Here is a 119582-nt window from a genome sequence, read left to right as displayed (position 1 = left end):
GAGCTCCCGGCTCTGCCCTGGGTGCTGGAGACACGAGAGCAAAGAGGACACAGGCTGGAGGCAGGGGCACGCGGACAAGGCGCAGCACCCGCAGGCGGGCAGCAGGGCCGGGCTCCTCAGGCACCCCCCCCCCCCCACTGTCCATGTGCCCAGGGATCAGAGGCCATGGCACCATCTGGAATGGGTTAGAAACGAGTAAACCAACGCTGGCTTCTAAAAATGAGCACACTCTCATTGCTCCTCCATCGATTTCCTTCACACCGGTTCAACTTACTTCATCTTAATGTTTCAGCTCATATTCCTGCAACTCATAATTTACGTCCATGATCCATAATCACCCTTCATATGTCTCCCCCTCTGTGCCAAGGGTTCTGGTCAAACTGTTGGGCTCTTAAAGCCTGTATTTATAGGAACTTTTCACTCAGGCACCCCTTCGGGAAAGCTTTGTAAGTATCACATCTTGGCTGCATGGTTTCTAAAATGGGGACATAATCACCAATGCACACTTTTAGAATTACAGTCAGAACTTAGCCTTCCCAGATAGCCATGCCCCTCCCGACCTCTCAGACAGTGAGGTAACACGTGACAACGAAGATGAGCCCAACATAAAAATCCAATGAAACCAATAAGTTTCGATTAGTTATATTTTGGTCATAAATGATCTTTATTAAGAATGCATAGTCTCATGATTCAAAACCAAATACTTTAAAGGAATGGTATTCCTAATAAAAATTGACATGAAAGTGTCTTAAAATTGTAATAAAAAGCAAACAGACATGTAAAAGACCTTTGTCTCTAGAAAACACAGACTTTACGTATTAAAAGTAACTTTCCAAACTGTCAGAATTAAAAGCTCACATCACAGAAACGTTTAATAAGTACTGACCAACAGATTACAACAAAAAGTTGTTCAATAAATAAAAAAGCCTCCTTAATTTTTTCCTTACCAAAAAACACACAATGAGATGGAGTAACAACATGATGCTAACGGTAATTTCAGGAGAAAAGGCACATCCAGGCATAACCGCCGAGACAGCGTTACACAGATGCGGCCTCCTCAGGCTCTCCAGCGCGGGCACAGCAGGTCCAGGAGCGGTGACAGCTCCGCCGGTCGCCTGGCCTTGGTCCTCAGAGGCTGGACCGCCTCTCTGGCCGGGGCGTGCACCGGACGACGGCAGCGCGCCAGAGCAGTGGGGCGAGCAGGAGGCTGAGCGTGGTCACGCTCAGGATTAGCAGGTACACCTGCGGGGGCGGGGCATTAGCGGGGTGGGCGGGGCTTCCTGTGGTGGGGCGGGGCATCAGCAGGGCGGGGCTTCCTGCGGTCGGGCAGGGCTTCCCGCAGCAGGGGCGGGGCCATGGAGGGCGGGCTCCCCTCCCCTGAGCCCTGGGGACCTCGATCTGCACCCCTGCCCCCGGGCCCCCAGCCCAGGCAGCGGGGCAGACTCACCTCTCGGGAGATGACTCGGGCTCTGCGTGCCCGGCTTCCCAGGACCAGCGCGAACTCACTGACCTGGGCCAGCCCAGCAGCCACGATCCACTTGACGTGCTGGCTTGTCTTGGGCAGAAGCAGGGACAGGACCAGGGCTGCCAGGACGAACTGCGGGGGAGGCGGGTCATGCCCAGAGCGGCCTGCCCAGCCCCCACCGCAGGGCCACGCGAGAGGACACTGAGGCACCCCCACCCCGGGGAGACCAGGCCTGCTGCCCAGGAGTATGGAGCAGCCGTCAGGATGGAACTGTCCTCTTAACACCCTGTGTGTGAGGCCTGAGCAAAGCAGCCTGGGGGGGGGGGGGGGGGTGTGGCTCCTTCGCTGCAAACCCCTCCTCCGCCCTCCGCTCCTGGGTCGCATGTTAACACAGGCACTTCAACAGTCTGGAGCCACAAAGGACACAAGTGGGAAGTGGCAAGACAGTTCTCCAGGGCCATTAAAATGCACGTTTGGTACAAGAGTGGGGTTTGTGGTTTAGACTCAGGACAAGGCAAAGTACAGAGCGAGGCTCCTCTGGAGGGTCCAGAGTTTCTCACTCCCAGCTTCTAAGACCCCATTTTCAACAGAGTCTGAGACGGAGGCTCGCCCTGACCCAAGATGCCCGAGCTGTCCCAGCTGGGGTGAGGGAGGGGAGGCAGGGGTCACCCAGGCAGGAAGCGGCAGGCAGGGTGTCGGGCAAACCAAAGACAGAGTGGCCCTCACAAGCGCGACCATACCTTCATGACCACCACTGAGAGCGTGAGGACCAGCAGGACAGTGAGCTCGTAGAGCACGAAGGTGGGGAACACGTGAAGGCCTGCAGGGACAGGGCAAGTGACCCTCCGAGGCCAGGCGGTCAGCCTCCCTGCAGCCCCGCATCCAAGACAGGAAGGGACGGGGATCTCCCCGCCCATCCCACCCAGAGCCCCGCGCGGCACGCCTGGCCTTCAGGAACCAGGACCAAACCAGGAGCCCATTTACAGAGCCACGCACTCGACGTCTCTGGGGCCGATCCGGCCCACCAAGCAGTGCCGGGCGTGAGCGAGGGCCCAGGATGATTCCCCCACCCTACGGGGACGTTCCCAGGGCAGCACCCTAAACATGCCAGTTTGGGTGTTTTGTATTGAAATCAGAACTTCCCTCCACACTTGGTGTGGACACGCTGACAAGGACCTGCCACCCTGCTGAGCAGGGGCCATGCAGGACCACCTGTTTAGAGCCCGCATCCCTCAGCTCAGACCTTCCCTCCTCAGTGAGAGTCCCTCAGTCCCTAGCCTCCACGGGAACGTTTTTGCTGCACAAATTGTTAGTAGAAACACGTGTGAGCAGATAAGACCCAGCGGGGGCATCAGCCCTGGAGGAAAGTCACCTATGGACGCAAAGAACACGATGGCCAGGAAGTCGCGGACGGGCTCCACGCAGGACACAACCTCCTCGGCGGCCGCGTGGCCCTGGGAGGACACCAGGGCTCCAGCCAGGAAGCAGCCCAGCTCCATGGACACACCCAGCAGCTCGGTGACCTGGGGAGGGGGGACACAGGCCATGCCGGGCACACGCAGCAGCGTCTCTGCCAGGAGGCTCACGCTGGATGGGTCCCCGCAGAACCCTGCAAGCCGGCTCCTTGGCCCCTGCCCAGCGTCCTGGGACGACCCCGGGGAGGACACAGTGGCAAGCACCAGGTCACTGCCCAGAGGCGAGAGGGAACGGCCGTGAACCAGGAGAAACCACCATTCGTGGGGACCGCTGTGGGGCTGCCGCGTGAGCACAAGCATTTGCGCTACGCTTTCTCTATCCTGAGTCAATAAACTGCCCGACTCCTGAGCATCATAAACGTGGCACAGGAACCTGTGCCCGCCCCCGGCGCCTGCAGGAGGGGAGCGATGTGCGTCTAACTCGGGTTAGACCGAGACAAGAGCAGCGCAGGCCCTGCCGACGACGGTGCTGGAGCCCAGCACACGCCAGGGAGGGAGCGGACAGAGTGCTCGCAGCCGCCACAGCGCACAGCCAACACGCGCCGCACAGCGCCGACAGACGGCCGGGACCAACAGCGCCCTCGGGACTGGGGTCACAGGACAGTCCCGGCACCAACTCCCTGCACGTGAACCCTGACTGGCTGAACACAAGGGGGGGTCGGCCCACGTCGAGGGCTGCAGCTGCTGCCCTGCAGGTGATGTCACCACAACTCTATTTATGGGTCTCCCGGAACACCGCCCTCCTTTACAAGAAGCCTGACCCTCAGCTGGGACGTGCACGTGTAAGTCGGTCAGTCACGTCTGACTCTTTGTGACCCCATGGACTGTACAGCCCATGGAAGTCTCCAGGCCAGAATACTCGAGTGGGTAGCCGTTCCCGTCTCCAGGTGATCTTCCCAACCCAGGGATCAAACCCAGCTCTCTCACATTGCAGGCGGATTCTTTACCAGCTGGAAAGGTTGCATCGAAAACCAGCCTCCATGTGAGCCTCTCACATCACAGCAGCAGAAGTAATGCTGCAAACTAGGTCGTTCTCATCGAACACAATGAGAACGGTTTCACACCGACTCTCGCCTTAGGTGTGAGGCGTGCAGGACAGACACTCGAGCACACCCCAGCCGGGGACACGAGCACAACGGCACACGCGTGAAAACGAGCGCCTCACACGCGCCAGCCGTGAGCAGCGCGAGCCAGAAAGCCCTGCCCCAACCACGTGCGTGCCAAGAGGCCGGGTGTTACCGTCAGCATGAGGAAGGTGAAGGCGGAGATGCCCAGGACCAGGATCTCCTTGCCCCCTTTGCTCTCCGCGTGCAGCTTCCGGCAGTAAGGGCCCACGAGGTAGGTCCTCACCAGCAGGCAGACGAGCAGGACGGCGGCAAGCGAGAAGAGGGCCTGCCCGACCAGGGCCAGGAGCCGCAGGGCCTCCATGGCGACGCTGGGGAGAGAGACAGGCCTTATTCTCCCCAAGGCACACCCCAGTCCAGCAGAAAGACCTTCCTTTCCTTCTCAACGTTACACAACAAATTACCCAGGTCACACACATCTTTATTCCCAAATGCCGGAATGAAACTTAATTAATGTTAACCTCAGAAACTCAGTTACTTGAATCAAATATAGAAGCTGAATTGTATTGTAATTAACACTCGGGAGCAGATACACTGTATAGGATGCAAAGATCATGGCTGACAGCTTATGCGTCTCTGCCAAGGGCAGGGGATAAAATTCCTCTCCAGGATTAACCGCCATCTGAAATCCTGCATAAGGCAACCGTGCCCTGAACACCGCAGGCTTCCCACCTGGGGATGCCAGTCCTTGCCCCCAAGCCAGAGCTCGGAGGCCCCTGTCACTCTGTCACAGAGAAAAGGGCTCTGCACGAAGCTCTTTCTAGAATAAAGGCGGTGCGACTGATACTCCATGAACTCTCGCACGTGAGCGCCTCTGCTCGCTGCGGTAAACACTCTCAGGTAGAATGCATCCCCATCGGGGTGTGATTCAGGCAGGCCTGTGCTGCCACACCCACGGGGGACGCCTGGGGACAGGCACTCCCACTTCTGCGGGGCACACGCCCTGGCGTGGAGGGGCCGGGGCACAGGGCAGCCCCAGCTTCACTGAGAAACGCTGTGCGAGCTGCAGCCATTTCTACAGTCCTAATGCAATGCAGGGCACTTTGCCTTGTCAGTCAAGTTCTCAGTCAACATAGCGTCTCGGGACTAAACTGGAGAGAAATCAACGGGATCAGGGCCTGCGCTGGGTGAGCTCTAAATCAGGAGGGTAGAAAAGAGCAGCCTTCCAAGTCTCCGAGGCTGCTGCGGCTGTCTAGCCAGCAGGGGCCTGCTCCCGAGTGATGCCCAAGCTCCGCGGGGGCCCAGCACCATCGGTCCTGCTTCCGTTTCGGGAGTGACTGACTGTGCATCCCAAACAGAACTCAAATGACCTCCAGCTAAAATTACAATCCTTTTTCTGTCCAGAATTTTGTTCAGTTCCCCTGAAAATCTGTAGCCAGAAGAAATAAGGCTGTGAGTAAGGCTGCTTTTCTGACAGTTAAAGAACTTAGGATCAAAGGGACAGACCAGTTAGCTCGCCTTCCTGCTAAACAGACTCTGACGGCTGCGTGGCTGAGGGTCGCGCTCTCGGCTCTGTGAGTCTCCCCTGCTGGCAACCCGCACACACCATCCAGGAGGCAGGCTACTCCCCCACCGGCCGCATCCTGCCAGGGAGGACACTGACGTCCAGTGTGTTCAGGAAGCGACCTCACCCAGGCTGTGGGGCTGGCCGACGCAGAGCCAGGGGCCTCCACCCTTGAGAATGTCAGTTAACCAGCTGCCCTTCCTACCTTCCCCGCCGGGAAAAGCTACCTGGGAGTGGAGCAGAGATCTGAATCACTTTTGGATTGCTGAAACTCAATATAACATCTGGCGAAAGGCAAATATATAAAATACAAAATGCTTCCATCTGCTGATAGGCAATGAAGCAGGCTTGTCTGAGGCCCCCCAGGCGGGGCCCAGCAGGAGGATGACCCCCCCCACCCCCCACCACACCTCAACATGGGGCCTCTGGCTTTAAAAATGAGTAAAGAATCAGAGACTCATCAGATACAAAACTCCAACAATCAGGAAAACCACAACTTGAGTGAGATTCCAACATCAAGACCCAGTCATTGTTAGAATTATCTGACAAAGATTTTAAAGCAATTGTCATAAAAATGATTCAGTAGCAATTAAAAATCCTCTTGAAACAATGGTTAAAAAAAAAAAAAAAAAACAGAAAATCTCAGCAACGAAACAGAAGTTTACAAAAAGAATCAAATGGAAATTATAAAACTAAACAGCATACTAACCAAAGCTGGATACACCAAAGATCAGAGGCCGTGACAGATGCTGGGCCCCGGGGCTTGACAACCAACAGAACTCACCCAGTCTGAGCCACAGACAGGAAACGGGCTGACGAAGAAGCACCTCAGAGACCCCCGAGGCAAGAGGAGAGCCGTGTGGGCACCGTGGGGCCTGGAAAAGCCCCTGCGGAAACCACGGCTGAAATTCCCAAATTAGGCCAGAGACGGAAACCTGAGGCTCCAAGAAGCCGATCAAATGCCGTACAGAGTAGACCCGGAGAGAGTCGCGGGCTCCCAAGCTCGGTTGCTGCGGCCCCAGCGCGTCCACGCGGAGGGAGGCCTCGGGGGGCAGGGCAGCAGTGGGATGAGCCGCCTCGCAGCAGAGGCCACAGGGCGCCGCAGCCTCCCCGCCTCCCCGGTGCCCGGGGACACGAGTGGCCAGCGGTCTGGGAGAACGCCAGCCTCGGGACAACGAGAAACAGACGTCTGCCGTGTGCGCCGTGAGCCCGAGCAAGACGCCAGGTCGCACCTGAAAACTAAAAACAAGGAGCAGCCGGAGCGGAGCCACGCGCCGCTCCGGAGAAACGCGGCCGGAAGGAGCCAGCTCCTCGCTGGGCCGCCAGAGGGAGGGGCCGGCACACACGCCCAGGCCCCGGGAGGAAGACACCCACTGCAGACGGGCGCCCTCAGGACCAAGCGGGGAGACGCTCGGATGGGGAAACCAAGAGAGCCTGCTGCCCGCGGCAGACGAACGAGACAGGGGCCAGAGTCCTCAAGCAGGAAGGAGACCGCAAGGAAGGGAGAAGGAGAGTCAGATGGGCGACAGACAGGAAGCACAGTGAGCAATACTTCTCATGAGCTTCAGAAGCCCTGTTTCAGGGGAATTCCCTGGCAGTCCAGTGGTTGGGACTGCCAGCTTTCACTGCCAGAGGCCCAGGACCAATCCCTAGCTTGGAGCTAACATCTGTGAGCTGCATGGCAAGGGAGAAAAATAGAACTTAGAAATCCTATTTAATTATTGAAGCAAAACTTTAAAAAGCCATCAGATAATGGTACTCAACATAAGGAGAGAAAATACGAAATACAATTACATTTAAAAAGTAGGGGAGGAAAAAGCCTTAGAAGGAAATAGGATCCACATTTCACACAAGTCGTGGAACGTTCTCCAGGAAGTGGTGAAATGCTGAGAGCAGCGACCAAGTCCATGTGGGGACGCTGCGACACCCGCAGAGGCACAGGAGGGGCCACGCAAAGCAGCACGTTAAAACTCACTCCGAACACACCAAGACGGAGCGCTTAGAGTGAGCACGTGCCCCGGGACGCAAGGGAAACGGAAGAGGACGGGAAACTCAGACAGCGGGATGAAACTCCAAGACTCAAGCCCCAACAGAACAGTATCCACCTTAAATGTAAATGGTCCCAACACACCAACTGAGAGACAAAGATTTGCTGAGCTGATCACAGAAACATCATCCAACAAAACGTGGTCCGTAAGAAACTCGCTTCAAATGCAACAGGGCAAGAGGGTGCAAGGTGAAGCAAGGACAGGATGTCCTGTGGTCTGCAGAAATAAAGAATCAATCAGGAGGGACTACGTATTAATATCAGATAAAGTGAATTTCAGAGCAAGAAAAATCACTAGAAACGAAACGACGCTAAATATGAATGCGCCAAACAGCAGAGCCCCAAGCACATGAAGCAAAAGCCGACGGCGCTAAAAGGAGGAGCAGACAGACGGGCCACAGCCGAGGCCTCAGCACCCTCAACAGGCGGCCGGACTACGGTGAGAACTCAGAGACTCTGAGCAACATGTGCGCAGACAGGAATTACCGATGCGTGTGAGCACTCAACAATGATTTAAAAAATGCACATTTTATTTTCAGGTGACTCTGAAGCACTGACCAGATCACACCTGGGGCCAGAGGACAGACCTCAGTAAATGAGAAAGAGCTGAAGCCACACAAAGGGTGTGCTCTCTTGCCATGGTGGAATCAACCTAGAGACCAATAAAATAAAGACGGCAGGAAAATCGCCAAACACTTGGAAATTAAGCAACACGTTTCTAAACAATCCACAGATCAAAGAGGAAGCATCGAAGGAAAAATTCTAAATGCATTTAACCGGATGAAAATAAAAATTCGGAATGTTTAAGTGCGTGAGCGCAGCCAGCAGTGCTTCGAGAGAAATGCATAGCACTGAACACTCACAGTAGAACAGAAGCAGCAGCTTTCAAATCGATGATCCGAGCTCAAGAACCAGGCAAAGAAGAGCAAAATAACCCTGAAGCGAAAAGAACAGAAATAAACAAAAAATAAATAAATAAATAAAGAAAAGAAAACAAACAAACACACACACAAAAAGCCTAAAGCGAACAGAAGGGAAGAAACGATACCAAGGAGGGCAGAGAACAATGGCATCAAAAGCAAAGCCGCAGAAATACAACAGATAAGCGAAACGGAGAGCTGGTTCTGAGAAAGGATTAATAAAGAATTAAATAGGCGAAATCACTACAGATCTCACAGACATCAAAAGGGAAATAAGGTTCTGCAAACGATAATTATAAATCTGACAATTAAATGGAACCGACCGATTCCTAAAAAAACAAACTAGCACAATTCGACGATATGAACAGATAACGCCAGCAGCCCTGAAACTATAAAGCAAATTGGATTCCTAATTCCAGAAAACTCTCAAAAAGGAGCTCTCAAGACCCAGACGGTTCCACTGGAGAATTCTGCCAAATAGGGAGGAATTAACAGCAATTTTATCCAATGTCTTCCAGAAAATAGGAAACAGAAGAGTGATGAGCACCTCCCAGATGATTTTACGAGCCTAGTGTGACTCTAATACCAAAACCAGATAAAGAGAATAAAAAAGAAAACGACACGCCCGTACCTCTCATGACACAAAAATCCTCCACAAAATACTAGCAAATCAGATGATGCAATGCACAGAAAGAATTATGTACCATAACCAAGTGGGATTTTTTCTAGATATGCAATGCTGGTTCAACCTTCAAAAATTGATCAATGTACCCCACCATGTAAACTGGGTAAAGAAGAAAAGCCACACAATCCTATCAGTAGATGCAGAAAAAGCACCTGACAAAATCCAACGTGCACTCAGGACAGAACTTCTGAGCAACCTAGGAACTGATAAAGAGTAACTGCCAAAATCCCAGTTAGCATCACACAAAATGGAGAAAACAATGAATGCTTTCCCTTGAAGATCAGGAAGAAGCAAGGACAGCTACTCTTACCATCTTCATCAACAAAGTACTGGAAACTCTAGCCAGTGCAATAAGGCAAGAAAAAGAAAGAAAAAGCATACAGGTTAGCAAGGAAGAAATAAAGTGAACGCCCACAGCCGTGGCGCTGGGTCTGAGCCCAGGGCTGTGACGGCTGTCGCTAAGCTCTCAGCCTGTGCTGCACAAGTTCCATGTCTTCGGGAAAAAGTGCTAAGCAGTGTTTTGATACACAAAGCACAGCAGAAAGCATACCTGGCATGAGCACCAGCTCCCGCCTGGATGAGCGTGGGCAGGATGGCGATGAACAGCCCCAGCTGCACGTCCTGAGTCACCAGCATCCCCAGCAGCAGCGCGCCATAGTCGATGTCGCCTGCTCGGGAAGACGCCACTAAGAGCACGCGGGCTCAGGCCAGCCGCCTCCAGCGCCACTCAGAACACGCGCCCACCTACCTTCCTTGTCACTGCGGGCGCTGCCCACGAGGAACCTGGACACCAGAGGTGTGCTCGACAAGGACAGGCAGGTAGAGATGAAGACGCTCTGGGTGGGTCTGATCTGCAGAAGGTGGCCCCAGACCAAGCCGAAGGCCACCATAAGCAGAGTCATGTAGCAAGGCCCCTGCAGGGAGATCTTCCACACCTGGGAGAGCACAGGGGCGTGCACACACCTCAGCGCCCACGGCCCCGAGGAGCACGTGCACACACGCCTCAGCACCCACGGCCCCGAGGAGCACGTGCGCACACGCCTCAGCACCCACGGCCCCGAGGAGCACGTGCGCACACGCCTCAGCACCCACGGCCCCGAGGAGCACGTGTGTACACGCCTCAGCACCCACGGCCCCGAGGAGCACGTGCGTACACGCCTCAGCACCCACGGCCCCGAGGAGCATGTGCGCACGCCTCAGCGCCCACGGCCCCGAGGAGCATGTGCGCACGCCTCAGCGCCCACGGCCCCGAGGAGCACGTGCGCACACGCCTCAGCACCCACGGCCCCGAGGAGCATGTGCACACACGCCTCAGCACCCACGGCCCCGAGGAGCATGTGCACACACACCTCAGCACCCACGGCCCCGAGGAGCATGTGCGCACACGCCTCAGCACCCACGGCCCCGAGGAGCACGTGCGTACACGCCTCAGAGCACGTGCACACACGCCTCAGCGCCCACGGCCCCGAGGAGCACGTGCGCACACGCCTCAGCGCCCACGGCCCCGAGGAGCATGTGCACACACACCTCAGCACCCACGGCCCCGAGGAGCACGTGCACACACACCTCAGCACCCACGGCCCCGAGGAGCACGTGCGCACACGCCTCAGCGCCCACGGCCCCGAGGAGCATGTGCGCACGCCTCAGCGCCCACGGCCCCGAGGAGCATGTGCGCACGCCTCAGCGCCCACGGCCCCGAGGAGCATGTGCACACACACCTCAGCGCCCACGGCCCCGAGGAGCACGTGCACACACGCCTCAGCGCCCACGGCCCCGAGGAGCACGTGCGCACACGCCTCAGAGCCCACGGCCCCGAGGAGCACGTGCGCACACGCCTCAGCACCCACGGCCCCGAGGAGCATGTGCGTACACACCTCAGAGCCCACGGCCCCAAGGAGCATGTGCGTACACGCCTCAGCGCCCACGGCCCCGAGGAGCATGTGCGCACACGCCTCAGAGCACATGCACACACGCCTCAGCACCCACGGCCCCGAGGAGCATGTGCGCACACGCCTCAGAGCACGTGCACACACGCCTCAGCACCCACGGCCCCGAGGAGCATGTGCGTACACACCTCAGAGCCCACGGCCCCAAGGAGCATGCGCGTACACGCCTCAGAGCACGTGCACACACGCCTCAGCACCCACGGCCCCGAGGAGCATGTGCGTACACACCTCAGAGCCCACGGCCCCAAGGAGCATGTGCGTACACGCCTCAGCGTCCACGGCCCCGAGGAGCATGTGCGTACACGCCTCAGAGCCCACGGCCCCGAGGAGCATTGCGTACACGCCTCAGCGTCCATGGCTCCGAGGAGCATGTGCGTACACGCCTCAGAGCCCACGGCCCCAAGGAGCATGTGCGTACACGCCTCAGAGCCCACGGCCCCAAGGAGCATGTGTGTACACGCCTCAGCGCCCACGGCCCCGAGGAGCATGAGCGTACACGCCTCAGAGCCCACGACCCCAAGGAGCATGTGCATACACACCTCAGAGCCCACGGCCCCAAGGAGCATGTGCGTACATGCCTCAGAGCACGTGCACACACGCCTCAGCGCCCACGGCCCCAAGGAGCATGTGTGTACACGCCTCAGAGCCCACGGCCCCAAGGAGCATGTGCGTACATGCCTCAGAGCCCACGGCCCCAAGGAGCATGTGCGTACACGCCTCAGAGCCCACGGCCCCAAGGAGCATGTGCGTACACGCCTCAGAGCACGTGCACACACGCCTCAGCAGCCACGGCCCCGAGGAGCATGTGTGCACGCCTCAGTGCCCACGGCCCCGAGGAGCACGTGCGCACACGCCTCAGCGCCCACGGCCCCGAGGAGGATGTGCGTACACGCCTCAGAGCACGTGCACACACGCCTCAGCACCCACGGCCCCGAGGAGCACGTGCGTACACGCCTCAGCGCCCACGGCCCCGAGGAGCATGTGCACACACGCCTCAGCACCCACGGCCCCGAGGAGCACGTGCGCACACGCCTCAGCACCCACGGCCCCGAGGAGCATGTGCACACACGCCTCAGCACCCACGGCCCCGAGGAGCATGTGCGCACGCCTCAGCGCCCACGGCCCCGAGGAGCATGTGCGTACACGCCTCAGCGCCCACGGCCCCGAGGAGCATGTGCGTACACACCTCAGAGCACGTGCACACACGCCTCAGCACCCACGGCCCCGAGGAGCACGTGCGCACACGCCTCAGAGCACGTGCACACACGCCTCAGCACCCACGGCCCCGAGGAGCATGTGCGTACACGCCTCAGAGCACGTGCACACACGCCTCAGCACCCACGGCCCCGAGGAGCATGTGCGTACACGCCTCAGAGCCCACGGCCCCGAGGAGCATGTGCGTACACGCCTCAGCGCCCACGGCCCCAAGGAGCATGTGCGCACGCCTCAGCGCCCACGGCCCCGAGGAGCATGTGCACACACGCCTCAGCGCCCACGGCCCCGAGGAGCATGTGCGCACACGCCTCAGCGCCCACGGCCCCGAGGAGCATGTGCGCACGCCTCAGCGCCCACGGCCCCGAGGAGCATGTGCGTACACACCTCAGAGCCCACGGCCCCAAGGAGCATGTGCGTACACGCCTCAGAGCACGTGCACACACGCCTCAGCACCCACGGCCCCGAGGAGCATGTGCGTACACACCTCAGAGCCCACGGCCCCAAGGAGCATGCGCGTACACGCCTCAGAGCACGTGCACACACGCCTCAGCACCCACGGCCCGGAGGAGCATGTGCGTACACACCTCAGAGCCCACGGCCCCAAGGAGCATGTGTGTACACGCCTCAGCGTCCACGGCCCCGAGGAGCATGTGCGTACACGCCTCAGAGCCCACGGCCCCGAGGAGCATGTGCGTACACGCCTCAGCGCCCACGGCCCCGAGGAGCATGTGCGTACACGCCTCAGCGTCCACGGCCCCGAGGAGCATGTGCGTACACGCCTCAGAGCCCACGGCCCCGAGGAGCATGTGCGTACACGCCTCAGAGCCCACGGCCCCGAGGAGCATGTGCGTACACGCCTCAGCGCCCACGGCCCCGAGGAGCATGTGCGTACACGCCTCAGCGCCCACGGCCCCGAGGAGCATGTGCGTACACGCCTCAGCGTCCACGGCCCCGAGGAGCATGTGCGTACACGCCTCAGAGCCCACGGCCCCAAGGAGCATGTGCGTACATGCCTCAGAGCACGTGCACACACGCCTCAGTGCCCACGGCCCCGAGGAGCATGTGCGTACACGCCTCAGCGCCCATGGCCCCGAGGAGCATGTGCGTACACGCCTCAGAGCCCACGGCCCCAAGGAGCATGTGCGTACACGCCTCAGAGCCCACGGCCCCAAGGAGCATGTGCGTACACGCCTCAGAGCCCACGGCCCCAAGGAGCATGTGCGTACACGCCTCAGAGCACGTGCACACACGCCTCAGCAGCCACGGCCCCGAGGAGCATGTGTGCACGCCTCAGTGCCCACGGCCCTGAGGAGCACGTGTGCGCACACACTTCGGAACACATGTGCACACACGCCTCAGAGCCCACGGCCCCGAGGAGCACATGTGCGCACACACTTCGGAACACATGTGCACACACGCCTCAGCGCCCATGGCCCCGAGGAACACGTGCACACACGCCTCAGAGCCCACGGCCCCGAGGAACACGTGCGCACATGCCTCAGAGCCCACGGCCCCAAGGAGCACGTGCGTACACGCCTCAGAGCCCACGGCCCCGAGGAGCATGTGCATACACGCTTCAGAGCACGTGCACACACGCCTCAGCGCCCACGGCCCTGAGGAGCAGAAGCGCCCCTGCTCAGGAACCAGCTGGCCCTGTAGAAAGCGATTCTGCAGTAACCACAGGGCACACCACCAGGAAAACTGAGGATGCTCACACGTGACGCCTGAGCACGGGGCACTGCTGAGGACTAAGCACGCCCCCCCCCCACTCCGCGTGCACCCCATCCTCAGAGCGCAGCTGGAGCCGAGGACCCCCACGGCCCCTCTTCTAATGGAAACGGCGCCTGTCCATGATCCTGGGCGTCGGGGTTGGGACACACCTGGGCAGCCCAGGTGGCTTAAGGATAGACAACACGATCCGGGCGCCCAACAGCAGAGCAGAGATGTGTCCGCAGCCACAAGGCCCAGGAAGGAGCGCACAGAGCCAGGCATCTCTGAACAGCCTCCAGTCAGGCATCTGGGAGGACTCACCCAAGGCTCGAGAGGGGCCTGCGCACGGTTCCTAACACCTCAAGGCCCTTCCAGTAATCTCCCACATGTGCCCAGCACAGCAAGAGAACCGTCAGCTCAGAGCCAACACGCCGCGCCTCAAGCCTGCCTACAAAGCAGCGGGAGGTGCCCCTGGTGCAGGTCAAGGGTCAGGGCCGCCAGGCAGGGAGCAGCCAGAGCTCACGGCGCTCGGTTGGGGATGTTGGAGCTGAGGGGCCGTCAGAGACCCCAGCTCACCCAGACCCAAAGGCAGCCACGAGGGGCCAGTCCCACCCAGGCTTCTGCCCCAACTCAGGACACACACTTGCCCTGGGAGCCCTGCTTCAGGCTGCAGCAACAGGTGCAAACCCCCCAGAGCGTCCCAAACGCCACCCCGACAAAGAGGGAAATTCACAGTGGGCGACACTGAAGACCTCAGGGCGGGAAAGGTACGTCACAGCCGTCTGGAGCCAGGGGACACCTGCACCTCCCCAGTGTTCACGGCCTGGATGAGGACACTGGCGACCTAGATGGCTAGGCCGGGGACACGGGGGACAGGGCGCTGCCCCTCCGCGCTCCCACCCTCAAGCAACACCATCTGCTGTCAACGTCTGTAAGCTGAACACACGCGAAAACCCAGGGATCCGGGAGCTGCCCTTCCTGCAGCCAGCAGCGCCCATCACCACCCCATCCTGTCCCCACCAGCTTTTTCCTCCTATGTGAAGTGTCTGTTCAAACACAAAGCGGCTTTTCATTAATCTACTTCTGATCTAGCTGCATTTCCATTCTGGAATATGCCAGCTTGCCAAGCAATCGTTCTAGAAGCCAGCACACTGAGGGGGAGCTGCAGCTTCCACCAATTTAACGTCTGTGGACGCACAGGGCCCTAAACGTGTGCTATTAACCTTTCAGATATTTTCATCTTGCAGTGACAGAGCAGTTAAGCCAAAGTCTGCCTGTCATTTAGGAACTAGACCGGGAACTTCCCCGAGAGTAGCACGCGGAAGTTTCGATCTATGGTATTTCAGCCTCTAGCAGAGTTGGACCCTCTTGGTGGGACCCATAAGGTAGTAAGTCTGAACGTATCCCTTCTAAGACCTGGTCTGGAGTTAGACACGTGAAAGCTAATTCCACTTATTCATTGTATTTCCGCTTTAAAAAAAATTTATCTTTTGAAACTTATGTTCCAAAAATAACATCAAACTATAACGCCATATTCTACCCTGCTGGGCAAGCCACGAACGTGGACGCTGAGCACAGAGCATGTGAGGCTGCAGGGGACGCCACCACAGGCGCATGGGTGGACTCACCTTTCTTAGCTTCTCTGGGGAGAATTCTAAGCCAACAAGGAACAGAGTAAAGAACACGCCGAATTCTCCTAATGTCTCCACCTGCACGATCGACTGAAAAACAGAGGGTTTCAAAACCAGGTAGCTTAACGTATGTAAGACAGTCACAGAGTCACCTTAACTCAGAGGAACTATCCCCAAAAGCCTAGTATTTAAAGAAAAAAAAACAAGCTATCCAGACATCCTCTATACCTGAGAAAATTTGCAATTCCTGAGTGTGGCACTTTCCTTCCTTTTTTCTTGATTAGCTGGAGGAGTATTTTCATTTATTTTCTAGGAACCAGCTCACGAATTCATGTGTCTTCAAGCTCATCGAACGCCACTACATTCCTATCACTTCCTCCCACCGGCTTCCTGTGGGGACGGGGAGGCACTAACGCTGAGGCTGAAGCTTAACGGACAACGGTCTCACGCTCCCTGGGTCTGGTGAGAGGGAGTGTGGAACCCCCCGGACCTCGGCGGGCACCCCCACAGGCCCTGACGGACAGGAGCGCTCGCCCCGTGTCCCCGCTCTACAGGAGGGAGCGCTGTTCATGGGGTGCTATGTACGCCATTTACACCTGAGGTTTCCATGGCGGCCACCAGCTTGTCAGTCTTTCCGTTGGTAATGAGCACGTGAAACTCGAGTCCGGGGTTCACGCGTCAGCTGCCGCCCCGGCCCCGCCGGGCACGTCCGTGGTCCGCAGACCGTGAACAGCAGCAACCGCCCGCTCCTGCCAGCGTCTTCCTCCTTTCACGCTCAGCCTTCGGTCGTGTTATTCTGAGTCGACCTTGGTTAACGTATGCTTTTTCCCGACACCATCTGCGAGCCTGCGTCTTTTCGCAGCGAAGCCTGTTCCACGGACATCTGCTGCCACACACGTCTCCTCCCGCTTCTCTGCGTCTTCCGCTTTTCACGCTTTCTCCCTGCTACCATCTCCCCCTTCTGAACACGAGGCTGCAACCTGCTCTAAAGGAGCCTGCTTAAACCTGTACTTCTCAACTCGGACGCTGAAAGCCTGTTAACCCCCTATCAGCACAGATAAATACTGAGGCACAGTTAAGCGCACTTACACTTTCTCCATTACCCACTCCCGCTTCTGGCTAGTATGATCTGGGGTTTCTACCTTGGTGTCTTTCGCTATTGTAATCACATCACTTTTCCACGGTACAGGTAATTTGTTAAGGACAGTTTCCACAGCACCCAGTTGGGTCTGTCGGCCTTAACTCTCTGCCATCAAGAGAAAACAAGAGAGGAAAGTACGTCTGTGCCTGTACCGCTGGCACACGTGCTGGGAAGTGGGGGGGCGGGACAGGACAGGAGGCGATTTCCCACCGACCGCCTTCATGCCGCCTCATCACACGGAAACTGCCACTTAAAGGCCAAGTCATGAATGCACCCAGGCTCCCACGCGGCAGCCATGTGTGTCTCCCCGCTGAGTCTGGGCTCTCGGCTGGCAGCACGGCCCTTCTCACCCGGCAACCTGTCCGCGGTCAGGACTGCTCAGCGTGAAGGCCTCCGGCCTGGCCTACGTGGTCCGGGGGAGCCTGGGCCGAGGCGGGCGCGGCCGCAGGGCGGTGGCGGGCAAGGTGGGGATGGGTGTGCCCTCCCATGCCCTGTGTTAGGGTGCCACAGCAAGGGGCCAGGATACCGCTTCCTGGCTTTCTCTTCCCCCCGTGTCTACACCGTGCTTTCCTGAGAGGACACAAGGCTGGGGACTCTCTCCTCACTGCCAGAAGAGCTGCTCGGCAAACGGCCTCCACAGGGGCTGCCTGGCTCGCCCAATACGCCCCTGGCCGCACGACACCACGGCCTGACCACGGCTCAGCACTCAGCTTCTCAGTGTGCAGAGTACTTAATCCAGCATTTTCAGCTCCTTTCCGTGTCTGAATAATCCAACCCACTGTATTACTGCACAGAGAATCTTTAAAACAAGTATCATTTAAAGACAAGAACAGGGTCATTTTCTCTGGGCAACTTGCTCACTCATTAATGAACAAAACGACGTTCCTATGCTTTAGAGATTTCCTACTAAATTCTAAAGGACATCTCTAACGTGCTTTATAAGAAACGGCCACCTTCATCAATTCAAGCTCAGCAGGCCCTGCACAGCAGATTCTGTTCTGACCTTGATACTGTTGAGTCCGGAGGGCCCCAGCAGCACGCCGCAAATGATGTAGCCGAACATGGTGGGCAGCCCGATGGTGGTGCAGAGCCAGCCGCAGGGCAGGGAGAGCACCACGATGCTGACGATGTCCTGCACGAGGGCGAGAGGCGCCGGTCAGCGGGGGGAAGGGGGCCGCCAGCCGTGGGGGACAGCGCCCTGCCTTCCCTGAAGGGGAGACGGAGGAGAGGAGGTGGGGGCTGGTTCGCGGCGCCTCCAGAGTGTCCAGCGAGGAGCTGCGGCTCGCTCCCGGGGGGTCTTGAAGCACAGAACCAGAACGCGAGAATCCGACCACGGGGCGGGGCAGGGGCCAGGCTACCTTTATGAGGTGGTGGTCGGCCCGCGGGATGGTGGCGTCCCGGGGCCGCGTCAGGATGTACTGGTTGTTCTGAGAGTCGATGAGCATGCTCAGGCCCAGGTCCTCCTCCACCTCCCGCCTGCTGAGGTTCTGCTGAGAGTCGGCCTCCTCCTCCTCCACCCGCAGGACCGCCTCAAAATTGACCCCTTTGACCTTCAGGAAGGACCAACGTCACGTCACTGAAACCAGCCAGATGCGTTCAAATTCACGTATCCCGCACAGAGAGACAGGAACGCCTCCAGAATACTGTCAGGCGGGAGGCAGACGGGTCGCCGGGGACGGGGGTGCGGGGGTGCGATGATGGCCAGAGCCAAGCAGGGGAACCAGTGCGTGTCCGCAGGGCCACACGAGCCCCTTTCCGGGGCGCAGTGTTGCCGTTCTGCCTGCATTCCCAGCCTGTGCCAACACACACGCGCGAGCTGGCGCAGCCGCACACCCCCGCGGGGAGCGCCGCAGCCACTCACCGACTTATTGTCGCTCACCGACTTATTGTCGTCGAAGGCGCGCTCCTCGATCTCCAGCTCCAGGCGGTCGGCTGCCCTCCGCACGTCTTCAAGGATCTCGTCCAGCATGGACAGACTCTTGTTTCGATGCTGCATGTTTTTAAGGGCTTCAGCTTGATGTTTCTCTGCTGCCAGAAGCTCCACATATTCCGTCTCCTCCTATTCACGCGCGAGAAGTGAAGAGAGATGCTTATTAAGAAGGGAACCTGGCCAGCCCGCGCACACCAGGAGCAAGCTCTCAGAGGCTCCTGGCCACACACGGCAGGGAAGCACCTGGGCAGGCAGGGCGCGGTCTGTGTCTCACAACAGACAGGACCACGCCCGGGGGCCACACACCCCGTCACCTCATTGCTGGAAGAAATACCACACTTGGGTGAAAAAAAGCCTAACCATTTGTATCCTTTTACTTTTACAGTTGTGTAATAATATCATAGCCTTTCCAGGAAGATCAATAATGATACTTTGTATATTTAAAGTGTCTGCCACATAATAGACGGCGTAAATGATAGCTTTAAAATGTTATACAAATATTAATCTGATACAATAGTTTCTTCTCATTTTAAAAGTATCCTTTATCACAGTCCTTAATTCAAGTGTATACATTTGTTTAAAGCTACCTTAACACTTTAGTTTTCAGCCTGTGGGCCTTGAAGAAAATCAGCTTTTATGCTAAAAGTTCTCATCAGAGATTCGAAGTGCGGGCAGTGCGGGCAGCAACACGGGGCCTGCCTCCACGTGGGGTCACCGCAGAGCGCAAGCCGCTCTTCTCGGGACGCAGGGATTCCCCACGGGCAGGCACGTGAGAGACCCAGCGAGCTCAGGTGTGGCTCTGCGCAGCGGCGCGGCCCTCCCGCGCCCGCTGGACCAGATCGCATCCCTGGGGGTGACGGCCCCAGCCTGGACCTGCCTTGATGGCTGCCTCCCGCAGGGCCTCCAGGCGCTGCCGGCTGCTCTCCTTCATGTTGGCCACGTCCCTGTAGTCACCCTGCAGCGCTCTCTGGAGGCCGTGCACGGCCTGGAAGACTGAGTTCTCGCTTTCATTCAGCTCTTTCTGGAAAATCTCAAGCGTGTGCACCCGGAACAGCTTCTCTTGGTCCGAGAGGCTGGCGTCCCTCTCCACCGCTCTGATCGCGTCTTCCAGCTTGTTCAGAACCACGGCCTTCTGGCGCAGGAGCCCAGAGAGCCTCCTGCAGCCGTCTAGGACCCACGGCCTCCTCCGCGGGACGGCCGCACCCCGGCCGCGGGGCAGCTGGACGGCGGGCCCTGCCACGTCCTCCTGCTCCGTGCTGCTTGCCAGCAGCTGTAGGAACGAAAGCCACGTCCAGAAGTGGCTCCTCCCAGGCACCTTCATGATCCAGCCTCACGGTCAGGGCCGGGCCGCCCAGGGACTCCGGCTATGCTGAGCAGGCATTTCAGATGCACACGTTCAGCTGAAGAAGAGACAAACTGTCACATATAGTTGAAGGATGATTCACTGCGATTGAGATTAAAGTATTACATAATTACTAAAAGCTATCACTTTTCTGAGGAAAACGTCATTTTTCCTAGATGAACAGAAACATCTGAGTTATTTACGGCATCTAGATTGCAGTCAGTGCTGAATATGGAGTACGGTGCCTGGAAGGTTACACCTGAATTTAAAGGCAATTTTTTAATGGAAATTCAGCCTCATGTATGTACCACATCTACCATGTGCAAACGGCACAAACTCCTCCCATTCAAGGCCAGGGGCACCACCCACTGCCCCATCACACCCCATCACAGACGCGGAGCCGGGGACCAGCTCCAGGGGCCAGAGGCGGAGCTGGAGTGTCACCAGACGGCCCGTCCGCTTCCCTGAGCCACCTGGACCTCGGTCTGATTTCCAGCATGAGTCTAAGGTGCAGGCTAACAAGATGTCAAGGACAGAAAAGAGACAGTCACAAACCACAACCACACTGGAGCATTTTCCCTGCCACAGACCAGGCCCCTCTGCTTCCTCCCTCAGGGAGGCCTCAGGCAGAAGCCTGGCGCACCCTGCCTGTGGGGCGAGGGGCTGGACGGGGCCCGGGTCTCAGCACTGCCTGTGGGGTGAGGGGCTGGACGGGGCCCAGGTCTCAGCGCCGCCTGTGGGGCGAGGGGCTGGACGGGGCCCGGGTCTCAGCGCCGCCTGTGGGGTGAGGGGTTGGACGGGGCCTGGGGCTGGACAGAGCCCGGGTCTCAGCACTGCCTGTGGGGCGAGGGGCTGGACGGGGCCCGGGTCTCAGCGCCGCCTGTGGGGTGAGGGGCTGGACGGGGCCCGGGTCTCAGCGCCGCCTATGGGGCGAGGGGCTGGACGGGGCCCGGGTCTCAGCGCCGCCTGTGGGGCGAGGGGCTGGACGGGGCCCGGGTCTCAGCGCCGCCTGTGGGGCGAGGGGCTGGACGGGGCCCAGGTCTCAGCGTCGCCTGTGGAGTGAGGGGTTAGACGGGGCCTGGGGCTGGACAGGGCCCGGGTCTCAGCACTGCCTGTGGGGCGAGGGGCTGGACGGGGCCCGGGTCTCAGCGCCGCCTATGGGGTGAGGGGCTGGACGGGGCCCGGGTCTCAGCGCCGCCTGTGGGGTGAGGGGTTGGACGGGGCCCGGGTCTCAGCGCCGCCTGTGGGGTGAGGGGCTGGACGGGGCCCAGGTCTCAGCATCGCCTGTGGGGTGAGGGGTTGGACGGGGCCTGGGGCTGGACAGGGCCCGGGTCTCAGCACTGCCTGTGGGGTGAGGGGCTGGACGGGGCCCAGGTCTCAGCGCCGCCTGTGGGGCGAGGGGCTGGACGGGGCCCAGGTCTCAGCGCCGCCTGTGGGGTGAGGGGCTGTGCCACCTAGAAGAGGGCTGGTGGAGGCGTGGGTGGAGGCCGTGCAGGAGGGAAGCAGAAAGGATGGCCACAGAGGCAGGAGGGCACGGAAGAGGTGCAGGCGCAGCAGAGCCCAGGAAGGCGGCCTGACACTCCTGAGTTGGGCAGTGAGGCCCAAGTCCTACGCCAGGGAGAACGCAAACAAAACCCAGTTTCCAGGACTCACGTGGCATTCTACAATATACAAATACCATTTCACTTCACCGGTAATCCCCGCTCTAATGAGTTTAATCTGGTTTCCCAGGCAAAGTAGATTAGACGCAGCAAAAATGAGACAGTGTGTTTCTAAGAATCCCAAACAAACCAAGAGCTCGCAGCCACAGAGCTCACAGAGGCACAGGAGGCCGCGGCCCGTGGTCGAGCGGGGGCCGACGGTCCCAGGCAGACCCTGAAGAGGCCCCCACTGAGCAGGAGAGGGACCCGTGTTCAGAATGACAATCAGAAGGCACCCGCTGAAGACTGCATGCTGCCCCAGGACTCTGATGAAGTCAGGAATCCGTTCAGTACGTGTTTAGAACCTCTGGTCCCCCCATCTCCCAGGGACCACAGACTCTGCACAGCTCACTTCCCGACAAGACAGGATACACAACTAGGGCCATCTGCGTTACCGAGTTTCCCGTGCAGGCTCAGCACAGCTTTAAGTAAATGTTACCACCTTGAACAAACCAACCACTGGCCAATCACAGCGACACCAGCAATATGTGCTCACCTGTTATTTCACGGACTCACGCGCTAAGATTCTACTGTTTCGAGGGAAAGAAATCGAGCTCAACTTCAAATGTGCACACATTTAGTATTTTTCAGAACCGAGACACAAATTTCAGACGCTCAGTTAATGGCCCAGGTCTAGACACACACGTTCTCTCCAAAAGATCACAGAAAGAGAATCTTTTATAGATTCCAAACTTCAGGAAGATAAGCCGCTGCACAGCCAGTTCGGGAGCGACGCCCTCTGTCCCTTGTGACGGCTCCTCCCTGACAAGGCCCTGCAGCCGGCTCTCCCTCCCCCGACACACCCGGGGGCTCAGTCACTTTAATGAGAAGCCTGTGAGGATTTCAGTCGCAGCCGTAGGTCCACTGAGAAGAGCGCCTGTCTTCTGACAGATGTCTATGAACATGAAGCTGAAATGACTTATAGACCCTTAAAATGTGAACCAGGACTGATAAGATACTCTGTGCTCCCAGGGAAAAGGGCCCAGGTTCAATCCCTGATCAGGGAACTGGACCCCACAGGCCACAGCTAAAGGTCTCACAGGCTGCAACAAAGGCTGAAGATCCCTCAAGCCACAGAGAACACCCACCGCGATCAAATAAATACTTTTTTAAAATACGAATCACTCCTTCTTCATAAACTTCTCGTTCTACTTTAAAATTCAACTACCAAACCCTATGGACTGCTAAACTGTAACGTGTTTTCTCTTCAGTAAACGGTGTTATTTTGTCATTGATGTTTTTTTAATAAATGCCATATATTTTCCTTTTTAAAAAATTCTATTTACTTATTTGGCTGTCCCAGGTCTTAGTTGCAGCATGCGGGATCTAATTCATTGACCAAGGATGGAAGGTGGGTCCCCAGCACTGGGAGCCTGGAGTCTTAGCCATTGGACCACCAGGGAGGTCCCTCTCATTGCTATTTTTAACTATTAAAAAAAGGCACTTTGGACTTGTTTTGGTCTTATAATGAGTTCTTAAAATGTCACACCCAGCTGAACCCCTGGCCCTAAGTTGGGGGAGAGGGGCCTGACCTGGCACCAGAGCTCCAGGCAAGAATTCCAGAGCGAGCCTCCAGGGTCCAGCGGGATCAGGGTTAGCAGGTGCAAAGCCTCTGGAAAAAAGAAAGCAGGAGGGTTATTTGCAGTGGACGGTCTGACGTGAGCATTTTGGCCAGATTCCACCAGAGCTTCCAGGCACAAACCAGCAACAAAGAAGGAGGCAAAGACACCTGGGGTGGAAGCAACCTAACTCAGCGTGGCTTGCAGAGCATTTGTGCTCCCTCTCGGCCCCTGAACTCGCGCAGTGTGATAGCCTAGTGGCTGCACTGTTTCCATCAGTCACACTTTTACAAACAGGCAGACTCATTCATGGAGAAGGCGATGGCACCCCACTCCAGTGCTCTTGCCTGGAAAATCCCATGGATGGAGGAGCCTGGTGGGCTGCAGTCCATGGGGTCGCGAAGAGTCGGACTCGACTGAGCGACTTCCCTTTCCCTTACCTGAAAAGCCTATTTTACACTTTAACAAGTTAGGTGATGTAAATTCTATTTGTTAAAAGGTAAAGCGCTTATAATCCTGTAAATACAACTTATGGTTCATTTCTAATCACTAAAGAACTGGAAAATGAATTTAAAAAGCAAAACAGGAAAGACAGAAAATTTTTATGGACAATAATAAATTTTAAAATATGTAATGCTGATTAAACTGTACAAAATCCAGTATTCTGGACAGGTACCAATCCAATCACTGGCACCTGTCCCGTGACTCGCAGCCACCTTCGACATCCCCTCCTCGGAGTAGCTCCCCGAAGGTGGGTTGGGGGCTTGTCCCTGAGTCACACATTAACTGGGGGCCATGCTGTGCTTCCTTCTCAAGGGACCCGGAGGCCGCGTGACCCCTGGACAAACACATGTGAGCTCCCCGGTGAGGTCCCGCAGGAGGGAGTGGGGGGCGGCTCCTCCGCACACCTGAGCCCAGGATCTGGCTGGGGTATGGGGGAGAGGGGGGAGGGGGGTGTGGACAGTCCAACCCCGCTACGTCCACAGCCCCCGCCCACGGTCCCATCGCGCCCTCCCCGTCCCGCATCCACCCTGCATCCGCTGCCAGGTGCGCGGGCCTGGAAAAAGTGCTCAGGTGCAGCACCGTCCTCAGCACAAAGCCTGGGGGGTGGAACCCCGAGAGTGGACAGAGTGCCCTGGGGAGGAAGCGGAGAGACCAGAGGCCCTGGGAGGAAGGAGCCCAGACCCCAAGTGGGTGAGCCCAGACCCCCGGGGAGAGAGAAGCCCAGACCCCCGGGAGGGAGGAGCCCAGACCCCCGGTGGGTGAGCCCAGACCCCCGGGAGGGGGAGCCCAGACCCCCGGGAGGGAGGAGCCCAGACCCCCGGGAGGGAGGAGCCCAGACCCCCGGGAGGGAGGAGCCCAGACCCCCGGTGGGTGAGCCCAGACCCCCGGGAGGGGGAGCCCAGACCCCCGGGAGGGAGGAGCCCAGACCCCCGGTGGGTGAGCCCAGACCCCCGGGAGGGGGAGCCCAGACCCCCGGGGAGAGAGGAGCCCAGACCCCCGGGGAGAGAGAAGCTCAGACCCCCGATGGGTGACCCCAGACCCCCGGTGGGTGAGCCCAGACCCCCGGGAGGGGGAGCCCAGACCCCCGGGGCGAGAGGAGCCCAGACCCCCGGGGAGAGAGGAGCCCAGACCCCTGGGAGAGAGAAGCTCAGACCCTCGGTGGGTGAGCCCAGACCCCCGGGGAGAGAGGAGCCCAGACCCCCGGGAGAGAGAAGCTCAGACCCCCGGTGGGTGAGCCCAGAGCCCCGGGAGGGAGGGGAAGGGAGCCGTGAGGGCCGCACTAGAGGGCCCGGCCCCGGACGCCGCGCAGCGCTCACCCGGACGTTCCGGCCGCGGCGCGTCCTGGGTCCGGCTCTCCGGAGGGGAGGACAGGGAGGCGACTTCTCCGCATCCCTTCCCAGGCGGCAGGGCCGCCCCCGGGGCGGGGCCCAGGTCAGGCGCCCGGAGGGCCCGCTCTGCCCGCCGTCTCCCGAACGCGCTCGGCGCCGACGCGGCCGAGAGGGCGTCGCGGCTCCTTTAAGGAGGTGGGGCGCGGTGTCCCCGGCCCGGGGCGGGGCGGCGCGGTGCACGCCGGGAGTCGGAGGCCGAGCGCGGCCTGGATCCCGGCGGCCCCGGGCGGCGCGCTGCACGCCGGGAGTCGGAGGCCGAGCGCGGCCTGGGTCCCGGCGGCCACGGGCGGCGCGCTGCACGCCGGGAGTCGGAGGCCGAGCGCGGCCTGGATCCCGGCGGCCCCGGGCGGCGCGCTGCACGCCGGGAGTCGGAGGCCGAGCGCGGCCTGGATCCCGGCGGCCCCGGGCGGCGCGCTGCACGCCGGGAGTAGGAGGCCGAGCGCGGCCTGGATCCCGGCGGCCCCCGGGCGGCGCGGGGCGCGCCGGGAGTCGGAGTCCTGCGTCCCCGGACGTCGTCCGGGCTGCGGCCGGGGCGGGGACGGCGCAGGCGGCGGGGCGGGCGCGAGCCGGGGCGCTGTGGGGCGAGGGAGGTGGCGCGGGGGCCGCCGCGGGGGCAGGGCCGGGTCGGAGACCGGCGGCGGGGCCCGGGGCGGGGGCAGCGACGGAGGGGCTTCCGGAGCCTTCGGGTTGCGCTCTGAGGCGTCGTGGCAGCGCGGTGACGGAGGGCTTCCGTGTGCGGCCAGCGGGGTCCCGGGCCGACGAGACAGACGCGGGCCCGGTGAGCTGGGGCCGAGGCCCGGCGGAGCGGCCGGCGCTGGCGCGGGGCCCCAGCCCCTTCTCCGCGGCCGGGCCCGGGCCGGGGGGCGTGTGGCGGCGTCAGACGCTGAGCCAGGGGACGCTCAGCCGCGGCTCCTCGGTGCGAGCCGAGCGCTCCGCGGCGTCCAGAGGTGCGGCGGGCGCAGACCGCGGTGCCCGCAGGGATCGGGAGGCGGCCAGGGAGAGGACGCAGCCGGCCGCGCTGCGGCAGCCTTCCCTCCGGGCAGCGGGATCCCGGGAGAGGGCTCCGCGCGGGAGAGGGGGTCCAGGAGGGAGGTGCAGGGGCAGCGGCGGCCTGAGGACACACCCTGCCGGTGGGGAGAGCCGCCGCGGAGGAGGAGATGGAGAAAATCCGGTCAGCGCCGGGAGGGCTCCAGCAGGTCCCGAAAGCAGAGACCGCGCCCCAGCTCCCCAAGGGAAGGGGCTGCGTGGGCAGGCGCCTGGCCTTCTGAACAGGTTGGAGAGGCGGGAGAGTGAAGGGGGCACTTGGGGCTGACTCCTTGGCCCCCCCGCCGCCGCCGCCACCACCACCTGCTGAGCCCAGAACCATCAGGGTGACTCAGCCTACACCCTTAACTGGGTCAGCCCCTTGGAAGCGACCCTAAGAGGAGATTCTGTTGTATTCGGTGTCTCTGGAAGGGCACTTTATGGGCGTCTCTTCATTCGATATATGGTCAGTCTTGGTGCCCACATCACAGAAGTGGTTCTTCACAAGGTCACAGTGAAGAGGCTTGAGACCTTTTCCAGAGGTTAGAGAATTTATCTGATGTTTCTCCTAGATTATCCACATTTTTTATAAAAATTTTGGACATTTTAAGAGGGTAAGACAATGAAATGTAGGGAAAGCCCACCCACTTCCCTTAAAAGCCGTGGATAATTAATGTCCTTGGCATGGTGAGCCTTAGTGAAGTCCATCAGAGCTTGAAGTGTAGGCCGTGGTCCTGTCGATTTACGGACCTTTATTAATTTATCTTTTAGGCATGACCTCCAAATGGCCCGGCTCCTGCTGCTCCAGAGATGAAGAAGGTGGTGACATGAACTGTCCCCTCTGGACTTTGTTTGGCAGCTGAGAAGCTCAGAGCCTAATTTTCAGCTTTCAGCTCTTATATATGGTATGCGTGTCTGTGTCTTATCTCTGGCTTTTTTTGTCTTTTTTCCTCTTAACTTCCTCATCGACATCTTGTTTTCCAACCACACGTTTTCGTAAGTCACAACTTACTCTATGTGCTTCTGTGAACTATGTCATCTTTTTTTGAACAAAACAGTATAAATCCTTTTAAAAGTAAAATTTTCGCCTTCGTCATATCATTGTGTTTTATAAAGCATTAGCGTCCAGTAGATGGGTCTGGTTTTGTTTTGGGGACAGTTTGTCCACACCACGCAGCATGTGGGATCTCAGTTCCCCGACCAGGGCTCAGACCTGTGCGCCCTGCGGTGGAAGCGTGGTGTCTGGGTCGCTGGGCTGTCGGGGGAGGCCCTGGCGTCCGTTTTGATTGACAGCCTTGGTGAGTCACGGTTATTTCTCCTGTCGTTTTCATCAGGTCGCCGTCAATAAATAAACCGTAGCCGTTCCGGTGCCTGGAAGCATCAGAAGGCTATTTGGTTCCATCATACACTATGTATAGTGCGGTTACGGGGCAGCGTTGTCATTTACTACCCACCCGCAGCCTCTGCCCTGTTTTTCCATCTTATTTCTGTCTCATGTACATGAACTTCTCATGATTAGTATCTTTGCTTAATCATCACGGGCTTTTTGTGCCTGCTTTTGAAGCTTTTAAAAGTTACTTTTCACACAATTTTTTGTTACGTGTGTGTGTGTGTTTTCATCAGTGTTCTGCTAATTTTAGACAGGAAGGCTTAAAATAATGCTGTTTCTAAATCTCAAGGGCCTTCTCCTGGTCATTAGGGCCTGAAATTAATTGAAGCTGAGGAGGACCCACAGGTGGGCTGTGGTGTTATGGTCAGACCTCGGGTTACTCTCTAGCCTCACTTCATCAGATGGTACATGTGTGTCATAAAGGGGGACTTCACTGAGACTCAGAGGGGAAAAGGCAGCACCCTACTTCATGCGAAGGGAACCAGATAAAGATCAAAATGTATCTTGCATAGAATACTGATATTTATAATTTGGGGAGTTTAGACTTTCCGTATTTGTTACTATATAGATGCTGTCATTTGAATTTTCAGAAGGCTGTCCAGTGTTTTTATCGGATGGGCAACAAAACTTTGTATTTCTGTAGTTCTGAAGTGCAGTCCAGTCACCAAGGAGAAGTTAAGTCCGGATACAACGTAGGTGCTGGTGATCGAGCCGTAACGGCTCTCTGGGCCGGCCTCAGTGGCTTTCCTGCCGCTTTCGCTTCCCAGAGCATAAGCTTAAATCATCTCAGAAGGACAAGGTCCGCCAGCTCATGGCATTTACCCAGGCTGGCAAGAGAAGTGCCGCCCGCTGCTTAGAGCAGAGCAGGTAGCCACCAGGCCTGGCCACAGACAGCTGCTCCCAGTGCCCGAGCAGGCTCACAGGGGAGCCATGAGGCCCTCCATGGACAGGAAGAAACTGGAGAGGCTGTATAACAGGAACAAAGGCGAGGGCACCAAGGCGCCACACGGCCAGGGCGCAGGGGTGGCGGTTGGGAGCCTCCCATGCCGTGTCCCAAGGCCTCCGACCATGTGCCGCGCTAGGAGCACAGTCCCCTCCCTTGCTGACGGTCAGCTACACGGTTTAGTTGGTTTAATCGGAACGTGGCTGCTGACGGCTTGAGGCTAGGGTGGGACAAGGCGCAGAGAGTAAGGGCTGATGGGCAGCAAACCCTCCTGTACGCGGCCTGGGTCAGCTGTGGGGAGTCACTGGTGGGAAGCTTGGTGTCCAGGCTAGGGGGCTACGCCTGCTACGAGAGTACTTTTCCCCAGCACTTCCACTGGGCAGGAGTCCCTGGTGAGAAGGCTGCTTGAGAACTGTTCCACATTGTCCAAGTAGTTCTGACAGGAGGTGCAGGTCACCCTGCCCGCCACGGTTGGTGGTGCCAGAGTCCTGCCACAGTGCCAGTGGCAGAAGCTTCTGGAAGATCTCTTGGCAGACCTTGTGTTGTCAGTTGGAGACTGGATATTTTTATTGAAATTGGCACTTAGAATGGCGCTTTCCCTATCAAAACACAATCATGCCACCAAACAAGTCTGCACGGCGAGTCTGCAGATCCAGACAGCTCCACGGGCTCCGAGCTCCGCATCAGGTGTCAGGTCTGCTGAGTGGGAAGGCGGCAGAGGCTCAAGAGCTAACTTATTTTTTCTTTCTAGCAGCTTCTAAGGTTACTCTTGTGTTTCCAAAACTTAAAGAAATAGAGCGCAGAAGGTGAGAATCCTCATCTAAACAGATACTGACATCAGCTTCCTAGACTTTGACTTCTTGTTTATTGTTTTCATTTTTTACTTTTGAAAATATACTGTGTATAATTTTAATCTATTTAGATTAAAAAAATCAACTGAAAATGGCCTTCCTTTTTTTTTTTTACTCTTAGTTCAGAAACTTTCTGTGGTTAAAAAACAGGTTTGTGTTTGCAGTTCTCCAAAAAGGAACATCGTTTTCGGCGTGCTTCAGATTTTTTGGCTAAGTTAATTACTGAGCTAATTTCGTAAGTTCTATGCCCAGCAGATTTTTTAAGTTATTCAGATATGTGCAGCTGCCTTTCAAAAATATTTTTGTATGAAAGTTATCTTTATTCTTTAGTTCAAGATTTGGGCCCTGAAAATATATAGTTAGACACTGATGACAAACATCTGTCCTTACAGAATGTGTACACGTGAACACGTGCTTCCAAGCTACTGTAACACATCAGAGGTGATGCACGTGGAGTTTGTCAGGACAGCTGATGGGTGAGGGCACGGTAGACCCAGTTGCCTGCCCTCCTGACCATCTGCCGCGTTAGGAGCACGGGCTTGCGTCGGGGCGTGGGGAGCCCCTCTGTGCTGTGAGCCCGCTCGCACGACCTGTGAGCCAGAGTTGGAGGGCCTTGGTGACTGCTGGAGCGGCGGGGCCCGCTGTCTCCTCAGGTGGCGACCTACCTTAGATGTGGTGCTGAGCACTGAGGAGTCTGACCTTGTGTGGGAAAGAGTCTGCTGCGCTTGACCTTGCTCCGAGTGAAGTGCCACGGCCTGCTCTGGCGCCTCCCGCAGCAGCAGGTGGCACGTCACCGCCAGGCGGGCCCCGAGACGGGCAAGCTCGCGGGGCCTCACCGGTGTGCTCTTGCGGATGCATTAGCGGGCGTCACTGTTTGATTTTCCCATGGAAAATTGCTAACTTCCTTAGTTTTATTTCTAAACTAGAAATTAGGGGAGGGGTAAGCCAGAATTTCTCAGCTGTTAAATGTGGGTGCATAGACTGAGTAGTGCTGTGCAGTGGTGTCAGCACTCTAACAGTGAAATCGATTTTGCAAAATACGTTATCTTTCTTTTGCCGTGAAAGGTGGTGATAAATCCTTGAGCTCCTATGAGTGCTTCACCATGCAGTGTTTTCCATGGCAGTTTGCCTTTGGGCAAGCTAAAATTCTGTAAACTTGAATTTTTATTTTACTCTAGGGAAATCAAAATTTTTATTCATGATGACATTTTCAGAGAAGTTTCAGTGATTTTTTTTTTCCCCCTGAAAACCCAGAAACCTAGATTTTAAAAATAGTATTTTCTGGATAAATTATCATCTGTTACTATTTCTTTCATATATACTTTAAAATTGCAGTGCATTGATAGATGTATTAAAAATACATTCTTTCCACCCATTTTAGTAATACTTTTCAAAATATCCAAGTTTTTAACTTATTTTTCCCTTAATTTTAACTGTAGACCCACAAGATGAAAATAAAATTGGAATTGATGGAATTCAACAATTTTGTGATGATTTAAGCCTAGATCCTGCCAGTATCACAGTTTTGGTTATAGCGTGGAAATTCAGGGCTGCAACTCAATGTGAATTTAGCAAAAAGGAATTTTTAGACGGCATGACAGAACTTGGGTAAGTAAACTGGTCTCAGTTTAAACTTTTTCAGAAAGGAAAGTATTTTCGATGTTATTTTTCAGCGACCTGTAAATGTCATATCAATTTATGTCTTTTGTATATTTTACAAACTGCTTGTGCATTTCTATTAAACCTTCAGTTTTCTTTTGAATTCCAATTAAGGTTTTGTTCAGTATTTTTATTCAGATTAATTCCTTTTGTTTCACTTTCTCTTTTTTAATTTTTTCCTTCCAGTTTTGAGTTATCATAAACATCCAGGTGTTTTTGTTTGTTTTCAGCCGTTTATTTCATAATACTGTGCACTAAATGTATAATTTGTCGTGTTGCTGCGTTAAGCATTAATAAAATGTCGTTCTGTCTTTTGCTTGTCTGACTTCTCTGCTCTACCTAGAGTTGGAGTAAAAGGTTCGTTAATACCTTCAGTTCAGTTCAGTTCAGTCGCTCAATCATGTCCCACTCTTTGTGACCCCATGAATCGCAGCACGCCAGGCCTCCCTGTCCATCACCATCTCCCGGAGTTCGCTCGGATAACGTCCATCAAGTCAGTGATGCCATCCAGCCATCACATCCTCTGTCAGCCCCCTCTCCTCCTGCCCCCAACCCCTCCCAGCATCAGAGTCTTTTCCAATGAGTCAACTCTTCGCATGAGGTGGCCAAAGTACTGGAGTTTCAGCTTTAGCATCATTCCTTCCAAAGAATTCCCAGGGCTGATCTCCTTCAGAATGGACTGGTTGGATCTCCTTGCAGTCCCAGGGACTCTCAAGAGTCTTCTCCAACACCACAGTTCAAAAGCATCAATTCTTCTATGCTCAGCTTTCTTCACAGTCCAACTCTCACATCCATCGATGACCACAGGAAAAACCATAGCCTTGTCTAGACGGACCTTAGTCGGCAAAGTAATGTCTCTGCTTTTGAATATGCTATCTAGGTTGGTCATAACTTTTCTTCTAAGGAGTAAACGTCTTTTAATTTCATGGCTGCAGTCACCATCTGCAGTGATTTTGGAGCCCCCAAAAATAAAGTCTGACACTGTTTCCACTGTTTCCCCATCTATTTCTGATGAAGTGATGGGACCAGATGCCATGATCTTCGTTAATACCTTAAGATGTTTCTTTCTTATTAGGTGAGTCAGAGAAGTACATGAAAGCATGTAACGTAAATGGCTTTTAACCATTAAGCTTCCTGCACTGTCTCATGAAGTGTGTGGAAGCCAACCTGCTGACTTGCTGACACGCTGAGGTCTCAGTGTTGACAACTTAGACTCACTTATTTTTAGCTCCCGAAGGAGCTCGAAAGCCTTAGTAAACATGTTCTAAGGCTGTGCAGACAGGGTGCTTGTTTTCAGTAAAACAAGAGGAGTCTGTCAAGATGGTAAGTCCTATGAGACTTTGTTTCTAATATCTTACCACATTCCAGGTAGTTGGATAAAACCAATTTAAAAGCAACCGAACAACAGGTATCTTTATAACAGTGTTGTAACCGCACATGTGTTCATATTCTTTGCACCTGGGAAAGCCTGGAAGTTCCAGTGACCTTAGAACCAGAAAGACCCATTCAAAGAGCATTCTGTGACTTCTGGACCACAGTTACCCCACCTGTTAAAATCGCCCCAGAACGGGAGCTTTTGGAAATAAGTGCTTTTTACAGAGACAATTAATGGTATTTCTTAGATACTGTCTCGACATACATCGTACAAATGAAATTTTAAAATTCCTATTAGCCTATGAAGTGTCATAACTAAATACATATTTTAAAGGTTTTGAGCATGAATCTTCCCAAAATGTTTTGGATCATCTCACACCCTGTTATCTGGAGTTTACAGAATATAATTCAAGGTCACAAGTTAGTGATGGCCAGTGGCTTGCTCTCTCTCCACACCTCATGGGGCAGTTAAAGGTGGAAGCACCATTTAGAACATGAAAAGCTTTGTGAGTGCGTTAGTGAGCTATGCTGTGGAGAATAAAGTGTGCTCTTAGGGGCGTGAAGGGCTGTTTGCCTCTAAATGGTGCTGCTGCTGCTGCTGCTAAGTCGCTTCAGCCAAGTCCAACTCTGCGACCCCGCAGATGGCAGCCTAACAGGCTCCCCTGTCCCTGGGATTCTCCAGGCGGGCACACTGGAGTGGCTGCCGTTTTCCTCTCCTCTAAACGGTGCTAAGCTCTGGAAATACTCTAGCTTCTGTGTCCACTCCGTGTGAGCCCCTCACACTTTTCCTGGCTGCTGGCTGTGGTTAGGGTACCTGCCTTTAATAGTTAATTCTACACCTTATCTTTGGGTGTTTGAGGATTCTGATATAAACTGAACAAACTGTATGAAATACCTTGACATTTTTCAAAGCAAAAAATTGTCTGTGTGGGTCTTTCCTGCTCTGCGCCTGGGTCTTTTTATCTGTCTTTAACCCAGCACCACGTATTCTTGACTGCTGTAGCTTTAGAGTGAGTCTTGATGAGTTAGTAAAGTCTTCCCACATTGTTCATCTGCTGCAGGATTGTTAGTGTTCGTTATTTCAGTGGGGGGTAAGAAGAGTCTTTTCAACAAATGATGCTGACACACGGGCAAACATGAAAAAGCTTACCCTCAGTCCCTCCTTCATACCATACCTGAAAATCAGCCGGGGCGGATTGTAGACCTGTGCAAGACACTGAAGCCAAAGTTTCAGACAGACTAAGAAACTGTAACCTCTGGTTAAGCTTTTTCAGAAAACACAGAAAAAGTACTAACCATAAATGGAAAAAGTGGTAAGTTGGACTTGATCAAAGTTAAAACCAGCATCAAAAGATGCTGTTGGGAAAGTGAAAAAGATGAAACAGTTGGAAAAAAGATTTGTTCTCCTTTGTATATGTTATAATCACTACAAAACATCAAATTCAATCTGAAAGAATCCAGGAAAAAAAGGACAAAAGGAAAATTAGCTTACGGCGGGACAGACAGCAAGCCCACGATAAAATGGAGGATTTCAGCCTGAAAGTGTTTGCATTCACGTAATTACACTAAACGTGAGTGAACTGAGCGCTAGGTGGGCTTTTAGAACTGAGCTACTGCATGCACTGTTCACAGCAGACACACCTGAGGCGTAAGGGCACAGAACGGTTCGAGGCACAGAGTCTACAGCAGCGGGCGGACGTGAGCCAGGCGTAGGCTGCTGTGGCTGTTAGTGTCTCAAAGCAAGCTTTAAAGCAGAAAGCAATTCTGCAGACAAGGAAAGACCTTTTCTTTCCTTTTTTTGGTGGAAAAAGGAAAGGTGCTTTACTCAGGAGGCCAGCAGCCTGGGAAGGTGGTGGGCTGGTGTCCTCAGACCACCTGAGCTGCTGGTTAGGGGCGGGGACATTGGAAGTGGAGCGTCAGTCAGCCCCAGCCTCCCTCTGGAGGCTGGTCCTGCAGTGGTCGGGGCGCGTCGTCTCCCTGGCTCTCTGCTTCTGCCATCTAAGGCCCTGGAGTCCTGTGGATACACATCCTGTGAGTTCCTGGCTCCCCAGCGCCAGCCCAAGGCAGGCAGAGCAGGATGGTATTAGCACCTGGGATCGCATTCCCTGAAGACTTCATGTGATGTCTCGACTAGAGACATTTTGACACAGAGAAACCAACCAGTATGCAGATGAATGAGAGCAAGGAGGGAAAGTCGTGTGTGAGTGGATTAAAGAGCAAGGGAAAGAGGAGAGTGGAGGCAGGTCTGAAGACCATCTCCTGATGACAAAAGGTTCATTTTACCAGGACAGTGTAGTTTACTTAAAGCAGAAATTAAACCTCTAAAGAAAATGATAGAAATCTGCCAGCACAACGGGGAATACATCTTCCCGTCTTCTCACACACATCTTACCAACTGGTAGACTAAGTGGATGAAAAATCAGTAGTAAATAGAAAATTCAGAAAAGGAAATAGAACATTGCCCTTGACGTTGAGGAATACATATTCTTTTCAAAAAGAACACTTACGAATATTGGCATAAACTGGGCCATAAGGTAAGTTTAAGATGCAACAATGTCCCAGAGTTGAAGTGATACAATGTGTTTTCTGAGCACAATACAACCAAGAAAAGAATGTAACAAAAAGACAGCTAGCTAGGTTGAAATCTGTGTGGATACTGTACCTCTGAATAACCCTTGGGTTGAGAAAGAAGTTACGACAGAAATTAGAAAGTATTTTGAGTGATGAAACTGTGTGAGAACGTGGGAGTCAGCTTCTTAGACGCATATTTTAGAAAGTTGAAACTCAGTAAGGAAAGCATCCATCTCAGCAAGTAGAGAAAAGAACAGGAGATTAAACTCAGACCCTACAGATAAAATGAGACTGTATTATGAACAACTTTATAAATTTGAAAAAAATACAGCAGTTCTTTAAAAAATGACAACTTACTGAAATGGGCATGTGAAGACATAGTTCCGTAAATCTTAGAGAATCAGAACCCATAATTTAAAATCTTTTGAAGGAGAAAACTCGTGGCCATGATTGGCTCACTGGCGCATCTTACCCAGCTTTTAATAAAGAGAATAAAACCAGTTTCACACCAGAGAAGTGTACGGGAAAAAAACTCTCCTAGCATGTTTTGAGGCCAGCATAGCCTCAATAGTAAAACCTAGAAAGGACACGTTGAAAAGGGAAAATTATAAGTCTCTCAGTCATGAGAATCAAAAGACACATATGATGAACAGAAGATGCAAAATCCTAACCAGATTTTCAGCAAAACAAATCAACCCTCCAAAACGAGTCAACCAAAAATCAGGATAAACTGTGATGACAGTCTGTTGTAGTCCAGGAATGCAAGGTCTGCTTAACATTACAAGCTCCACTAATGCAACTTATTGTGGCAACAGAGAAGGGAGGGGTGGCTATTTCATCAGAGTGTAAGGCGGTGCTTGCAGTAATCAGCAGTGCCTCGAGGGGGGCAGGGTGAGAGCCAGGAGACAAAGCTGTGTTTCCAGAACACTCGATTTATAGCAGAGGTGCGGAGAAGGAGGGGCTTTTCATGAAAGGGTCCTGAGGGAACTGGCTAGTCCTTTGGGAAAACGTGGCTTCCCTGGGGGCTCAGATGGTAAAGAATCTGCCTGCAATGCAGGAGACCCAGGTTCAGTTCCTTGGTTGGGAAGATCTCCTGGAGAAGGAAGTGCCCACCCACTCCAGTGTTCTTGCTTAGAGAATTCCATGGACAGAGGAGCCTGGCAGGCTGTAGGCAATGGGATCACGAAGAGCTGGACACGTCCGAGCGACTAACACTTTGGTGGGAGAAGGTTCGTCAGTTCAGTGAGTTGCAGATCTCCGGGCGAAGGCCGCAGGCAGAGAATACCTGCAGCCCTGCGTCATCAGAAACCCCTGCAGAGAGACGAGTGCGTAAACCGTGCTGCCCCGAAACCAGGACTTCTGACCAGAAGTGGCACCAGGAGGCCCCCCGCGGGGAAGGAGGGGCGGGGGCCGTGAGGTGCTCTGCTGACGTGAGCACCCCCCCAAAACGAGAGAAAGATGACCTGGCGGAGAACGGACAGGAGGTGTGACCGCGCCCTTCACAGAGGGTGCTTCCCGAGGGGCCGGTGAGGATGCAGGCAGCACTCAGCCCCACTCGGGGGGGGGGCGGCGCGGTGCAAATTAGGGGCTCACCAAACTAGGCCCTCCCAGGCCCTTTCTAGGACAGCTGCCGAGTGTCGCAGGTGGGCAGTCACCCGGAGGAGGGTTTGACAAGAATTGTGGAATCGTGGGTGGGTGTCTGCCTCACACATTCACTTGTGTGCCAGGATACACATACGGGAACCTTTAACATTCTTCGTGACCAGAAAACCAGAAGCAGCCGAAATGCTTGCCTGTAGCACAGCGGTGTTGCTCAGCGTGACCGCAGTCGCGTGCTGTGAGACGGCGGAGGTGAACCACCAGAGCCCACGTGTCACACGGGTGAGCCTCACACACACAGCGCTGGCACAGAAACCCAGAACCAAGGTGGAACTCGGGAGTTCCCATCCATCAACTGCAACGCAGGAGTAACTGGCCCGACAAGGAGCGCAAGTGCCGTGATGGGGCGCGGAGAAGAGCAGGGGTGACGGCCTGGAGGAGGACGGGGGCTGGGGCCCCGCTCACCCGCCAGACACCGAGCTCCACGCGGGCTCGGGGACTGCCACACCGGGGCACGCGGGTCAGTGACATGCGGCTCTCAGCCGCCTCCTTGCCATGCAGTCAAAATAGGCCACCGATTTTATGTTTCGCTCTTCTAAAGCCTGCTTTAGTGAGGGCTTTTAAATATTCCTAAGGTTGTTGACTTTTTGGAGGAAATCCAGCTTTAAAGTGATAGAGTTGTTTTCCTGTGTTGGCTGTTTTAAGTCCAGCACGCTGTGATGAAGCATTCCCTGGACACTGGCCTGAGTCTGCAGGCCTGTCTCCTCCCGGACGGTACAGGCTGCAGGTCGGCTCAGCTCTGCCCTCAGCGAGGGCCCAGGTCTTCCCGCCTCGTCTCCATCACGCCTGGGTGCAGGTCTCTGCGGGACCCCGGCTGCCGGGCTTATCCCTGGCTGTATTCCAGCCCACACAGGCAAGGAGAGCCTTGCAGCTTCTGTGGGGTTTTTCCTTTACTTTTGATGACATCTCTGTGTGCATGCTAAGCCGCTTCAGCTGTGTCCAACTCTTTGCCACCCCATGGGCTGCAGCCTGCCAGGCTCCTCTGTCCATGAGCTCCTCCAGGCAAGAGCGCTGGAGTGGGCTGCCGTTCCCTCCTCCAGGGGATCTTCCCGACCCAGGGATCGAACTTGCGCCTCCTGTATCTCCTGTGCTGGCAGGCGGGTTCTTTAACCACTGCGCCCCCTGGGAAGCCCAGTGGCCTCTGGGCTAAGATGCAGGCCATGCGCCATATGAATCAGTGGGTTTGGTTTCTTCACAGAGCGTGGGGTTATCACCACAAACAGGGCCAGCCCTTTCTAGCCCTTGTAGCCAGAGCAGGGACCTTAGCTCCGCCCTTAGGCCCGAGCCTCAGGCCGCACCGGAGCGCGGGGAGGCTGGAGCCCTGTCCGCCGCCGCGACGCCCACGTGAGGCTCTGTTCCAGGTGCGACAGCACGGAGCAGCTGAGGGCCCTACTGCCCGGACTGGAGCACGAGCTGAAGGACGCGGTGAAGCCCAGGGCCCTTTACCAGCTCACCTTTACCCTCGCTCGGAGCCGGGGCAGAAGGGGCTAGGCGAGTACGCCTGCCAGACGCCGGTCAGCTCGAGAGGCCGCACGGGCATGGCCAGCAGGCCTCCGGGCGGGCCCCTCCTCTGGGGTCCCCACTGAGGGCGCCCCTCGCCGCTGGGACAGTCCCACACGCTCCAGCCCCTCAGCCTGCAGTCACTCCTGACGTGTGGAGCCAAAAATGCAATTTTAAATGTGGAGTAATTTTCAGATGCTCTGCGTTCTCTCCTGTTGATGTGTAATCGTCTAATGGGTTAGAGACGTGGGCAGGTGACATTAGTCTCGTCCTGGGCTGGGGATTTAATGTTAACTTACTTAAACTAATTCTGATGTGTGTTGGATTATATTTTTCTTCTTCTTTCAGAGATGTATGATTTTGTCACAATGTTACTTGTGCACTACCGTATGTGGTATATACAGAAACTCTTTAGCTTGTATTTCCGGTTTGAGGTTTTGGTTTATTTGAGGACTATAAAATCTGCTTATTTCTGTTGCCATGTCAGAGAGAACCTCAAATTCAGGGTTTTGAGCAGCCATCATTTTTATCGCGTATGATCCTTTGGCTCAGGGCTCTGCAGGGCTCCGCCGGACAGCCCTCTGTGCCACGCAGGTCAGCTCAGACGCCCAGCAGTGTTCCCACTGCGGCTGGACGCCACCTGCCGTGGCTGGCCAGGGCCCCCCTGCGGGGTGGTGATCCCGCCAGAAGGCTGCAGGGCTGCGGGCAGGGGAGGTGGGAGCTGCCTGGAAACCCTACAGCGTTGGTTCCATCTGAAGCCGTCGCACTGGCCGTGCTTTTAAAATCCCACTCTAAGTTCTAAGAGGTTGTAACTTAGTCCAAGTTAATCACCTGTTTTAAAGTTTATAAATTTACTTTCTTTGGTCATGAAGTTTAGCGTGAGGAGAAGTATTTCGAAGCACCTTTGCAGCATGGAGCCCGGCGTGTGTAGCCTTTATTTTAAGAAAAGGAGAAATTCATAGTTTATCCTGTAATTCCTTTACTGAGAGAGAAAAAAAAAATCAGAATCTACTTTATGCCTGTAGACAAATGAGACGCTTGTCAGAATCAGTCACTGAAGAATTGCAACAGTTACTGACTTTTTGTCTGTGCTCACGAGACTCATTGAGAGAACATAAAATCGTATTAAAGGGAAAGGTAGCCTCTTCAGGAAAATCATGACAGACCTGGACACTTCACAAACACCACACTTTGTTTTAGAAGGTTTTCTGAGGGTTTTTTAAAGAAAGATACAAAGCCGGGTGAGTATGGGGGGGGGGCGGGAGGGAGGCCCGAGGTGGGAGGGCAGCAACCCCAGGACCGATCCCCGTTGTCCATGAAAGAGGCTGGCACAGCGTTGTAAGGCGACCGCTATTCGCTGTTGTTGCTTAGTGACCCAGTCGTGTCTGACTCTTTGCAACTCCATGGACTGCAGCAGGCCAGGCTTCCCTGTCCTTCACTATCTCCCAAACCAACTGTGCTTCAATTAAAAAAAAAAAAAGAGTAATTTTACAGCTGTGAACCCCAGATGGAACAGTTGATTTTACAGTTTCCAGAGTTTATGACATTGTCTTCTGAAGGGTTAAATGTAATTTAAAGAGGTTGATTCAAGTGTTCCTATAATTCCTAAACCAGCGTGGACAGCAGTGGAAAGGGTGGAGAAACAGCCTGCAGGCCGAGGCTTCATCCCCTTCAGACCTGTGAGCGCGTGGTGTGTAGTAAGAGGGGCACGTGCCGCCTGCTGGTTAGTCCTCAGCCTAGCGCTGCTTCATGGCTCAGTCGTGCCCGACTCTTTGTGAGCCCGTGGGCTCTTCAGTCCATGCAGCTATCCAGGCCAGAACACTGGAGTGGGCAGCCGTTCCCTCCTCCAGGGCATCTTCCCGACCCAGGGATCAGACTGGGGTTTCCTGCATTGCAGGCGGATTCTTTGCCAGCTGAGCCACTACGGAAGCGCCCTAGTAGAGGAGGTGATTAACACTCCTTGATGCTTCGCTTTAATGTGAGATACTCGACATGGTTTATACTGGCTCGAGTCCACAGTCAGCTGGCTTTGAGAAATCATAATTTCTGAGGAAGTAAAGTTTCATGATTATTAACTAATTTTTCCATCAGCCCAAAGGTTCTTTTTTGACAGAATGGTCATCTTTATGATCTAATTCTAAATGGAGCATCGCAGACATAAATTTTGCTTAGGAACATCTTATAACCATCTTCTTACCCAGGAGGAAGGGTTTCCAGAGGTTTTCAGAAAGAAAACAGCTGCTCCGACGACTCCTTTCACGGCCAGTACAGGAGATTCTGTTCTTGACCTCAGCTCTCAAGTTCTATCACTTTGAGTGCTGCTGTTGCTTTGCAAATGGCCAGGTCCATCAGGACAGCACTCAGCGTATTCACTGAGGTGATGCTGGGTCTCTGAAAATGCAGGCATCTGCTGTGAGTCGTGTGCTTCACAAATAATGCACGTCGGGAACTTCATAAGAAGGGTTTCTAGGACCAAACGAACCCAAAGGTAACCAGATCTAATGTCTGCCATGAAGCTTTCTTCTTCTCTCTTCCCCAGGTTTGCCTCCATCTCTCAGTGTGAGGCTTTCCCTCCCTAAGGTGAGCTGAGTCTGGATTTTCCTCAGAGATAAGGAAGTAAACTCAGCAGGGCGCGGGCCCGCGGGCAAGGTCCAGCCAGCCTTCTCTCCTGCCCTTTCCTCAAGTTTTCGGACCACTGCTTTCTGGCTAGGACTCCAGGTTATTTCAGACTGAGTTATCTTGTGGACGCTAAACACACAGGAGATAGAAGCATTTTATTTGAAGTTGGCTACCGCTCACGTATCTCTTGCTCACCCATTTCTAGCGATTGACCGGGGAACCTCAGGTCAGAGCTTCAGCTTTCAAGACTTCTGTCCAAGTCGGGCCAAACCAGATTTAGATGAAAATCTTTTGGAAGGTGTTTGCTAGACTATTTTGCATTGAACGCATTTGTTGCCTTAAATACTTATTTGCCTGCTTTTTGCCCTCATTCTCCTGGCATGCACACATCAGCACTATTTCGGTGCAAGACTGTGGTTCTATCATCTGACAGTGAGGACTAGCCGACCTAGTTGAAGGTTGTCAGCTTCAAAAAGTTTCCTTCTCAGCCCCTTGATGTTCTGGTGTATCAATCACACAGAAATAAACCGATAGCAGCCTTGCAGTGAGCAGAGAGCGAGCCCCTCTCCTGCAGCCCTGACGCTCAGCTTCTGTGTCCGTGAACATCCCACCTTGTGATGCAGCCCACAGCGTCAGTCTGTTTAGACGTGAAATTGTTGCTACCTTCCAGCTGGGGGAAAATGAGGACGTTGACTTCTACCAGTGACCAAACAACTTGCTGACTTGTCTTGGATCTATCTTAAGGAATCCCAAGTCTTTACGAGACTTACAGGATTGACTTTTGAATCAGACTCCATTTCAGCTCTTACCGTGGCACGGAAGGTCTGTTCGGAAAGCACTGTGTCCCTTCCTTTCTGAACAAGCTTTTACCTTGTAGTTCATCACTTAGAAGGTGCGTGGAGCTGTTTTTTTTTTAATGTATGTATAAATGGTATGCGTTAATCATATCCAGCTAATCATATCCAGGTCAGTCCAGCTGTCAAGACAGCCCAGTACATGAGAAAAACAGTCTTCATAATGGATTAATTCAGTTCAGTTCAGTCGCTCAGTCATGTCCGACTCTTTGCAACCCCATGAATCGCAGCACGCCAGGCCTCCCTGTCCATCACCAACTCCCGGAGTTCACCCAGACTCACGTCCATCGAGTCCACGATGCCATCCAGCCATCTCATCCTCGGTCATCCCCTTCTCCTCCTGCCCCCAATCCCTCCCAGCATCAGTCTTTTCCAATGAGTCAACTCTTCGCATGAGGTGTCCAAAGTACTGGAGTTTCAGCCTCAGCATCATTCCTTCCAAAGAACATCCAGGGCTGATCTTCAGAATGGACTGGTTGGATCTCCTTGCAGTCCAAGGGACTCTCAAGAGTCTTCTCCAACACCACAGTTCAAAAGCAACAATTCTTTGGTGCTCAGCTTTCTTTATAGTCCCACTCTCACATCCATACATGACCACTGGAAAAACCATAGCCTTGACTAGATGGACCTTATTCGGCAAAGTAATGTCTCTGCTTTTGAATATGCTATCTAGGTTGGTCATAACTTTTCTTCCAAGGAGTAAGCGTCTTTTAATTTCATGGCTGCAGTCACCATCTGCAGTGATTTTGGAGCCCCCCCAAAATAAAGTCTGACACTGTTTCCACTGTTTCCCCATCTATTTCCCATGAAGTGATGGGACCAGATGCCATGATCTTCGTTTTCTGAATGTTGAGCTTTAAGCCAACTTTTTCACTCTCCACTTTCACTTTCATCAAGAGGCTTTTTATTAGGGGATAATTATCGACACATCCAACTATCCTAGTACACAAATCGTTTTCAAAGCCATTTTCCCCAAGGTACCAAGTCAGATTCAGCTTCAGGAGCTCTTCCGTAAGCCTTAGACCTCATGTAACCATGGGTAAGACTGCCAAGTGTGGCTAAGTGAACTCCAGCGTGCCAAGAAGTCGTCACTGTGCTGTGCTAAAAGAGGTTGGGACTCATAAGTGCCTTCTCTCTTTTTGCCAGATTTGGAAATGGCCATCGCGTACTGGAATCTGGTAGTATCCGGAAGGTTTAAGTTTCTAGATCTTTGGAACACCTTCTTGCTGATAAGGGTCTTCCTGCTTGCCGGGTCCCCATGCAAGGGTTAGCCGGGGCAGTTACTGTCCTAATAACCGATTGCTTGTCTGCGGGGCCTGAGGAACCAGTGTCCCCAGCTGCAGTCCCAGGGAGCCCACCTGCGGCCATGCTCTGCCTCCTGCACAAAGTGGTGCCATGGGCTCGGGCCAGGCTGCTCGAGGCCACCTCCAGACTGTGTGTCTGTGGTCCCCGCCCCAGGGCGTTCATGGGCCGAGACCGCTCGGCAATCGCGGCCGAGGGGAGGGTGCAGGCTGCCGGGCCCGTCCCTGACCGTGGGAGGTGGCTGTGCTGTCCTGCTCAGGGTCCCCCTGCTCTGTGAGGACCAGTCCTTCTCGTGGAGGGGTGTGGGGCGGCCCTCCAGGAGCAACCTGGGAAAGGGCCCCAGCATGTGCAGCAGGAGGGCCGGGGGGGGGTGGGCAGCAAGGGGCCTGGGGTGCGCAGGGGGTCGCCGGGGGCCCGGGGCGCGCAGGGGGTGGAGGGGAGCCTGGGGGGCAGTGGGGGGCCCGGGGCACGCGGTGGGCAGCGGGGGCCCGGGGGGCGGCGTGGGGCCCGGGGCACGCGGGGAGCAGCAGGAGCAGAGGAGCACGCGTGGCGCACCGTGTGCACGCACGCTGGAGTGTGAGACGAGCTTGGGAGCCATCTCTGGACACGTGCACTCACATGTGCAAAGACAGGCTCTAGGGGGCTGGGAGCCTCCGGCCCCCGGGGAGCAGAGTGGGCCCTCCAGCGTCTTCAGTGTCCAGTGGCGGGGCGCGTCCAGCCCTGTGGAGAGCGTCCTGGTTCACAGGAAGTGAGCACCTCCAGACGCTGCTGGCCCATGTTGTTTCCGAGCTGGCTTCAGGCTTGGGTACAGAGATTAAAAATGCTGCCTTTCTATGTGAAATAAAAGTCAACAATTTTTGCTTTATTTTGTGTTTCCATAAGTGTGCTTTCTGCAGCTGCACAGTGGCGTCATGCAGCCCCTAACACTGGCCCAAAGCTCCGTTGCTGCATTAACGGTGCTGGTCTGGTCCTCACGCCTGGTCACATTGTGTCCTGAGACCACGGGGCTGAGAGCATCATCTGAGCCAGCGGCCCACTGGTTTTTCCTCTTGTGTTTTAGGAGCATCACAAAAGATCGATCCAGAGGGACACTTGGAACCTTCTAGATTTTGGAAACACGATCGCAGATGACATGTCCAACTACGATGAAGAAGGCAGACGCAGTCCGCAGACCTCAGGTGATGGCCAGTGGGCAGGTGGGTCCCCATTGACCCCTGCTTGACCCCGTGCGTGAGACAGGAGTGATGGAGTGACTGGTACTCACTTATTACGCCCTGTAAATCCCACAAGAGAAACTACCACTCACACTTAAAGTCGGGAGGACCGCTTCTGAGCTGAAGCTTTCACGGTGGGCATGCAGAGGCCCCGAGGCAGGACCACAAGCAGGATGGTGACGGGGGCCCGCTGACCCCAGTGTGGCCAGCGGTTATTCCATCATGCCGCCGAAGCACACGGAGGATTCCAGCCTGTGTTTACTCACCTGAGCACCATCCCACCTGCAGTGGCCCCCACCCCACATGTGTCAGGGCTCAGGGAACTTCTCCCACTGTGGGCGCTGCCTGCTCGGAAAGAATGTCCACCCTCAGCCCCCTCTGCCCAGCGCAGACGTGACTGTGGACATGCTCAGCGGGGCTGGCGGTGGGCGCTGCTCACAGACGCGTGCACGCCAGCACACAGCACCTGCCGCTCCCGGCTGGACAGAGCCGAGGAGGGTCATTTCAGCTGGTCCATCACGTGTAGAAGTTTAAAATCACTTGAGTTCTTGAGATATAAATGTTGGTCCTTTGACTATGAAAAATGTTATCCTAAAACGCTGATTTTTCCAAACCTTTTGCTTTCCTTTAGGAGCATGGCCTGTTCTCAGAGATGATTTCGTAGAATACGCACGGCCAGTGGTCACAGGTGGTAAAGGCAATCGTGTCTCGGCAGAAAATTGAGTTGGATTTAGATGAATGGGAACCGCGTCCTGCAGGAGATGCTGGCCAGCTGTGCCCGTCGCCCATTTCTTCCTGACCAATAGTGAGCCTGGAGACCCCCTCCCGCTGCTTAGAGAAGACGCCGCTGACTACTGGTGCCGGAGACCCTCGGTGATCGCGGCTGGGCGCCTGGAGGCGGGGCTCTAGCCCTGCGGTAGGAGCCCTCCATGACTGTGGAGGGGCGGAGCCTGTCTGCAGCCTCGTACCTTCAGATCCTGGCGAGCCCTGCACGCTCACACCCACTGGTTGTCCGGGAACCACACCCAAGAAACCGCCGGTCAGGCGGCCGGACACATGTCCTGAGAAGACAGTCGTAGACGCTGAGGTTTTTAAATTTGGTGCCAGGATTAAGACGTAAGTTTTTTGAATTATCCAGGTTTATCAGCTCTGTTTTCTCTGGATGATCATGGGAATGGTTTTACAGGTCGGCAGGCTGTTGAGGTTTGCACAGCGACTTTAAACTGTGTGCAAGTCAGCGGGTCTGTTTACTCCTAATAGTGTCCATTACGCTACCTAAGAAGCTTCATAAAGTATGCAAGTACGCTTTTTTTTAAAAATGTATTTTATTACATTTAAAAAGACATTTTTCTGTGAGAAATTATCTCTTTTGTGATAAATTTAAATTTAAAAATCAACTGTTGGCTTTCTTCCGTCTGTAATGTGAGCACTTGCTGTCCACCCTCGTGCCCTTCACGTGTGGTCACATCCAGAAGGTAAGACACTTGTGGTTGTCCCCCGAATGCCACAAACCGGAAACCGTGTCACACGCACGTGGGGCGGAGTGTTGGCGCCCCGAGCCACTGGCCGCCGCCTCCTTTCCTTCCTGGGGGTCACGCTCAGCTGGGGGGCTGGGAGGGCGGCTGTCCCGCGTGCTGTTCAGGTGGGCACCACGACCCACCTGCCCATTGTGGAAGTGGCTTCATGTGGCGGTTTGAGAAGCGCTGGCTGGGCCACACCTCGAATGGGGACGGTCACGTCAGGGCACGCCCTTAGCCCCACTGCGGCCCCACTTATGGGGCAGAAACTGGGGCAATTCACAGGAGAGGGGAGCGCTCTCAGCTCTGCAGAACGTGTGCCTAAAATGTGCAGCTTAGTTTGGCTTCCTGAAGTATGAGCCGCTCAGACCTGAGTTCTGGAGACCCAGCCGGGCGGGCAGTGTGCGGCGGGGGCTCAGCCCCTCTCGAGGTGCAGGGCCTGGAAGTCGCTGACCTCTCCCAGCCCCACTGCTGTGGCCGCAAAGAAAACACAGGCCACCTCTGCCCACAAGCCTGGGGTTCTTAGAGCTTTAACAGAAGCCTCAACAATCGTTCAGGGTCCTTCGAGGGGTTGTGGGTTCTGACGTGTGAGTTCCATTCAGGGAGGTTGCAGGACTCAGGCCTGTGACAGTCGCGAGGTCTGCGGCACAGCTCCATCCGGAGGCGCAAGGCTGTGCGGGAAAGGCAGTCTGTGCACGCGGGCCTTGTTCACCAGCAGACGGGAGAGCTCAGTGACGGGACCGAGCCTCTCGTCCACGGCCGGCGTCCGTCCTTCTATCATAAGCGTTCCCGTCAGGCGAGCTGCGGGAGCGCCGAGCCCTCAGAGACACTGAAGGGCTTCTCCCTGGGGCCGTGGTGGCTCTCCGCTCTGCCCCGGACGCGCGGACGCTCTGAGCTGGCTCTCCTCCTCCGCCCCACGTGGGGAGCAGCCGCCTCACCCGGGGCCCTCCCAGCTGTGTCTGGCCTGCCGCCTCCTGACAGAATCGCGTCCCACGTGGAAGGCCTGAACCCTCTCCTCTCCTCTCTCGGTGTCAGGCAGCCGCTGCTGAGCATGCCTGCTTCAGGTGGGCGGTTACAGCTCTCAGGACACACAGGAGCCTCAGCGTGCATGGGCGTTTCTCTGGCCGATAAGAACCGTGCCCCCGCCTGGCCCACCGCATGCAGAGTGCACACACGCTGGAGGCACGTGGACTCACCAAACGCGAGGTGAGCGAGCGTGGCCGCCCTGCACACACCGAGCCTCCGGGCCGGAGCAGCACCGCCCCCCTCTGTGGCGGTGCCTCCACGCGTGCTGCTCTGTGATGTCGGCTTAGTAGAAGCTTACGGGGCGGTTACGCACGTCTCTGGCTCCTGGCTTTGCGGGGCGGCCACCCCCACGCTCACGGCACACAGCCAGGGCTCACCTCCCAGCGTCCTCTCGGCTCACGTCGGCCAAACGGTGTGCAGTTGCCCTGAGCACCTCCGAGGACGGTGCCTCTGCCTCAGCCACGAGTGTTTCTGCCCAGCGGTGCCCTTCTCCCCACGGCGGGCAGCTGGCAGAGGGCTGCCCTCAGGGAGGGAGCTTGCATGCCCAGCAACCCGATGGCACTCACTGTGAGGCCCCTGGCTTCAGGGTCTCCCAGGACCGTGCCAGCTGGAGTTGTGTTCCAGAGCCTCACTCTCAACACGGGCTGCGAACAGGCCACCATTCACTTATGGGCACCTTAGCATCTTAGCATCTTAGGATCTTAGCATCTTAGGATCTTAGCACCTTAGCATCTTAGCATCTTAGGATCTTAGCACCTTAGCATCTTAGGATCTTAGGATCTTAGCATCTTAGCATCTTAGGATCTTAGCATCTTAGCATCTTAGGATCTTAGCATCTTAGCATCTTAGGATCTTAGCATCTTAGCATCTTAGGATCTTGGCATCTTAGCATCTTACGATCTTAACATTTTAGCATCTTAGCACCTTAGCATCTTAGGATCTTAGCATCTTAGGATCTTAGCATCTTAGGATCTTAGCATCTTAGCATCTTAGCATCTTAGCATCTTAGGATCTTAGCATCTTAGCATCTTAGCATCTTAGGATCTTAGCATCTTAGCATCTTAGGATCTTAGCTTCTTAGCATCTTAGCATCTTAGGATCTTAGCATCTTAGGATCTTAGCATCTTAGCATCTTAGGATCTTAGCATCTTAGGATCTTGGCATCTTAGCATCTTACGATCTTAACATTTTAGCATCTTAGCACCTTAGCATCTTAGGATCTTAGCATCTTAGGATCTTAGCATCTTAGCATCTTAGGATCTTAGCATCTTAGCATCTTAGGATCTTAGCATCTTAGCATCTTAGGATCTTAGCATCTTAGGATCTTAGCATCTTAGCATCTTAGGATCTTAGCATCTTAGCATCTTAGCATCCTGCTGTTACTGAAGGTATCAGATGTGTTCCCACATAGGACTGGGCCCTGTGGTACCATGGGCCTGGAGACACAGATGGCGGCTTTTCTGACCCTGGGCTTCAGGTCCAGATGCCTGGTTTACACCTGGACCCCCCAACCGCGGCACTGCCATGAACTCTCTTCCCATGGAACGTGGGTGGGGGCCCTGCATCCCGCCCCACACGGCATGGCCTGTGTCTGTCAGGGAGGCATTGCCAGCGCTGGGCTGGGGGACACCCAGGCCACTGCAGCTCCATCTGCTTCTTCCTTCCCGTGTGGCAGATTTCTGTCAACGTGCTCCTCAGTCACACGCCCTCCAGAAACCAAAGCCGCGCGCGTGACAGCTGAGTCCCAGCAGGGTGCTGGGTGCAGGAGCCAGGCGTAGGCTGCTGAGGGCGACCCGTGTGCTGCGAGTCCAGGAAACGCAAAGACGCAGGGACAAGGCAGATGGGTGGAGGCCCGGGGCTGGGGGGTCGTGGCGGCAGAGGGGCCGGGGACTCGGGGGTCTCAGCCTGGCCGCGAGAGGCCGACGCACACTGTGTGATTGACTGGATTGAGCCTGGGTGTGGGGCTTCCACACCGGAGCTCTAGAAACGCGAGTGCGTCCTCCAGGTCACTGGGCAGACTTCCCCAGAGCCGTGGCCTCGCCCGCCCAGGGCTGCTCTGAGCCGCAGACGCCTCCTCGGAAGAGCCAGCTCAGTCCCGACCCTGTGGACAGACGCTGCCGCCCCACGTGGCTGGGGGAGGCTGTGAGCTGCAGTCCAGACGGTGTTCTCATTGGTGCCACCTGCAGAGACGGAGGAGGAGTGCCTGCCACTCGGGGAGGCTCCCGACAGCGGCACAATGAGCAGCCCGGAGGTCAGCGGGGCGGCCTGAAGGCGGAGCAGCACGGCGGGCGCCCGCAGCCGGGGGCAGATATGGAGAAGTTCCAGGCTGCGATGCTGCTGGGGGCCGTCGGGGACGCGCTGGGGTTTGGGCACGCTGCCAGGGAGAGCAGCGCCTCGGGCGCCAGGGTCCAGGAGGAGATGGGGAAGGGAGGTGGGCTGGACCACCTCGTGCTCTCGCCGGAGATGTGGCCGGTAAGCGACAACACCATCATGCACGTGGCCACAGCGGGGGCCCTCGTCACAGGTGAGGCTCTGCCCGGGGGCGGGGGCGGGGCGGGGGGCCCAGAGCCCGGAGGTCGCTCGGCACATGGGGTCCCCGGCAGACGGGGTGCGCCTCCACTGCGTTCCAAGACAGCCTCTTGGGCAACCGTGTCACTTTACTCTGCTCACCTGCAGACTTGGGCTCTTAAGCCAAGACTTTCCATCGCGTTTGTAAACGTTCACTCAGCAAACCCTGTGTATTCAGAGTTAAATGCAATCAGAGGGCTCACTTTGGGCCCATTTGGGAGGAAACCTCAACTTCTCACTGTGAATAGTTAGCTTGCTTCTGAATTTATTTCAAAAAATATATAAAATAATAAGCCAGTTTGCAGTTGGGCTGATTAAGATGATATTTGGGGGGAATTGTTTCTAAATCCCGATGAATGGTGGTTAAAATGCCATCTGCCGAAACACGATTTAGCTTGGAGAGCTGCAGGTTCTCTGTCACCCTAAGAAATGCCATGAAGTTGTTGGATTTGGGGGAAACAGAGTTTCCTTAAGTAGAAGGTTGATTTGAGGAACACATTTTTACTGAATTTCGGAAAAGCAGCGGGTGTCTGGGTGAGGCACAGCCCCCTTGCCATTGCTGTTGAAAACCTGTCAGAGGGTGAGCGCGTCACTGCAAAATTAGAACCTGAGGCGGCTCTGAGTGGCTGGAATGTGTGTGTCACCGAGTGCTCACCCGCCAGCCGCGCGGGAGCCGGGTTTAGCTCGGATGTCACGGCACAGGAATGCCGTCTGCTCCAAATAGCAGGCGGAGAACTGAGCCTCAGATAAGATAGTGTCACAGCAGGTTGACATGACAAGCCGTCCTTCTGAGTCTGCAGACTCCAAGACCCGGGGGTGGGGTGCAATTGTGGGGCTTCCGGGCCGTCTCTGGCCAGGCCCCAGGCCCCTCCGTGCCTCGTCCCTGGGCCCTCCAGGGGTGCCCGCCTGCCTGGGCACCTCTCCAGCCTGCACTGTGGCCCCAGGACTCCCCGGCGTGGCCCTGTCAAGAACGTGCTCCCCCGGGCTGGAGCAAGTCACATCCCCTTGGCAGGAATAGGGCGGAATCCACCCGGTTAAGCGTGTGGATCCGGAGCACACTGGTCGCAGGCCCAGCTCTGATGGGCGTGGGCACCTCTGGACGCATGCCCTCTGGCCTACAGGTGACCCTGATGCGCTCGGGCAAGGCCGTGCCCACAGAATGTGCTTCACCCTCTAAACATCTAAGTTTAGTTTTCAAACAGCCCAACTTTTTTCTTTAATAACAAACTGTAGCTTGTGTAAGGGGCATGGGAAATAGATGGGAAAACAGTGGAAACAGTGTCAGACTTTATTTTGGGGGCTCCAAAATCACTGCGGATGGTGACTGCAGCCATGAAATTAAAAGATACTTGCTCCTTGGAAGAAAAGTTATGACCAACCTAGACAGCATATTAAAAAGCAGAGACATTACTTTGCCGACAAAGGTCCGTCTAGTCAAGGCTATGGTTTTTCCAGTGGTCGTGTATGGATGTGAGAGTTGGACTGTGAAGAAAGCTGAGCGCCGAAGAATTGATGCTTTTGAACTGTGGTGTTGGAGAAGACTCTTGAGAGTCCCTTGGACTGCAAGGAGATCCAACCAGTCCATTCTGAAGGAGATCAGTCCTGGGTGTTCATTGGAAGGACTGATGCTGAAGCTGAAGCTCCAATACTTTAGCCACCTGATGTGAAGAACTGACTCATTTGAAAAGACCCTGATTCTGGGAGGGATTGGGGGCAGGAGGAGAAGGGGACGACAGAGGATGAGATGGCTGGAGGGCATCACCGACTCAATGGACATGAGTTTGAGTAAACTCCAGGAGTTGGTGATGGACAGGGAGGCCTGGCGTGCTGCAGTCCACGGGGTCGCAGAGTCGGACACGACTGAGAGGACACACTGAGCCCCGTGCATCACGGCGCCGGTGGACCCTGCCTGTGGGCCTGTCTCTCCATGGGTGTTACCACCGCATCCTTGAGCCACCCTTCAGGTCTTTATTACGGCGGATCACAGATCGAGGAACTGACGCAGAGGAGCGGCGTCATCGGCCCAGTCCGCCCAGCAAGTGCAGACAGAAGCCGCTCAGCCTCGGCCTGCCTCTGGAGCCCCGACCCAACCCGGTGGGGAGGGGGCAGGACCCGCACTGCTCCGGGCCCGGCAGACCACGGCTCTTCACATGGTTTCCAAAGGCAGGTAGGGCTCGCCGCCCCAGGCGTGTGGCCGTGGGCCGGGCCCTGCGGAGCGGCGGGTACGCCCGGCCGTGCCCGCTCTGCCATGCCTCTGAGATGGGCAGTGCTGAACAGAAGCGGGTGCTGAGCAGGGCGGGGCCTCCGAGGCCCCGCAGTGCGGGCGGGCCCTGCAGAGTGGAGAGCGGTCCCGGCCCCACGATCCTCCCCGCCTCGTGCTGCCTGTGGCGGCCTTTGAAGCGTAGGCATTACCGAGGCATCCAGATGGGTCTTCTGCCTTCTCTATGTCATGACTTCATCTGGGAGCCTCACAGGGAGCTTCGTAGGTGGGTCTGTCGGGTGGGGGAGACAGAGAAGCGAGTTCAGTGGCCGCGTCAGCACGCCCAAGAGCTCGGGCCAGAGGGTGCGAGGCTCTGTGGCTCTGAATTCGGGATCAGTTCCCGGGATTTTGCTGCCGTTTTGCTTTTAAAGAACTTTTGTCTCTTGAAAAAGAATGTGATTCCAGAATAAAACAACCCATTTTAGGGGACCTGGAAGGGCCAGGCTTTTTCGCCCTGGACTGGGAAGGTGGAGGAGGTGGCAGACACCCTGGCCTTGCCCCTCCCCAGCCAGGGTCAGCCAGCACCACCTGCTGTCACCCGACGTCGCCAGGGTTACCCAGTGTCACCTGGCGTCACTGTCCACAGGCCAGACGGGACTCACGCCCGCCCGCCTGGACCCTACCACACCCCCGCCCAGCTCAGAACTGAGGCAACACGGCATGGCCCAGAGTCAAAACAGCGGCCAGATGGTGCCAGGCCTCTGCCCTGCTGCTGAGAGGTGGGGGTGGACACCCCCAACCCTGCCTGGACTCGGCGTCTGCCTTCCCCGCCCGCGCCGGGGCCGGAGGCGACCTGGGCTTCGTGCCAACCGTGCTCTGCCTCCGGCTCTGCGCCCAGGGTGGGCGGGAGAGGGGCAGGGTCCTCCTCCACCCCCACGGCCCCGAGAGACGGGCTTCGCCGGGAGGGGTGCACGCAGCCCTGCACAGACAGGGCCAGGTGCCACCAGCCTCGCTGGCAGGCGCGCCCTCTGCCTGCTCCATCCCATCCGCTCTCGTGTGACCAGGCCCCCTGGGCCCCAGCTTTCGAGGGTGTGTGGCCTCTGTCCGCCACGCTGTGGACTCACTTAATGGCAGAAACGCCCAGTTGTGATCAAAACCCATTCACGACCCCTCGCTGAGCCTACAGCAGGCAGACGGGGGCCTGACTGCAGTGGGGGCGCGTGAGGCCATCCAGACGCCGGTCAGCAAGCCCTCTGTGCCTGGCACCCCATTCTGGCACCCTGAGGTCTCCAAGGACACGTCCCCAGACCACCTTTCCGCGGGGTCACGGTGGGGATGACGGGGACGGTGGGGGCAGGGTGTGTGGCTGCTTGGCTGGAGTGGGGAGTGGGCAGCTGGGCTGGGAGGGCGGCTCTGGGCGCCCTGGACGGGGGACCCTGAGGGCCGCGGAGCAGGCGGGTGTCGGGCCAGCGGGCCCCTCGTGGACAGAGCCATCAGCTGTGCATGAAGACCCCAGGTCTTCCTAGATTCTCGTGTGTGACAGTGAGGAAGCACACCTCTGAAATGAGGTGAAATCCAAAGCGCATTGCATCTGCGGTCGGGTCTCTCCAGGGAGTGGGTCCCAGGGCCTCCCTCCTGTGGGGGGGCGGGCCGCGTGCTGGGGCTCATCCTTTCCCCCCTTCCTCCCCAGACTTCTGGTGCCTGGACGACCTCTACCGTGAGATGGTGAGGCGCTATGTGGACGTCCTGGAGAAGCTCCCGGAGCAGCGGGCAGACCCAGCCACCCTGGAGGGCTGCTCCCAGCTGAAGCCAGACAACTACCTCCTAGCGTGGCACACGCCGTTCAACGAGAAAGGTCAGGGAGCTCTCCTCTCCCTCTGAGTAGGCGGGGCTGGAGGGCCTCTGTGACACGGCCGGGCCTGCCACCCCCAACGGGACCCCCGGGGATCCAGCCCCGCCTGGGCGCCACCGGGGATGCAGGCATCTCAGTCACCATCCCTGGTTTGCGTTAAGGATAATCTCCCACTGCTTTCCTTTTAAATGTGTGTTCTTAGCCGAAACATCAAGGAAAGCATACATCACCTGCAAAGATGTCTGTCTCTGAGACGATCTCGTGTGGGGTGATGTTGGCAGGCAGCCTCTGCCCCGGGGCTCTGCTGCTGGGGTCCTGGACCCGACCACTGGGCTCACAGCAAGGGCAGGCCCGACCTCTGGGCTGATGCTGAAGGACACCATCAAGTCAGATGCTACTGGCAAATAAAGAAGCAGGAGGTATGGTCCATAATAAAGAGAAATACCAATGAATCAGAAATGACAAACTCTGACAGTCATTGAGCTATCACGTAAGGATATAAACCTGTGCGTTCTGTGCTTTAGAAAAGTTAAGTAGAGACATACGGGTGTACAAAAGACCTGCACCCCAGTTCTGGAGAAAAACACTTCAGTGTCTGAGTAAAACTCACTGACTGAGATTCACAGCAGATTAGACATTTCAGGAAAAAGATTAGTGAGTTTGAAAGGCACAGCGATAAAAACTGTCCACAGTGGGACACACAGAGAAGAAAGGACCCGAAAACGGGGAAGGGCATCAGGGAGCCATGGGACAGATCGGAACACCAGGTCCTTAAAGGAGGAGGGAGAGCAGAAACATGTGGGAAACAGCGGCCCGAATTGTCCAAAGTAGATGTTTACAGAAGTGAACTCACACGCCCCAGAAACTCAATGAATTCCAAGCATAAGAAGCAAACAAACACCTCCAACAAGACCGACAGCCATCAGATCACTCAGAACTATCAGCAAAGGAGGGGCGCCTTCCGTGCAGAGCGCCAGGCTGAGGGCGGCGGGCTCCGTCGGAAGCAGCACCTCCGGGCGCAGAGAAAACTCAGCCAGACCGACGCCCGGAGCAGAGAGGCCTGAGCAGCCTCTGAGGCCGGAGCGGAGGAGCCCACGCCCGAGGGTGCCGGGGAGAGAGGCCCGCAGGGAGGGACGCCCGCACGTCCTGACCACCTGCACAGGCCAGGCGGGCAGCAGTTCATCTGTGAAGGAAATGACGGCGGGAACGCAGACCCAGCGTCCTCACGGGGAGGCTGCCCACAGCGGCAGAGGCCCGGAGCCAACTGTACACGGCCCCTCCGGGGAGCTGAGTCAGCAGCCCCCAGGCGCCGTCTCCCCTCAGACGGCGCCACCAAGAGGCCGGGCAGGCAGGCCACGTGCTGGGAGAACGCACTGCCGAGCACAAGTCTGCGAGGGATGTGAGCCCCAAGGACGCAAGGAACTGCTTTTAAAAGTGACTTTGTTCACTTACTGTTGCCAGTGCGGGGCCTCGGTAGCCCCGGGGCTTCCTCCAGCCGGGAGAGCGGGCGCTGCCTCTCGCGGGGACGCGGGGGCCTCTCCCGCTGAGAGCACAGGCCCGGGCACTCGGGCCCCAGCAGCCGCGGCCGTGGGCTGTTGTCCCGGCTCCCGTGCTCTAGCCCACAGGCTCAGCTGCGGAGGAGCGAGAGCGTGGCTTCTCCGCGCCACGTGGGGTCTTCCTGGATCAGGGATCAAATCCGCGTCTGCTGCGCCGGCAGGTGGCTTCTTTACCTCCGAGCCCCCAGGGACGCCCTGAAGCCCTCTCAGAGCCTAGTGATGAGGGACGTCCCTGGTGGCCCTGTGGTTACGAACCCGCCTGCCACTGAAGGAGACGTGGGTGGGATCCCTGGTCTGCGAAGGTACCACATGGCGCGGAGCTGCTAAGCCCGTGTGCACAGCTCCTTAACCCGAACTCTAGAGCCCAGAAGCCGCCGCCACACCTCACAGCTCCAGAGCAGCCCCCACTCACCGCGGCCAGAGAAAGCTCACAGCAGCGACGAAGACGCACTGCAAGCGTAAATGAGTAGCTAATTTAAAAACCCTGATTATAGAAGAGCAACCCCTACAAAAATGGGAAAACTGCTTAAACCAGCACTTCCCCAGGGAAGGCGTGAGCACTCCAGGGAAGCAGCGCCCGTCACCACCCGGCGACTTGGAAGCCACGGCGAACAGCCCAGCCTCACGGCTCACCCCAGCCCCACGCGCTCACCCCAGCCTCACGGGTTCACCACCAGCCTCACGCACTCACCCCAGCCCCACGCGCTCACCCCAGCCTCACGGGCTCACCCCAGCCCCACGCACTCACCCCAGCCCCATGCACTCACCCCAGCCCCACGCACTCACCCCAGCCTCACGGGTTCACCACCAGCCCCACGCACTCACCCCAGCCCCACGCGCTCACCCCAGCCTCACGGGTTCACCACCAGCCCCATGCACTCACCCCAGCCCCATGCGCTCACCCCAGCCTCACGGGCTCACCCCAGCCCCACGCGCTCACCCCAGCCTCACAGGCTCACCCCAGCCCCATGTGCTCACCCCAGCCCCACGCGCTCACCCCAGCCCCACGCACTCACCCCAGCCCCACGCACTCACCCCAGCCCCACGCGCTCACCCCAGCCCCACGCGCTCACCCCAGCCCCACGCGCTCACCCCAGCCCCACGCGCTCACCCCAGCCTCACAGGCTCACCCCAGCCTCACGGGCTCAGCCCCAACCTCACACACTCACCCCAACCTCACGTACTCACCCCCAACTTCACAGGTTCACTCCTAAACTCATGGGCTCACCCCCAACCTCACGGGCTCACCCCAACCTCACAGGCTCACCCCAACCTCACGGGCTCACCCTAACCTCACAGGTTCACCCCCAACCTCATGGGCTCACCCCCAACCTCACGGGCTCACCCCAACCTCACAGGCTCACCCCCAACCTCACGGGCTCACCCCCAACCTCACGGGCTCACCCCAACCTCACAGGCTCACCCCCAACCTCACGGGCTCACCCCAACCTCACAGGCTCACCCCCAACCTCACGGGCTCACCCCAACCTCACAGGCTCACCCCCAACCTCACGGGCTCACCCCCAACCTCACGAGTTCACCCCCAGCCTCACGGGCTCACCCCCAACCTCACAGGCGAGCTCGTGTGGGCAGTGGTGTCTGGATGTGGCGGAGATTTCAGGGTTGGGGTGTGCAGTGGTGTGGCCGCTTCAGAAACTGGTCCCGCAGTTTCTCACAACGCTGAACATTCATGCGATGTATGAGCTCAACGTTCTTCTCAGAGATGTTTACCCAAGAGAAGAGAAAGCGCCCTTCCACACGAGACTTCGTCATCAATGCTCATAGCACCTTTATCTGTATTAGCCTCAGACTGGAGACAACTCAAACGTGCGTCAGCTGCGAGTGGACAAACTGGCTGAGTTCCCTCCACTCACACGGCGGAGCCCAGCCACAGACACACAGTGCAGACAATCCCAGCACAGCTACGCTGCGTGGAGGGAGCCAGGCAAAAAAGACTGCTTTCCATGTGATTCTGTCTGTATACGTTTCTAAAGGGGGCAGAAGCACAGACGTGTTGCAGTTTTCCTTTGGGCACCGGTTTCCTCGGGGTATCATGTCAAGACAACACGCATTTGTCAACTACATGGGGCCAGTTGTCCGTCAGCTGTAGCTCAGGGAAGCAGCTTTTAGGCAGGGGGCATGCCTGCCTGGACGTGCACCATGGACAGTCTGGCTCCTGCGTTCCCAGTCGGGGCACACTGGGAGCGGCTCCCACCCCAGTGGAAAGCCTGCCTTTCGTGGCTGCGTCTGTCCCAACAGGTGCCTCTGCGATTTCTTCCATCTCTCGTCTTTGTCAGGAACGTGGGCAGTTTCCCTGTCTCTGACGCACCGACGTGGATAAACGTGGGCACAGACTGCCATGCGTGTCCGGGTTAGGTGGGGTTGCAGGCAGAGGTCTGAATGCAGGTTCCCCACGCAGGCTCGGGGTTTGGTGCTGCCACCAAGGCAATGTGCGTGGGGATGCGGTACTGGCAGCCGGAGCGGCTGGAGACGCTGGTGGAGGTCAGCGTGGAGTGCGGCAGGATGACACACAACCACCCCACAGGTGACGGCGCGGCGGTGGGCGGCGGGGCTCAGGGTGGCCGGGAGCCACGCTCGGGAGCGTGGCCCCAGTGGCGGGTGGGGGTTCCATCCTGGCCCTCTGTCCCGAGCGTGGCCCCGGCGGGCGTGGGGCCCATCCTGGCCTCTGTCCCGAGCGTGGCCCTGGCGGGTGGGGGATCCATCCTGGGGTGGGGGCCCATCCTGGCCTCTGTCCCGAGCGTGGCCCCGGTGGGTGTGGGGTCCATCCTGGCCTCTGTCCTGACTGTGGCCCTGGCGGATGGGGGTTCCATCCTGGGGTGGAGGGTCCATCCTGGCCTCTGCCCCGAGAGTGGCCCTGGCAGGTGGGGGTTCCATCCTGGGGTGGGGGGCCCCCCGGCCTCTGCCCCGAGCGTGGCCCCGGCGGGCGTGGGGCCCACCCCGGCCTCTGTCCTGAGTGTGGCCCTGGTGGGTGGGGGATCCATCCTGGGGTGGGGGGCCCCCCGGCCTCTGTCCCGAGCCTGGCCCCAGAGGGCGTGGGGCCCATCCTGGCCTCTGTCCCGCGTCCCAGGCTTCCTCGGGTCCCTGTGCACTGCCCTGTTTGCGGCGTACGCCGTCCAGGGAAAGCGGCTGGAGCAGTGGGGGCGAGACATGCTGCGGACGGTGCCGCTGGCCGAGGAATACTGTAAGAAGACCATCCGGCACCTGGCAGGTGAGCCCGCGCCCCCATCCACACACACAGCGGTGAGGCCAGGCCCGGGGGAGGGCGGCTCCGTGTGGCGGGCGGACCCCAGGTCTGTGGTCTGCAGTGCCACCTGGCCGCAGGGCGGGAGGCCCGGTGTGGGGACACCCTCTGGGCTCTTGAGGCGTGGGGTCCCCCCACCCCTGGCATCATCCATGAGCCGGTGCAGCTGCACAAACGATCCAGAAGGGTCACCAGTGCCTCCGGGGCTTGGATGTCAGGCGACTAATTAGGGGCAGTGAACGTCCTGTCTCCTGACTTTGCAGGCACAGCACTGAGTTAACAGAAACACTCAGGCTCAGAATTTCCGTGAGAAGCCACTTAGGCCTTGCCATGGCTGCCTTAGTTCAGCACGCCTTCAAGCATCCTTTCCCCTCTCCATCTTCCCTGCTAGTGTCTCAAAGCAGCTGCAGTGCGAGCATCTTTTAATTTTGGGAGCCATCGCTGAAGCCCCAGGCCCTCCTCCAACCCCATCTGGGTGGGGGCACGGGCTCTGCTTCTGGCCCTCCCCATCGCAGCCCACAGCACCTGGCTGGGCGGCCAGCACAGCCTGCTTCCCTGCTCTTTGTGTTTAGAATACCAGGAGCACTGGTTTTACTTTGAAGCTAAGTGGCAGTTTTACCTGGAGGAGAGAAAAATCATCGAGGACACCGAGAACGAGGCCAGCTTTCCCGACCGCTACGACGCGGAGGAGAGGGAAAAAGTAGGCTCTTGGGCCCGAGATGCATGGGGTGAGAGAAGTGGGGGCCACTGCGCGGGGTCCCAGGCCCAGCCCTGCCTACCGCCCCCACCTGTGGGGAACCAGGGAGGTGAGCTGAGGGAGCATTTGGGGGGCTGTGGGAGACCATGCAGGAAGCCCGTTTGAAATGGCTACTGCGTTTATCTTTTCATCTTCTTGATTATAAGCACAATTTGCGCAAAAATAGTCCATCTCACTTCATCTCTCCTGAAGACCAGGGATATAGGGTTGTCTAGGATGAACAAATTGGTGCAGACCAGTGGCATTCCCCATGCTGAGAAAACCCCTGCAGTGGCTGAAATCGCTGGGATCGTGATTGGCAGCACAAGAGAAAGCCTGTGTAGCTATAGTTTAACCAAGACAGACATTTATTATCCTTGCATAAAGGATGTTCAGAGCTGGTCAGAGTCTCCTGCAGGGAGGAACTGAGGGTCTCCCCGGTTTGGCTCCTCTGCTGTTCTGAGAACTTGCCTCGGAGCCCAGACTGGCTGTTCCTGCTCCAGCCAGCGCCCCTGTATTCCAGGTGTCAGGAGGTATGGAAGCAGCATCTGCCCTTCCCTTTCCAAGTGCTTCCTGCTGCCCTCTCGTTTCTCTCGCACGGGTCCCCTGATGCAGGAAGACTCTGTCACACTGTTCTGGAGACGTTGCTGCCTCAAACCCACCTGGCTTTGTTGCCAAGGTGCAGCAGTGTGACCTGCCCGTGTCCATCTCCCTGGCTGTGTCTGGCCCCTGCCACTTGTCAGGCTTCTCTCCCAGACAGAGGGACCTGCCCTGAGCCCCCAGCTGCTTGAGCCACCGTTGCTCCCACTGTGTCCACCGACTGGTCTGCAGCCCAGAAAACACCCAGCACCCGCCCGGCCTCACTTGTCCCCGTGCCCCATGCAGGCCACAGTGATGCCCGGCCACAGCATTCCAGGCCCCTTGCCGGCCGTCTGCATCACAGAATTTGCTGCCTTTGTCTGCGGGAAGGCCGGGGCGTGAGAGCGCTGGGAAGCAGGCCTTTCCTGCCCACTGTCCACCGCAGCCGGGGGCAGTGCCTGGGTACAGGGGCCTCACATCAGTGCAGGGATGGGCCAGGAGCTGTGCCCCGAGGCCCTCGGCGTGGCCCAGGCCAGGCCCCTGACCCATGGTGCCCTCCCAAGACCTACAGGAAATGGAGCTCTGAGGGCCGCGGGGGCCGGCGGGGCCATGATGCCCCCATGATTGCCTACGACGCCCTCCTGGGAGCCAAGGGCAGCTGGACGGAGCTGTGCCGCCGTGCCATGTTCCACGGAGGTGAGGGGCCGCCCACGGGCCTCCTGCTGGGAGGAGCACCTGCCTCCCCAGCACCAGGGGGCCTCTCCGAGCGCCCAGGGGTGCCCAGCGGCACCTCCCGGGGCAGGCGGAGGGGAGAAGGGGGCAGGAACCTGGGGCCTCAGGCAGGTAGGGAGGAGGAGGCTGGGAGGCGAGGTCAGCGGGTGAGGGGCGCTGTGGGGGCATCACCCCTTTGAGGCTGTCCCCTGAGTGCTGGGCCCCGGGCTGGGAAGACCTCTGCACACCGGGGGTGTAGCCATCCCAGGAGCGGGAGGGGACACCCCGCCCCCTCACTGGGCTACGGCCGAGGTCAGGGCAGTGGCTGAGACGGCTCAGCCCCCTGGCGAGGGGATGCGGGGCCGGGGGCGGGGACCACAGGGCAGTTCTGAGGGTCCCGTCTCTTCCAGGTGAGAGCGGGGCCACCGGGGCCATCGCCGGCTGCCTGTTCGGGCTGCTGCACGGGCTGGACGCTGTCCCCGTGGGCCTGTACCGCGCGCTGGAGCACCAGGAGGAGCTGAGGCGCCTGGGCGAGGCGCTGCACCGCCTGTCCTCACAGGAGAAGTAAAGCCTCCCCGCCAAGGCCACACGCAGCCCCCGTGTCGCCTTAGCCCGCCCTCCGGGTCCCCGGGGCCTAACTGCTGCGTAAAATGCATCGTTTGTCCGATGAGCGTGTTCTCCCCGCCCTGGCCTCGTGCCTTACTGATGTCACTCTGCATTCGACACCTCAGACCTCCAAATACAAGGTCACGAAGGGCCTCTTGGACAGTCGGTGTATTTTATTCTGTTGCAAAACTAACGCTCGCTCTCTGCTCACTGACTGGACAGCACTAACCGCCACGGCTCAGCTGGGACGCCCTGGGGCTGCAGGGCGTCCCGCACGCCGCCTTCTAGCTCTTAGTGGGGCCTGTCCACCCCACACACTGCTGGGTCCCCAGCCCCGTCTGCACCCTCCCACGGTGTGTCCAGACCAGGAGGAAGAGCGGCCCCCAGCCCGAGCCTTCAGGGCACCCCACACGCTCGTCTAACCGCCAGCCCACGTGTTTAATCACACCAGCGCTTAACACCAACCGCTCTGGGAGCGACTAACCGAGGAGGCCTGGAAACGGGCCGCCCTTCCCCAGGCTCACCGATGAGGACAGAGCCGGGCCTGCTCCCTGTGGTCGGGCTTCTCCCCGAGGACACTCCCTCTTGTTATAAACAGCTCTGGCCACAGCCTTGGTGAAGCAACGGCTGGCGTGAGCGGAACAGCGGCTGGTGGCTGACACGTAATGCGCGCGCCGCCAGCTCGGCGGGCCCATCGTGCGGTGCCAGTCCCCACGGGGTGAAGGCTTACTGCGGAGAGGTCAGGCGCGTCCCCTCCAGACACGCGCAGCACTCACCCCAAGCCCCAGGCCGCAGCGACCGGGGCGCCGAGGCCATGGGTGGTGCTCCACTGGCCCGCGGGGCCCCTGGCTATGCTAACAAGCCCTTGGCCTCGCGTGCATCGTGACACGGGGGCTCCACGCCGCGGCTCTGAGCCACCGAACTAACCTCGATGCTCAGGACACTCAGCAGTCAGAGTCGGGGGAGGGCAGGTGCCCCACCGTGCGGGTGCAGGCAGGGCCGGGGGTGCAGAGATTAACAGAATGGTGTTCCAGGAACGGAAGCCAGCTAAGGTGAGTCAACCCTGGCCCAGGCGCGCAGGACGTGTTGGGCTTCCACGCAGCCTCCATGCCGTGTGCCTGGCCCTCCCGTCAGAGCTGCATGCCTGCGCCACTGTGCCCAGGGATGGGGAGCCCCTGGGCTGGAGCCGTGGGGCCTCCACCCTCCTGACGACGCAGGAGGACTGATCACCTCCTTGGGAGTCAGGCAGCGAGTCTACTCACAGACTGATTATGAACTAAAACACACAGAGATTCTCAGGCTCATAAAGTTAGAGTGAAATTCGTTCCCCCTACTTCCTTTTCCTATTCCAGGGAAACGCAAATCTTGAAAAGAAAAAAATCATAAAAGGAAAGAGAATCCCATATGTACTCAGATGTTCTAAAATGTAATAATTGCTGACTTCATTTTTATTAGGAAAGGGATACGTGCATTCAGCTTCAGAAACCCAGTCCATAAACTGGGGTGTCACCCGACTGGTGTCACCAGGGCGAGGTCATGCCCTCTGCACACACAGTGAGGGTAAGCGGGGCTCCACACACACGCATTTCTGTGGTACACACACACACGACTTCTCTGCACAAACAGGAACCACACATTCCCTATGACTTGTTTTGGGTGTTTTTCACTTGACACTTTTCTGGCCATTTTCCTAGACCATCACACATGCGTCCCTCTCCATCTCCTTAGCTCTTGCCTGAAATTCCATTGCCCTGAATTTGGTGGCCGTTTCCCTCCTGCGTCTGTGCTGCACGCCTGCATCACGGCCCCACGGCCGGTCAGGACGCAGGCGTGAGGGCCACAGGTTCACACCCTGAGCCACAGCTTCAGGGAGGGGCCTTCCAACAAGCCGACCCCACCCCTAGCCCCTCTGCCTCCCTGACCCCCCCGTCAGTTATGAACCCAGCACCCGGACCAGATGGAGCAGGAAGCGTCCAACTCTGTGCTCCACCAAAATGCGGGGCTTGAAAACCCCATCCCCAGGACTCACCCTGAAGGTGCGAGGGGTTCCTGGGGCGACACTGGCAGCGCTGACCGCCTGGGTTAAGACGCCCCCTGTCTCAACCTGCTCCCGGTGAAGGAGTAGATATGATATGAGCGCCCGGTGTGGTGGAAGGATGCCTGCCTCGAGCCTTTCGGGGGCTCCAGGAACCTGCCATCCGCTCAGCCTCAGCTTCCCTGGACGGGGCTTAGGTTCTGGGGCCAAGCTGCAGACAGGTGACGGCCAGGCCAAGCCCACGCCAGTTCCTTGGGCTTCTCCTCTCCCCTGCCCACTCCCAGACACGAGGGAGGAAATGCTGGGCCCCCAGACACGAGAGAGGAAACGCTGGGCCCCCAAACGCGAGCGGGGAGACACTGGGCCCCAGACGCGAGCGGGGAGACGCTGGGCCCCCAGGCGTGAGCGGGGAGACACGGGCCGGCCGGAGTCTGACCACAGGCCAGCCCCGCGGGCACAGGCAACGGCAGGTCACCCTCGACCCGGAGCCTCACCCAGCCCGCCTGGGCTCACACGTCCCCTTGGCGCAGGGGCGGTCAGTTTTCAGGGCCCTGCAGGCCATTCTCGAAGCCAGGGGCTTTTCTGCCTCCCTCAAGCACAAAATCGCAAACGGCTCAAGGAATTCACGTTCCCTTCGCCCAGCTTCACCCACTGTTACTGTGCTCGCACTGGGCCCCATTTACTGCAGAGTCTTCTCTCCCTCTCACGACATGCAGACACACGGAGACACGGGCAGAGACACGCACAGACACACACACGTAGACACACAGACACACACAGACATGCATAGAGACACAGGCATGCACAGAGACATGCACAGACACGCACAGAGATACAGACACGGATAGAGACACAGGCACCAGTGGAGACACACAGACACACAGAGACACGGACAAAGACACACACACACAGACATCCACACAGACATACGCAGAGACACACACAGAGACATGCCTAGAGATACAGACACCCACAGAGACACACAGGCACTCAGAGCCGCACACACAGACGCACGCAGCAGCAGCTGTCGCTAGGCATGAGGGGTGCCGTCCCCACAGCACTTTGCTATTTAAATCTCAGGTTCTGAAATAGTATCCGACCCTCAGGGCCCGAGGCAGCCTGTGCCCAGGAGACCCTTATCTCAGCGGGGGCGCGGGGGCGGGGCCGTCCAGTCGCTGCCCACGTGCGGCAGAGCGGGCCCAGGCCAGGCCGGGCCGGGCCCTCGGGAGGCAGAACAGGGGCCCTGGCGGGGGGCGTGGCCCTGCGGGCGCTGGACGCCCGAGGAGCGGGTGCAGGACCCCGGCGTCGCGCCCACCTGTGACGGCCGCGGGGGCCCGGCGTTGGCCAGGGGGGCCGCGGTGGCGCCGGCGGTGACGGGTGACCCTGGGGTTCGGGCGACCTCTGACAGGACCGCACTAGGAACGCCTGCTGCGGCCCTTCTGCTCCCACTGGCCCCGGGAGAAACGCGCTCCGCTCTCCTCCCGGGACGGGCTTGCTCACGCCCACCCCGGGGCCGTCCTCCGGGCAGCGCTGGGCGGGCGCCTGTGATGGGCAGGCTGCTGAGGCCCGGGGCTGGGAGCTGGGGGCCGGGGGCGGGCCGCGGGGGTGGCGCGGCCCCGCCGGCGGGCTCAGTGCTTGGACGCCGGGGCCGCCCCGCTCCGCCCCGCTGGCTCTGCTTTCAGCCGCGGTCCCTGCGCCCTCTCGGGGCTCGGTGCCTTCAGGGCTGGCCTGTTGAGGAGCCTCGGCCCCCACGTCGGGGTCTGAGGCTGGAGCGGCCCTGCTCCACGAGGTTCTCACGGTGGGTCCTGGGCCGGCAGCCGCGTCCGCTCCTGGAACCTGCCGGAAACTCAAGTCTTGCGCCTGAGACCAGCCGCTCTGGGTCCTGGGGGCCGAGGCGACAGCGCGAAGCCGCGTTCTGTGCGAGTTCACGGCGCCGCGGTGAACGCAGGGTTCCCAGCAGAGGTCCGCGGAGAGCCCCCTCCGCCTGGACCGGAGCAACTCAGCCCGAGACCCGCTCCCAGGCAGTGGGCGTGCGCCCGGCTCACCGAGGAGCCCGCGGCTGTCACACCGCCATGGAAGCCCCCTACCGGCCCCTCAAGAGCTGCTTGTGTGCAGCTTCTGAAAATAGAGCTCTCGCTTCTGCAAAAATAGTGGGAGTCCGGAAAGAAAGTGTGTTCGCAGGCTTGCGTCTCCGCCCGCTGTGTCTCCAGCACTTTCCCGCCGCACACTTCTCCCCGCAGACTCAGAAGTGCTGGTTTCCGAGGCGTCAGCCACTTAGCAGGGGTCCCGGCCCGCACACAGCCCAGTAACCCTCGCCCTGTGCCGATCATCTCTGGGAATGAGCGGCCAGCGGGGGAGGGCCGGGCTGCGATTCTGGGCCCGTCTTTGCCAAATGACCAACTGTAGAGGCTGGGGCCCCACCAGGGAGGAGGCTTCAGCAGCACTCGGCCGACACGCTCAGGGGAAAGTGTCTGGTCTGGACGCCTGGCTGAGACCCCCGCCCCAGGAATCCTGTAGAGGCACCACCGCAGGTGGCCGAGCTGGGGTGAAGGGGCCTTGGGGACAGGGCTGCAGGGTGGGGCTCAGGCCTCGGTCTCGGTGTTTCTCTGGGAGCGTTTCCGAGGGGCTCAGGAAGGCGGCCCCGGGCGGTGACCTCAGCCCTCCTCCCTCCACGCACATGGAAGTCCTCCCACTCCAGCTCTGCAGACACCACACCATCGTCCCCGCCCCCCCACTCCCACCCTGGTGAGACCTGGGAGGGAGGCCCCTGCCAGACCCTCCAGCGCCTGAGGGCCACAGCAGGCAGAGTCTCAGAGCTGGGGACATTCCCCTTGGGGCTGAGTCAGGGCACAGAGCGGTTAGAGGAACCGACAGAACCACAGAATAGAAGCTACTTACGCTTTTTCCTACCTTATGCAAACAAAGCTCATTCAATTCAGTCCCTCAGTCACATCTGACTCTGGGAGCCCATGGACTGCAGCACACCAGGCCTCCCTGTCCATCTCCAACTCCCAGAGTTCACTCAAACTCATGTCCATTGACCCAGTCATGGAGTCGGTGATGCCATCCAACCATCTCATCCCCTGTCGTCCCCTTCTCCTCCTACCTTCAATCTTTCCCAGCATCAGGGTCTTTTCTAATGAGTCAGTTCTTTACATCAGGTGCCCAAAGTATTGGAGTTTCAGCTTCAGCATCAGTCCTTCCAATGAATATTCAGAACTGATTTCCTTTAGACTGGTTGGATTTCCTTGCAGCCCAAGGGACTCTCAAGAGTCTTCTCCAACACCACAGTTCAAAAGCATCAGTTCTTCAGTGCTCAGCTTTTTTTATGGTCCCCTTCTCACATCCATACATGACCACTAGAAAAACCATATCCTTGACTAGACAGACCTTTGGTAATGTCTCTGCTCTTGAATATGCTATCTAGGTTGGTCGTAGCTTTTCTTCCAAGGAGCAAGCGTCTTTTAATTTCATGGCTGCAGTCACCATCTGCAGTGATTTTGGAGCCCCAAAAAATAAAGTCTGACACTGTTTCCACTGTTTCCCCATCTATTTGTCATGAAGTGATGGGACCACATGCCATGATCTTAGTTTTCTGAATGTTGAGTTTTAAGCCAACTGTTTCACTCTCCTCTTTCACTTTCATCAAGAGCCTCTTTAGTTCTTCACTTTCTGCCATAAGGGTGGTGTCATCTGCATATCTGAAGTTATTGATATTTCTCCCAGCAATCTTGATTCCAGCTTGTGCTTCATCCAGCCCAGCATTTCTCATGATGTACTCTGCATAGAAGTTAAATAAGCAGGGTGACAATATACAGCCTTGACGCACTCCTTTTCCCATTTGGAACCAGTCTATTGTTCCATGTCCAGTTCTAAGTGTTGCTTCCTGACCTGCACACAGATTTCTCAAGAGGCAGGTCAGGTGGTCTGGTATTCCCATCTCTCTCAGAATTTTCCACAGTTTATTGTGGTCCACACAGTCAAAGGCCTTGCCGTAGTCAATAAAGCAGAAGTAGCTGTTTTTCTGGAACTCTCTTGCTTTTTCCATGATCCAGCAGATGTTGGCAATTTGATCTCTGGTTCCTCTGCCTTTTCTAAATCCAGCTTGAACATCTGGAAGTTCACGGTTCACGTACTGTTGAAGCCTGGCTTGGAGAATTTTGAGCATTACTTTACTAGCGTGTGAGATGAGTGCAATTGTGTGGTAGTGTGAGCATTCTTTGGCATTGCCTTTCTTTGGGATTAGAATGAAAACTGACCTTTTCCAGTCCTGTGGCCACTGCTGAGTTTTCCAAATGTGCTGGCATATTGAGTGCAGCACTTTCACAGCTTCATCTTTTAGGATTTGAAATAGCTCAACTGGAATTCCATCACCTCCACTAGCATTGTTCACAGTGACGCTTCGTAAGGCCCACTTGACTTCACATTCCAGGATGTCTGGCTCTAGGTGAGTGATCACAACATTGTGGTTATCTGGGTCATGAAGATCTTTTTGGTATAAGTCTTCTGTGTATTCTTGCCACCTCTTCTTAATATCTTCTTCTTCTGTTAGGTCCATACCACTTCTGTCCTTTATTCCCCTGGTATCTCTAATTTTCTTAAAGAGATCTCTTCAGTTCAGTTCAGTTGCTCAGTCGTGTCCGACTCTTTGCGACCCCATGAATCGCAGCACCCCAGGCCTCCCTGTCCATCACCAACTCCCGGAGTTCACTCAGACTCATGTCCATCGAGTCCGTGATACCATCCAGCCATCTCATCCTCTGCTGTCCCCTTCTCCTCCTGCCCCCAATCCCTCCGAGCATCAGGGGTTTTCCAATGAGTCAACTCGTCGCATGAGGTGGCCAAAGTACTGGAGTTTCCGCTTCAGCATCATTCCTTCCAAAGAAATCCCAGAGCTGATCTCCTTCAGAATGGAGTGGTTGGATCTCCTTGCAGTCCAAGGGACTCTCAAGAGTCTTCTCCAACACCACAGTTCAAAAGCATCAATTCTTCGGTGCTCAGCCTTCTTCACAGTTCAACTCTCACATCCATACATGATCACAGGGAATACCATAGCCTTGACTAGATGGACCTTAGTTGGCAAAGTAATGTCTCTGCTTTTGAATATACTATCTAGGTTGGTCATAACTTTTCTTCCAAGGAGTAAGCATCTTTTAATTTCACAGCTGCAGTCACCATCTGCAGTGATTTTGGAGCCCAAAAAAATAAAGTCTGACACTGTTTCCACTGTTTCCCCATCTATTTCCCATGAAGTGATGAGACCAGATAACATGATCTTCATTTTCTGAATGTTGAGCTTTAGGCCAACTTTTTCACTCTCCACTTTCACTTTCATCAAGAGGCTTTTGAGTTCCTCTTCACTTTCTGCCATAGCTCCGGGATTAGAGCACTGGTCTTGTAAATCAGGGGTCGTGAGTTCAAATCTCGCTGGAGCCTACTGGGCAATCCTTTCATTCTTTTTGGGCCTCCCTGGTGGCTCAGAGGTTAAAGTGTCTGCCTGCAATGTGTGAGACCTGGGTTCGATCCCTGGGTTGGGAAGATCCCTTGGAGAAGGATGGGGCAACCCACTCCAGTATTCTTGCCTGGAGAATCCCATGGACGGAAGAGCCCTGTGGGCTTCAGTCCATGGGGTGGCAAAGAGTCGGACACGACTGAGCAACTTCACTTTCACTTTCACTTTCTGCCATAAGGGTGGTGTCATCTGCATATCTGAGGTTATTGATATTTCTCCTGGCAATCTTGATTCCAGCTTGTGCTTCTTCCAGTCCAGCGTTTCTCATGATGTACTCTGCATAGAAGTTAAATAAGCAGAGTGACAGTATACAGCCTTGATGTACTCCTTTTCCTATTTGGAACCAGTCTGTTGTTCCCTGTCCAGTTCTAACTGGTGCTTCCTGACCTGCACACAGATTTCTCAAGAGGCAGGTCAGGTGGTCTGGTATTCCCATTTCTTTCAGAATTTTCCACAGTTTATTGTGATCCACACAGTCAAAGGCTTTGGCATAGTCAATAAAGCAGAAATAGATGTTTTTCTGGAACTCTCTTGCTTTTTCCCTGATCCAGCGGATGTGGGCAATTTGAGAAGAGATCTCTAGTCTTTCTCATTCTATTGTGTTCGTCTACTTCTTTGCATTGATCGCTGAGGAAGGCTTTCTCATCTCTCCTGCTGTTTCTGGAACTCCGCGTTCTGATGGGTGGGTCTCTCCTTTTCTCCTTTGCCTCTAGCTTCAAACAAGGAAGGCCCGCATTAGAAAGGGAAAAGTGAACCCCGCAAGTGCAAGCAGTTTTTCAAAGTGCCCTCTCCAAGCTCTGCAGAGGGCCTGGTCAGTTAACAGAAAGGGACACGGTGGCCCAGAGGGGCGTGGGCCGCCCTGACTCTTGCCGCAGAAGCAGGGACGACTAGAAGCCAAGCCCAGGCCCCATTCCTGGGCTTCTTGGGGTGTTTTAAATGGGATCGTCCCATAAGAAATGTACGGGCTCACCCTAGAAAAACGATGATAAAATCTGTGACGATTCATTCTTTTCCTGCAGCCCCAGGAGCAGCAAGGTTTGCAGCGACAAGACGCCCGTCAACGTTCAAGCCCTGAAAAAGAAGGTCGGCCAGGTCACATGCCACCCGGCGGTGCGAGCCGTCCTCAGCAGCCTGCTGCTCTACCTGACCGACCGCGAGGACGCGGCCCCGGGGCCTCCTGCCGCCCGGAGGGCAGAGGGCATGGCTAGCCGGGCCCCTGAGCCCCAGGACGCCCAGCGGCGGCCCACGCGCTTCCAGCTGCTCCAGGCCAGGTTCATGGGCAGCGGCCGCGAGCCCCGCCTCAAGAGGACCCGGGAGGTGGGGCGGCTGATCTTCAGGGACAAGCAGGGCCCTGGCAGGGGCGTGGTGGCGGCCACCATCCACAAGCTGCTGGCGAAGGCCGGGGAGGCGGCCGGTCGCCCGGCCCCCGGCAGGGAGCCCCCGGGCCGCGAGAAGCCGCGGGCCCTCCCGGCTGGGAGGAGCTCGGTAAAGAGCATCCTGAAGGTGTTCCTGGCCGCGGAGGAGAAGCAGCCTCCCGCGGAGCCGCCTCCCGCGGAGCCGCGCGCAGCCGTAGGGGCCCCGGCCGCGAAGCCGAAGGTGAAGGCGGGTGGGCGGAGCGCGGCGCTGGCCAGGCTGCGGGAGAAGTTTGCCCAGAGCGGCGGCCTGTGCGCGGAGGCCGGCCTCCTGCCGCGGCGCGCGGAGGAGCGCGCCAAGAAGCGCACGCCGCGCAGGGCGCTGCACCGGCCGGAGCTGCGCGTCCTCCGCGTGGCCACCCTGGCCAGCAGCTGCCTCCGCGCGCCGCCCGCCCGCCTCCTGGCCTGCTCCACCGAGCCTGCGCTGCCCTTCAGCGTCGCCACCGTGGTCTGCGGGCCCCGAAGCTGGCTGTCCCACGGCACCCGAGTCACCCACACGGGCGTGGGCCGTGCGCCCCGAGAGGACACAGGCACCTCCCCTGACGCGGCAGAGAACCCCGGAGGGAGCAGAGAGCCCGGGTGGCGGCCCCCGCAGCCCTCCACGCCCCGGCTCGCAGCTTCCAGGGACGGCCTGGAGACAGGGCTCCCAGATGTGGAGGCCGAGTGTGTCCCCCTGGCAGCCCCCGCTGCCGCCTCCCCCGGGGGCGAAGCGCATCCTGGCCGCAAGCCTGCAAGCTCCGCGCTGGGCCCAGCCAGCCCAGGCGGTCAGGGGGCTGCTCAGGGGGCCAGGGAAGTAAGCCTGGGGCCGCGGCCAGGACTCTCCGGAGGCGGCGCGGGGGCTGGCCCCGAGGTCACCTTGACCGTGTACAGCTCAGAGGACGAGATGGACACAGCGAGTGTGGACTGGGTGCCAGAGCCCCTCTTCGCCGTCCAGGAGAGTCTCCGAGAGGAGAAGGCGCCCGGACACATCCCCCCACTGGCCGCACTCGCCGCACCCTCCGCGCAGGCCGCGCGGCGCACACAACCCGCCATGGAGCCCCCGCAGGTCACGGTCAGACTCCCCGTGGTCCACACGATGCCGCCCCCTCCCGCCACCCCGCAAAGGGCGCCAGGAGACCAAGGCTGGGGTCCTCTGGGCGGGGTCATTGAGACTGGAAACCCAGGCGCCCCACATTCCCCCAGGGCCGAGAGCGGGAGCCGGGGTGCGCCTCCGCAGGGCGCAGGGGCGGCGCCGAGGCTCGCAGCCACACGCGGTACTGCTGCCCGCGGTCCAGACCTCCCTGCCGCCGTCTCCACGACGGGGCCACAGAACAGCTGCTTGGGAGGAAAGGACGCCAGACCTGGGCCTGGGGCCTCACAATGGCTCCTGAAGCCCAAGGACGTACGTGGGGAGGACTCGCGTGGAGAGGGCGCGTCCCCCCTGAGTTCTGAGCCGCCTCTGCCGTCAGAACCGCAGGGAGGGCCAGGCGGCCACGCCGGTGCCTGGGAGAACCATGGGAGGGGCCACACGGGCTGTGCACCCGCCGGCCAGCAAGCGCCTGCGCCCACCGCTCGCGGCAGCAAGAGCGGGATGCCTGTCCTCGCGTGGCCAGTGGCACCGGCTGGGGCTGGGGCGAGGCCCGAGAGCCCCGTGCACAGGAGCCCCCCGAGTGAGCAGGAAGGGCGCGGGAGGCCCCCGCCACGCCTGGAGTCAGCTGGGTGCGTGCCTACAGCTGCAGGGAGCGCTGGCAGTGATCTTGGTGAGGAGAGAGCCTCCTCCTCAAATGAAAAGACACCGCCCGGTGTCAGAGCCCCCAGGCAGGAGCCGGTGGGCAGCGCCTCCCGGAATCCCCCAGCCCCGAGCCCCAGAAACTTGGCAGCTGGGCCGCGGGAGGGTAAGGGGGCTGGGTGGCCCGCAGGCCCGGGCCTCATGGGTGTCGTGCCTGAGGAGTCTGCTCGCCAGCCTGGCGGCCACAGCTCGGCCTTGGGGTCCCTGCCCGGCCCCACTCAGGAGGTCCCCGGCGCGCCGACTCTGGCTGTCCAGCCCCACCTGGCGGCTCCGGGTCACCTGGCCACAGGCGGAGAGAAGGTGGAGGCAGGAGGCAGGGTCACAGGCTCTGTGTGGCAGGGGCCTCGGGGGGACAGCCCGGAGCTCCCAACTCCAGCCCCAGGCCTGCCAGAGCCACGGGGGACCCACGGGGCAGGGACTCCAAGGCCGCAGCTTCCTGAGTCGCAGCAGGCAGAGGGCAGGGCGGGCCTCTCGTCCAGTGAACAGCTTCCCCTCGGTGCCAGGCCTTCCCACCAGCCCGGCCCCTCGTCCACAGCAGCAGACGGGCCACGGGGGGACAGGGTGGTCCCCAAGCACCCTGACCTCCAGGCTTCCGGGCAAGTGGAGGGAGGGGAGCGGGCTGGTCTGGGGACTCGAGAGAGTCGGCGTGGACGAGAGGAGGGGTCCCCAGGGGCTGTGAGTCTGGATGGTTCTGGAAGGAAGGGAGAAGGCCTTCGGGGTGAGAGGTCCGGCTCGCGAGGGGTCAGGGAGTCTGGGAGCAGGCCCCAGGAGGAGGCTCTCGGTAGGCATGCCGGGAAGGGCCCAGAACTCCCGTGGAGGCAGCAGGCGGGGCACGCCAAGGGTCTCCCGGAGGAGCGGAGGGCCCCGGCTGCAGAGAGCCAAGCCCCGTCCCTCTCGGGGAGCCCCGCACTCCCAGTGCAGGCCCAGGTGAGCCAGATGGTGCCTCCCAATTCAGCACGGCCCGCAAGTGGCTCGGGGGGAGTGACGTTCACAGCGGGCAGAAATGAGGCACCCCAGGTTCCAGCCCCCAGGGGTGGTCAGGGGGGCCCCCGAGCGCTACTGGGAGAGGGCCAGAGCCCGGCAGCACCCAGCCCCCGGGAGGGGGAGATCCAGGCACCCTCCAGCATCCAGAAAGGGCAGACCTGGGTGTCCCCCAGTCTCAGGAAGGGGCAGAGCCGGGCACCCTCCAGTATCCAGGAGGGGCAGAGCCAGGCGGCTCCCAGCCCCTGGGAGGGGCAGAGCCAGGCAGCCCCCAGCCCCTGGGAAGGGGAGATCCAGGCACCCTCCAGCATCCAGGAGGAGCAGAGTCGGGTAGCCCCCAGTCTCAGGAAGGGGCAGAGCCGGGCACCCTCCAGTATCCAGGAGGGATGGAGCCAGGCGGGCCCCAGCCCCGGGGAGAGAGAGATCCAGGCACCCTCCAGCATCCAGGAGGAGCAGAGTCGGGCAGCCCCCAGTCTCAGGAAGGGGCAGAGCCAGGCACCCTCCAGTATCCAGGAGGGGCAGAGCCAGGCGGCTCCCAGCCCCTGGGAGGGGCAGAGCCAGGTGGCCCCCAGCATCCAGAAGGGGCAGACCTGGGTATCCCCCAGTCTCAGGAAGGGGCAGAGCCGGGCACCCTCCAGTATCCAGGAGGGACGGAGCCAGGCGCGCCCCAGCCCCGGGGAGAGAGAGATCCAGGCACCCTCCAGCATCCAGGAGGAGCAGAGTCGGGCAGCCCCCAGTCTCAGGAAGGGGCAGAGCCGGGCACCCTCCAGTATCCAGGAAGGATGGAGCCAGGCGGGCCCCAGCCCCGGGGAGAGAGAGATCCAGGCACCCTCCAGCATCCAGGAGGAGCAGAGTCGGGCAGCCCCCAGTCTCAGGAAGGGGCAGAGCCGGGCACCCTCCAGTATCCAGGAGGGATGGAGCCAGGCGGGCCCCAGCCCCGGGGAGAGAGAGATCCAGGCACCCTCCAGCATCCAGGAGGAGCAGAGTCGGGCAGCCCCCAGTCTCAGGAAGGGGCAGAGCCAGGCACCCTCCAGTATCCAGGAGGGGCAGAGCCAGGCGGCTCCCAGCCCCTGGGAGGGGCAGAGCCAGGTGGCCCCCAGCATCCAGAAGGGGCAGACCTGGGTATCCCCCAGTCTCAGGAAGGGGCAGAGCCGGGCACCCTCCAGTATCCAGGAGGGACGGAGCCAGGCGCGCCCCAGCCCCGGGGAGAGAGAGATCCAGGCACCCTCCAGCATCCAGAAGGGGCGGAGTCCAGCGGCCCCCAGCTTCCAGCCAGTGCCAGGCTCTGCAGTGCCCACACCCAAGCTGGGGAGCAGCCTTGCACCCCGTGGCCCTGCCCAGGAGGGGCCCCCAGACGCCCCCGGGGTGGGGCGCAGCAGGCGCAGGCCGCAGCTGGCCAAGTACCGAGCCCAGAGCTTCAGTGACCAGAGGTCCTTCGAGCTGTCTTTTAGGCCAACCATCCTCAGGGCCAGCGACAAGTACAGGCCTCCGCAGTGACCCCGAGTGGCGTCAGAGGCCCAGATCTCACTGGGGTCCGGGCACGGCTGCTCCAGACCCCCAGCCTGGCCAGAACCAACAGACCCGGTGGCCACTGACTCTCAGAGCCGTGAAAGGCCATTCCTAGCGCTGCTTCCAGGCGCTTTCCCTCAGGGCCTGCTGAGCAGAGGGGCCCGTCACCCAGCTCATCTGTCCCTCGGCCGTCAGAGCAGCGTCCGAGGGCCTGTGAGTCCTGCTGGGGCCTGGGCAGGCGCTGGCCCCGGGGCCACCCACCTGCAGGGGCCAGGGTCGGCCCCCCGAGCTACAGACCCTGCAGGCCCTTGGCAGAGGTGCGGGGAGCCCAGCAGAGCCCCCGGCCTGACCCCTCTCCCGCAGGCTCACCTGCTCAGGCCCAGCGCCTCAGCTGGGGCTAGGGGTGCCCGCCCCCTACTGCGCCTGGCAGCACCATCTCATTTAACCTTTCTATTGATTTGTACTCTGGTACACAAAGGATTTAAGGCAGCGGTCGGCAAAGAGACGGAGGAGATAAAAGCGCTGTGCACACTGCATGCTCCCTTTTCAAAAGGAGGAGCAGGAGGGGCTTGGCGCTCTTTTTAGACAGACCAGAACATCCACTGAGATGCAGCCAGTCGTGTCCGTGGAAATACCTGAGCCCCCCACCCCACCCTGAGCCTCCGAGGGGCCACCTCCCACGGCCCCCACTGCCGGCAACACCGTCCTCCCAGCATCCCCCGAGAAGAGAACAAAGAGACCCCCGAGGACTTGCTGGGGGTCAGTTTCAGCTGGTCCTGGACCCCTGAGGACTTGCTGGGGGTCAGTTTCAGCTGTCCTGGACCCCTGAGGACTTGCTGGAGGTCAGTTTCAGCTGGTCCTGGACCCCTGAAGACTTGCTAGGGGTCAGTTTCAGCTGTCCTGGACCCCCGAGGACTTGCTGGAGGTCAGTTTCAGCTGGTCCTGGACCCCTGAGGACTTGCTAGGGGTCAGTTTCAGCTGTCCTGGACCCCTGAGGACTTGCTGGGGGTCAGTTTCAGCTGTCCGGGACCCCTGAGGACTTGCTGGGGGTCAGTCTCAGCTGGTCCTGGACCCCTGAGGACTTTCTGGGGGTCAGTTTCAGCTGTCCAGGGCCCCTGAGGACTTGCTGGGGGTCCGTTTCAGCTGGTCCAGGGCCCCCGCCTGGACCACCGGGCCCTTCGAGCTTGGCTGGTGGACAGAGTGCTCACACTGCAAATGGGATGTCTTTTCTACAGAAGAAAGACCCTCGAGACCCCTGGGCTGAAACAACCGTTGCGGCAGCGGTGGGCGGGCAGGTGGCCGACGTCTACATCGGCGTCTTAGCGACGTGCTTTCTTAGGTTGAAGTAGCTCCTTGGCTTTCACCTCGATTCAGCGCTTTCAGGCTCTGTTTACAGACCCGTCCGTGAGCCCCACGTGTGTATGTATGTGCGTGCTCCCCAAGGAGGAGACGCTGTCACCAGGATCACAGGCGTGCGCTTTTATTTCAGGTGCCCCGTCAGGAGCAGTGTCGCTCAGGAGTGTACAAATTCAGCATTGCGTATTTGTGTAGTGAGGGCAACTTTGTGGTTCCGTCGTGACTTTTTAAATATTTGATTACATATTAACCGTCAGCTGTTGATTCAATGTTCCTTATTTTATCCTCCTTTGTATACAAGTTAACTCTAAAATGACCCCTTAGGCAAGAATTAACTAAATATATTTTGTGGTATTCTTTCCTTTGAATTCCTACTAACTTTATTCAGCTGGAAATCATCTTGAGAAAGGAAATAAAACATGCGGCTCGCCACACACCTGGTCCTCGCCTCTCTGACAGCTGTCGGGGAGGCAGGTCTCAGGTCAAGAAGTAGGAGTGGAGGCTTCCCAGTGGGGTCCCTGGGAGCTCGGGCAAGGCCCGCAGCCGTCCCAGGACACACAGGGGGGCCCTGGGGGCCGGGACAAGGCCAGCGGCCTTCCTGGGATTACAGGGCCCCCCGGGGCTCGGACAAGGCCAGCGGCCATCCCGGGACGTGCAGGGGGCCCCCCCGGGGCTTGGACGAGGCCCGCGGCTTTCCTGGGACTCAAGGGGGCCTCCGGGGCTCGGACAAGGCCAGCGCTGTCCCGGGACGCACAGGTGCCCGGTGGGCTGGAAGCGGGGGCTGGGGGAGGCAGTGGCCACTTCCCCGGGACGTCCAGGGAGGCTGCAGTGCCCAGAGCAGGGCCTGGGGTCAGCACCAGGGTGGGTAGAGAGGCTGCCAGTGGGAGCCCGGGCCTGGCGCTCCAGAGCCCAGCACTGGGCGCGGGGGCGGGCCTGTGTCCAGCCTCTCCTGACGAGCTCCTTGGTGCCTGGAGACGCCGGAGACGGGGTCCCCGTGTCCCCCTCCTTCTGCCCAGGAAGGACTTCTCAGAAGAGCAGGTGTGAGCGTCCCCGAGGCCTGTCCTGGCTCGGGGGGTGCCCCCAGGACCCTCAGTGCGTGGATCCACCTGCGGCCTGTGAAAGCACCGGGCCTTTTCCCTGAAAGAACTGAGAGCCTAAGGAAGCTGGCTTTTCTCATATCCACAGAAAACCTGGTCAATAGTTGATCCAAGAGAAACAGTGGGAGGTTCCACTGGAGCCGCCCGAGGACTGTAGTCTTTCAGAAAGTTCTAGGACCCCGCCGGTTAGAGGTCAGAGCACACGTGGGTAAGCTTTTGAGACAAAGGGTTATGGTCACAGGACCCAGGTTGCAGGTCGGGGGCATCACCGTGACCCCACGCACGTGTGCACGGGGGGCTCTCCTGGAGGCCTGCTCAGAGCAAGCAGATGCTCGGCCTGGACCGCAGGGACGGAGGAGCCCCAAACCTGTGAAGCAGGAACCCCGCTGCCCCCACCACACCGAGAGCCGGCGCGGCTTCCCACGCGGCCTGCCCCTCCCGCGGCTCCCTGGACGCCAGCCGGCTCCTGCAGTAGGCTCATGTCGTCCACCGCCCACCCCACGGATGCGGGCTTAGCTCCAGGGCCAGCAGGCAGTGCTGGACCCCCAACACCCCCACTTCTGTAAACTGGGGGGCAGAACACCTCGCTCCCGCAGCCAGCTTTCTAGAAAGGTGGCGGGTGAACGGCCAGCGATGAGGCCAGCGGGCCCGGACTGGACAGTCCTGACCGGCGGGCCTCCTGCCCCTGAGTCCGCAGCGCGACGCTCTCAGCCCCATGTCTCGGGCTCCCACGGGTGGTCCGACCCCAGGCAGGATGGGTGAACTCACTGGCCGCTGGTGATTAACTTGGCCTCCGTCCCCCCGAGGTCGGGGCTGGGACCGCACGCTCCGAGCCTCTGAGGGGAGTAGTGCTCCACGTCCAGGTCTGGGGAGACCCTCCGGCTCAGCCACAAGTTAACCTGGGCTCGATGCCGCTAAAACAGCCCACCTGCCGCCCATCAGACGCACAGTACGTCTGCTTTAACTGGTAAAGAAAGGGATGCTCTGACCAGAAGTAAAGAACGTCCGTGTTGGATTCCGTCAGCTGGAGGTCCAGTGGTTAAGACGCTGCACTTCCAATGGAGGGGTCGAAGGTTCAGTCCCTCATCAGGGAACTAAGATACCACGTGCCGCTTTCTTTTTAACCGTGGAAGAATGGATCCCTGACTTGTTTGACGTTCTTTGTTCTGACAAGCCACAAAACTGCTGAAAACGGCTTCTCCAGGACAGATTCCCAGCACCACCCAGGAGGATGGCTCCCACCTACAGTTGGCTCAGGTAAAACTCGGCTCCTGTTACAGGTTGCATGTTGATTATATGAGACGCCTCTCACCAGGGGCCCGGTCTCCCTTCCCTCCAGAGTTGCCATCTTGGCAGAAACCCAGGTGAGGCCCAAAGGGGTTTGACCGGGGCAAAGTTGGAGGGTCGTGGGCTGGATGGAGCCCAGGCACACGCGTGCCGCTCATCACCTAGTTGCGGGCCAGGCGGGGTCGTGGCGGAGGTGTGAATGTGCCGGAAACACACAGCCAGGGGAGAATTTCAAGTCTTTCAGAAACAGCCTGAAGGAGCCAGCCGATACGCGCTGGCCTCCACGCTCGCCCTGCCGACGGGCGGCAGCAGTGCGGCGAGAAGCTCTGACTCTCTGGGCCCTGGCGGCCGCGCTGACCGTGGAGGACCACAGGCTCTCTTCTGGGTCACTGTTCCCCAAGTTACCCTAAACGCACCTGAGACTCTCCCTTCTTTGTCTCCCGGCGTCGGGAGGCAGCGAGAGGCTGCCCTGCCTGCGTCCCAGTGACGCTGCTGACCCACGAGTCCCGGTGACCCAGTGACCCACAGTCCCCACTGACCCGCGAGTCCCGGTGACCCGCCCCAGCGCCCACAGTCCCCGCCGGCCCGCCCCGCTGACCCATGAGTCCCCGCCCGCCCCAGCGCCCACTGGCTGTCCTCGTGTGCCTGTCCCCAACTCTCGGGCCGAGGTCACTGGGTGGAGGGAGGGCTCAGACCCACTGGGCACAGACTCAGCTCTGGGACGGACAGCCAGCGTCACCAGAGGGCACTGCAGGCCCAGGAACCCTGCAGGGTCTGGGTCCCACCGCCCCTAGGGCATGCAGATGCAGGGGGCTCGCGGGATGGGCGACGGCCAGGGTGCGCGCAGCTCAGCTGCTCGTCACACCGGGCGCAGGGACCCTCCTCCCCGCAGCTGATCCTGCTCGGGGCCAGGAGGGGCCCCTGCTCGGTGAGGGGCCACCCCACTGTGCCCGCAGGGTGGGTAGGGGCAGAGCGGGGGTCCCTGCCTCCGGGGCCATGTGGACAGTCACAGCTCCCCTGCAGTCTCCGTGGATGAGAGTCTTGTCCATAACCATCATGCGGATGGGCTGTGAGGATGGACTCCTGTGGGGGGGGGTCACCTCCTCCTGTGATTAACTCCGGATCTCACTGAGGCGCATGGAGGCAGGTCCTCTGACACTTACTCCGGGTCTGAGAGGGGCCAGGGCGGGCAGGGCTGGGCAATGCGTGAGGGTGGCTTGAGGACTCAAGAGTGGCTCCAGCGTCGTATAGAATGAGAGCCCGTTAAATAGAGTGCATGTGCGCACGTGTGCACGTATGTACAGATGTACACGTGTGCACGTATGTACAGGCATGCACACGTGTGCACGTATGTACAGGCATGCACACGCATACCTGCTCTTCTATCCCCTACACGGGTTAGAAAGTCCGGAAGGAAATATGCTCCAAAGTCCAGCCCGTCGGCGCCCCTGGGAAGTCGGAGCAGGAGGAGCTGGAGAAGACGCAGGGCCAGAGCCCACAGGGGGCGGGGTCTCGGCTCCACGGTGCTGGAGGCAGGGAGGTGGTCTCGGGGCCACCAGAAACTCTGGCAGAGGTGTCGCTCCCCCGGGACTGTGAGTCTGTGAACCCCCAAGCTGCACCCCAGCCTCACAACAAGCCGAACAACCACGCGTCCTCCAGCCCCCAAAGCCTCCCGCAACGGTGGGTGGTCAAGAGAGCGTTCTCCTCCTCCGGGGTCTGTGGGCAGAACGCCCGCCTCTGGGAACTTGCCGGGAGCCTGGGAAGAAGACCCCAGCACAGGCCGCGACATACAGAAGTGAAACTCCTGTCTTCTCCACGAGAGGATGCGGCGTCGTGTGGACCGGCTCCGGAGGGACGTTCCCCCACGCAGGGACCCTCCTCCACGTCTGCACTTCAGAGACGGGAGCAACCCCAAGAAGGCATAGGAATGCAAACCTGCCCAGAGGCTTCAGAGAGTCTCCCAGCATCTCAGAGAGGGAGGGCATGTCCTCTCCGTGCTAGGGAAATTCTATTCATTAACTTTGTCTTACTGGAGTGTAGTCGATCACAGCGTTGATTTCTGCTGTGCAGCAAGGGGATTCAGTCACACACACATTCTTTTTCACGCTCTTGCCCGTGACAGTTTATCTCAGACACTGAATACAGCTCCTGAGCTGCGTGGTAGCCCCTTGCAGTTCACCCACTCTGTTTATAATAGTTTGCACCTGCTAACCCCAGCTCCCAGTCCTCCCCTCCCCGCAGAGGAAACTCTTCCAGTAAAACGAATGGTCTAGACTTGCTCTGGCCCTTCCGGCCATCACCGTGTCCGGGATGAGACCCGGTGGCTAATGGTCACTCACAGAGGCCCCGCAGGGCCTGCTCTTGTGCCTGCCTGAAGTCCTGGTGTGACGCTGGCTCCGGCACCTGTGTGTCTCTTAAAGTGAACGCTCTAGGGATCAGGCTCCTGGCGTGGAGCGCTGACACGCACCTTCACGAGTCCAGGGCATCCCACGGCCTCAGGGCGCCCACACCTGACCAGCTCCTGACCCGGGACGTCCCGAGGCACTCACCCAAAGACCCAGGAGAGCAAACCTGGGTCCGAGCTGCTGCCACGGTGCAGACGGCGAGGCCGCGCTGACCGTCAGGACAGAGCTCAAGAGTGTCCTTCCTGGAACAACAGCCTTCAGAGAAACCCTCAAGGCGGAAAGATCACCTTTCCTCTCCACCAGAGGGAGCCAGGTCACAGTTCCAGAGGCTTTCGGGACAGGGCTGCCTGACGGGACGCCGGTCACACCTGCATGCAGACACACGTGAGCATGCATGAGCTGGTGTGAGCGTCAGCAAGCCCCACACTTGGTGACAAGCATGCCAGCCCCGTCCCAGGTGTATGCATGTTGAGTTTCTCCGAATGTCGTGAATCTGGGGTATTTTCTCTTTATATTACCGCTCTGAAACCCCAAAGTTGAGAGCCTTGCCATTTTTCAAGAGTAGAAATATTTTTGAACGAGACCGTGTTTAGAGAAGGGGCCTCTAAAGCAGGGATTAAGGTCAGATGAGATGACTAGGGTGGCCCTAATCCCATCTGACCTGTGTCCTCATGAGAGGGGATCGGGACACAGACGTGCCTAGGGGCCCACCACGCGGGCACATGGGGAGGCGGCCGGGTACGGACCAGACAAGGGGTCTGCCAGCACCGCGGCCGTGGGCCCGGCCTCCAGGGTGGGGAGAAATGAGCTCCTGTTGTTTAAGCCGCTGGTCAGTGGGGCTCCTGTGACGGAAGGAAGACAAGGAGGACGGGGCGGGGATGCCTGCCCGGCCTGAAGACGGGTCTGCCAGTTCCCAGCGCCTCCCGGGGGGCCTCCCAAAGCTGCTCCCTCTCGCCTCCGGGGGGGCCTCGTGAACCTACTCCCTCTCCCAGCCGTCGCGTCTCCTACAAAAGCTCACTGTGGTCCGTGTGTGTCCAGGGGCTTCACGACACGGCTCTTCAAGATGCTTGTTGTATCTTACAAAGATCTGTCTTATTTAGAAGCAACACTCTTAGAAACTCATCTCCTGAAGCAAATCCCGAGCTCAGGACAGAGCCCAGAGCCTCAAAGCACCCGACACTCAGAAATCGTGTTCAGAGAGGGAAATCGTGTTCAGAGAGGGAAATCGTGTTCAGAGAGGGAAATCGTGTTCAGAGAGGGAATCCGTGTTCAGAGAGGGAATCCGTGTTCAGAGAGGGAATCCGTGCTCCGAGAGAGAAATCCGTGTTCCGAGAGAGAAATCCGTGTTCAGAGAGGGAAATCGTGTTCCGAGAGAGAAATCCGTGTTCCGAGAGAGAAATCCGTGTTCAGAGAGGGAAATCGTGTTCAGAGAGAGAATCCGTGTTCAGAGAGGGAATCCGTGTTCCGAGAGAGAAATCCGTGTTCAGAGAGGGAAATCGTGTTCAGAGAGAGAAATCCGTGTTCCGAGAGAGAAATCCGTGTTCAGAGAGGGAAGCCGTGTTCCGAGAGAGAAATCCGTGTTCAGAGAGAGAAATCCGTGTTCAGAGAGGGAAATCGTGTTCAGAGAGAGAAATCCGTGTTCCGAGAGAGAAATCCGTGTTCAGAGAGAGAAATCCGTGTTCAGAGAGGGAAATCGTGTTCAGAGAGAGAATCCGTGTTCAGAAAGGGAATCCGTGTTCAGAGAGAGAAATCCGTGTTCAGAGAGGGAAATCGTGTTCCGAGAGAGAGGGACAACAGAACAAACAGCAGCGGGTGACCAGACCCACAAGGGCCTCAGCTGTCCAGTCCCCGCCCCTCCCTGCCCCCACGCCCCCCACGCCCCTCCCCGCCAGCGCCTGCGTAATTACCCCGCAGGGCAGGAGCACTTTGGACCTGCCAGCTCCCTGGACCTGTTTTTCTTCTTCAAAGGACAGGGATAGGACTTCCTGCCCAGCTTGTGGGCCCCCGGGGGCGGAGGTGGGGGGCGGCAGCCTCAGCAGCTCGGGCACTGGCTCAGCCCGAGGTTCTCTCCCCCGTGTTTTGTGCACGAGCTGGCATGGCCGGCCAGCGGCTGCTGTTCAGAAGCTCAGTCACGGGCACTGGCTCAGCCCGAGGTTCTCTCCCCCGTGTTTTGTGCACGAGCTGGCATGGCCGGCCAGCGGCTGCTGTTCAGAAGCTCAGTCACGGGCACTGGCTCAGCCCGAGGTTCTCTCCCCCGTGTTTTGTGCACGAGCTGGCATGGCCGGCCAGCGGCTGCTGTTCAGAAGCTCAGTCACGGGCACTGGCTCAGCCCGAGGTTCTCTCCCCCGTGTTTTGTGCACGAGCTGGCATGGCCGGCCAGCGGCTGCTGTTCAGAAGCTCAGTCACGGGCACTGGCTCAGCCCGAGGTTCTCTCCCCCGTGTTTTGTGCACGAGCTGGCATGGCCGGCCAGCGGCTGCTGTTCAGAAGCTCAGTCACGGGCACTGGCTCAGCCCGAGGTTCTCTCCCCCGTGTTTTGTGCACGAGCTGGCATGGCCGGCCAGCGGCTGCTGTTCAGAAGCTCAGTCACGGGCACTGGCTCAGCCCGAGGTTCTCTCCCCCGTGTTTTGTGCACGAGCTGGCATGGCCGGCCAGCGGCTGCTGTTCAGAAGCTCAGTCACGGGCACTGGCTCAGCCCGAGGTTCTCTCCCCCGTGTTTTGTGCACGAGCTGGCATGGCCGGCCAGCGGCTGCTGTTCAGAAGCTCAGTCACGGGCACTGGCTCAGCCCGAGGTTCTCTCCCCCGTGTTTTGTGCACGAGCTGGCATGGCCGGCCAGCGGCTGCTGTTCAGAAGCTCAGTCACGGGCACTGGCTCAGCCCGAGGTTCTCTCCCCCGTGTTTTGTGCACGAGCTGGCATGGCCGGCCAGCGGCTGCTGTTCAGAAGCTCAGTCACGGGCACTGGCTCAGCCCGAGGTTCTCTCCCCCGTGTTTTGTGCACGAGCTGGCATGGCCGGCCAGCGGCTGCTGTTCAGAAGCTCAGTCACGGGCACTGGCTCAGCCCGAGGTTCTCTCCCCCGTGTTTTGTGCACGAGCTGGCATGGCCGGCCAGCGGCTGCTGTTCAGAAGCTCAGTCACGGGCACTGGCTCAGCCCGAGGTTCTCTCCCCCGTGTTTTGTGCACGAGCTGGCATGGCCGGCCAGCGGCTGCTGTTCAGAAGCTCAGTCACGGGCACTGGCTCAGCCCGAGGTTCTCTCCCCCGTGTTTTGTGCACGAGCTGGCATGGCCGGCCAGCGGCTGCTGTTCAGAAGCTCAGTCACGGGCACTGGCTCAGCCCGAGGTTCTCTCCCCCGTGTTTTGTGCACGAGCTGGCATGGCCGGGCCAGCGGCTGCGGTCCAGTAGCTCAGTTGCGTTCGACTCCTTCGCGGCCCCACGGACTGCAGCCCGCCCGGCCACTCTGTGCAGGGTCCTCACCTACAGAGCGAGCTTCCAGGACATGAACCCCACCCCTGCAGCCCTGGGGAGGGTGCTTTGCCCTGAAAAGAGGCCCACACAGGGAGGCCGTGTGGCCTGCTGTGCCTGGGACAGTCCAGTGGCCCCTGTGGTCCTGCGGCGGGAGGCTGATGGCCCAGCCAGCTCCTGGGGGAAAGCAATTGGAGGTTCATTTCCCTGTTGACCAAACTCCAAGACGGGAACAGCAGGACAATTAAGGGAGGAAGCTGGGCCCTGCCAGACCACACGTCTCTGATTCCTGAATTCCTCTGGACCACACGTGCACAGAAAGACTCCCTGGAGACCAAAGGGAGCTCATGTCAAGGGATGTTCTACCCAGACGCCTCTGCAGTAAAACCACCTTGTCTAAGAGATGTGTGCGCACACGGGAGGATCCTGAGACAGAGCAAGTGTGGACTGTGAACCAGGCAAATCAAAATGACTGGCCACAGGAAGCCCGGAAGAAAGGTCCCGTTAAAGTAATTCCGATCACGACGAGGGCCTGGCCCAGTGCCTCTGAGTGCCTCCGAGTCCCCCACGTGTCTGTCCACGCGTACTGGACTCTTTCCTCTTAACAAACATTTTACTTACTTAACTGCTTCCCGTCTTTGTGGGAATTCTTTTTGCAAAGCCGAAGGCAGAGCCTCGTCACTGACCCCAGGCCTCATGGCTGGGATCTGGCGCTTCCACCGCCGGGACCCAGCCTCGGTCTCTGGCTGGGAACCCAAGCCCCCTCCACGCCGCCGCAGGCTGAGGCCCCCGAGATCGGTCACCCCAGACCTCACGCGCAGAGATGAGGAAAGGGTTGGGGGGGATGAGGAGATGACACGCCCTGAAGTCCAGGCTCTCGGGCCGGTGCTACGTGGGGTGTCTGGCAGGGTCACTGTAAGCCTTGAGGCTGCCTCACGTGGGTTTTTTCTATGCCCACCCCCTGGTCCCTAATCGTGTATCTGTGACCCTGCCGGGGACCCACATAAGCACCTCTGAGGACCCTCTGAGCACGTCTATCCCACCGTCCCCACAGGCCTGGCCCTGGGACAGTCCCCTGCTGCCCCGGCGGCTGGGACCCCTACCTTTCCAAGCAACTATGGAAACATTCAGGCCGACGTGAAAAGGCCCCTCTTCAGCGATTCTGCCTGTGCTCCCAGCCACTGGTTCCTCTTCCCTCGTGCTGCAGTCTATTTAAAGCCAACTCCAAATATCATATCATTTCACCCATAACTAATCTTCAGCCAAAAATAAAACTTCGTACTTTATCGGAAAGAGTGTGAGCAGTGTGCTGTGACGCTTCCTGTGGGCGGTCGGGCCGCCGGCGGCTGGCCCACCCGGACCTGCGGGGACCCTCCACCATCCCCGGGGCTTCACAGTGATCAGTGGTCCTGCCTGAACACCCTGTCAGTCCTGGGGGGACGGGCACCCCCCGGAACTGAAGTGCTCAGACAGCACATGTTATCCAAACGGCAGCAGCTCCTGAAATCAGGCAGCAAGAACTGGGGGTCCTGCAGGAAGACGGGGGCCTGCGGTGGTGCGTGCACACCGGGGTGGGGCCCTCGGGCCTCTCGCTGAGCCCCTGCCGAGGAGCCGGTCCTCCAGCCGGTGGTTCTCACGTGGGGCCTGCAACCTCAGCACTGCAAAGCTGGCTCCTCACGCAGCCTGGCCATGGGACCCCGGGGGCCCTGTGGGCGTGTGCTGGCCTGGGGGCTGTGTGGGCACACCCCCGCCCTGGGGGAACAGCTGGGCACAGCCAGCTCCCTGGCTGTGGACGCAACCTGCCCTTGCGGACGATCGTCGGCTTTGAAAGAAGGGCATCTGGCCAGCAAGGGTGCCCAGGATGCTCAGGGCAGCGGGCATTTGGAGGTTGGTGGAGGGGCACCAAGGACACGGGTCCGGCTGCCTCTTGCTCCTAAGGAGGGGGCTCGGGCAGGTGCTGGCGGCCGGGCTGGCGGCCCTCAAAGGGCCCTCTGGCCGTGACCGCTGGCTGCCTGCTGAAGGGTCCTTCCTCTCTGTATCTCTCCCGCCACACTTCCTGGATGGGCCTCCTCTTGTCTAATGCTCAGCCAAGTCTCCTCGGGCCCCAGAAGTCCCAGGTCAGGGTACTACCATGTTCAAGTCCAAGAGCATGTGTCTGTGGTCTGCGTTTCCTGCGGGGCTGGGACACAGCGGCTGGAACCCACCGGAGACAGCAGGCGTCAGGGGGAGAGGCCGGGGGAGCCTGCACCAGCAGGGCTGCGGGGGCGCCTGGGGCCGGGGCAGGGGCACGCGCCAGACGTGCTCTCGGAGACGGGGAGGAGGGACGTGTGGGCCCCACAGAAAGGACAGGAGGGAGTGCAGGCAGCCACCTGCTCCGGCCGGAAGCTGCCCCGTCCAGGGGGCACGGAGGCTGGGACGGGCGGAAACAGGGGCTTAGGGGCACCGGCAGGGGGTGGGCCGCACGCCTGATGATTTCTGAGACCAGGACAGGTCGACGCCAGGCCCGCGCTGGTGGAAGGGCCAGTCACTGTGCCTGTGGACCAGCGTCTGCAGGAGGCACCTGGGGCGAAGGCTGAGGAGGGGTCTTGAAAGGGGTCTGGCGTCTTCTTTCAAAAGCAAAGCAAACTAGGCTGAGGGCTTGGAGAACTTCCCCAGAACCAGCGAATGGGGGGCCTTTGTGGTTCTGTTCAGCTGAGCACCAATTTCCTACAGACCTCATGGAAACGGACAGACAGACGCCCCCACTTTGGGGCAGGCATGCTCCCCAAATTACTTTCCAGGCTCCTTGCTCAGCCCTCCGACGGGATGCTCCGGAAAAACCAATGCTGAGGGCCAGGCGAGTTCACAACAGCCCAGCAGGCTCTCGCCACCAGAAACAACATCAGAGTCCCAGGGAGACACTGTCCCCAAGGGCCGGGCCCGGTGGAGTGGGCCGTGCAGCCCGTGGCTCCACGGCGTCAGTGGGGTGGTGCCTCACTGCGCCTGACTTCTGCTGTTCTGAGCCCAGTTCTTAAAAAGAACCCTTGGGATGCCGGGGAGGCTACGAAAGTCCCTTAAACCTTAAAGAACCTTAAAATCCTCTTATCTCACCGCGTTTCCAAAGAAAAACCCAAAATACAGCTTATGCACATTCTCACGACCTCCCGATATGCGAGGCGGTTTTCAGGCCATCCATGGAAACACCACGACGCCGCGGGGCCTGACAGGGAGGAGGACGCTGTGCTGGGCCAGGGTGAACTGCGGGCACACGCGCGGCGACCACCACGTTGGTGTCTGCAGGCAGGTCCCCCAGAGTAGAAGGTGTGCAGGCCGGGCGGCATGTCTGTTCCCTCCCAGCCGTGACTCACCCCCAAATCCTGTGCATCTGTGGGGAGAAGCCTGGGGGGCGCCTCTGCCTCCTCTGGGAGCGGAGGGGACGCGGGCACTGTCAGCCCTGGTCACCCCAGACAGCCACTGGGCAGGGCGTGCCCACCCTCCCGCGTGGGCAGTGCGGGGGTGGGGGGCGGCTACGGGCAGCGCCTGCACCCCTCCTTCTGAGCCTGGTTTGGGGCGGTGGGAGGCAGGGACAGGCTGATTCCGCCGGGGTGGGGGAGGGGACGGTGGCACCCGGATTAAGATCCACTTATTTGCGTGTGATTTTCAGAGGGGAAAGTGTAGGCTGAAAGAGAGCAAGTTAAATATAAGACGTCGTTTTCTGTAAAAAGAACATTAAACCAGCGGTCACAGGTCAGGACGCCGGCCTTTGGACCCGCGGGGCACGGAGGCCTGGCCGGCTGTCTGAAGAATCTAAGCCGGACTCACCTCCTCCCACCTTGGCTGCGGCAGAGAGGCCCCGGGGTGCGGGGCGGCGGGAGCTGACGCGCCGGCCGGGCCGCCAGCCTCGCGGGGCCCAGGCCCCTCTCCCCGCGCCGGGGGCCATCCCCGCGCCCCCCTCCCCCCGCGCCCCTCCCCCTCCCCCCGCCGGGGGCCCAGCCCCCCTCCCGCGCCCCCTCCCCCCGCCGGGGCCCCCATGCCCCGCCCTCCCCGCCCCGGGGGCCGCGGGCCGGCTCGGCCGCGCCGCCCCCAGGCTCCGGGCTGCCGGCTCCGCGCGCAGGAGCAGGTGCAGCCCCTCCCGCCCCCTCCCTGCGGGCCGCGCCCCGCCCTCCGGGTCCCCAGGCGGTCCCCTCCCCCCGCCCCCGTTCCCCTCCCCCACCCGGCTTCCCCGCCCCCAGCCCCGCCTCCCGGCGCCCGCGGCCCGGCGGAAGGACGCGCGGCGCCCCGAGTCCTGGGAGGTGAACTCGGCACCCCCAGCCCCGCGGCCCGGGCGCCCCCTCCCGCCCCTCTCGGCATGGAGGCCGCGGGGCGCGCGCAGGCGGCGCGGGACCGTGTCCCCAGGTAGGCGCGCGGGGGCCGTGCGCCCCCGGCCCAGCGCCGGGCCGCGGGCGGGGGCGGCGGTGCGGGCGCCTGCGCGCCCCTGGGCGGCCCCTGCGCTGCGTGCGCGCCCGCGCTCGGCCCGCCGCCGCCGCCGCTGCGGGGCCGGGTGCGGGGCACGGAGCCCGCGCGCCCCACGCAGGGACCGGGCGGCTGGGTGCCGAGGGTCCCACGTCCACGTGCGCGCGGAACTTTACTCTGGGCCTTTTTGTGCGGTAGGATCGATCCGTATGGGTTTGAAAGGCCTGAGGACTTTGATTATGCAGCTTACGAAGAGTTTTTTTCCGCCTACCTGGCGATCCTCACCAGGAGGGCCATCAAATGGTCCAGACTTCTAAAGGGCGGAGGTGCTGTCCGGAGGAGCACGACCGGTGAGTTCGGCGCCTGACCCAGAGGGTGCGCAACAAGTCGTGCGGCCCCCGGTGCGTGCGGCCCCCGGTGCGTGCGGCCCCCGGTGCGTGCGGCCCTCGGTGCGTGCGGCCCTCGGTGCGTGCGGCCCTCGGTGCGTGCGGCCCTCGGTGCGTGCGGCCCTCGGTGCGTGCGCTCGGGGCAGCTCAGGACTTGGGGTTCCTTCGAGGCCAGGGGCGCTGCCCCTATCCCAGCCGTGCCCCGCGCAGGCGCACAGGTGAGGGCGCTGCGCGGTCCAGGTGCGAGGCCCCCTTTCCTCGCCTGGACGTGGGGCCTGCTCGCCCTTTGAGACGCTTGGCGCCCGTGGCCGTCTTTCCAGAAGAAGCCGGGATTCCTGCTCCTCAGAGCGAGCGGCCAGGGCAGTGCCCCCGCCGGCTTCTGTGCGGAGCGCTCCCTGCTCCCTTCAGAGAGAAAGCGGCGGGTTCGGGGGGGGGGGGGGAGCTCCCTGGACCCCTCAGCTCCTCCCCGGCTTCTTCCCCGCCCCACGCTGTGACCCGGGGCCTCCTTCATCTGGACTGGAGCGCCTCCTCCGGGAAGCCTTCCAGCCCCACCCCGCAGCTCCGCGCTTCCTGCCCTCTCCTTGCCTCTCTGGTCCTCCACGTGTGGGTCTTACTTTATCCTTAGTTTTCCGCGCTGGGGACAAAGATCCCTCTGTGCCGGCTGGGCTGGCTGGATGGTCCCTTAGCTGTTTGTTGAATAAATGAATGAAGTCTTTGCCTGCCTGCTCCCTAGCTGAGGATACCGAGGCCAGACCTGCCCACTGGAGATGAGGGGTGGGCAGGAGTGTGCCCCCGGGGGCCTCCTGACACGGTGTTAATGACAATGAAGGGGTGAGGACAGGGGTCCCATCCGCGGGGGGCTGAGCTTTGTGACCATAGCATTAGGGGTGAGGAGAGGAGGGCCAGAGGTGGAGCAGGACCCGCACCAGCTCACGGTGGGCACTCAGGGGACAGCCAAGGACCCAGAGGCCGGTTTATGCCGCAGACAATCACTGCAAGATGCGCAGGCGCTCGTGCCCCTTTGCACGCGGCACGCGCGTGGACGTGTGCTCCCCGTGGCTTCTGCCGTGCCTCTTTGCACGTGGCACGCGCATGGACGTGCATTCCCCGTGGCTTCTGCCGTGCCCCTTTGCACGTGGCACGCGCGTGGACGTGCGCTCCCCGTGGGTTCTGCCGTGCCCCTTTGCACGCGGCACGCACGTGGACGTGCGTTCCCCGTCGGTTCTGCTGTGCCCCTTTGCACGCGGCACGCGCGTGGACGTGCGCTCCCCGTGGCTTCTGCCGTCTGCGTCTGTCTGGCCATCTTTTCTGTGTCACAGCGACGGCGTGCTAAGTCTGTATCTTTCCTGCGGAAACCATTGCTGTTCAGTCGCCAAGTTGCGTCCAACTCTTTGCGACCCCATGGCCTGCAGCACGCCAGGCTTCCCTGTCCATCACCAACTCCTGGAGTTTACTCAGACTCACATCCGTTGAGTTGGTGATGCCATCCAGCCATCTCATCCTCTGTCATTTCCTTCTCCTGCCCTCAATCTTTCCCAGCATCAGGGTCTTTTCCAGTGAGTCAGCTCTTTGCATCAGGTGGCCAACGTATTGGAGTTTCAGCTTTTGTAGCATCAGTCCTTCCAATGAATATTCAGGACTGATTTCCTTTAGGATGGATTGGCTGGATCTCCTTGCAGTCCATGGGACTCTCAAGAGTCTTTTCCAACACCACAGTTCAAAGGCATCAGTTCTTTGGCGCTCAGCCTTCTCTATGGTCCAGCTCTCACGTCCACACACGACCCCTGTGGGAACTACTGACTGCTGTCTGGTTTCCAGTGTTGCTTTCCCAGGGGATTGGGAGTAGAAGCCGCCTGAGTGCAGAGCCTTCCAGACCTTAGCTGTCTTCCTAGACTTTTGTAGTTGCCTGGTTTGACGGTTCTGTTTTGTTCTGCTTTTGCCCAGGGCTTCCCTATGACTCAGCTAGTAAAGAATCCACCTGCAAGGCTGGAGACCTGGGTTTGATCCCTGGGTTGGAAAGATCCCCTGGAGAAGGGAAAGGCTACTCACTCCAGTCTTCTGGCCTGGAGAATTCCATAGACTGTATAGGCCATGGGGTCACAAAGAGTTGGACAGGACTGAGTGACTTTCACTTTCACTTCACTTGCCTTTTTGGAGCACATTTCGACTCTTTCTGAAAATTTAATTTGGTTTTATTGAAACTGCCATTATTTCTTTTTTGCTTTAGCTTTTGAATTTATGTAATGTTTGTTAAACTTTGTAATTATGGTGTAACAGGCTCAGGAGCAAATACGCTTGATCCCTGGTGAGCCTTGGCCTGGGAGTGAGGTTCACCGCCAGGTGAGCTGGAGGGCGTAGCGGCCTGGTGTTCTTCCAGGGAATCTGGCGAGGCGCCTGTGGGCTCACCCAATTCTGTGCCCGGGGTGTTGCCGCTGAGCTGGTGTGGCTTCCGGGTGAGACGGCCGGGGTTCCCGCAGCACCCGTGGCACTCCAAGGGAGTGGTCAGGCGTAACCAGGAGTGGATTTGTTAGTCAGGAAGCGGGAATACGGTTTCTTCCTGCCAGATGGTCCGGGCTGGCCGGAGTGTCCACAGCTGTGTGGCGTCCCGTGGGAGGGAGGCCGTGAGGGCCGTGGGCCCCGGGTGGGCAGTGGGAGCTCCGTTTGGGGCCCCGACCTTGACCCCAGCGACCACACCTGGAGGACCGCCTTCATCCCTGTTCCTCAACCATGTCTTGCTTTTGGGTTCTGCTGTGTGTGTTCTCTTTTGAGAGGACTTGTGTCCAGGTCCGCAGATGAGCGCTGACACTCAGCCTGCTTGAGGGTGTTCGCTGTGGGTCCATGTTTGCTTTCTGTTGGTGAGGAGGCCCACCAGGAGCTTCGATTGCTCACTCATTCTCAGCGCTCGACCTGGCCAGCCGCACCCAGGGAGCTGCCCCTGGGCCTCTGTCCATCCCGGCGTGGAGGGACGTGACGAGAGGAGCTCTTCCGGTTTGCTTCTTTCTCTCCTGCCCCGTGGGCGAGAGGGTTAGCACCATCTGAATAAGAATGAAATTGCAAGACATGTTTAAAGACAAATATGAAAAAAAAAAACCCTGGGAACCTGCTTAACTCCTGGGGCAGACAGCTGGGAGTTAATTCTTCGGGGCCGAGCTTCTCTTTAAAAACGTTTCCCACCTGTTTCTGCGGCATAGTTCACACTGCTCCGCGTGTCGGAATGAAGAGTGCGTCAGCCCTGCCCTCGCTCTGGGCGTGGGAGGACCACTTTCTTTCTCTTCCAGAGAAGCTGCGTCAGAAGCCCGGAGTCCCTGAAGCTTCTGGGCGCGGCTGCTCTTCTCACAGCCTCCCGGGAGCCCGGAGCCCTGACCGTAGTCCAGGCCCTGGGCTTCGCTTCCACTTTGGAGGGAACTTCCCATTTTCCTTCCATTTCGGAAGGAAACCGAGGCATGATCGAGGTATGGTCTGCCTAGCCACATCCGACGCCAGAGTTGGGGGTTTAACCAGCTTCCACTGCACTTTTTAGACTCTTTGCAACCCCACGGACTGCAGCCTACCAGGCTCCGCCTTCCACGGGATTTCCCAGGCAGCAGTACTGGAGCGGGTGCCATTGCCTTCTCCACATGTTTTACACTTTATGTTCCGTTTTTAAAACTTTGCAAATGAAGCTCACTCTTCTTGGCGTGTAGCCCTGTGAGTGCGGACAGACGCACAGTCAGGTCATCCCCAGCACGCGCAAGGTCTAGAGCAGCGGTCGCCTTCACGGTCCGCTCCTGTGTGGTCCCGGGCGCTGAGCTGCAGGCCCGGGCGTGGGTGAAGGCCTCGGCTGGAGAGCAGGGGCTGGGAGAGGCCGCAGGGCTGTAGAGGGGGCGTGAAGGTGCGCCGGCCTCTCCCGCCCTTTCTCTGGTTCTCTGGCTTCTCTGCAGGTGCGCGCTTAGGGTGGCGCCTGAGCAGTTCTCCGCGTGTTCGCGTGTGTGGTGCTGGCCTAAGTGACGCTGTCTCTGTGTTTTCACTTCCGCTCTTTGCGGTCCGTCCCTGGAGTTGCCAGGAACGTCTGTATGTCTCTTCCTTCTGCTCTGTCTCAGTGGGAGCGGTCCCTGCCAAAAGCTAGGACTGACCCTCCCCTTGCAGTTGAGAGAGGGTTAATTCAGGGCACCCCTGGGCATGCCGAGCCTTGAGGTGGTGTGTAAATAGTAGGAGTTTGGAGGGACGGTCCGGCTGAATGATTGCTGTGTTTGGTAGACTGAAATACCACGTCCAGTAGCGGGGGGACCATGTCACGCTGGCTGAGACACTCTGGCCACGCGTGATCCTCTGGCTGCACAGGTGCCTCCGAGCTGCAGAGGGTTCTTGGCTTTCTCTGCCTCTGGCGGGTGGTGCTCACGTCTGTCCTTCCCTTCCTCTGGGCCTTCCTCGTCACCCCCCCAGCCTCTGCAAACTCCCATCCTGAGCGCCCTCCCGAGAGCGGCGGGTACACGCAACCTGGCCTCGGGGAGACGCTCTCAGGAGCTCGTGGACTGGTGGCTGTCAGCTTGAATTATAAGATTTCAGCAGCAGCGCCTTTTTCGCTTTAACCTAGGACATTGTCCTGTAATTTTTTTCTGTTCGGTACAGCCGGTGCCTGAGCCAGTGCCGACCTGCGTTCAGGACGGTGGCGTCTGTCCTGGGCTGTGGGGTGGGCTGGGTTGGGGGATGGGAGGCAGCCCGTGTCCCTGCACCGCTGCTGAGGTGGAGGCTGGGCTGCTGCGGCCCGCCGACCACTCAGCGGGAGGGGAGAGCGGACTTCTGTAGGGAGGGCCTGTACCTGTTGGCGGGACGTGCCTGTCTTGCCTTTCATGTCTGACTTACTGACCTGTGAGAGCTACCCATGGAAACCTTTGGAGCAGGGCCCGTCTGAAACTCCATGGAAACCTTTGGAGCAGGGCCCGTCTGAAACTCCATGGAAACCTTTGGAGCAGGGCCCGTCTGAAACTGCGCTTTCCCTTTCTCAGTGAAGCGCTACATCCGAAAGGGCATCCCGCTGGAGCACCGGGCCCGCGTCTGGATGGGGGTGAGCGGAGCCCAGGCCCGGATGGACCTGAATCCCGGCTACTACCAGCGCCTCCTGCAGGGCGAGCGGAGCGCCAGCCTGGAGGAGGCCATCCGGACAGGTGACTCGGCCCCCGGGCTGGGGCGGCCCCCGGGCTGGGGCGGCCCCCAGGGTGACTCAGCCCCCGGGGTGGGGCGGCCCCCAGGGTGGGGGCGCCTCCCCCAGGGGAGGTGTGTCTGCACCCAGACTCTTGGTTGTGATGGGGACGAGGAAACCTACGCTGTCAAAGGCGCACCCGACTCCCACTTTCTCAAAGGACAAGCAAAACGGGCTTATTTGACAGGAGGACAATGGTCAGAATTGGTTCAGAAAATCCTCGAGCGGGCAGCTAGGTGGTAAGGAAAATGGTGGGAAGAGTGGGTTTCTTCTGCAAGACGCTGCCCAGGGGCGTGAGGAAGCCGCTGAGCGATCTGTCAGAACTGACGAGGGCTGGGTGGCCCCGAGGCCTCGAGACACAGCTGCAGGAAGCTGCGCGCCACCCCGCTCTCTGTGCCGATGCCCAGTGTCCAGAGACGCTCACGCCCTGGCCGCCGTCTCGTGACCCCAGCTTCCTCGCCGGCCACGGGCGCTCACAAGTGCAGAGTCCTCAGAAAAACGGTTAACCTAAGTTGAATAATTAGCTCTTTAGGAGACATCTGCTTTTCCGATTTTGCCAGCTTCTGAAAACGAGAAAATCAAACACAAAGTTCTTCATTTAAAAAGTTGGTTACTTTAAACGTCTGGGAGGTTGGATTGACTGGGGACAGTGAGAAAGCGGTGTGTCCTCAACGTAAGGAGCGGGGGGTCTCGGATCCCAGCAGCGCTGACATGGGCAGGGAGAGACCACAACTGACGGATGGTTGTTTGTCTGAAAAGTGAATTTTAAAGGCTCTACTTGGTGCAGAGTTTTGGATACTTTTAATTACGGTGAAACATACACAGCGCGCAGTTTCCCATTCTGTTTTTCCAAGGGGAGCCTCTGTCCTGTTGCACACGACGCCCCCAGCCCTGGCTCCACCGTCTGCTCCCTGTGTCTGAGTCCGACCCCCCTAGACTTCACGTGGTGGAATCAGGCAGTGTCTACCCTTCCGCATTTGGTCGATTCCACGGAGCACAGTGTCCGAGAGGCCCAGCCGGGCTGTGTGTGCGCCAGAGCTTCCGCCCTTCCTGAGGCTGAACCAGGTCCCGTGTGTGTGCGTCTTCGGTCCCTGGACACCTGGGCTGCTCCCACCCTCTGGCTACAGTGAATTCTGGCTGAACAGGGTGTCAAGTGATTCTCCGAGACCCGCGTTCAGTGCTTTGGGGACAGACCCCGAGGTGGGACCGCTGGGTCACACGGCCGCTCTGGTCTGCGGTCAGGAAGCCTGCATCGGTTGTGGGGCAGGGTCAGCAGAGCAGGCACGTCGTGCACCTGAGCCCAGATGGGACGTCCACCACGTCTGCCTCCGGTGCGGGGGCCAGGGAGAGAGACTTCAACATCTGCTAAAGCCTCTCGTCACAAAGATCGTTACACAGGCGTCAGCCCAGTCAGCCAGTCTCCTGAATTAGTGAAAAACGCATTTCCCCCTGATAGGTGCCGGTTTGGAGAACGTTTAAATTTCCAGGGAAAAGAAATCTTTTTTGTATAAAACATATGATTGAAAATTACAAGCTTGGAGGCAGCCCGTTTGCTGCTCGGCTCAGATCTGGTCTTTGTGGGCAGGCGCAGGGCTGGGGGCCCGAGCTTGGGGGCAGAATCCCCGAGGCCGCCGGGAGGCCTTGCATTATCAGCGGTGTCCACGTATGTCCCTTCGCCGACACCGCCACTCTGCTCCAGGTGGGGTCAGAGGATGTCCGGCCGCCACCCCCACTCTGCCCTGGACGCAGGTCCACAGAAATGTAATGGGGGAAGGGAGGGGGTGGCGGAGGTGGGAGAGGCCGCCAGGCCCCCTCCTGCAGGCAGAAGTTGGCGGTGGTAAGTTTGTCTGTGCTGTGCTAAGTCACTCCAGTCGTGTCCAACCCCATGGGCTGTAGCCCAGCAGGCCCCTCTGTCCATGGGGTTCTCCAGGCAAGAGGCGTGGAGTGGGGTGCCAGGCCCTCCCCAGGGCACCTTCCCGACCCAGGGTGGCACCGTGGCTCTAGGTCTCCTGCACTGCAGCTGATTCTCTAGCACGAGAGTCTCCTGGGTGGTTTTCAGTTTTGTCTCTTTGTCTCTCAGGAGCAGGGGGCTCTCAGGTGCCCTGCCTGCTTCTGTTTTCAGTGTTAAGAATTGGGGAGAATTTCCAAAGCTTTATGTAAAGTGCTCACACTTCACCCACACTTGGGAGCGTGGGGACGGGAGGAGACGCTGGGGACCCGGCAGCCTGGCCTCGTCAGAGGAGCTGATGTTGGTGTTGATTGGAGAGTAAGGGCTGCAGGCTGCTGGGGGCCCTGGTCAGGCTGCTGGGGGCCCGGAGCCGCCTCTGCCCCTGAGTCCAGTCGACGGTGGAGGCTGCTGGGGGCCTGGGGTGGCCTCTGCTTACGCCCTGAGTGCTATGTGGGTCCCCGCAGACATGAACAGGACCTTCCCCGACAACGTGCGCTTCCGGAAGGACGCGGAACCCTGCCTGCAGGGCCCCCTGTACAATGTGCTGCTGGCCTACGGGCATCACAACCACGGCGTGGGCTATTGCCAGGTGAGCCCCGGCCCCAGGGACCCCAGGGCCTCGCCCAGCCAGGGCTCCCACGCCCCCCACAGCCCGGGCATCACAACCACGTCGGGGGCTATTGCCAGGTGAGCCCCGGCCCCAGGGACCCCGGGGCCTCGCCCAGCCGGGGCTCCCACGCCCCCCACAGCCCGGGCATCACAACCACGTTGGGGGCTATTGCCAGGTGAGCCCCGGGCCCCCCATGGACCCCGGGGCCTCGCCCAGCCGGGGCTCCCACGCCCCCACAGCCCGGGCTGGGCCTCTCGGCGGGGGCGGGAGGGGGCAGCCGTGGACGTGAACACAGGCTGTGTTTGTGGGACGTGGGTGACCAGCACCCTGTCGCCTCGGAGCCGATGGTGTGCGTGTGTACACGTGCGTGTGTGTGCACGTGTGGGTGAGTGCGAGCGGCAGGCCGGCACGGAATGCAGGGCCTCCTCCGGAAGCCGGGCCCCTGGGTGGCGCGTCGGGCAGCGGAGTCGGTTCTCGTGCGCCTGGAGGTCCTCTGTGTGTAGCATCTCGGGGACGCATGTCCACAGCCCAGACCGCGAGCAGAGCCGGGTCGGGAGCCGATCCTCGGGCTGCCGGGCCCTCCTGCCATGCACACTGGAGGCCGTGGTGTCTGGGGGTGTGTGGGCAGGAGGACGGGGCGGGGGGGTGGGGTCCCCACGCTCCAGGCCCCCGAGCTGGAGGCCAGGCCTCCCGAGAGGATGGCTGGGCATTCAGAGCCGTGGGAGGTGGCGCCCGAGCGACCCGAGTGGTTTCTCCTGGTGAGAGTTTCACAAGGACGCGCCCTGCCCGGTTCTAAGGCAGAGTCCCAAGAGTCAGTCCTGACCGCACGTGTCTGTCGATGGCAGAGCTGCGAGGCCGACGCTACCCTGGACGGTCATTCCAGGATCACGCGCGTTCTAGGGACGGACGAGGAAGACGGGGAGTTGGCGGGTGGAATCCCAGGGACGGGGGAGCCTGGTGGGCTGCCGTCTGTGGGGTCGCACAGAGTCAGACATGACTGAAGCGACTCAGCAGCAGCAGCAGCGGCAGCCACACGGTTACAGGGTCTGGGGGTGGGGCCGGTGTCAGCGCGGGCCTCCTCTGATGGCAGCGGATGAGCTTCGTCAAGGGGTGTCTGATCCTGGTGACATTTGTCTGATTTCAGGGGATGAACTTCATCGCGGGGTATCTGATCCTGGTGACTAAGAGTGAAGAGGAAGCCTTCTGGCTGTTGGACGCCCTGGTGGGCAGAATACTCCCAGGTGCGTGGAGTCCCGCAGTAAGAGTGACTCGATTTCTGGTGTTGCTGTAACGATGCTGCTGACAAGTCCGGGCGTGGCGAAGCATAAGGCGTCGTTTGAGAGCTGAGGTTGACAGTCTTCCTGCAGTTGAGTTGAGCTGAGACGCTCCCAAGATGTGGGGGCCCAGCGGAGCGGCGACCTCTCCCCCGCCACCCCCTCCCCGCGGGCGGCGCTGTGGCTCAGCCTGGATGCCGCTGAGCCGTTTGCTCAGCTACGTCAGAGACCAGATTATGACGGAGGCTCCCATCGTGACCACTTCCAGGTGGCGTTTGGGAATTTGGGGAACTTCAGAGAACAAAGCCTAAAAGCCTGGCAGCAGCAGCAACTGAGAGAGACAGGTGAGGGCTGGGAAGGGCTGACCTCGAGCAACGGAGAAGCGAGGCTCCAGGTGCCCCCACCCCGTGGTTCCTCACAGAGGCTTAGAGTCGGATCGTGTCGTTCCCAGCAGTCGCTGGATTCAGTCAGTACAGCAAAATGGGTCCCGCTTCAAAGCCAAAGGAAGCCTCCAGAGGAGCGGGCAGGGCTGCGGGAGGGGCCACCGTCTCCTTCGGCCGGGGCTGGGCAGGGCTGTGTGCGTCCTCAGGCCCCTGGGCGCACAAGCTAGGTCACTTCAGCACGCGCTCATCCTGCGTTTAGCTGCTTCTGTCTTTGTCACACCAAAGTTGCACAGATAACATCCTCCTCTCAGAAGCTCCGAGACTGCAGCGCGGACAGAGGGCGCGCCGTGGACGCTCTCCTCAAGGGTCCCCGTCCCTCGCGTGCTCTCCGCCCGTGCTCAGCGGGGTGGTGTGTGCGTTTCCAGCTTCTTGCTCTGCGTTTGCGTGCACACAGGTGTGCAAGCACATACACGGAGTGGAAGTTAGTGACCGAATGACACAATAGAAAGCTGAGCTGAGACAGAAGCTGGTTCTTTGGGAAAACTGTTGAAATGCACAGGCGTCTGACAAGACTGATAAGGAAGGGGATGAGGAGTCTAGGAGTGCGAAGGGCGCCGGGATGGGAGCCGCTGCAGGGAGTCCCAAGAGCCGCAAGAGAGCTTGAGTGGAGTGAAGAGCCGAATGGACGGTGGGAGCATACAGGCCAGCAGAGCTGGAACGGGGCCCCTGCAAGGCCAAATGCAGAGAAAAGCGTCTCAGGAAAGCTCGAACGGACAGATAATTCCCAGTTTCTAAGAAACAGAGACAGATGAACTCATCCACTCGCGCTGTGAAGCTGGTGTTGCCTTCCTGTGGTGCAGACTGATCTCAGGAAGAACGCGAACGCAGAGCTCATTGAAATAACCCAGGTGTCAGCACCCGGAGCTGAGCGATGGTTATAGAGCAGTGTTTCTTTAAATGCGTGGCTCAACATGTGGATGGGTTAATCCATAGATTAAGGATGGGTAGTGGCTCCGTCAGTGGAAGGGTCACCGACAGGGCCACGCCAGGAGGGCTGGAGGGAGGAGTGCTGCTGTCTAGCCCCTCAGTCCTGCCTGACTCTGCGAGCCCGTGGACTGTGGCCCACCGGGCTGCTCTGCGCTCTAGGCAAGAGCACTGGAGGGGGTTGCCATGCCCCTCTCCAGGGATCTTCCCGACCCAGGGATCAAACCAGGGCCTCCTGCAATGCGGGCGGGTTCTTTGCCAGTGGCCGCCGGGGAAGTCTGCAGGGGAGGGTCCTGGAGCTGCTTAGGTGCTGCAACAGTCGCTAGGTTATCGAGGGACAATCAGGCCTGTCCATCTCTTGTGCTCGGTACGTGAGCTGTATCGAGGAAAAGACGGTTAAAACATCATTCCGTGACAGCTGACTGTCTATAGAGAAGAAAACAGAACTAGACCCTTATTTCGATTCCAGGTAGACTCTAGACGTATGAAAAAGCAAAGCTTAGAAACTCGAAATGAGTCAAGAGAACAGTACGATCCCAGAGTAGGAACAAAGTCCTTGAACGAAATTCAGAAAGCATGAAAGACACGATTGATCATTTTAGTTATGTTAGAATTAAAAACTGATTTTGACACGACGTAGTCTGCAGAGTAAAAAGGGATCCGTAGAATTAATGTGTAAAGAATTCCTAAAAGTCTAGGTGGATACAGGTTGACAGAAAAGGTGAAGGATAGGCCTGACAGGCAGTTTACAAAATAGGAGACCTGCGTGGTCCCGAGTTGGGGCGAGGCAACCGTGGTCTCCCGGGAGCAGGGAGGCCAGGTCTCAGCGCCGAACGAAGCTGGGCGTCAGCGGCGAGGGCCGGAGGCCGTCCCCCAGTGCCCACGACACCGTGATTCAGAGCAGTCGAGTCGGAGCAGAGGAGGGAGAGCGCAGCTCTAATGAGGCGGAGATGGCGGGGTCCCGGGCCGCCGTGCTGGCCCCCCGGGCTCTGCCACCCCCGGCGCGGCCCCGGTGTCGGAGTTTCATCTGTTGCGTGTCAGCCGCTCAGACAAGCCCCCGCAGGCCTTCACGCTTCCCCTCTCGTCCCCAGTCGGCAGAAGCCTAGCTGCCCACGCACAGCCACGCTGCTCCTCTGAAGCTGGGCTCGTCTGGCAGTGAGTGAGGAGCCCAGAGACAGTTGAGGCTGGGGCGGGAGGAGGGGTCCTCACGGGAGCGCGGGGATCTCTCCCAGACCAGTGACTCCCCAGCAGCAAACAGTCGTGTTAGCCCAAGCGTCCGAGCGCCGTCCTGCTGGGGCTGGGGGTGGGAGGATCGGCGTGGACCTGGGCCAGGCCCGCAGCCCAAGCGCAGCAGGGGTCGGCACCGCCGGCCCTCGGCTTCCCTGCGACCTGCTGGTCGAGCGCTCCAGGGGTCGGAGTTCTGGAACGGCTCAAGACGGTGCTGCAGGCTCGTCTTTACCTTGGGAACAGAGCTGGCGGTCTGCACTGACTGGTCGTCTCTGTTGGGGGGCAGTCGTCACCCCGGCCTGGCTGTAGCTGTGTGTGTTGACCTTTTGTTCCCTTAAAATCTATACCTGGGTTTCCCGGTGACTCAGTGGTAAAGAATCCGCTGGCCAGCGCAGGAGACCCAGGAGACAGGAGTTTGATCCCTGGATCAGGAAGATCCCCTGGAGAAGGAAATGGCAGCTCACTCCAGTGTTCTTGCCTGGAGAATCCCATGGACAGAGGAGCTTGGTGGGCTGCAGTCCACGGGGTCCAACAGAGTCGGACACGACTGAGCGACTGAAAACCACAAAACCTCTAGCAACGGAGACCTTTTCTGCAAAGGCCTAGATCACAGGATGGCCCAAACCTAAAATGGCTCGTCGTACATCAGAAGGGTTATGCCCGAGCCTCTTCCTCCAGGGACCCGTCTGTCCTCCGACTCCTGAGCCTGCAGAAAAGCCCCGCTGCACCCCCCCACCACGTCAGGGACTGGGGTGGCGTCTGGGATGTCCCACCGGGGAGGAGTCCGTCCCTTAATGAACAAATGCATCCGCGTCCCGAAGAGCTGGTCCCACCTGTTTGCCCTGCGACATGGGGAAGCAGGTGGCTCCCCCACCGCAGCTGGACAGCAAGGCCCAGGGCGGGCGGCGGGGCTTGTCCTGGGGCGGTGACTCTCGGGGCACACCCCCCAGCCCTGCAGCCGCGCTCATCCCCCGCACCCCAGGCTGACACCTCCAGGCTGTGTGCAAAGGGGGTCCCTGGGAGAGGCCTGACTCGGGCCCCAGAGGGGAGGCTGGACCAGGGGCCCCTGAGAAGTTTCTCAGCCTCTGTGTGCAGACGGGACCCCGCAGGTGGGGCTGGCCATCGGGGTTTGTCCATGTTCTTGGCAGGAGAGTTTCAGTGACCCTCCGGCGACCGGCTCGAGCTTTGGGGGGTGACCTTGACTCTTCTGGGAGCTGCCATAAGCCTCTGTAGCCAAAGTGAGAACGTGCTGAGCTCGCGCTCCACAAATCCGCTCGTCTGCCCCGCTGAGCCACTCAGAGCTGCCCCCCTCCCTGCCTCCGAGGCCAGACTGGGCACCCCTGGTCAGGGGCAAGAGGGGACGGCGGGCTGGACTTGCGGCCAGGCGGGGTGGGGCTGTGGGGGCAGGGGGCATGGTGGGGAGGGGCGCCCCAGGCCCCAGGTGTTAATGACCCAACAGCTTCTCCAGCCTTGGGCTCAGTTTAGCGTGTGCACACCCTGAAAACCAGTGATGTGACTGTCGTGTCAGCGCTCATAATGATTCTGTTTTAACGAAAATACTTAGCAAGAATGTCTTTCTCTTTGCCGCAGTGAATGGCCAACTTTATTACACAGATTGCTCACTGAAATTTCATGGCAAAGTTCCAGCATTAGGTTAAATACACCGTTATGATGACCTACCACAATAACAAGCTGGAAAGTTCCTTGGCAAGAGAGCATCCATTTCAAAAGACAGAAGGGCGACGGGCGTAATGGGTACCAGCGGGGGCCTCACCGTCCGCTCGCTGGCCCGGTTCCCGCTCTGGCCGGGTGGTCCTCTGGAAAGGGTTGGAAAGGGTCCCGGGGGCCCCCACCACTGCCTGGCTCGGGGGGCACGCAGGTTGCGGCCGTCCGGCTGTGAGACCCGCGTCCCTGCCCCCGGACCCCCCCCCCCACCCCGCCGCACAGCAGATTACTACAGCCCCTCGATGCTGGGCCTGTGAGACCCACATCCCTGCCCCCTCGCCCCCACAGCAGATTACTACAGCCCCTCGATGCTGGGCCTGAAGACGGACCAGGAGGTGCTCGGGGAGCTGGTGCGGACGAAGCTGCCGGCGGTGGCAGCGCTGATGGACGGCCACGGCGTGCTGTGGACCCTGGTCGCGTCCCGCTGGTTCATCTGCCTTTTCGTGGACGTCCTGCCCGTGGAGGTGAGGGCGCCCAGCTGGGCCCAGGGCCGGTGGCACGGCTGCGCACTGACCCGCCGCTCCCTCCACAGACGGTGCTGCGTGTCTGGGACTGCCTGTTCAGCGAGGGGTCCAAGATCATCTTCCGGGTGGCGCTGACCCTCCTCAAGCATCACCAGGCCTCCATCCTGGAGGCCACCAGTGTCCCCGACCTCTGTGAGAAGTTCAAGGAGATCACCAGGGGCCGCTTTGTCACCGAGTGCCACAGCTTCATGCAGGTGGGTGTCGGCTGCGCGGGGCCCCCGGGAGACCGGCACGCTCACCCCGCGCCCCCCACGCCGTCGGCTGTGGGGGGGTGCCACCTGGGGCCCCCCCTGAGCGCGCCAGGCCTGCTCCTTGACTCCTCCTGGGCCTCCCTGATGTCCCCGTCGGCGCCAGGCCCACCCTCCTCAGCCCTCCACGTCGCCTCCTCTCCCGCCCTGGGGGGGTCACACCTGTCTGTCCCCCGCTGCTGGGGTCCAGGCCTGGTCCAGGCTGTGTAGACAGCTGACCTGAGTTGATGACCCGGGTGCTGCGTCCCACAGGCCCTTCGGGCGGGGTGGGGGGGTTTAGGGGGCCAGGGGGGGCCACTGACCCCAATGCCTGGCCCGTCGCGCCCTCAGCCGCCCTGTGCAACGGTGGTGGCAGGTGCCCCCAGGCTGGCAGCCTCCGAGCCTCCTGGACCCGGTTTCCTCAGAAACAGCCCCTCGGCCCGGGGGTTCAGGTGGTCTTACTGCTTGTGTAGCTGCAGCCCTGGGCCCAGGCGTGGTTGCCTCCGAGAAGGGAGCCCGCCGTCCCCACAGGAGCCCAGCCTGGCACATGCCACCCACAGCCCAGCCTCTGCTGGACTGCAGTGCGGACGCTCAGACCGTGTGGCTTTGGTGTCTGGCTCCTGGGCTCAGCGCAACACTTCCGAGGAGGAGCAGGGGGCTTCCAAGGAGGAGCGGGGGGCTCCCGAGTGCAGAGGGTGCCCAGTGAGGGCAGGCGGCCTGCCTGCCTGTCCCTGACGGCCGCGTGTCCGCGGTAGGGCGGCTGGTGTTCTGGCCTGGACGTGCTGTGGGCCCTGTGAGCTGAGTGGATGCAAGGGGATCGCAGAGGGTGAGGCGGGGGGAGCGTCTCCCCACACGGCAGAAAAAGTGCTGCGTAAAGAAATGTGTCCGTGCGCACGGCAGGTGTGGCCGCTCGCTGCACGCTGATGGGAAGCGACCCTGGGCTTGCTTCGTCGGGGGTCTCTACAGACTTGTGTATTTCGCAACACTGCAGTTCATGCATCAGAGGGCTCTCAAGTCCTGTCCCAGACCATCTAGAATCTCCTAGGTTCCACGCGGAAGCTAGGAGCACTGTCATGGGGAGAGGTCAGCTGAGCCCTCCAAAGAGTCTGTTCTCCGGCCCCCGAGTCGCCCGGGGCTTGCTCCCAGGGTCCCCTTCAGCCCCCAGGCACCTTCCCTTCTCCTCGTCAGGCAGTTTCTCTGTTACTGGAAACAAGTCTGAGTCCCTTCCTGCTTCCGCTTCTCAAGTCTAGTCTCTCCTAGGCCCTGAGTAGGTTTCAGAGCTGCTAAGAGAGTCAGCAGTTACAGGGTCAGAACTCAAAGAACTCAGCACAGGCAAGGAAAGCAAATCTAGCACACTGGGGCCGCATGGGGCTCGAAAGCGTCTGTGCAGCGAAGGGGAGCAATGGCGGATGAAAAGGCGACCCCCGCCCCCCCGAGCTGAAGAGCGCGTGTGCAGGCCACGCCCAGACACGTGGAGGCCTCGGCTGGACACGGGGCTGCGGAGTTCCGTCCAAAAGCGGGCAGAGGACCTGAGCAGACAGTTGTCCAAAGACACACAGGTAGGCAGCAGGTACACGAAAGGGTGCTCCACTTCCCTCGTCATCGGGGAGACGCAGGTCAAAACCCCATGTCACCTCACACCCGTCAGAACGGCTGTCATCCAGAAGACCACAGGTAGCGACTGTTGGTGAGCGTGTGAACAGGGAGCCTGGGGCACCGTTTGTAGGCGTGTAAACTGGTGCAGCCACTGTGGAAAAGTGGAGGCTCCTCAGAAGCTGAACAGAGAGCTGCCGTCTGACGCAGCCGACCCACTGCCGTATTCCCGAAAGGAAGCGGAAGCAGGACCCCCGGGAGGGCCGCCCACACACACTCCCCGCAGTCTCAGCAGCCGCAGCGTGGACACAGCCTGCAAGGCCACATGAGTCCATGGGGACCAGTGTGGGCCACCCACACGATGGGCTTTCACTCAGCCTCGAAAGGGAGGGAGAGCCCGACACCTGCTCCACCCTGGAGGAACCTGGAGACGTCATGGTCAGTCACTGTCCCAAGAGGACAAAGACCGACTCCACTGATGCGAGGCCCCTCGAGGAGTCAGGCTTATAGAGGTGGAAGGGGTGCTGGGGATGCAGTGGCTGGGAGAGGAGCTGGAAGGTGACCCCACGGGCGCAGAGCTGACACTCGGCCCACACCTCGAGTGGCTCAGGCGTAAATGGTGTGGTTTCAGCACACGCGCACAAAGCCAGTAAAGGAGTGGGAACGGGACGTTCCTCAATTTTAATTCCAGTGGCTCAGGGCCTCTGACTTCAGAATCAGATGTTTCCTTCACGGACTGGATTCAGCATTTTAGAAGTGACCCGAGTGAGCGGGCAGGGGCCCGTGTCCCAGACGCCGTCTCAGGCACTTTCCTGAGCTTTGCAGCGGCTGAAACCCAAGACGTGGCCCAGCCTGAGGCCTGATATTCATAGCTGAGCCAGTTGCACGCACACCTCCGGACCCCCTCCCTGGTCCTCAGAGCACTTTGCTGAAGTCCCTGGGGGCGTTTAGGGGGCACCAACGGCCTGTTCTTGCTCAACCCTGCAGTAAGCTCTCTTGCTCCCCTCGCCCTCGTCCTCATCCTGGGAGGGCGGAAGGGCTGCTCTTGCCCTCGTCCTCATCCTTGGCAGGGGGAAGGGCTCCCCTCGCCCTCGTTCTCCGGGGGGGGAAGGGCTCCCCTCGCCCTCATCCTGGGGGTGGAAGTGCTCCCCTCGTCCTCATCCTTGGGGGGGGTGCTCCCCTCGCCCTCGTCCTCCGGGGGGGGTGCTCCCCTCGTCCTCATCCTGGGGGGGAAGGGCTCCCCTCGTCCTCCTGGGGGGGAGGGCTCCCCTTATCCTCATCCTTGGGGGGAAGTGCTCCCCTCACACTCGTCTTGCGGGGAGGGCTCCCCTCACCCTGCACAGGCGTCCGTGCTGAGGCTGGAGCTCTGTCACTAGCTTCAATCAGCTCTGCCGCACATGACGGACACAAGTGGCCTTCCTCTGCTTGCTGACTGCTGGCCTCAGCCCGGCAGCACCAGAAGCTGGGAAGGTCTAAACGAACCCGTTTCTGTTGCAGAGAGTCTTCTCGGAGCCCGGGAGCCTGTCCAGGGCCAGCATCGCCCGGCTGCGGGAGCGCTGCAGGGCGCAGCTGCTGGCGCAGGGCTGAGGCCTCGAGCCGGCCTCCGGCTGGCGCGGTCACTTCCGAGCGAGCAGCCGTCCTGCGCTCTTCCCTGCGAGCTGTCATACTGTCTCTAAATATATATTTTTACCTGGAACGTGACCTGTGTTTGTGTTCGTTACACCAGCTCTTGTGAGCCTGCAATGTAATGTTTATGACTTTTTGAAACTGTTACACAAGCGATGTGTAAACCAGGTGTCACACTGAGGGGCTGCAAGTCAGGTCTGGGCTGTCATCCCTGACCCCCGGGGGAGAAGGTGCCCCAACGAGACCCCTCCCCTCGGGGCTGAAGGCCCCAACCCGTCTCCCTCCCTCTGGAGATGCCACCTCTGATGAGAAGCCCCCACCCAGGCAGGCTGTGCCCTGCACAGGGGACACAGGCAGGGTTGGGGGAACAAGGGCGTTTCCCGGGAGACCAGCTGACAGGCTCGCCTTCCTGGGAGACAACCAGTGGCACCTCAAGAGGCACGTCCCCCGGCAGGGGCTCCAAACCCCACTATCCTGCGGAGGCTGACCCTGTGGACAGGAGCTGCTGGGCTCTGCTCAGCTCAGCCCGGTGCTGCCCACCCTGGGGAGACAGGCGTGTTGGAAGCTCTGCTGCGGGGCAGCCGGGCCCTGCCCTGCCCGTTAAGGGGCCACTGCCCAAGGCCACCCACACACAGGCTACCCTCAGCCTCGCCCCCGAGGCCAGCCTCTGCCTACTCAGGCCTGAGCAGCCCTCCTTGGTCACCAATTCGTAGGACCGGGTAAGGAACCGTCTTCCACAGACATCTGTCCCCAGAAAGTGGGCTCCCCTTCTGTGTCTTAACCGAAGACGGCCTTTCTTGAGTCGCTGGTCTTGGGGCAGCCCCTCCGCAAGCTGACCTGCTGACCCAGCTAACCTGCCACCTCGCACCAAGAGAAGCACGAGGAAACCCAGACAGACAGACAGACGTTTTATTAGCATCGTCACGGCATCGCGTCCCAGAGGAGACCCTTGGCACACAGCCCACTGAGCTGCAAGTGACGCGCAGAGCTGAGCAACTACTGTACATGGGGCGGACGGAGGGTCACCCGAACCTCCAACAGAAAACGGAGAACCCCTTTACAAAGAAGTGGGAAGAACATCCATTTTTCTAACTTAAGAAGTGCCAGCTCTCAAGAGGCAGAGTGTGAGGCCCAGGACCCAGCGCCGGGCGCCCTGAGGTTTGGGGGCCGGGCCGGGCGCCGAGGTTGAACTGAGGAGCCAGGTCTGTGTCTCACCCTCCGCGCTCACCACTCGGCCACCGCCTTCACCAAAGCCTTGGACCAGAGCCTCCCTCTGTGAGGCTTACATCTGAGGGAAAAGCCCCAACGCCAGGGTCTCAAGAAGCCAAACCAAAGTGGAGCCTGTGCCCATTTAGAAAAGCTCTTACCCCCCACCCGCTTAGAGCCCTACTTTGGTAAATATTAACGTTTAACCAGTTAGCAAAATAGTTAACCCAGTTAGCAAAATTAACACCATCATTTCCATAGTTACTCTCTTGTGCATAGTAAGTGTTGCCAGATGAACTTCACGTTGGATAAAGCAGATTTGAAAACCAGTTTGCAAGGAAGTGCCCCCAACATTGAGCTAAGCCCAGGGAAGCGGCCAGGGCGGTGCCTGCAGCTAGATGGTCTGGTAGCCGGCGTGGCTCCTCTTCCGGCCGATCAGGTAGGCAAGGAGCACGATGAGGACCAGCCCCGCCAGGGCGCCGCCCACAGCGATGGGAATCAGCATGCTGTTCTCGTCCAGCTGGCACTCCTCCACTGCAGGGCGGACGGACAGACAGACAGCCGGCTCGCCCCGCTGCGCCCACGGCTCTCGCGGGGAGGCCTCCCCAGCCCTGCTCGGAGGGTGGTGGGAGCACCGCGGCCGGACTGGGACGGAGGCAGGGACGCAGGCAGAGGACGCCGGGGGCCCTGCTCCTGACTGCCCCACCCCGCCTACTCACCAGGCCCAAACTTGTCCCCGTCCACACGGAAGGCCTGCACCCACACTCTGAACAGGTTGAGTGAGAAGGTGCTGGTGACCTGCAGGCGCTGCTCGGTGTTGCACTTGTACGAGTTTCCCGCAGTGGCCTGCAGCGCCCTCAGCGAGCTGTTGGTGGCCGTGAAGCTGACGTCTGCAAAGGCAGAGGGGTGAGCGCCCTGGGAACCTGCAGGGCACGTGGGGTGGGGTGGGCGCGGAGTCTCACCTTCGGCGTCGGGCAGAGTCAGGTTTAGCTGGACCCCTTGAAGGAAAACCTTGCTGGAGCTCTCGTTCTAGAGAGGACGACAAGCACACGGTCCCCATCAGGCTGGGGGTCGCCCACTGGTGACAGTGACTGCCGGCACCCCCAGCCACAGGAGGAGACCGCACGGCGCTCGGGAGCGAGAAGGCAGCCTGTCGTCTCGGGAACAGAGCTCCAGTCAGTTCCTTACAGTCCCTGCCCAGAGCCAGAGCCTGCCAGGATAGGAGCTGAAGGAGCCATGCTCCCCAAAAGCCAACCTTGAACTTTCCGGGAAAGCTTTTATCAGCAGAAGCGCAGCAGCCCACTGCAGAGTGAGGCACGCACATCCACCAGGGCCAAGTCTGCGTCCCCAGTCTCCCGCTGACTGGACTCATCCCGGGCAGGCGTGCAGAGCAAGGGCGTGGGGGCACGGCTCCAGATGGGGCGGCGACAGCCCCTGCAGAGCTCCCACGTACTGTGAGGTTTCTGCTGATGGACGTGGGCTAGGGGGCCAGGGGTCCCACAGACAAGGGGGGGCCTCACCACTGCTGCGGGGCCAGGGGTCCCCCAGACTGGGGAGTGCTGGGGGGGCCCTCACCATCACGAACTGGAGCACCAGGAGCAGGAGGTTCTCGCTGTGGAGCGACAGAGTCGCCAGCGTGGTGGAGCAGCTCCCCCCAAACGTGGTCTTGTTGGGGTTCACGTTGAACTCTCTGGTCACTGTCTGTAAGAAGAGCAAGAGGTCAGCTCCCCTCCTGCCAGGCCCCGGGCTGTGAGCAGACAGAGGCAGAGGTGGCCAGGAGGCGGTGGCTTCAAGGCCTGTTCACAGAACAAACCAGAAGCAAAGACACAAGTCCACACAGGGGAAGGCCGCTGGGTGCAGACGGTTGCTGATACTCCCAGCAGCCTTCCCCGGCTCTCATCCCTGCAGGAGGGGCAGGCCTCCGTCTCTCAGCGCCACCCCAGACCCGTGGCCTCAGGGAGACTGTCATCTCCGAGGATGAGCCGAGACCCCTAAGCACCTGGTGGACACTCGGAGCGCCTGCCCCGAAGAGATGGCAGCTCCAGGCTCTGCGGCCTGGGTGGATGGGGGTCCAGCCGAGCCCCGCAGGACACACCACCCGCAGCCTGCCCAGGACCCAGCACAGGGAGCAGGCTCTGGCCGGCCCACCTCATTGTCGACTGTCCTGTAGGTGACGTTCAGCTGCAGCCCCATGCTGGCCAGCAAGCAGGTCCCGTTGCTGCCAGAAACGTTGTACCTGAACACCACGGGGCTCGCAGGAGCTGGGGTGGGCGCGGGCTGGGGTGGCGTGGTCGGAGTGGGCAGGTCCTGTGCACAGCGCGTCTCTGCGGGGACAGGGGGTGAGTGTGCTCATCCTCCAAGGAGGCGGGGCTCCGGGAACACGGGGCAGGAGCGGGCTGCCCCCGGCCTGGCAGGCGCTTGGCCGCCCAGCCACCTGCCCTCCCAGCTCCTCCTGCTCCCGGAGCCCTCGGGCCTCAGCGGCCCCTCACCGCATAAACACCCTCTCCAGCAGAACCAACCTCCCGTGAGGCCAGGACAGAACCTCAGCTGTGCCCTGTGCTGTTGGGACAGTGTCTCCAAGGCCATTTTAAACGGTGGCAGTTCACACATGCTGTCCAAGCGCCTGTGCGCCGCGATGGACACGGCCCGAAGGCAGCAGCAGAGCGGCAGGAGCGCCCAGGCCAGGTGGGGACAGTGGACACGCGCCACAGGCTGGCACCAGCCCTGTGTGCCCCGGAGGCAGCAGGGGCAGCCCCACGCATCAGGCTCGGAGCTGAGACCCATACCCAGGTCACAACTACCACAGGCCCAGGCAGGGCGGGGCGGGGCAGGGCGGGGTGGGCAGGGCAGGCCCATTCAGTGCAGGTGGGGCAGGCAGGAGGCCGCACCTGGCAGATGAGGGGGCCACAGGTGGGCCCGGTGACCCCAGCGGGGAGAGAGGCCCGTGCAGCAGGCTGGTGGCGGGGCCTCACGCCCGTGCCACACCTCCGTGGAGAGAGACCGCCACATGGCCGCTGACAGAGGGGGTGGCCCCTGCGTGGGGACCAGGCCACGTGCGGAACCTGTACCCTCTCCCGTTCTGCTGTGAGCCTGAAACTGCTCTGAGGCCAGTGCCCTGAAAACAAGGCAGCTGTCTACTTGAACAGCAACGTCAGCCTCTGTGCCTGCATTCAAGAGCCCCAGAAGCAGGAGGCTGCCGTCAAGTGAGGCGTGTCCAGGCTGGGCAGGTCAGCGGACCAGACGCTGCCGCCCGGCCTGACCTCCCAGGTCCCTGCTGCTTCCCTCTGCTGAGGCCCACGCTCAGCTGCTAGCTGCAAACCCAGGCTCCTAAGAGCACATGACCCGCTGCCTTGGGTGCCCCCGAGGGCCTGGACCTGGGTCGCACCCGTGCCTCAAGCGCTCGCTGTGCTAGGAGCAGCCGGGACCCTCCAGGCTGACCTGACGGGGGCCACGTGCCGGCCTCAGGACCTGCCCCTCAGCCCTGCGACTAGGCCTCTAGACACACGTTCCCCAATCACGTGGGGCTCCCTTCAGCCCCCGCCCCGCCACTAGCGTGCCTGTGGGGTCAGGGGCAGGCAGGCCGGCCTCCTGAGGAGGGCCAGGCGGTGGCTGCTGCGGGCGGCGGCCGTGGGCGCCGGGGCCCACCTAGCTCTGCTACGTGAGTGCAGGAGTGGGAGGGCGAGGGCCCGTGGCTGCTCCCCGCAAAAGCCCAGTCACAGGCACAGAAACCTTACTTTCACCTGCTGTGAAACATTCTTTGGATTTTTTTTTTACCATTAAAAATCTGATCACAAACAGCAACCTTTGTTTGTTGGCTGTGCAGGACCCAGAAGGCCTTGCAGCCCCACTGGAAACGGGAGGGCCCAGGCCTGCTGCCGGCCACAAGGAGGGCCACAGGGTCGCCACGCAGCCCAGAACCCAGCCACTGTGAGCCGCCAGGCAAGGCTGGCGCACGGAGCAGGGTGGGGGGATGCCACCCCCCCCGGGCAGTGGCGACGACCTGTGAGCTGAGCGGCAGCATGTGAGGGGTCAGCAGCAGCAGACAGCAAGCTGTGCGGTGCCCAGGGTACTCTCTGCAGACCCCTGGGCCCCCAGGCCCCCCGGGAGGCCAGCACCCTCACCTCCCAGGAGGAGGACACAGTCTTCCTGAGGGGCACCCTGGGGGCGAGGCCTCTGTATGGAGACTGCCGCCCGACCCCATCCACGCCATGACGAAGGCAGAGGGGCCACCTGCTTTGCCCTGGACCCTGCTTGAGCCCACACTCAGGGAGGGGGGCACCTTCCCCACAGTGGGGGCCGGGGCTCCGGCGGGGTCCTCACCCGCCCTGCTGAAGTTGCTGCTGGACAGGTAGGCCTGGATGGCGGCGGCACGGAGCGTGACCACCACGCTGCCCACGTGGATCCGGGTCTCGCTCACACACCGGTACGTCGTGTTGACGTCGGCCTCGATGTCGGTCGCCGACTCCGCAGTCTTGACTCCTGTGTTTTAGAAAACCAGCTCTTGACCCTTGAACCGCTTGCTTAAAAGCAGTTTGGATATTCCCCAACCCAATTCTCTCCACCCCAGCGCCGGCCCACACTGGTTCTTACCTGTGAAGCTCGAATTGGGGAAAGTGTCTGTGTCTGACAAGTTATAAGCAAACCGCATCAGCTGGACCTTGTAACGTGTTGCATTTCTGGTGAAAGTGAGGGTCAGCGTGTGGCCTCTTCCAAAAGTGATCACGAGACTGGAATCAGAAGCATTCTCTTTGCCACAAGAGCTGCTGTTTGACACTTCCGCACCAGCTGGCAGCTCAAAGGACTTGTTCTGGAACCAACATGACGACGGGTTACTCACTACAGAGTTCAGAAACCACCACAGCTCGGAACCCAGACCCTCTCCACCTCAGAGGCCACCATCAATGCATATATTTGTCATAAAAACAAAAGACAAAGTATTTTATGTCAAGTCACAGACCAAAAAGTAATTCAAGTGTGAGATAAGGATGCCCTAATTACTAACGTTTGCTTCACTGATGTAACTTTACTTCACACAAGTACGAAAATAAAGCTGTCACGTAAACTGAAATGATTCATGCTAGGCTCCAGAACGAGCTGGTACTCTCAGCCCTTCGTGACTGCTACAGAGCTTATTTAAAGAACCTGTCTCTCTAAACAAAGAGAAGGTGAAGTTTACTGCAGAACTGTTTGAGTGAACTATCACAAGCAAAACAACAACTACAAAACCAGCAGAGCCCATCCCCACGGCCCGGGCTGAGCAAGTGGCCAGCGGGGAGCTGTCCTGGCCCTGCCCTGCAGACAGACTGCGCCGTGGCGGAGGCACATGTCGTGAAGCGGGAAGTCACCGTGCTGCAGACAGACGACGCCACTTGCGTAACACGATCGACATATGATGAAACAACACTCAAAAACTCCAACCCAAAAGAGCCAAGTAGAAGCTAAAAGGTGCCCGGACGAATCTTTGCAATGAGAGGCATCTCCATGGACAAAGCCTGCAGAGCTCCCTTCTGTCTGACAAACATCATTTACATCAAGAGGAGTCCAGGCGGCTGGCGTGTCCAGGGGCCTCCAAAGGACCCGCTTGTCCTCCTGGCAGTCCTGGGCCCCCACTGCTCTCCAGGGGCCAGCAGGCGGCGTGCCGTGGACGTGGGGATGGGTAAGGAAAACCAGAGCTTCAGTAAAGCACTGACAGCGAAATCTGGAAGAAGGACGTGTTCACAAGAGCAGACGTGAATGGAAGCAGCGCAAAGCCCACAGACAGGCGGTCAGCGGAGGAAGAACCAGCACAGGAGGGAAGTGGCTCCCACCGCGGCGGTCCTGTCTGGAGGACACCACGGACGGAGGAGCCTGGCGGGCTACAGTCCACGGGGTCGCAGAGAGTTGGATGCGACTAAGCAGGGCACAAAAACAGAGAAACACTGCTCATTTGTCAGGGACCTCGGACAGCAGCAGGCAGTCCTCACTCTGCAGAAGCGCGGTGTTGTCTTAACAGAACCGCAAGGGACGTCCTAGTCAAGCCCAGGCAGTCACACTGTTCCTCCAACACACGTTCACATGTGACTCCTGCAGCGTCGACAGTTCATCTAAAGCAAAAGCAGCGGATCCAAAAAGGCCGTATTCACAGAGCTGCACACCAGGCGTAAACAGAGCACGAGAGCTCAGCTGCAGCTGACGGGCGAGCAAGTCAGCGTGGCTGACATGACGAAGCCCTGCGTTGTGACGGCAGAAGACGACCGCGAGGAAATCTGAGAAGGGCTCAAAGCAAGACGGCGGGAGCAGGGCTCACGCCGGCCTGTGGGACTGCAGCCCCAGTGTGCACAGGCCACCCAGGCACCGAGGGGCACCGCAGCGCATGACACGGTACACACACGGGTCGAGCAGTCAAGCAGGCCCGTCGCGCGCACATAGCCGGCGCGGAGGCCCGGGCTCTCCTACCTGGGGGCCGCTCCTGGTGTCGTAGCTGGTCAGGAAGGTAGCAGAGAAGTCGGCCATAATGCAGGCGGTCCCGTTGCCATCCTTCACCACGAACACTGCCGACGCGCCGTGCACGAGGCCTGCTGACTCCCAAGCAGAGAGACCCCCGCGTGACTCTCTCAAAGTGTCTGTGGCTTACAGCTGCAGCAGAGTGGCTGTTACTGGGAAAGCTGCTTAACTGCGAAAAAGACCGGGACGTGCAGGTCCCAGGGGCTGGGCCCACAGGGCTCTGTCCCCCCACCCCGCTGTGACACTGTCCTCTCGAAAGCCGCCCCCTCTGTGTGCCAAGCTGGGGTCACCCCGGGCCTAGGCGGCCTCACGCCGGCTCCTCAGAGGACCTCTGGGAGGCGGGGCAGGGTCCTGGAGGAAGACATTCTACACAAATGGTGGGCCCACGCTGCAGCTCAAGAGCTGCCTGATCTAGCTGCTGAGAGCGCAGGAAAAGCTGCAGACTCTCGATCAGAGCTCTTGCCCCACCTCCAGAAGGGCCTCAAAACACAGCGAGTCTACTGGCTCTGGGCTTGGCTGTGCGGCCTCCGCAGGCGCTGCCGGGTGCCCGAGGGAAGGGCAGGAGGAGCTGTCTCGGGGCCTCCAGCCTGGGCATGACCACGGCTGAGCCAGGTTGCCGGGCCACAGTCCGAGCAGGCAGCTTAGCAACAAGTGCGTCCAATCGGGCACAAAGGTAGGTTTACAGCCGTGCACTTCAGCACCTGATTCCCTCACAGAGGAGCAGAACAGATGTCCTGACCCTTCTAAATCCAAGCAGCTTTCAGCCAGCACAGGTGTGGCCACGTGCCAAGACCCACAGCGCCGTGCTTCTGCAGCACAGGCCCCTGCCCACCCTTCGCCAGGACCGGACACACCTGCCTCCGACGGCTCTAAGAGTGGAGGCGACCGGGCGCACTCCGAGAGCAGCAGCTGGCTCCCCACATGTGGCCCCCGCAACTCCAGTGGACCCAGTTCACTCCATCCTCGTGAACGGCACCAGATAAAATCCTCAGAGCAACCATTACTTAGGCCTAAAGCGGGGAGAACAGACGGAATCCCCACACTCCACCTGTAAGCCTCAGGTAGAAGAAACATCAGGCTGGAACCACAGAGAAAGCCGCTACCCAAGGACGAAGCCAACCAGAGCATCAAGGACATTCCTGCCTGTGTCGATTCACAAATTTTTAAGCTACTCCTCAGAATACTCAAGTAAGATGACACTAAAATCATTTCCAACCAATGAATACTGCTTTCTCAAAGGGAGAGAAAACCCCATGATTCACTTCTGACACAGTGAAGGTTTTAAAAACGCCTCTGAGAGCGACAGGGGAAACGCACAAGAGCCGCTGAGACGCCAGCCAGGCAAACGCAGGCCCAGCAGCAGAAGCAAAGCCTGGGCACCGGAGACGGGCAGACCCTGTACACCAACCAGCGCCCGGTGCCCACGGGCGCCCCAGGCCTGGGCGGCCCAGCCCGGCTGCGGAGCCACGGGCCACCACACGCTCCACGGGCTCGGCAGGTCAGGCCACCGCCTCCCTCGTCAGCTCCTACCAAGCTGCTCTCCTGTAAGGGTTCCTTAAATCACCAAACGCTTCCTACTGATTCAAAACCCTTCACTAGAAAACACTTCACATTAAATAACTTTTCAATCACATAATTCCCTCATTTAGTAAACATGCTGAGGACCTGAGCTTTCAAAGAACAACAAAGAAATATTACTAAACAAACTTCAGACAGCCTTCAGCAGCGCTAGAGACCCATATGGATTCTGGAGAGGCCCAGAAATTTTTCAGTTAAAACAAGAAACCACAAGCCAATTTTGGTCAAGAGAAAAATGTCTGCAACAGCATAACATAAAATTATAAGAGGATGCGAGTATGCGAACGATCAGAAGTTTCTTTTTACCTCTATAAAAATACCACTTTCTCAAGTCAGAAGGTCTCAGTAACTTGAGGAGTGTCCCTCCTGAAGGTCAGAACCTGCACCACGAGCAGCCCCTCACTCAGGACTCGCCGCCATCCTCTCTCCAGGGTCCTGTGAGGAGTAAGCACCTTATTCCTTCAGAAAACTCCCATCTGGAGACATTCCAGTCTCTAAAGCAAGCTGTGGGAACACGCCTGCCTGAGGTGAGAGCTCAGTCTTGAAGAGTCCTCTGCCACTCCTGGCCCGATGAGCTGGGCTCGGAGGAACCACCAAACCCTCAGTTTAGGCACCTGTAAAGTGAAAATAAGTGAGCCGACGCGAGAACCGTCAGTGCGTCAAGTTAGCTGGAGCAAGCGCAGCGCTGAGAACAGGGCCGGGGCCTGCCTTCAGAGCGCGCTGCTACTGCTGACGTGTTCAGCGCCACAAGGCTTCACCTGCCCAGCTCATCACCAAACCCAAGGCACCTGACAGACCGTCAGGTCAGTGTCGCATTTAACGAGCACCTGAACTGGGCTTTGCACGTAACTGAGCTACTGTGACCATTTTAACAGGCAGACACTGTGAGGACTCCCTTTCACAGATGGGGAGCTGACCACCGTGCTCGAGGTCACACTGCCACAACAGTGCAGAGCCCATCTGGGACTGGGCCTGCTGATTCAGACCACGTGCTGCCAAGCTCACCACACCTGAACACTTTCTCTCCAGCACTCAGTGAGCAATGATTATGTTCCAGATTATGACATACTCACTTGAGACATGAAAGAGATTGGCACCTGGAGGAACAAGGCAATAAATTCTTCATTAACTTTTTAAAGAAATCACTTTCTAATCTAAGATCAATTCTTTTAAATCTAAGGTCAAATCTTTTTTATAATCAGTGATACCTAATCATGTATGAAGACTTAAAAGAAGAAAAAGACCGAGGAGCCATCCCTCACACAGAAGCACAACCTCTAAGACTACTGTGTACATTTCCGAACAGCTGACATGCATGTTCTGCTAAGGGGCACTGCTGTCAAACTGGACGTCTCTTCATGTAGGTCCTGAGCACTTAATGTGTGAGGCCAAGATAGGCTGTAGGATAAGGAAGATACAGGCATAAAGATAGTCACAGCACAGCTGAACGGATGCTTCAGAAATAATGTAGGTCATACACGCATGGAGTCAAGTCTTTCAGATGCACAAACAATGGACTACCACAGCCTGGCATGGATCTAACAATATAAATTCAAAATTATGGACCTAAAACATTTTAACTTCAAACCTAGTGAAAAATTTGATCCCCAACCTGGGTAACTGACAAACTCCCACAATCGACAGTAACAGTATCAGTTAAAAAAATTTTTTTTCCCCTATTTTGTAAGCAACAGTTCATCATTTTGAAAGGGGAAGGTCACCCTGGTGACATCAACGGTCAAGAGTCCCATTACATAATGATCTATGTATCAGAAAGTTTCAGTTCACACTTGCCTAGCTTTCTACAAAGTTTTCAAACGAAACTTAAATTTCTAGTTATTAATGCAGGATGACTTTGTAATTTAGAACTCAGAAACATCTTTAGAAAAATGCTTTTTGGTGAAGTTGTGTATTAAACATTACTTTAAACAGATCCAAATCCAAGCTCTTAACCTTTTTTAAAAAATGGATTTTTAATCAAATATAAAACTTAAAAGACATGACAAAACAGCTATCAAAAAAGTAATTATATGCACGATACTCCAAGCTATCAATGTAGGGAAGTTATGGATTTTTCTCTTCATCAGGTGAGTTTTTAAAACATGAAACACAATAATAAACTTGAAACGCAGGCAAGCTTTTCTAATAAAGAAACGCCAGCCGTCCTGACACGACAGGACTCGTCCCAGCAGCTCCTCACCTAATTCAGGACACCTGCCAGGGAGAGCAAGGCTCCAGCTTTGCTGCTGGAATAAGGTCACCCCTTGCGGCTGGTCTTGCAGCTCAAAGAATGCATTTTACAACAACAGGCAAAGCAAGAACCTGAAACCAAAATTCAATCTGTCACCAGCCACAGGGTTTCCGAGCAGATGTCCGCAATCCCCAGCAGGTAGGGGTGGAAAGTGCCTCTGTGTCTGCTGAGCTCTAGGGCGCTCCGCTGGCACTTTTCGGTTCCTAACACTTTCCTCTTCCCGTGTCACGGGGACCAGGAGAGAAAGTGCCACAGAGAGTGTTCTCAACAGCCCTACGGTCAAATCGAACCAGGTAGTGATTCCCGTTCAAGTCAACACGGTTTCTCTCTCATTAGGACAAACAGAAGAGAGCAAAATCCCTCAGCGGAGAACACACGCGCGGCTCCGGAGCCACACACACGCCGCTCTCCCGACGCCGCCTCGCCAGCGCCGAGCGCGGCCACTGTGACGCCCAGGCCCGCCGTCCACCGCGGGCTCCCAGAAGCTCCCCGGGGGGGGCGAGGTCCTTACAACCTGACGAGAACGCCCGGCGGGCGAGCGGCGTCGGAACGCAGGTCAGCGCCCCGCGCCGGCCCGCAGGGCCAGGGGTAAAGCCCGCAGGACGGGCTCCCGGGGCCGGGGTCGCCGCCCGCCCTGTGCCCCGCGGGGACCGAGGCCCGCGCCGTCCTCGTCTCGGCTGCAGCCGCTCGCAGCTTCCGCGGCCGCCGGAGCCCACACGGTGAGCGGTCGAACCGCAGCGCTGAGAAGCCACGTCTCCGCCAACGGACCCCAGAAGCGGGCCCCGGGCCGACCCCGCCGCCCGCAGCCGGCCCGCCCGGGACGGACGGCGCCCCCGAGCCCCCGCCGCCCGCAGCCGGGCCCCCACGGCCGCCCCTCCGCCGGCGGCCCCCGCGCCCTCGGCCCCCGCCCGGCCTCTCACCGAACAGCAGCAGGAGCAGCGGCCGTCGCCGGGCGCCGCCGGGGGCCGCCATGGACGCGAGCGCGAGCCGGGCGGGGCGGTGGCGGTTGGGCCGGGCCGGGGACTGAGCGGGCCGGCGAGAGGGCAGCAGGTCCCGGCGCTGCGCCCGCGGCGAGAAAGAGACCCCGCAGCCGGCGGCGCCCGTCACGTGAGCCCGCTCCGCTCCCGCGCCGTCACGTGACCCCCGCGGATCTCGCGAGAGCGCGCGAGCTCGGGCTCCGCCCCGCGGCCGCCTCGCGCGTGACCAGCCCGAGGCACGTGACCGCTGCGCCACGTGACGCGGGCCACGTCCGCGACCCCGGGCGCCCGGGTCGGGTCTCGACGCCGGGCGGGCAGGGACGCGGCCGGTCACCTGCGCGCGGAGCCGCCGGGCCCGGCCCGCGGCTGCGGGAGGACCGGCCTGCGGCTCTCCGCCGCGGGCCGAGGGTGGGCGCGCCTCGGCGTCGGGGGCGCTCCCGGAGGAGGGCGGGGAGGCGGACACTCCCCGAGGGTCTCCACGAGGGCGCGGGAGCGGACCCTCTTCCTGGGCGTCGTCTCCACGAGGGCGCGGGAGCGGACACACCGGGAGGCTCGCCGAGCGCGGGCGCAGGGAAGGCTGACACAGCCCGGGGTGGGGGCGCCGCCGAGGGCCCGGGGGCTGCCGGCCGCGACCCTCCCGGAGCGTCCCAGAGGGCCCGGGCGGGGCGGCCGCAAACCGCCCAGAAAAAGCCCCCGCCCGCCGCTCCCACGGCTCTCCCCAAGGGCCTCTCGCCGCCGCCCTGGCTCCGCGCTCGCCTCGGGGCTGCCGGGCCCTCTTTTCTGGGCTGCTGTCCGGCCGCCCCGGCCCTCCGCGGAGAGGCGGCCGTCCTGCCCTGTCCACCCCGCCCGCCGCGGCCTCCGCGCCTCGGAGCCCCCGCTCGGGAGCCGCCCACCGTCAGCCCGCCCAACAGGCTGCGGCTCCCGTGGGGTTGTGCCGTTGTTGACCTTCCACTTGTTTGCTTTTTGTAGGTTTTGTCTTTTCCTTGTCATTTCTTCCTTCCCGGTTTTCCCGCGCTTCCCTTCCAGAGTCTTAACACACACACAGCTGAGACAGTCTGGCACTGAAGGGCTTGACGGCTGCAGTGTGGCTTCGCTGACGTCTTGTTTAGGCGCTTAGGGGCCGTTCTAGGTCTTTGCTGCGCTTCTGCACGGGGAAGTCTCAGCGGAGCTTCGAGAGAAAGGACATTAAGAGGCTGAGAGAGCCCCAGGCTTGTTGGGTTTTTGTTGAGTAGAGGCACAAGCTAGAAGCTGAGAGCTGCGCTTTATGCCTCTGACCTTTTTAGGACCTCAA

The 119582-nt window shown here is 59.2% G+C and overlaps 5 protein-coding genes across 12 annotated transcripts; 3 read left to right on the top strand and 2 right to left on the bottom strand.

Annotated features, from left to right (window-relative positions):
- Positions 1-699: 699 nt before the first annotated feature.
- Positions 700-25362, bottom strand: TMCO3 (transmembrane and coiled-coil domains 3). Of its 4 annotated transcripts, none has more exons than XM_068984280.1 (14): positions 25215-25362; positions 23368-23447; positions 19671-20193; positions 18725-18922; positions 18222-18413; positions 17867-17995; positions 15720-15812; positions 9969-10155; positions 9771-9906; positions 4180-4375; positions 2838-2988; positions 2206-2285; positions 1448-1597; positions 700-1242 (listed from the first exon to the last, which is right to left on the bottom strand). In XM_068984280.1, the coding sequence occupies exons 3-14, from the start codon at positions 20112-20114 to the stop codon at positions 1129-1131; spliced, it is 2070 nt and encodes a 689-aa protein (XP_068840381.1). In that variant the 5' UTR covers positions 20115-20193; positions 23368-23447; positions 25215-25362; the 3' UTR covers positions 700-1128. The 4 variants fall into 4 exon arrangements, with proteins under 4 accessions (XP_068840381.1, XP_068840384.1, XP_068840383.1 ...); XM_068984283.1 differs by having other exon boundaries at positions 9771-9888; XM_068984282.1 differs by having other exon boundaries at positions 18743-18922.
- A 3112-nt stretch (positions 25363-28474) lies between these two features.
- DCUN1D2 (defective in cullin neddylation 1 domain containing 2) lies at positions 28475-49057 on the top strand. The gene is given in 12 exon segments (XM_068984382.1): positions 28475-28601; positions 28604-28684; positions 30933-31101; positions 38118-38224; positions 38227-38247; positions 42876-42964; positions 44092-44185; positions 44877-44942; positions 45052-45102; positions 45220-45361; positions 46414-46826; positions 48975-49057. Coding segments are annotated over 12 exon segments (1407 nt in total). The 5' UTR covers positions 28475-28510.
- A 41-nt stretch (positions 49058-49098) lies between these two features.
- Positions 49099-60820, top strand: ADPRHL1 (ADP-ribosylhydrolase like 1). Its single transcript, XM_068984713.1, has 7 exons — positions 49099-49312; positions 53247-53411; positions 57384-57509; positions 58053-58193; positions 58799-58926; positions 60105-60237; positions 60663-60820. Exons 1-7 carry the CDS (start codon positions 49099-49101, stop codon positions 60818-60820), a joined length of 1065 nt encoding a protein of 354 aa, XP_068840814.1.
- Positions 60821-87951: 27131 nt separating this feature from the next.
- Positions 87952-105850, top strand: GRTP1 (growth hormone regulated TBC protein 1). 4 transcript variants are annotated; one of them, XR_011145780.1, is made up of 9 exons: positions 87952-88053; positions 88309-88460; positions 93482-93640; positions 96088-96212; positions 97378-97474; positions 97776-97851; positions 102115-102290; positions 102359-102544; positions 105668-105848. XR_011145780.1 is itself a non-coding variant. In XM_068984401.1 (8 exons), the coding sequence occupies exons 1-8, from the start codon at positions 88007-88009 to the stop codon at positions 105755-105757; spliced, it is 1029 nt and encodes a 342-aa protein (XP_068840502.1). In that variant the 5' UTR covers positions 87952-88006; the 3' UTR covers positions 105758-105850. The 4 variants fall into 4 exon arrangements, 3 of the variants coding, with proteins under 3 accessions (XP_068840502.1, XP_068840501.1, XP_068840503.1); XM_068984401.1 differs by lacking the exon at positions 97776-97851 and having other exon boundaries at positions 102118-102290; positions 105668-105850; XM_068984400.1 differs by lacking the exon at positions 97776-97851 and having other exon boundaries at positions 105668-105850.
- Positions 105851-106700: 850 nt separating this feature from the next.
- On the bottom strand, positions 106701-118315 carry LAMP1 (lysosomal associated membrane protein 1). 2 transcript variants are annotated; one of them, XM_068984338.1, is made up of 10 exons: positions 118240-118286; positions 117173-117183; positions 113438-113559; positions 111593-111809; positions 111323-111481; positions 109151-109326; positions 108578-108703; positions 107965-108031; positions 107722-107892; positions 106701-107536 (listed from the first exon to the last, which is right to left on the bottom strand). In XM_068984338.1, exons 1-10 carry the CDS (start codon positions 118284-118286, stop codon positions 107397-107399), a joined length of 1236 nt encoding a protein of 411 aa, XP_068840439.1. In that variant the 3' UTR covers positions 106701-107396. The 2 variants fall into 2 exon arrangements, with proteins under 2 accessions (XP_068840439.1, XP_068840438.1); XM_068984337.1 differs by lacking the exon at positions 117173-117183 and having other exon boundaries at positions 118235-118315.
- Positions 118316-119582: the final 1267 nt, after the last annotated feature.

Source organism: Capricornis sumatraensis, chromosome 12, assembly GCF_032405125.1.
Source record: "Capricornis sumatraensis isolate serow.1 chromosome 12, serow.2, whole genome shotgun sequence".
Lineage (NCBI taxonomy): Eukaryota > Metazoa > Chordata > Mammalia > Artiodactyla > Bovidae > Capricornis > Capricornis sumatraensis.
Note: the sequence above shows the minus strand (reverse complement) of the source record. Positions and strands in the feature narration are given on the sequence as shown.

Coding starts and splice junctions, on each gene's coding strand:
- GRTP1 (XM_068984400.1), top strand. CDS start 88,007: ATGGAGGCCGCGGGGCGCGCGCAGGCGGCGCGGGACCGTGTCCCCAG. Junction 88,054..88,308: donor GCGCGGGACCGTGTCCCCAG/GTAGGCGCGCGG, acceptor TTTGTGCGGTAG/GATCGATCCGTATGGGTTTG. Junction 97,475..102,114: donor GGTGGGCAGAATACTCCCAG/GTGCGTGGAGTC, acceptor TCGCCCCCACAG/CAGATTACTACAGCCCCTCG.
- LAMP1 (XM_068984338.1), bottom strand. CDS start 118,286: ATGGCGGCCCCCGGCGGCGCCCGGCGACGGCCGCTGCTCCTGCTGCT. Junction 111,482..111,592: donor CCCCAATTCGAGCTTCACAG/GTAAGAACCAGT, acceptor TCTAAAACACAG/GAGTCAAGACTGCGGAGTCG. Junction 108,032..108,577: donor TGGTGCTCCAGTTCGTGATG/GTGAGGGCCCCC, acceptor CGTCCTCTCTAG/AACGAGAGCTCCAGCAAGGT.
- TMCO3 (XM_068984280.1), bottom strand. CDS start 20,114: ATGAAGGTGCCTGGGAGGAGCCACTTCTGGACGTGGCTTTCGTTCCTA. Junction 18,414..18,724: donor CGGTGAGCGACAATAAGTCG/GTGAGTGGCTGC, acceptor TCCTTCCTGAAG/GTCAAAGGGGTCAATTTTGA. Junction 10,156..15,719: donor CCCCAGAGAAGCTAAGAAAG/GTGAGTCCACCC, acceptor GTGCTCTCCCAG/GTGTGGAAGATCTCCCTGCA.
- ADPRHL1 (XM_068984713.1), top strand. CDS start 49,099: ATGGAGAAGTTCCAGGCTGCGATGCTGCTGGGGGCCGTCGGGGACGCG. Junction 53,412..57,383: donor CACGCCGTTCAACGAGAAAG/GTCAGGGAGCTC, acceptor TTCCCCACGCAG/GCTCGGGGTTTGGTGCTGCC. Junction 60,238..60,662: donor CCGTGCCATGTTCCACGGAG/GTGAGGGGCCGC, acceptor CGTCTCTTCCAG/GTGAGAGCGGGGCCACCGGG.